Below are 110,116 nucleotides of genomic sequence, written 5' to 3'. Positions count from 1 at the left end.
TGCTTTTCCAACAGTCTTGAAGGATTTCCCACATATGCTGAGCACTTGTTGGCTGCTTTTCTTTCACTCTACGGTCCAACTCATCCAAAACCATCTCAATTGGGTTGAGGTCGGGTGATTGTGGACGCCGGGTCATCTGATGCAGCACTCCATCACTCTCCTTCTTGGTCAAATAGCCCTTGCACAGCCTGGAGGTGTGTTTTGGGTCATTGTCCCTCCCCTTCCTTTTATAGGTTAAATGACAAACTGACCGTTTGCTTCTACACTTTTGTTCTTGTTTTGTTCACTTCTGTAAATTGTTTTAGTTCAACATGCTTTTTACAGGTTTACATGCTACTTGTCTTGGAGTGGTGCAGCCGTGTGTGTATGTTTGAGAAGTAGGAAGCGTTTATAACGTGAGACTATAAAAATAAAACAAATATCTCTAGTCGCCTTGTCTGTGTTTCCTTAGCCCTGGAAGACTAAGCTTCTCACAAGTCAACAAGAGATTTGGAAGGCTGGCCCCGTGACACAAGTGTTTGAAGTAACAGGGCCGGCCCAACCTTTTGGGGGATTTGGTTGGCTAATTGAGTGACTGACATAAGAGAAACTTATGCACAACCAAATTTCAAAATTGCACCTTGTGTATTCATTCTACTGATCTAACTCAACAGTAAATTGAGACCCTGACGGAGTTCCGCCAAAAAATGCACACTTTTTTATCTAGCGATGGCCCCGTGAGTTAACCCCCACACCTTGCTCACACAGCAACACCATCTGTCCTCATGTCATTGCTCCACCTGAGTCACACGGGTCATTGTCTACATTAAAGCTCTTTATAAGACACTGGGATTAGTCAAGGATCCAGCAGGATACCAGCTGACGTGAGTATATAGAAGCAGCATGTCAATGGAGGAGGCTTTGGTCTCAGCATGTTCATGGCTTTACACTGTGTCATGGTCAGACAGTATTTAGAAAGACAAAGACATGAACAAGCACTGCTTTATTAATACACAAACAAGAAAAGTTAACATCTACTCTCCAACTCCTAGTTTATGAATGCCACAGTCATTCAGACAGCTAATGCATAACATTTCCCAGTTCTAACATACAAAATAAATCTTAAATTCATAATTCCAAACAGCTGATTTCTGGGTGGATTGACTATTGTAAGTATGTAAAGCCAGCTAAATCTGAATCAACCGTCTGAGTTTGTGTTTGCTCTGAGGGTGGATATTGGGTAAGAAGGGATTGTCTTTGGGTTGAACTTGATTGTCTCTGGGTGTTGACGAGAGCTGGAAGAGAGGAGGAGAAAGTCTGGATCAATTCCAGTGGTTGCTGCCGGTCCTCCAGGCATTTTAAACAGTTGGGTCGTCGCTTTGTTTCCCTTTACTCTGTCTTTTAAAAAGAAAATGATCACACAGTCTTCATCTCTCTGTCCCTTGTTTCATCCTCACGGCCTCCATCACTAGCTTGAAGGTTTCTCTGTCATGGCGATTTCCTTACTAGCACCTTTGGCTGTAGAGAGAAATAAATAAGACCGTTTTAGTTTACTCATAAACTGTATGTGTGTACCTGCTTGGGAGCTCCTGTGTAGGTGTTGAATGTAGAGTAGGCCGAGGAACACAGTGAATCCGATGTAGGATGAGATCAGACTAACCAACAGGAAACTATGACTGCCTTTACTGTGAAGAGAGAAACACATTACAACACAGTGTACACCAGGGTTCCCCAACTAGTGGCCCGCGGGCCAAATTTGGCCTGCGTGTGGTTGTATTTGGCCCCCAAGAGTTCAATCATTATTGAACATAAAAAAGACTAAAACCAACAGGAAATCAGCTCTGAATGATTTTAATTTTGGAAACCTGTTCCTAACTATTCCCAGCATTATAGAGAAACAAGTGATTGTATTCAAAATATAAGAAAACGTTTGAAATGATTGTTTTAGTAAAATATTATATCTGTTTGGGCTTCTTGCGGTCAATTTGCAATCTACAAATGATTTGTCATTATGTTCTGGCCACCCCAACTATCTGCTCAATAAAGAATCGTCCCGGGGCGGAATCTAGTGGATGATCCCTGGTATACACAGTCTATTCATAAAAAGCAGTCACACACACACCCTCCTGTGTTCCTTACCTGTCCTGTGAGAAGCTGCAGAACCATCTCTCCTGTACCAGCACTGGTCACCAGGACTGTAGTGACAACCTGAGGCAGGGAGAGGAGACTATCTATATAAATCTCAAATACAAGCTGTGTGTGTAGCTTTATAGTTTACCATATCTTCTGTGAGGGCCACCATGCAGGGGAACACACTGCTGATGAAGAGGACTAACACACACGCCCCCATGAAGATGAACACATGGCTGGAGTACAGGATCAACAGCAGACACTGCACCACTATCACCCCCACTTGAAATAGAGGGAAGGGCAGGAGAGCAGGAAAGAGGTACAGATATTTATTTTGGTTATCATATGTTCATGCCTTCTCTCTAAATACAGTTGTAAGGAGGACATCAGAATATTTACCATGCGTAATCTACCTCTAAATGCTTGTTTTTGCTGTAGCATACCTGGACTTAGAATAACATTCTACTGCATATATTTATGACTTTATTTGAATTCAAACTGGGTTTTGTGCTCTTCACATTGTATGTGTGTGTGTTGTACGAGTGTGCAATAAAGACCTCTATGTAACCACCTGACTGTTTAAAAATATACACCAATCTCAAATATCTGATCATCTCTCCAATAATGTCTTTCTCAGACGCGTCATATAAAGCCGTTTCACTTCTCACTTCAACACTCACAGTTTACAAAAACAGAAGTGTGTCTGTACCAGGCTGACATTGATAAGTCATTGTTGTGTGTATCTGTATGACAGATATATAGATGCCAGTCTGCTCGCGGTGACAGATGCCCAGAACTCACTGGTCAAATAGCCAGCCATCTTGTGTGGCAGAGAGAGGGGAGGAGACACTGCGTAGGTGTAAATTAATCCTGTGTAGGAACCCTGGGTTAAACAAACAGGAATTGTAGGTTGACAGTGAGCAGTCGTGTGTGTGTGTGGCAAAGTTCAGTCTCACAATGATGCAGTCGGTGATGAAGAGCACGGCTCCACCCAGAATGTAGAAGAGGAAGTAAGAGGCGGGGCGATCCTTCATATCACCATAGTTACAGCAGCCAAGCAAACCCCCGTGACCTGGATTTACAGTACAGAATGACATGTTTAGTTCAGGGTTCTTCAACCCTAGGCCTGGACACCTACTGAGTGTTCAGGCTTTTATTCCAGCCCAGCATTAGCCATGTTTTAGTTGGTGAGACGTTTGGACTTGGGGCTGTAGTGTCTATGGGGTTCTACCCTGGCAGCTGTTGTGGATATTTAAGGGGGGGGGGGGGGGGCTTACATTGGGTTGGGTGAATGTGTGAGGTGTCTTACCCTGTGGTGGTGTGAGGGGAGTATTGTTAGACTTACCCCTGGGTTGGGTGTGAGGTGTCTTACCCTGTGGTGGTGTGATGGGAGTATTGTTAGACTTACCCCTGGGTTGGGTGAGAGGTGTCTTACCCTGGATGTTATGGTCCTGTTCGTTCTTCTCTGAGTTTTTTTCCTTGTCCAGCAGACGAGGGCTTTGGTTGGAGCAGGGAAACAGCCGCTCATGGTACATCAACAAATACACTGCTACAGGTACAGGCAGCTAAAGAAAGAACATACACAATTGAAAATATTAAATTTAAAAAGCTGTGACTCGCTGGTTATTGTCTATTTAAAAGAGCCATCTATCTCAGTGATCTATAGGAAGCTTGCCCCACGGTACAATCTCCCTTTGTTTTGTTATTCAAATCAACCAGCCACTACTGCTAACCTGCAGCTACTGTATCAAACACAGCTACAACACAACATTCTAACAGCTAACAAAGTGCTTATACACTTACATTAATAAAAAGACATGATCCAGAATGTGTAGGAGATGTTGGTGGTGATGATGCCCTCTGTGTGGAGGTGGTAGTGGTGGGATACATTGTGGAGTGGGGTTGTCCCTTTGCCTGCCAGGGAGCTGCGAAGGTGATGGAGGTCAGTGGAGGAGTTGGCTGTCATGTCTCCCCCCAGAACACAACTCCCCTCAGACAGGACAGGGTCTGCTACCAGGGGACTCACCGCACCCAGCCCTATGAAGAAATGCAGGACCTGAGGAGATAGGAGGGGAGAATCATTATGCAATTGTGCAATTGTGCAATTTGTGATAAAAATAACCCTGACCCCTCACTTTCTCCTCCCCTCCATCCCCCCTCCCCGACCTGTAGGAACACTGCTGAATCTTTCTGGTAGTTTCACCAGCTGCTGGTTGGCAATGGTGTCAGTCACCCCCCATCGCCATGTCAGATATTGCCATGGCAACGGCAAGCATCAGCACATGGTGGCATAGTGGGATTATGGCAAAAACCACAGAGATTTTTATTTTTTATTTCACCTTTATTTAACCAGGTAGGCTAGTTGAGAACAAGTTCTCATTTGCAACTGTGACCTGGCCAAAATAAAGCATAGCAATTTGACACATACAACAACAGAGAGTTACATATGGAATAAACAAAACATACAGTTAATAATACAGTAGAAAAATAAGTCTATATACAATGTGAGCAAATCAGGTGAGATAAGGGAGGTAAAGGCAAAAAAAGGCCATGGTGGCGAGGTAAATACAATATAGCAAGTATATTAAATTAATGGTAGATTTGGTAGATGGTAGATTTGCAGTGGAAGAATGTGCAAAGTCGAAATAATAGGGTGCAAAGGAGCAAAATAAATAAATAAATAAATACAGTAGGGGAAGAGGTAGTTGTTTGGGCTAAATTATAGATGGGCTATGTACAGGTGCAGTAATCTGTGAGCTGCTCTGACAGCTGGTGCTTCAAGCTAGTGAGGGAGATAAGTGTTTCCAGCTTCAGAGATTTTTGCAGTTCGTTCCAGTCATTGGCAGCAGAGAACTGGAAGGAAAGATGACCAAAGGAGGAATTGGCTTTGGGGGTGACCAGTGAGATATACCTGCTGGTGCGCGTGCTACGAGTGGGTGCTGCTATGGTGACCAGTGAGCTGAGATAAGGCGGGGCTTTACCTAGCAGAGACTTGTAGATAACCTGTAGCCAGTGGGTTTGGCGAGGAGTATGAAGTGAGGGCCAACCAACGAGAGCATACAGGTCGCAATGGTGGGTAGTGTATTGGGCTTTGTGTGTATGTTATCCTGTTAGTTATCCTGTCCTGCTAGTAAATAAATAATTAAACCAATTGGTGTAGTACTGAATCATGAGTAAGGCTGGGTTTTTTGCAGATGCATGAGGTTACAACTGTTCAGAACGATGATATAAGAGGTTATGGGAGATGGTAACTCTTTACATAACCTCTTCCGTGGTGCCCCAATTTCCTAATGAGTTAATCGTTACATCATTAATAAAAAAATCGGGTAAAAATTAAACATAGTTAGTGGATTAAATAAATAAACAGTCATCAGATTAATGAAAGTAAAGTTACAAGGTAATTGAGTCCCCTTGCTGGCCCTCTCTCTCTCCACTTCTAGTCACATCTGGTCTCCCATCCAGGAAGTGATTGTGCCCAGGCCTGCATAGCTCTCCCTCTCTGGCCTTAACCCAGGGCTAGAGGTAGGGTAGCTGAGGGGCTGTTTCTCCAGCTCTACTAGTGTGGGCAGTATTGTAGCAGGAATGTCCCCTTGACGCTTTCCCCACTGATGAATGCTACGGTCGTATTTACCCAGTTTGTGAGAGTTTCAGACCCCCTGAGGCACCTAGTGTTTAGCAAGCCCTGCCTTATCTCCACCTCTGCTCTGCCAACTTTCCACTCTCTCGCTCTGTGAGCTGGTTTGAGAACTAACGTTCCATTAGACTGGGTCCCTAATAAACACAGCAAGTTGCAGTTAACACCAGAATATGTATATCTATCTTTTTCCTCTCTCCCTCCCCAACACCAGAATATGTTATATCTCTTTTTCTGTCTCTCTCTACCTCTCAATCACTCTCTTCCCATCACTCACTCTCTCTCCCTTCCTGTTTCGCTCTACTCCCCTTCTCCCTCTGTTCTTATGTTTTCTCTTCAGTGCTCAGCTCTGATACAGGTGTATGTGTAATTAAACCCCACTCATGTGGCAGTGGCACTAACTCAGAAAACGTATCAGAGCAGAACGATTGGACTGGAGATCTGTGAATGTCACACAAGGATAGACATACAAATTTGGTTCAAACAAACTTCATTTGTATGGGAACATTATTGGCAGTTCTTAGAGGGCAGTCATTTGTTATGTTCTGGGGTGGTGACAGAAGCAAAATACTCTACTTCCCAATTCATGAGCATCAGTGAGACAAATTCACACTCAGCCTCCACAAGGCATTGTTGGCATCTTGGCAACACCTCCCATATCCTGAACACTAAATACACCCTGATGCCATCCAGTCAGCACTTTGCCTAATGCAAGAACCAACGGAGCACTCAATGAATTTGTGCCAAGGAGTATCACACTTTTAAACAAAAGCAAAGCACTTTAAGCCTTGTCTGGTCTATCAAGTCTGTGGTATAATTGTAAATTCTTGACATGGGCAATTCCACGCCAGCAGAATTTTGGGGGGCATCTCAGATTGCTCTGGTAATTCTCATATAGGAACGTCATTGGGAGGAAAGAGTTTAAAAAACTTAAGGATTGGACCCTCCCCCCCCCCCCAATTTGAAATTTGTGAAAATGTGAAATTAATGTCGGAGAATAACACATTAGATCTGGTGAAAGATAATACAAAGAAATAAACATGTTTCTTCAATTCTTCAACATCAATTTTTTATGTTCCATCTTTGAAATGCAAGAGAAAGGCCATTATGACTTAGGACTCTACGTGTAATTTAGATTTTGGCCACTAGATGGCAGCAGTGTATGTGCAACGTTTTAGACTGATCCAATGATCCATTGCATTACTGTTCAAAATGTTGTATCAAGTCTGCACAATGTGCCTAATTGGTTTATTTATACAGTTTCAAGTTCATAACTGTGCACTCTCCTCAAACAATAGCATGGTATTCTTTCACTGTAAATAGCTACTGTAAATTGGACAGTGCAGTTAGCTTAAATTCTTGTTAATCTTTCTGCCCATATCAGATATGTCTATGTCCTGGGAAATGTTTTTTTTTTTTACTTAAAACGTCATGATAATCACTTTAGCGCACATTAGCTCAACCGTCCCGTGTGGGGGGACAACATTTGTCACAAACCTTTTTGAGAAAATTATGACATTAGCAATTTTAGGCACTTTTTGAGACCTATACATGCCTCCTGTAAGACCCTATGATCTGTGAACAGTACAGTCACGGCCAAAAGTTGAGAATGACACAAATATTAATTTTAACAAAATCTGCTGCCTCAGTTTGTATGATGGCAATTTGCATATACTCCAGAATGTTATGAAGAGTGATCAGATGAATTGCAATTAATTGCAAAGTCCCTCTTTGCCATGCAAATTAACTGAATCCCAAAAAACATTTCTACTGCATTTCAGCCCTGCCAAAAAAGGACCAGCTGACATCATGTCAGTGATTCTCTCGTTAACACAGGTGTGAGTGTTGACGAGGACAAGGCTGGAGATCACTCTGTCATGTTGATTGAGTTCGAATAACAGACTGGAAGCTTCAAAAGGAGGGTGGTGCTTGGAGTCATTGTTCTTCCTCTGTCAACCATGGTTACCTGCAAGGAAACACGTGCCATCATCAGTGCTTTGCACAAAAAGGGCTTCACAGGCAAGGGTATTGCTGCCAGTAAGATTGCACCTAAATCAACCATTTATCGGATCATCAAGAACTTCAAGGAGAGCAGTTCAATTGTTGTGAAGAAATCTTCAGGGCGCCCAAGAAAGTCCAGCAAGCACCAGGACAGTCTTCTAAAGTTGATTCAGCTGCGGGATCGATGCACCACCAGTACAGAGCTTGCTCAGGAATGGCAGCAGGCAGGTGTGAGTGCATCTGCACGCACAGTGAGGCGAAGACTTTTGGAGGATGGCCTGGTGTCAAGAAGGGCAGCAAAGAAACCACTTCTCTCCAGGAAAAACATCAGGGACAGACTGATATTCTGCAAAAGGTACAGGGATTGGACTGCTGAGGAATGGGGTAAAGTAATTTTCTCTGATGAATCCCCTTTCTGATTGTTTGGGGCATCCGGAAAAAAGCTTGTCCGGAGAAGACAAGGTGAGCGCTACCATCAGTCCTGTGTCATGCCAACAGTAAAGCATCTTGAGACCATTCACAATTTTGCCTAAGAACACAGCCATGAATAAAGAATGGTACCAACACATCCTCCGAGAGCAACTTCTCCCAACCATCCAGGAACAGTTTGGTGATGAACAATGCCTTTTCCAGCACGACGGAGCACCTTGCCATAAGGCAAAAGTGATAACTAAGTGGCTCGGGGAACAAAACATCGATATTTTGGGTTCATGGCCAGGAAACTCCTTAGACCTTAATCCCATTGAGAACTTGTGGTCAATCCTCAAGAGGCAGGTGGACAAACAAAAACCCACAAATTCTGACAAACTCCAAGCATTGATTATGCAAGAATGGGCTGCCATCAGTCAGGATGTGGCCCAGAAGTTAATTGATAGCATGCCAGGGTGGATTGCAGAGGTCTTGAAAAAGAAGGGTCAACACTGCAAATATTGACTCTTTGCATCAACTTCATGTAATTGTCAATAAAAGCCTTTGACACTTATGAAATGCTTGTACTTATACTTCAGTATTCCATAGTAACATCTGACAAAAATATCTAGACACTGAAGCAGCAAACTTTGTGAAGATTAATATTTGTGTCATTCTCAAAACTTTTGGCCACGACTGTACATGATAGACACGATGTTGGTGTCATTATACTCCTTATAGTGTTCTCTCAAATATGGAGTATGTCTAGATTCTGAAAAATACATTTTCACAGTCATTTATTCAACATAAAACAATTCAACATGTTTATATGCACATTTTTCCACCAGTGGTGCGTTTCCACCAAACGGACTTGTTGCGGTAAAAATCAGTGTGTGATGACATAGTGGATACAAAATGTACATTGTCGCGTAAGTTGTATTTCCATCGCATTTTCAACTCTACCGATAGTTGTCACAAATAAATAGCAACATTTGCCTTCTCTGGTCTTGGAAAGTGCGCTCTAGCCAACAGCTTGCAGATACAGTGCGGGTAGGCTGAGCGGGTAGACTAGTCTACAAGATGATTATTGTGGATAAGAGCCAGAATATTTGTATTCGTCGAACAGCAGTCAGGCATCGACAATCATGTCACCAGAATAAGACCCTTGATATTTATTGGAAAGGAGCATCAAGACCACCATCCTGTTTACTAGTGGAGGGGCTGCTGTTAATTGCTGTTGCTGAAAAACAAATCCCAGGTTATAGTTTCAAAATCACTTGAAACTAAATTTCCCCCAACCCTGGCTGGTACACATTGGCCACACCAGTAGCCAGACATCTGACACTCACGTCTTCTTGAAGAGTCCTCCCAGGGCGCTCTCCAGCATGAGGGAGAGCTGTTGGGCGAAGAAGACCCAGGTGATCTCCTGCAGAGTGGACTGGGTCTGACACCTCAGGTCCAGGATGGTCGGCCCCAGGAACGCAATACACAGCCCGAAACTAAAGAACACGCTCCAGTAGGTCAGGGTGTGCTGCCAGTGGTGCTTGAACAAAGCCCAGACCAGATCATCTACTAACATCTCGTTGTTGCCGTGACGAGCACTGGAGCTGAATTGAGACGAAGGTTATAAGGAGACCTTGACGTGCGCCGACAACAAACCCCCTGAAGTTATTTAAATTTGGCTGGCGAAGTTGGGATGCCTGCACATCATTAGTAAATTGAGTTAATAAACTGTTGTTTGTCTTCTAGTTACGTCACACTTCTAGACCTGTCAAACTCGCAGTGCCCCCCCCTGGCGACTGATGTCCATCACTGAACTCAACTGTGCTGCTCGGTAGGAGAGAAGGGCATATTCCACGCTAGATTTGACTGTTTAGCAATAATCTATGTTATGTGAAGTGCCATTGTCGTTATTTTCCGTGTAATGCATTTTTATGGCATAGTTTTACGCTTGCTGGGTCTGTCCATTGACTAGTGGTCTGTGTTGCGACTCCTGTCGGTCTTCCTCAATCGCATTATGATCACGAGATTCATGATCTTAATAAATAGGTTATGGTCAATATCATAAAGTGGATCATGAGTGACAAAATATGGATGATTAGATGTCCAAGTTAGTATGAAAGGCCAGATTTGGAATTGTGACACCTATTGAACACTACATTTTCTTGCTTTCTATTTATTTTCCTTCATGATTGAAGACACTCAGTCATAGACTGTATTATCTATAAGTACTGAATCAGAGACGGTCATTGTGCTACAGAATGATATAATTTATTAATTTATCAGTTATTTATTATTTGATCACTTTTGGCTTCTTGGCAGTCACAATACATTCAGTTTCTGGTTTTAATAATTGTGCTGTAGATAAATCACACAAAATATTGAATATCACATTTTATACAAAATCTAAATATACTTTATCTTTTATAAAACATTTAGACATCATCTACAGTCATTAGTAGTCATCACTTGTATCATCTGGCATAAAATTCACTGAGAAAGAAGAAAAACATCTCTTAAAGGTCCAATGCAGATGTTTTTATCAGACATCAAGTCATTTCTGGGTTACAATTAAGTACCTTACTGTGATTGCTGTCAATTAAAATTGTCAAAAAGAAACTAATATCTAAATAACCAGATAGCAAAGAGCAATTTCTCATTTTGCTAAGAAGCTAAGACTGTATGGGAGTGGTCTGAGGGGAAAACTGAAAACTAGCTGATATTGCCAGAGAGGTTTGGAACTCTCTTTCTTATTTGACTATTAACTAATTTACCGCCATGGCAGTAAACAGGTGGTGTTTTCAAACAGCTCTTACACTAAAAGGGCGTTATCATAATTTTCACAGTATTACTCAAACCTCGATGTGGAAATATACAGTGGGGAGAACAAGTATTTGATACACTGCCGATTTTGCAGGTTTTCCTACTTACAAAGCATGTAGAGGTCTGTAATTTTTATCATAGGTACACTTCAACTGTGAGAGACGGAATCTAAAACAAAAATCCAGAAAATCACATTGTATGATTTTTAAGTAATTAATTTGCATTTTATTGCATGACATAAGTATTTGATACATCAGAAAAGCAGAAGTTAATATTTGGTACAGAAACCTTTGTTTGCAATTACAGAGATCATACGTTTCCTGTAGTTCTTGACCAGGTTTGCACACACTGCTGCAGCGATTTTGGCCCACTCCTCCATACAGACCTTCTCCAGATCCTTCAGGTTTCGGGGCTGTCGCTGGGCAATACGGACTTTCAGCTCCCTCCAAAGATTATCTATTGGGTTCAGGTCTGGAGACTGGCTATGCCACTCCAGGACCTTGAGATGCTTCTTACGGAGCCACTCCTTAGTTGCCCTGGCTGTGTGTTTTGGGTCGTTGTCATGCTGGAAGACCCAGCCACGACCCATCTTCAATGCTCTTACTGAGGGAAGGAGGTTGTTGGCCAAGATCTCGCGATACATGGCCCCATCCATCCTCCCCTCAATACGGTGCAGTCGTCCTGTCCCCTTTGCAGAAAAACATCCCCAAAGAATGATGTTTCCACCTCCATGCTTCATGGTTGGGATGGTGTTCTTGGGGTTGTACTCATCCTTCTTCTTCCTCCAAACACGGCGAGTGGAGTTTAGACCAAAAAGCTCTATTTTTGTCTCATCAGACCACATGACCTTCTCCCATTCCTCCTCTGGATAATCCAGATGGTCATTCGCAAACTTCAGACGGGCCTGGACATGCGCTGGCTTGAGCAGGGGGACCTTGCGTGCGCTGCAGGATTTTAATCCATGACGGCGTAGTGTGTTACTAATGGTTTTCTTTGAGACTGTGGTCCCAACTCTCTTCAGGTCATTGACCAGGTCCTGCCCATGTAGTTCTGGGCTGATCCCTCACCTTCCTCATGATCATTGATGCCCCACGAGGTGAGATCTTGCATGGAGCCCCAGACCGAGGGTGATTGACCGTCATCTTGAACTTCTTCCATTTTCTAATAATTGCGCCAACAGTTGTTGCCTTCTCACCAAGCTGCTTGCCTATTGTCCTGTAGCCCGTCCCAGCCTTGTGCAGGTCTACAATTTTATCCCTGATGTCCTTACACAGCTCTCTGGTCTTGGCCATTGTGGAGAGGTTGGAGTCTGTTTGATTGAGTGTGTGGACAGGTGTCTTTTATACAGGTAACAAGTTCAAACAGGTGCAGTTAATACAGGTAATGAGTGGAGAACAGGAGGGCTTCTTAAAGAAAAACTTACAGGTCTGTGAGAGCCGGAATTCTTACTGGTTGGTAGGTGATCAAATACTTATGTCATGCAATAAAATGCAAATTAATTACTTAAAAATCATACAATGTGATTTTCTGGATTTTTGTTTTAGATTCCGTCTCTCACAGTTGATGTGTACCTATGATAAAAATTACAGACCTCTACATGCTTTGTAAGTAGGAAAACCTGCAAAATCGGCAGTGTATCAAATACTTGTTCTCCCCACTGTACATAAAACACAGGATTATCACATTTTTGACTGCATTGGGCCTTTAAGGTACATATATATTATTTATTTTCATTACAGTACAGTATTTAAAATATCTTAATTTACCACAGCAAAACATATACAGTAGGCTAATACTTTTGCCCCAGAGGTTGCTAAAATAAACAGAGGGGAAGTTTTAAAGTGTAATACACAGATCGCCATCTCTCCCAGTGTGTCCCAATGCTTTTGGCTTCCCTTCCTTACCTTATTTCCTTCATGGCCACTGATAGGACTGGATAAGTGTCCACCATATTGCTTTTACCTGTCAGTTTTTTCAGTTAGGTGGTGAGGAAGTAAAGGAGACAAGGAAAGTTAGCTCTATAAAATGATTGGCGTTGTCTCCAGTGTGGGGTAGAGAGAACTGCATCTGAGTAGTCTATAGTGGCTCCCTCTCCTTGTTCCCTTTCTTTCATCAGATGTAAATGTGCTGGACACACAGAGGTGTAAACAGATTGAATCCTAGTAGGCTTACCCCAAATTGCTTTTCAGTGACCCTGTCATTTTATAACAGTTTAGATGAATGAGAGGAGAAGAGGAACCCCCTCAAGACTAGATGCACCCTAGGTTAGGAGAGAGGTAGGTGAGAGGAGGTTAGGCGAGAGGTAGGGGGAGACTATGTTAGAAGAGAGGTTGTCCAAGCATGAGATGGAGACAGATTAGACAGTGATGTCCAGATTATTCAGGAAGTATCCTATATCTGCTCTGGGAGCCAATTGGAATTCCCAAGCCCATTTCACAGGGGGAGGAAACAACTGCACACTTCAGAGAGAAGTGGGGGAGATCAGAATTTGTGCTCCAGTGAATGGAAGTGAATAAACCAATTGGAATAGTCGGTTTCCATTTGCAATTCCGGGTTCATTATGTAATGGTCTTTGTCTAATCCTTCTTCATCTAATCCTTCTTCATCTTACTCTAGAGCCAGTCCAGGAACACTCTTCAGAGGTGATTTCAGGTTTGTGCAAATAGGAAACTCAGTGATACGAACACTAAACGTGTGTTATTCACTAATGCAAAGCAAATGCCCATTGGTTTCTTTATATCATATTTTGAAGAAAGAAATCTCAAGCACATTTTACTAAGGCCATTTCAAAAACTGTAATACTGATTTGAATGAAATCCCCACTAGGTGAAATCAAGGGGTGTTTATGTAGAGGCAGGTTTGCCGTAAATGGACTCTTCCCCAACCACTCAGATTTAGTTTGGATTTAGAGTTTTGGTCTCAGATGACGGTTGTGTTGCAAGGTGCTAACTCTGTGTTCTTTTATTACAAGGGGACATGAACAGAAGGAGAGGAGGAAGGGAAAGGGAGAAGTGGAGATCATTGAAACATGCAGAGTGATTGGTTAGCTTGGGTGTCTGCAGGGGGCTGAGTAGGAAGGGGATTGGGTAGGAGAATGGGAGATACTTCCTGGTCAGTCCCAGAATCATGACAGTAGAATGCTCATAGAGGGACCTCAGATCCAAGACGTTTGAGGTGCAGTGCTAGTTTATTCTCAGAAACCCTGTCTGTATCCATCCTCTGTTGTGGGGAGGGAGAGGGTTAGATGTGTGTGTTTGTGTAAATTTAACTTGAACCTTTATTTAACCAGGAAAGACCTTTGAGGTTACACTGATGTGACCTGGATGTTTGTGTTTACATTTGTATTTCTGTTTGTATGAGGGATTGGAGTGTGTTTGTCTTCAAAGCCGATTCCTCCTTGAGGGTTTCTCTCGCCCTGTCTGCACTCCATCGGCTGGTCGTCCTTTAGAATATGCTCTGCCTTCTGTTCTTCCCCCGACCTGGGTTTGGTAAAGAGAACAGGAGGATCACATGAATGAACTGAACATGTTTCATGGTTTATTTGCAGTAGTTGTTATTCGTGTTATTGTGATGGTTTATGGGAGTAGTACTGTATTTGTTGTACTGTATTGTACCTGGAGGCTGGAACACTGAGCTGCGGTGGCCTGGGTCTTTCTGCAGTTTAATTTCTCTGAGAGAAAACACAGAGGAGGCTAGAGAGGGGTGTGAGAGAGAGCGCGAGAGAGAGAGAAAGTGAGAGAAAGTGAGAGGGAGTGAGAGAGAACAATGAGAGAGGGAGTGAGAGAGAGCATGAAGCACAAAACATAAATTGCTACTTAATACATAATTCTCACCACATGATTGAAGTCAAATACATTTAATGTGTGTGTCTTACTGTCTGCAAGACTGTGGATGTTCTCTCCCAGGCTGAGGAAGTATGGGTGTCTAAGAGATGCTTCAGCTGAGACTCTGGTCCTAGTGTCATACTGAAATAACACAGGGAAATACACACAACACCAGAATAAAGGTTTGGTATTGAACACTAGTGGTTACAGGTTGGTGTAAGTGTTTTTCTTACCAGGAGTAAAGCAGTTAGCATGTCAATCCCCTCAGTATCCAGCCTGGAGAGGACAGTAGATTCTGGTTATGTTACTGGGTTGTGGTTTGTGTTACCTGAGCTAGTGGTTGGTGAGTGGTCTTATTGCAGTAATGCTGTGGTTGTGTTACCTAGGCACGTGGTTGATGAGTGGCTGAGGTCTGTACTCGGGGAACATGTAGGATCTGAACTCATCATTATTGGAGATACCTGGCCAGCTGTCCTCTTTTGGGGTACCTGAGAGAGAGCGAGAAAGGTTAATGTAAATGCTTCATATTCTATGTCTGTATGGGGGGTTGTCTGTATGTCTTTGAATCTAGTTACCAGCACGATTGCCCAGTGGTATAAATGAAAGAGTAGAATTACCAATGATTCTGAAGACTAAGTGCAGCTCCTCTTTCACTGAGGAGCCGGGGAACATGGGACGACCTGTCGCCATCTCAAATAGAATACAGCCCACGCCCCTTTAACACATACACAGGAAGCACAGACACAGAGGATTGAAATGGAAAGTAAAGGGGGCGTTCGACATAGCAGATTATTTGTAGATCAGTCAGTCATTCACAATTGACCCATGATACATCACAGTTTTGATGTTCTGGAACATGTCCAAAGTGATCTTCGGAGACTAATGCCTGAAGGGAGGTGGTAATGCTTCACAGTGTGTATGGAAATAACAAACCCCTGGAGCCGCACACACACTCACACTGATGGACTCACATCACAAGGTCCAGACCACAAGGTCCAGACCATAACAGCATTTGGCTATTCAAGATAAATTCATGTGATGTAGAAATGATCACCATGGTGATTGCTCATATCAGGAGTGATGGCTTACATGTGAGTTAAGTGAAGGAACAGCTTAGCTATGTTGCTGTGATCATGTATAGTGTGGACAAGACATTGATCAAAACATGGTTTCTCTCATTTAGGTTTCCATTGTTGTTAATGAAGGTTAATCAACGTGACAGACATGTAGAGGTTTTCTGAAATGATTCTGTCTCTGAGTCAGAATGGATGTCTGTGTGTGCGTGTGTGTGCATTTGTGTGTATATGTGTAGTGTACTACTCACCACATGTCGATGGGTGTAGAGTACTCTGTGGTACCCAGAAGTACTTCAGGGGGGCGGTACCATAGAGTCACCACCTCGTTGGAGTAGGTCTTAGTGGGGACAGACTTGGCCCGTGCCAGACCTGACCAATCAAACAAAGTCATGAGCTGGATCTCCGAGAGGGAACGTTATCTACTGATCTGGTCATCTACATGCCGAATGGGTGTTGAAAAGGTTGCTAAGTTACCAATGTCTGTGTATCTATCTGTATGGGGGGACTATCTGTATGTGTGTGCATGTCATACCAAAGTCAGCTAGTTTGAGCTCTCCCTTGTCGTTGATGAGCAGGTTCTGAGGTTTGAGGTCTCTGTGAAGGATCTTCCTCTTATGGCAGTAGGACAGACCCCGTAACAACTGGAACATAAAGATCTACAGAGAGAGAGAGAATAAGAGAAGATGAACTGTTTTCAGTAGGGGTGACAAGAGCCATATATTTAGAATTAGGACATTGAGGTTTCTGCTTTATGATGCATTTACATGATACAGTACAATCAAATAATTCCATACGGCAGCCATGTTAGCTCCCCATGAGAAGTATTGACCAATAGCAATTCATGGAATATTTCTTAATTTTAAACAATGCTACAGAATGTTACAGAACTTCTAAAATTAGAATCCAAATTCTTGTCATGAATGTATAAATGGAATGCTCAATGGCAACTACATGGTGTCTGTTCTAAAAGGTGGCCGAACTCTCTATTGCTCTGGGGACTAACCTTGACGTTGTTCATGCTCATCAGGTTTCCACAGTTGTCCAGGTACTGTTTCAGATCACTGTCCTGAGAGACACACACACACACACACTATTTAAGAACTTTAATATGAACATGAAGCTATGTACAAAAAAAATACTGATTATTAAACTGCTCAAAGTATTTGAAAGATGTTTGAACTACTCACCAGGTACTCAAAGACAAGAGTGAGGGAGCGTTCTGTGTGTATGATGTCATGCAGTGTGACAATGTTGGCGTGTTTTAGGTTCTTCAGTAAAGACACTGCAGAGAGACAGAGAAAATGGTTGGATGTAGCTCTGGCTGCATGGATGATATGGTAATTACATTTTAGCTCCACTGGGTGGCGTCACATCCATTTCTATGGGCACAAGCACTGTTCATGACACAAACTGTTCACACTGTTCTTGTTGGCAGAGAGAAAATGTTGCATGTTTAAAGCTTATTTTCTGCAATTCTACACATTTTTGTCATGGGGTGCAGAGAAAATGTTGCGTTTTTAAAGCACATTTCCTGCATTTCTACACATTTTGCCATGTCTTATGTGTGTTCATGTGATATTTGAGTGACTCAAACGATATAAAACAATCTATGGGCTAAAAAAACGTTAGCTGACATGGGCTAGTTGAGCTGGACATTTCTGACAAGTTATAAATAGATGTATAATCATGTCACTCAGTATGCAATGACTGACATGATGATGCACTATCCAATAACAAAATTGCACCTTGTGCATTCTACTATTCCAACTTTCTAGAGTAAATTGAAAGCCGAACTGAGTTTCTTCCATTTACATTTATTTATTGGGGGGGGGGGGGACCACTGAGCTACTGTAGTAAATCTCAGCCCTGTTGAAACACTTTGTGGGTATGTGTGGTGTGATGAGCGGTGAACAGAGGTTAGGAGAGATGGTTGTATAGGGTGCTGTGTGTTACCTTCTCTGATAGCTGTACAGGGCGCTCCCTCCTCGTGCTCTAGCCTAATCTCTTTCAGCGCCACCAGGTTCTCTGTCAGTTTGCTCCGCCCCTTAAAAACGGTGGCATACGTCCCCTACACGGGAACAGGAAATAGGAAAGAATAGTCAATGCCAAATGTCTAACCCTGACCCTTTTAACTACTGAGTCTAACCCTACCCCATAACCTTACCCCTAACCATAACCTATTAAGAAATAAGGTTAATTTTGCTACCAGGTAGCTTTATGTCATTGCTGTCTCTCTCTTGAAACACTGACTTGTTTCATGGCAGGATGAAGGTATTTAAAGAGGACCACAGTGTTATGTGGAGGAGCAGTCATGGTTGACCATTCATTGGTTCTGTTAGTTTACTGTAAACACATGTCTTAACTCCCCCCTCTGGCTTGAGATGACCTAGACTGCAATACATTCCAGAACACTGCTCCCACCCTGATGCTGCCCATGTTCACTCCCCTTCACAGATCTGGCAGGACTGAATAGGTGTAAGACATATGAAGAAAACTAAGTATGGGGATTGCTTACACCTATCCAGCTATTGTAGATTGGTGAAACCCACTAGGTCCCCAGAGACTGTGTTGACTCACTTGTTTCCTGTTAGACTTTCTTAAGATGACGTAAAAGGGAAGGTGAATACCCACACACTGATAATACCCACACTGATAATACCCACACACTGATAATACCCACACGCCTTTACTTTCAAGTTTCTCCTTTATTTTCACATGTTATTCTCTGTATCCTGCACCTATTCCATCAGCTGGATGTGTGCCTTGAACTGCAGCTGAAAGAGCGTGACCATAGCGACACACACTCACCTCTCCCAGTTTGCCCAGTTTCACGTACGTCTCCAGCTTTCCAAAGCCAATGTCAGACTGCATGGAAAAACACATAAGGTAGCCTACTATGGTTAGGGCAATAGGGTATTATTACAGTATTGGGATATTGGTTAGTTATGTGTAGGGTAACTGTGCTGTAGGGTTATGGCTGGTAAAGGGATATATTTATGGTTATGACCATATGATTTAGGGATCATGGTATTGGGATACTGTGATATTGGGTATAGGCGGTAGCCTACTGGGTATAACCTAATGTGTATATTAGGCTATTGGGGTATAGGGGGGTACAGGGTACTGACCAGTGATGCCCGTCAGAACATGCGTCTGAGTGGTTTGATTTAGTGTATTGGGGTATGGGTGTATGATGGTATATAGTGGTACAGGTATGTGATACTGAACAGTGAAGCCCGTAGGGACATGCGTTTGAGGGGTTTGATTTAGGGTATGGGTGTATTAGGGTATAGGGGTATGAGGTATACAGTAGGGGTACGAGGTATGGGGTACTAACCAGTGAAGCCCGTCGAGACATGCGGCTGAGGGGTTTGCAGGGAGGAGAGTTGTTCTCACTCTCCATCTCTCTCTCCATCTGCAGCTTCTTGAGGAACTCCGGAGGAAGGCGGATGTCCATGGGCAGAGACATACGCTTACTCACGTCCTGCAGAGAATCAATAATCCGTCATCAATATGCAACACTCACACATAATCAATCATTATTCATCAATATACATACCATCATAAATGGGCAATATTATCACATGATCAATGACACATTGCACCAGAAGGATCATCGCCAGACATAGGTTATCACAGGTGAGGAGGGATTGTGGCTATTTAAAGCTAGGGATGATTAGACAACTATTGATTTGAGAATGTCATTCTCTCTGTGAGTCTATTCTGTATGAATGGAGATCTGTTTGAATATAGGCCGAGATTAATCAAACCTCTGTTCAATTAATCTTTTCTCCCAGTCTCTCACCCTCTGACACAGTTTCTGCTGTGAGTGACTATCTATCTCACACTTCCCCCTGTAATACACATCTGCAACTGTCTAAAATAAAAATGTTGTGTGTATGTGAATTTCCCCAGGGTGTGTGTGTGTGCTTGTTTGTGCGTGCGCGCAAAAACATATGCGTTTGTGACTGAGTCGCTCTTTGCAGTTATTTTTGTTAAAGTAAGACGGCTGAATTCTCTCACTAAAGGTATCTGTCACGGCTGGGTTTAGTGGAAGCAAAGAAGAAGAAATAAAGCGAGAGACGGTAAAGAAAGAAAATTCAGATGATGGCTTGTAATTCCCTGTGGGCTGTGTAGCAGCTACTGCTGTTCTGACGCTGAGAGGAAGTTATGGCCACTCAGCATGGAGAGGAACCCAGTCAGTAGCTCTTATGATATCATAATGGTGTTATGACTGGTTTCATAATGGTTTTATGAATGCCTTATGTATACCCCCTTCAAGTAATGTGTTACCTAATTTGTACAGGAGGCCATATTTACTTAGTGTCTCTCAGTATAGCAGTTCCTGTCAGATTGGTGTTTTGAGCTACACTATACTAATTGGTCTGTCAATATTAACTTTATCACATCTAAACTCTCTGTATTTTATATAAATATTTCCTTCTTCCCAACTCTCCCTCCCTGTCTCACTTCCATTGAGAAGCGTCGGTGTGGTGCTTTGCTGCGGTACTGGAGCTGGGAGGGGGACTGTGCTCCGGGTGTGGCAGGCTCAGGGCTCACTGGACTGGGACTGGCCTCAGGGTGCAGTGACGGCAGGGTCAGGCTGTCTGGAGTCAGTGCTGCAGGTCAGACAGAGAGGGAGACAACATACACTTTAGTGTTATAGAAAACGTAACACACAGATACTGATAAATATATATTGTAGCCTCACACACACACACAAACAGGCTTGCTTTAACAATCTATCCTCTTCAGTGTTGTACACAACAGATTGAGTGGACAATTACTCTTTATGAAACAACAACACAGCACTCTTTCAGTCTGGACACTACACAAGGCTGGACACTACACAAGGCTGGACACTACACAAGGCTGTATCAGCTATACTGTGTGGAAGTGTGTGCATGTGTAACTGTGTCAGGCCGTTGAACAGCTCAAGGTGGAGTGTTTCAGCCTTGGTTTGACCCTGTATGTGAATGGATTGTTGGTCTCACTGCTTTTGGATGTGTTTGGAGTGGATATGTGTCTCTTCCATCTCACCGACTGACACATCTATGTATGTGTGTCTGCGCATGTGTATGTGTGCCTATGTGTGTATAGTGATTTGATGTGTGTGTGTGTGTGTGTGTGTGTGTGTGTGTGTGTGTGTGTGTGTGTGTGTGCGTACAGTAGCAACGCGCATAACTCACCCACTTGAGGATCTGTCGTTTTCAGCGATTTATTTTGATGGTTGTTAATTTTTTGTGAAATTGAAAAAAGTAATGATTTAATACAGTTGAAATGTTTACAAATTAGATGCACTGAAATGAAAGCAAGTTCCAAAAATGAACACTTGGATTATAGTGATATTATAGTATGTCTGATCTCGCAAACAATGTAAAGTTTGTATAGGTACAGTTGAAGTCGGAAGTTTACATACACCTTAGCCAAATACATTTAAACTCAGTTTTTCACAATTCCTGACATTTAATCCTAATAAAAATTCCCTGTCTTAGGTCAGTTAGGATCACCACTTTATTTTAAGAATGTGAAATGTCAGAATAATAGTAGAGAGAATTATTTATTTCAGCTTTTATTTATTTTACCACATTCCCAGTGGGTCAGAAGTTTACATACACTCGATTAGTATTTGGTAGCATTGTCTTTAAATTCTTTAACTTGGGTCAAACGTTTCGGGTAGCCTTCCACAAGCTTCCCACAATAAGTTGGGTGAATTTTGGCCCATTCCTCCTGACAGAGTTGGTGTAACTGAGTCAGGTTTGTAGGCCTCCTTGCTCGCACATGCTTTTTCAGTTCTGCCCACACATTTTCTATAGGATTGAGGTCAGGGCTTTGTGATGGCCGCTCCAATACCTTGACTTTGTTGTCCTTAAGCCATTTTGTCACAACTTTGGAAGTATGCTTGGGGTCATTGTCCATTTGGAAGACCCATTTGCGACCAAACTTTAACTTCCTGACTGATGTCTTGAGATGTTGCTTCAATATATCCACATAATTTTTCTTCCTCATGATGCCATCTATTTTGTGAAGTGCACCAGTCTCTCATGCAGCCCAGCACCCCCACAACATGATGCTGCCACCCCCGTGCTTCACGGTTGGGATGTTGTTCTTTTGCTTGCAAGCCTCCCCCTTTTTCCTCCAAAACATAACTATGGCCATTATGGCCAAACAGTTCTATTTTTGTTTCATCAGACCAGAGGACATTTCTCCAAAAAGTACGATCTTTGTCCCCATGTGCAGTTGCAAACCGTAGTCTGGCTTTTTATGGCGGTTTTGGAGCAGTGGCTTCTTCCTTGCTGAGCGGCCTTTCAGGTTATGTCGATATAGGACTCGTGTTACTGTGGATATAGATACTTTTGTACCTGTTTCCTCCAGCATCTTCACAAGGTCCTTTGCTGGCTTTGTGGTTGACCAGTGAGATATACCTGCTGGAGGGCGTGCTACGGGTGGGTGCTGCTATGGTGATCAGTGAGCTGAGATAAGGCGGAGCTTTACCTAGCAAAGGCTTGTAGATGACCTGGAGCCAGTGGGTTTGGCAACGAATATGAAGCGAGGGCCAGCCAACGAGAGCATACAGGTCACAGTGGTGGGTAGTATATGGGGCTTTGGTGACAAAACAGATGGCACTGTGATAGACTGCATTCAATTTGTTGAGTAGAGTGTTGGAGGCTATTTTGTAAATGACACCCCCGAAGTCGAGGATCGGTAGGATGGTCAGTTTTACAAGGGTATGTTTGGCAGCATGAGTGAAGAATGCTTTGCTGCGAAATAGGAAGCCGATTCTAGATTTAATTTTGGATTGGAGATGCTTAATGTGAGTCTGGAAGGAGAGTTTACAGTCTAGCCAGACACCTAGGTATTTGTAGTTGTCCACATATTCTAAGTCAGAACCGTCCAGAGTAGTGATGCTGGAAGGGCGGGCAGCAATCGATTGAAGAGCATGCATTTCGTTTTAGTTGCATTTAAGAGCAGTTGGAGGCCACGGAAGGAGAGTTGTATGTCATTGAAGCTCGTCTGGAGGTTAGTTAACACAGTGTCCAAAAGGCCAGAAGTATACAGAATGGTGTCGTCTGCGTAGAGGTGGATCAAAGAATCACCAGCAGAAAGAGCGAACCCTCTGGCACCCCCATAGAGACTGCCAGAGGTCCGGACAACAGGCCCTCCGATTTGACACACTGAACTCTATCAGAGAAGTAGTTGGTGAACCAGGCGAGGCAGTCATTTGAGAAACCAAGGCTGTCGAGTCTGCCAATAAGAATGTGGTGATTGACAGAGTCGAAAGCCTTGGCCAGGTCGATGAATACGGCTGCACAGTAATGTCTCTTATCGATGGCGGTTACGATATCGTTTACGACCTTGAGCGTGGCTGAGGTGCACCCATGACCAGCTCTGAAACCAGATTGCATAGCGGAGAAGGTACGGTGGGATTCGAAATGGTCGGTAATCTGTTTGTTAACTTAGGATAGGATAGATATAGGTCTGTAGCATTTTGGGTCTAGAATGTCTCCCCCTTTGAAGAGGCGGATGATCGCGGCTTTCCAATCTTTGGGAATCTCAGACGATACGAAAGAGAGGTTGAACAGGCTAGTAATAGGGGTTGCAACAATTTCGGCAGAGAGGGTCCAGATTGTCTAGCCCGGCTGATTTGTAGGGGTCCAGATTTTGCAGCTCTTTCAGAACAACATTCCAATCACTGGACACTTTAATAAATGGATCACTAGTCACTTTAAACAATGCCACTTTAAATAATGCCACTTTAATAATGTTTACATATTACATTACTTATATCACGTGCAGTATATACTGTATTTCATACCATCTATGCCGCTCGGCCATCGCTCATCCATATACTTACAGTTGAAGTAGGAAGTTTAAATGTATTTGGCTAAGATGTATGTAAACACAGTTTTTCACAATTCCTGACATTTAATCCTAGTAATAAAATCCCTGTCTTAGGCCAGTTAGGATCACCACTTTATTTTAAGAATGTGAAATGTCAGAATAATAGTAGAGAGAATTATTTATTTCAGCTTTTATTTCTTTCATCACATTCCCAGTGGGTCAGAAGTTTGCATACACTCAATTAGTATTTGGTAGCATTGCCTTTAAATTGTTTAAGCTTCCCACAATAAGTTGGGTGACCTTTGGACCATTCCTCCTGACAGAGCCAGGTCAGGTTTGTAGGCCTCCTTGCTCGCACACACTTTTTCAGTTCTGCCCACACATTTGTTTTGGCCACTCCAATACCTTGACTTTGTTGTCCTTAAGCCATTTTGCCACAATTTTGGAAGTATGCTTGGGGTCATTGTCCATTTGGAAGACCCATTTGTGACCAAGCTTTAACTTCTTGACTGATGTCTTGAGATGTTGCTTCAATATATCCACATCATTTTCCTGCCTCATGATGCCATCTATATTGTGAAGCGCACCAGTTCCTCCTGCAGCCAAGCACCTCCACAACATGATGCTGCCACCCCCGTTCTTCACGGTTGGGATGGTGTTCTCCGGCTTGCAAGCTTCCCCCTTTTTCTTCCAAACATAACAATGGTCATTATGGCCAAACAGTTCTGTTTTTGTTTCATCAGACCAGAGGACATTTCTCAAAAAAGTATGATCTTTGTCCCCACGTGCAGTTGCAAACCGTAGTCTGGCTATTTTACGGTGGTTTTGGAGCAGTGGCTTCTTCCTTGTTGAGCGGCCTCTCAGGTTATGTCGATATAGGACTCGTGTTACTGTGGATATAGATACTTTTGTACCTGTTTCCTCCAGCATCTTCACAAGGTCCTTTGCTGTTGTTCTGGGATTGATTTGCACTTTTAGCATCAAAGTACGTTCATCTCTAGGAGACAGAACGCGTCTTCTTCCTGAACGGTATGACGGCTGCTGGTCCCGTGTTGTTTATACTTGTGTACTATTGTTTGTACAGATGAACGCGGTACCTTCAGGCATTTGGAAATTGCTCCCAAGGATGAACCAGACTTGTGGAGGTTTACAATTTTTTATCTGAGGTCTTGGCTGATTTCTTTTGATTTTCCCATGATGTCAAGCAAGGAAGAAGCCACTGCTCCAAAACCGCCGTAAAAATGCCAGACTACAGTTTGCAACTGCACAAGGGGACAAAGACACTGGGAATGTAATGAAAGAAATAAAAGCTGAAATAAATAATTCTATCTACTATTATTCTGACATTTCACATTCTTAAAATAAAGTGGTGATCCTGACTGACCTAAGACAGGGATTTTTTATTAGGATTAAATGTCAGGAATTGTGAAAAACTGAGTTTAAATGTATTTGGCTATACTTCAACTGTATATATATATATATATATATATATATGTATATATATATATATATATATATATATATATATATATCTCAACAAAAAAAAGAAACGTCCCCTTTTCAGGAGCCTGTCTTTCAAAGATAATTAGTAAAAATTCAAATAACTTCACAGATCTTCATTGTAAAGGGTTTAAACACTGTTTCCTTTGCTTGTCCAATGAACCACAAATTAACATGCACCTGTGGAACGGTCGTTAAGACACTAACAGCATACAGACGGTAGGCAATTAAGGTCACAGTTATGAAAACTTAGGACACTAAAGAGGCCTTTCTGCTGACTCTGAAAAATACGTGAACGTGCCTTAAGTATGCTGCAAGGAGGCATGAGGACTGCAGATGTGGTCAGGGCAATAAATTGCAATGTCCGTACAGTGAGACGCCTAAGACAGCGCTACAGGGAGACAGGACGGACAGCTGATCGTCCTCGCAGTGGCAGACCACGTGTAACACCTACACAGGATCGGTACATCCGAACATCACACCTGCGGTACAGGCACAGGATGGCAACAACAACTACCCGAGTTACACCAGGAACACACAATCCCTCCATCAGTGCTCAGGCTGTCCACAATAGGCTGAGAGAGGCTGGACTGAGGGCTTGTAGGCCTGTTGTAAGGCAGGTCCTCACCAGACATCACCGGCAACAACGTCGCCTATGGGCACAAACCCACCGTCGCTGGACCAGACAGGACTGGCAAAAATGCTCGTGAGGCATCTGTTTCTCAAAGTAGACATTCTAATGTACTTGTCCTCTTGCTCAGTTGTGCACCTGGGCCTCCCACTCCTCTTTCTATTCTGGTTAGAGGCAGTTTGCGCTGTTCTGTGAAGGGAGTACTACTCAGCGTTGTACGATATCTTTACTTTCTTGGCAATTTCTCGCATGGATTTCCCGCTACCAAAACCTGCGGACTCTCCTTCACTGCAGCCGTCGTGAGTAAAACATTTAAACGTGTTAACCCTCGCAAGGCTGCAGGCCCAGACGGCATCCCCAGCCGCGTCCTCAGAGCATGCGCAGACCAGCTGGCTGGGGTGTTTACGGACATATTCAATCAATCCTTATCCCAGTCTGCTGTTCCCACATGCTTCAAGAGGGCCACCATTGTTCCTGTTCCCAAGAAAGCTAAGGTAACGGAGCTAAACGACTACCGCCCCGTAGCACTCACTTCCGCCATCATGAAGTGCTTTGAGAGACTAGTCAAGCACCATATCACCTCCACCCTACCTGACACCCTAGACCCACTCCAATTTGCTTACCGCCCCAATAGATCCACAGACGATGCAATCGCAACCACACTTCCCTAACCCAACTGGACAAGAGGAATACCTGTGTGAGAATGCTGTTCATCGACTACAGCTCAGCATTTAACACCATAGTACCCTCCAAACTCGTCATCAAGCTCGAGACCCTGGGTCTCGACCCCGCCCTGTGCAACTGGGTACTGGACATCCTGACGGGCCGCCCCCAGGTGGTGAGGGTAGGTAACAACATCTCCACCCCGCTGATCCTCGACACTGGGGCCCCACAAGGGTGCGTTCTGAGCCCTCTCCTGTACTCCCTGTTCACCCATGACTGCGTGGCCATGCACGCCTCCAACTCAATCATCAAGTTTGCGGACGACACTACAGTGGTAGGCTTGATTACCAACAACGACGAGACGGCCTACAGGGAGGAGGTGAGGGCCCTCGGAGTGTGGTGTCAGGAAAATAACCTCACACTCAACGTCAACAAAACAAAGGAGATGATTGTGGACTTCAGGAAACAGCAGAGGGAGCACCCCCCTATCCACATCGACGGGACAGTAGTGGAGAGGGTAGTACGTTTTAAGTTCCTCGGCGTACACATCACGGACAAACTGAATTGGTCCACCCACACAGACAGCGTTGTGAAGAAGGCGCAGTAGCGCCTCTTCAACCTCAGGAGGCTGAAGAAATTCGGCTTGTCACCAAAAGCACTCAAACTTCATCAAGGACAACAACCACCCGAGCCACTGCCTGTTCACCCCGCTATCATCCAGAAAGCGAGGTCAGTAAAGGTGCATCAAAGCAGGGACCGAGAGACTGAAAAACAGCTTCTATCTCAAGGCCATCAGACTGTTAAACAGCCACCACTAACATCGAGTGGCTGCTGCCAACATACTGACTCAACTCCAGCTCACTTTAATAATGGAATTGATGGAAATTGATCAAAAATGTATCACTTGCCACTTTAAACAATGCCACTTAATATAATGTATATGTATATACTGTACTCTATATCATCTACTGCATCTTGCCATTTTTATGTAATACATGTATCACTAGCCACTTTAAACTATGCCACTTTATGTTTACATACCCTACAGTACTCATCTCATATGTATATACTGTACTCTATACCATCTACTGCATCTTGCCTATGCCGTTCTGTACCATCACTCATTCATATATCTTTATGTACATATTCTTTATCCCTTTACACTTGTGTGTATAAGGTAGAAGTTGTGGAATTGTTATGTTAGATTACTTGTTGGTTATTACTGCATTGTCGGAACTAGAAGCACAAGCATTTCGCTACACTCGCATTAACATCTGCTAACCATGTGTATGTGACAAATAAAATTTGATTTGATCCATTGTCCAACTGTTGCATTTATTAAAATCGTTTTAAAAACTTTTTAACAATTTCAATGACCATTGCTAGTGTGTGTTTGTGCTTCTGCGCGTTCGTGTGTGTGTTCAGCCGATTGCCTCCTGGGGTGTTTTATGTAGTCTGCAGTGAGCTCTTTAACTCCTTGTTTCCATGGGGACACTGATTGCTAACAAAAGCGTGTGAGGATAGGGCTAAACAGAGGGAAATATTCTCTCTCTTCGCCCCCCTCCCCCATCTCTCTGTCTCCTCTCCCCCCCTCTTTCTCTGTTTCCTTCTCTTGTCTCCTCTCTCTCTGACAGATAGCTCATCCATTAATATTTATTCCTGCACCCACAGCCTTCCTTTTATTAGTAGATACACTTGTGTCTGCAAACACAGATACCATTTCTGGTGTACATGCACGCAAATGATGATGGAGATTTAGATGGTAGATTTTAGTTGAAATAAAAGTTAATTATTCATAGGCAGAAGGCAAGTATCTAACCAGCTCACTTAAGTGTTAGAAAAATAAGATGAAAAATATTGATTGGGCAAAAGAGCGATAGAGAAATGGAATAGAGATAGAGAGATCAACGAAGGCGAGAGAGAGGGAATTGGATGGAATGAAGTGGTGATAGATTAATGGTGGGAAAGATAGCTATGATGACATCTTAGTTTGATTAATACTTCTGCTATGAGTGGGCACAGAAGGAGAGAGCGAGAGGAGAAGAAATAAAGGGAGCAGGCTGATCATTTAAATATCACAGTTACAGCAACCCTTTGATCTGTCTGCTTGTAATTGGGGTCAGTGCAGGTGAGACACGTGCACACACACACACACAAAGGTATAAGACAGCTTGTTTGGAAAAGGACAATCCAATAAGTGGACCACAAGACGTCAATACCGGTCTTTATGTAAGGCCATGTCCACAAAGAAGGAGAGTTAATGAGTGTGAGTTAGTTTGTAGTTGTGTTTTTGTTGGTGTGAGGGTACAGGAGGAAGAAAACAGTGTTCACAATAATATTGTTCTTTATGATGAGAGGGTACAGAGACTTCAGCCTATGTGTATATTTAAAAGACTGTGTGTTATAGTCCTATCCTATCTAAATTGGGAGATAATATAGGACATCTGATGAAGTGAATAATGTATTAAAGGGTAGACTGAAAGGCTCTCACATGACCAGGTAGGAAACTCAAACTCAAGACAGGAGCTTTCTGCTAACTGTTGGTTCCTCTCAGAGTTGCATTTCTAATGAAGCTTATTGTTGTAGGCTACTACAATGTTTTCTACCGATGGGGCATCCATTCTTCTCTAGCTGGCTCTGGTAAAATGTTGTATGACAGTGTTTGATGTGATGACCTGAACTAATTCAATTATTTCATTATGTTTATCTTTTCATCAGCATATAAAAGTATTATTTAATATAGTGAAACTATACCCCTTGACTTTTTTGTTATAGCCTTATTCTAAAATTGACTAAATAAAAAAAAAATCCTCAGATATCTACACACAATACCTCATAATGCCAAAGCTAAAACAGGTTTTTAGAAATGTTTGTAAATGTATATATAAAAACAACAACTGAAATACCTTATTTACATAATTATTCAGACCCTTTGGTATGAGATTCGAAATTGTGCTCAGGTGCATCCTGTTTCCATTGATCATCCTTGAGATGTTTCTACAACTTGACTGGAGTCCACCTGTGGTAAATTCAATTGATTGGACATGATTTGGAAAGGCACACAACTGTCTATATAAGGTCCCACAGTTGACAGTGCATGTCAAAGCAAAGACCAAGCCATGAGGTCGAAGGAATTGTCCGTAGAGCGCCGAGACAGGATTGTGTCGAAACACAGATCTGGGGAAGAGTACCAAAAAATGTCTGCAGCGTTGAAGGTCCCCAAGAACACAGTGCCCTCCATCATTCTTAAATGGAACAAGTTTGGAACCACCAAGACTCTTCCTAGAACTGGCCAAACTGAGAAATCGGGGGAGAAGGGCCATGTTCAGGGAGGTGACCAAGAACCCGATGGTCACTCTGACAGTGCTCTAGAGTTCCCCTGTGGAGATTGGAGAACCTTTTAGAAGGATCATCTCTGCAGCACTCAGTCAGGCCTTTATGGTAGAGTGGCCAGACGGAAGCCTCTCCTCAGCTCGCTTGGAGTTTGCCAAAAGGCACCTAAAGACTCTCAGAACATCTTTGGCCTGAATGCCAAGAATCATGTCTGGAGGAAACCTGGCACCATCCCTAGGGTGAAGCATGGTGGTGGCAGCATCATGCTGTGGGGGTATTTTTCAGTGGCCTGGAGTGGGAGACTAGTCAGGATCGAGGCAAAGAAGAACGGAGCAAAGGACAGAGAGATCCTTGAGGAAAACCTGCTCCCGAGCGCTCAGGACCTCAAAGTGGGGCGAAGGTTCACCTTCAAACAGAACAATGACCCTAAGCACACAGGCAAGACACCGCAGGAGTGGCTTTGGGACAAATCTCTAAGTGTCATTGAGTGGCCCAGTTAGAGCCCAGACCGGAACCCGATCAAACATCTCTGGAGACCTGAAAATAGCTGTGCAGCAACGCTCCCTATCCAACCTGACAGAGCTTCAGAGGATCTGCAGAGAAGAATAGAAGAAACTCCCCAAATACAGGTTTGCCAAGCTTGTAGCATCAGACGCAAGACTCAAGGCTGTAATTGCTGCCAAAGGTGCTTCAACAAAGTACTGAGTAAAGGGTCTGAATACTTATGGAAATGTGATATCATTTAAAAAAAAAAAAAAAAAAATCTACATAACAGTTTTTGCTTTGTCATTATGGGGTGTGTAGATTGATGAGGGAAAAAAACTATTTGATACATTTTAGAATAAGGCTGTAACATAACACAATTTGGAAAAAGTCAAGGGGTCTGAATACTTCCCGAAGGCACTGTACACTAGGTTGCTGTATTAGATTGACTTAAAGATTAGACTGGCAGGCGGACGGGAGGCCTCCCTGGTACACACACGTTAGCCTGTAAGGTATGCTAATGAATTAATCTCTCTCAGACGTGACTAATTGACTTTTTTTGCTTACCTACTGAGACAGGCGACTGAAGGAGATATTATGTTGATAAAACTGCCTTAAGGATATACACCTATATATAGTCATTCTGATCTGCGAGCTGATTGTGTTTCTCTTTTTGTTTGCAATAAAGATCGATTAGAAACAATAAATACATGACCACTGTAAAGACAGCTGCTCTGATGCATGTGACAACCTTTTTGTGTGTTCTGGTATTTCAGTGTCATGGAATATGATTGAACTGTATCTTGATGTGAAAAAACATTCTTTGAGAGTCTAGGAAAGGTTGTGTTGCTGATGTTGTATCCCAACCTCATTAGGAGTTGAAAGGAATGTTAGGTTATGTGGTTAATCCTGGGAAAAATGTCAGCCAAGTCCCTCACTCCAAACATGGACAGAAAGTTGGACAGCATCGCCCTGATTCACTGTTGCAGAAATCAAAGATTATTTCATGAAATCTTTGTTCAGTTATTGTCTGAAAGAGGCCGTGGTGGAATAAGGGGTTGCGAAGGGTAGAATGTCTGGATTGACAGAGAGCCTAAAGAACACTATGAACACCAGAACAGAATGGTTAAAAGGTTCTCTTTCACTGCTGCAGGGCAGACTAGTGCCAGATGAGAGGATGGTTGTTGCTCTGACCCAGTGGCCTACAACAAGGGAGATTGGCTTGTATAAATGTGTCTTGAACACTGCTAATCCCCATCAGCCTCAGCTCCCAGCACCCCGTCTCACTCTTCCACCCCTCTGTCTTTCTCTCTCCCTCTCCTACACCTCTCTTTCTGCTTCTCCTCTCTTCTATCTCTCCACTCTAAGCTTTGTGTGTGTCCTAACCTCATCAAACTGCAGCCTTCCCTTAGCTGGAAATCAGTGATATACAGGCTGTGGGGACAGTGGGGCTGGTACAGAGATGACTGGGCTGGTGGTTTGATTACAAACGGATCAAAGAATGGCCTGATCCATTAATAAAAGGATGAATAAATTAATGCAGGGAGGGATGGAGGAGAAAGTAGTGTAAGATCTGGGATCATGACTTTGAGCTTCCCGTTTCTAAATATAGTCCCAATACGCTGTCATTCATTAGCAACGCTCATAACAGCAAGACCCACCGGATACAAGGAGGACAGAGGAGATGATTTGCTGGGCGTCATTGGACAGTGTTGGACAGGCAGTATTGGGCAGTGCAAGGTAGTGTTAGAGGTCTTACCCTGAGTGTGTTGGATGTTGAGCTGGTTGATTTGCTCAGTGAACTCGTTTTCCTCGATGGTCTCGGTGCGAGGGACGGACAGAGAGAAACGTCGCTTAAAGTTCTTCATCTTGTTCATGGCGCTGAGAGAGAGAGAGAGAGAGAGAGAGAGAGAGAGAGAGAGAGAGAGAGAGAGAGAGAACAAGGCATACATGTATGTAAATGACTGGGTGTCGAACCCTGTTTTTTTGCTGTGTATCACTCCAGACCATGTAAGCCCACTGAGGTAAAAGTCATCCCAGCTTACAATTGGCTCATTCATCCCCCCTCCTCTCCCCTGTAACTATTCCCCAGATCGTTGCTGTAAATGAGAATGGGTTCTCAGTCAAATTACCTGGTAAAATAAGGGTTAAATAACACAAGTTTTCAGATCCAAGGCAAAGTTACTCAAACAACACCATGTCCTTAACACTTTACAGGCTACGACCACATTATACGATTTGAACCACTAACCATAATCCCTGGGGTGAAAGAGCATAACGATCAGACTGTCTGGACAGAGGAAAGTGAATATGTAACTACTCTCTGCTGAACCAATGGTCTCTAACCTAACTGCATGGCACACCAAACAGAACAGCTCCCATGGCACACCAAACAGAACAGCTCCCGTTAGTGATTGGGTTGTGGTCTTTGGTTGAAGTCAGAAACAGAGAGACAGAGAGGCAGTCTCTGTGTGTGGTGCTCCCTGGCTGTTAAAAATGCTAACATCGGATCACTGATTGATGGAATAATGAGGCAGCGAAATAGCAGGAGAGCATTTAATCAATACAGTCACCTCTCTGTCATGGCCCAGACACTGCTTTGTCAATACATCACATAACCATATAACCCTCTCCCCCCACTCATTATATCGTTCTCTCACTCTCACTCACTGAGCAGCAGTGCAGGTTGGTTGCTATGGTCTCCTACTTTCTAATTAGTTTCCTTTCAGACTGTGTGTGATGTCATTATTTTAAGACATGAGAGTAGGCAGAACTATGTTCCTCAGTTGTACACGTGTTCATGCATGCTTGTGCGTGCGTAACGGACATCACGCTTGTAATTAGGGAGCACTCCCCTATCCACATCAAAGGGACAGCAGTGTACGGTGGAAAGTTTTAAGAGTTCCACGTCCTCCTAATTTGGCTCACGCCGAGGCTTGAATCCAGGACCTCTGCATTTCTAGCACACGTGACCACCCTCCTGAAGCATCTTACCAGTCGGTGCCACTAAAAAATGTACAATTCGTCTGTGTCATTTCTTATTCCATTTTTCAATCATTTGAACTTGAAGATGCACACTTCCCTTTAAAGTGACAATCAGCAGTAGAAACAATATCAGCTCCTGTTTAGGTAAAAAGCTGAGGGATGGGCCTAGAGAAATGTAACCACAATCCATGATATCAACATCATAGTTCTGACCATGTTTTGAGGCTATATAGTGTTTGTTTACATTTACTTCATTTAAACATTGGAGCTTATATTTTGCTTATATTTTGGGTTCTGATGGGGTACAACAGTTGAACTAAGCTCATGAGAATAAGAATTCTGTTCATTGACTACAGCTCGGCATTCAACACCATAGTACCCTCCAAGCTCATCATCAAGCTGGAGGCCCTGGGTCTTAACCCCACCCTGTGCAACTGGGTCCAGGACTTTCTGACCGGCCACCCCAGGTGGTGAAGGTAGGAAACATCATCTCCACTTCGCTGACCCTCAACACTGGGGCCCCACAAGGGTGTGTGCTAAGTCCTCTCCTGTACTCCCTGTTCACCCACGACAGCGTGGCCATGCACACCTCCAACTCAATCATCAGGTTTGCAGATGACACAACATTAGTGGGCTTGATCACCAACAATGACGAGACAGCCTACAGGAAGGAGGTGAGGGCACTTGGAGTGTGGTGTCAGAAAAACAACCTCTCACTCTACGTCAACAAAGCAAAGGAGATGATTGTGGACTTCAGGAAACAGCAGAGGGAGCACTCCCCTATCCACATCAAAGGGACAGCAGTGTACGGTGGAAAGTTTTAAGTTCCTGGGCGTACACATCACAGACAAAACTGAAATGGTCCACCCACACAGACAGTGTGGCGAAGAAGGCAAAACAGTGCCTCTTCAACCTCAGAAGGCTGAATAAATTTGGGTTGTTACCCAAAACCCTGACAAACTTTTACAGATGCACAATCGAGATCATCCTGTCGGGCTGTATCACAGCCTGGTACGGCAACTGCACCACCCTCAACCGCAAGGCTCTCCAGAGGATGGTGCGGTCTGCACAACGCATCACCGGGGGCAAACTACCTGCCCTCCAGGACACCTACAGCACCCGATGTCACAGGAAGGCCAAAAAGATCATCAAGGACAACAACCACCCGAGCGACTGTCTGTTCACACCGCTATCATCCAGAAGGCGAGGCCAGTACAGGTGCATCAAAGCTGGGACCGAGAGATTGAAAAACAGGATCTATCTCAAGGCCATCAGACTGCTAAACAGCAATCACTAACACAGAGAGGCTGCAGCCTACATTGAGACCCAATTATTATTATTTTTTAAATTTATTTCACCTTTATTTAACCAGGTAGGCAAGTTGAGAACAAGTTCTCATTTACAACTGCGACCTGGCCAAGATAAAGCAAAGCAGTTCGACACATACAGCAACACAGAGTTACACATGGAATAAACAAACATACAGTCAATAATACAGTAGAAAAAGTATATATACAGTGTGTGCAAATGAGGTAAGATAAGGGAGGTAAGGCAATAAATAGGCCATGGTGGCGAAATAATTACAATATACCAATTAAACACTGGAGTGATAGATGTGCAGAAGATGAATGTGCAAGTAGAGATACGGGGGTGCAAAGGACCAAGATAAATAAATAAATAAATACAGTATGGGGATGAGGTAGTTGGATGGGCTATTTACAGGTGCAGTGATCTGTGAACTGCTCTGACAGCTTGTGGTTAAAGCTAGTGAGGGAGATATGAGTCTCCAGCTTCAGTGATTTTTGCAGTTCGTTCCAGTCATTGGCAGCAGAGAACTGGAAGGAGAGGCGGCCAAAGAAGGAATTGGCTTTGTGGTTGACCAGTGAGATATACCTGCTGGAGGGCGTGCTACGGGTGGGTGCTGCTATGGTGATCAGTGAGCTGAGATAAGGCGGAGCTTTACCTAGCAAAGGCTTGTAGATGACCTGGAGCCAGTGGGTTTGGCAACGAATATGAAGCGAGGGCCAGCCAACGAGAGCATACAGGTCACAGTGGTGGGTAGTATATGGGGCTTTGGTGACAAAACAGATGGCACTGTGATAGACTGCATTCAATTTGTTGAGTAGAGTGTTGGAGGCTATTTTGTAAATGACACCCCCGAAGTCGAGGATCGGTAGGATGGTCAGTTTTACAAGGGTATGTTTGGCAGCATGAGTGAAGAATGCTTTGCTGCGAAATAGGAAGCCGATTCTAGATTTAATTTTGGATTGGAGATGCTTAATGTGAGTCTGGAAGGAGAGTTTACAGTCTAGCCAGACACCTAGGTATTTGTAGTTGTCCACATATTCTAAGTCAGAACCGTCCAGAGTAGTGATGCTGGAAGGGCGGGCAGCAATCGATTGAAGAGCATGCATTTCGTTTTAGTTGCATTTAAGAGCAGTTGGAGGCCACGGAAGGAGAGTTGTATGTCATTGAAGCTCGTCTGGAGGTTAGTTAACACAGTGTCCAAAAGGCCAGAAGTATACAGAATGGTGTCGTCTGCGTAGAGGTGGATCAAAGAATCACCAGCAGAAAGAGCGAACCCTCTGGCACCCCCATAGAGACTGCCAGAGGTCCGGACAACAGGCCCTCCGATTTGACACACTGAACTCTATCAGAGAAGTAGTTGGTGAACCAGGCGAGGCAGTCATTTGAGAAACCAAGGCTGTCGAGTCTGCCAATAAGAATGTGGTGATTGACAGAGTCGAAAGCCTTGGCCAGGTCGATGAATACGGCTGCACAGTAATGTCTCTTATCGATGGCGGTTACGATATCGTTTACGACCTTGAGCGTGGCTGAGGTGCACCCATGACCAGCTCTGAAACCAGATTGCATAGCGGAGAAGGTACGGTGGGATTCGAAATGGTCGGTAATCTGTTTGTTAACTTAGGATAGGATAGATATAGGTCTGTAGCATTTTGGGTCTAGAATGTCTCCCCCTTTGAAGAGGCGGATGATCGCGGCTTTCCAATCTTTGGGAATCTCAGACGATACGAAAGAGAGGTTGAACAGGCTAGTAATAGGGGTTGCAACAATTTCGGCAGAGAGGGTCCAGATTGTCTAGCCCGGCTGATTTGTAGGGGTCCAGATTTTGCAGCTCTTTCAGAACAACATTCCAATCACTGGACACTTTAATAAATGGATCACTAGTCACTTTAAACAATGCCACTTTAAATAATGCCACTTTAATAATGTTTACATATTACATTACTTATATCACGTGCAGTATATACTGTATTTCATACCATCTATGCCGCTCGGCCATCGCTCATCCATATACTTACAGTTGAAGTAGGAAGTTTAAATGTATTTGGCTAAGATGTATGTAAACACAGTTTTTCACAATTCCTGACATTTAATCCTAGTAATAAAATCCCTGTCTTAGGCCAGTTAGGATCACCACTTTATTTTAAGAATGTGAAATGTCAGAATAATAGTAGAGAGAATTATTTATTTCAGCTTTTATTTCTTTCATCACATTCCCAGTGGGTCAGAAGTTTGCATACACTCAATTAGTATTTGGTAGCATTGCCTTTAAATTGTTTAAGCTTCCCACAATAAGTTGGGTGACCTTTGGACCATTCCTCCTGACAGAGCCAGGTCAGGTTTGTAGGCCTCCTTGCTCGCACACACTTTTTCAGTTCTGCCCACACATTTGTTTTGGCCACTCCAATACCTTGACTTTGTTGTCCTTAAGCCATTTTGCCACAATTTTGGAAGTATGCTTGGGGTCATTGTCCATTTGGAAGACCCATTTGTGACCAAGCTTTAACTTCTTGACTGATGTCTTGAGATGTTGCTTCAATATATCCACATCATTTTCCTGCCTCATGATGCCATCTATATTGTGAAGCGCACCAGTTCCTCCTGCAGCCAAGCACCTCCACAACATGATGCTGCCACCCCCGTTCTTCACGGTTGGGATGGTGTTCTCCGGCTTGCAAGCTTCCCCCTTTTTCTTCCAAACATAACAATGGTCATTATGGCCAAACAGTTCCGTTTTTGTTTCATCAGACCAGAGGACATTTCTCAAAAAAGTATGATCTTTGTCCCCACGTGCAGTTGCAAACCGTAGTCTGGCTATTTTACGGTGGTTTTGGAGCAGTGGCTTCTTCCTTGTTGAGCGGCCTCTCAGGTTATGTCGATATAGGACTCGTTTTACTGTGGATATAGATACTTTTGTACCTGTTTCCACCAGCATCTTCACAAGGTCCTTTGCTGCCGTTCTGGGAATGATTTGCACTTTTCGCAACAAAGTACATTCATCTCTAGGAGACAGAACGAGTCTCCTTCCTGAGCGGTATGATGGCTGCGTGGTCCCATGGTGTTTATACTTGCATACTATTGTATAGATGTATAGATGAACGTGGTACCTTCAGGCGTTTGGAAATTTCTCCTAAGGATGAACCAGACTTGTGGAGGTCTACAATTTGTCAAGCAAAGATGCACTGAGTTTGAAGGTAGGCCTTGAAATACATCCACAGGTACACCTCCAATTGACTCAAATGATGTCAATTAGCCTATCAGAAGCTTTTAAAGCCATGACATCATTTTCTGGAATTTTCCAAGCTGTTTAAAGGCACTGTCAACTTAGTGTATGTAAACTTCTGACCCACTGGAATTGTGATACAGTGAATTATAAGTGAAATAATCTGTCTGTAAACAATTGTTGGGAAAATTACTGTGTAATGCACAAAGTAGATGTCCTAACCGACTTGCCAGAACTATAGTTTGATGACAAGAAATTTGTGGAGTGGTTGAAAAACTAGTTTTAACCAATAAAATTGACCAATAAAATTTATAAATTATATTCTTTACGAATTTATGGGTATATGTCATTAATTTATAAAAATAGATGTAGCAACTGGTGATTGCCCCTTTAAAAGCAACGTCTGTTAGGCAGATGACCAGCAAACCTGGTGTTGCATTAAATCTTTCCCCTCAAAGGATGGGAGAGACAAGAGAATGATAGTTCTATGTCCTTTGGATTCAGCCTCTCGATTCATTGCTCTCCTTAGAGATCTGTATATAATGATGAGATGCTCATGTCTCCGTGCCCTAACAATGGGAGTCATTGTCCCAAAGGCGGGAAGACAGGCGACAAGCTTAGATCCAAAATAAGCCCATAGAAACACATTTGGCTTATTTTGCAAAGATTTGGGCAAGAGTGAAACATTTCGCTTCGCCTTTTCCTCTCTGCTCTGCTCTCCTCCCCTTTTTCTCTTTTCAACTCTCCAAAGCAGCTTAATTGTGTGTGTCATAACGTAAATATTTTGTATTTCTTACAGATCCTCATTAGTACCTGCCAAAGCAGCAGCTACTCTTCCTGGGGTCCAAAAAAGACTAAGGCAATTACATACAAAATCACACAACACATTATTACACACTACTTTACAACATATCTACAATACAAAATCAATATGACAATATAATAATGTACATGTGTGTAGAGTGTGTGTGTTTGCATGTGTGCCTGTATCTCTTCACAGTCCATACTGTTCCATAAAGGGTAGTTTTATCAGTTTTTGAAATCTGATTTTACTGCTTGCATGAGTTACTTGATGTGGAATAGAGTTCCATGTAGTCATGGCTCTATGTAGTATTGTGAGTTTCCTATAGACTGTTTTGGACTTGGGAACTGTGAAGAGACCCCTGGTAGTATGTCTTGTGGGGTATGCATTAGAGGTCGACCGGTTATGATTTTTCAACGCCGATACCGATACCGATTATTGGTGGACCAAAAAGCCAAAACCGATTAAAAATCTGCCAATTTTTTATTTATAATAATGACAATTACAACAATACTGAATGAACACTTATTTTAACTTAATACATCAATAAAATCAATTTAGCCTCAAATTATGAAACATGTTCAATTTGGTTTAAATAATGCAAAAACAAAGTGTTGGAGAAGAAAGTAAAAGTGCAATATGTGCCATGTAAGAAAGCTAACGTTTAAGTTCCTTGCTCAGAACATGAGAACATATGAAAGCTGGTGGTTCCTTTTAACAAGAGTCTTCAATATTCCCAGGTAAGAAGTTTTAGGTTGTAGTTATTATAGGAATTATAGGACTATTTCTCTCTATACCATTTGTATTTGATTAACCTTTGACTATTGGATGTTCTTATAGGCACTTTAGTATTGCCAGTGTAACAGTATAGCTTCCGTCCCTCTCCTCGCTCCTCCCTGGGCTCGAACCAGGAACACAACGACAACAGCCACCCTCGAAGCAGCGTTACCCATGCAGAGCAAGGGGAATAACCACTCCAAGTCTTGGAGCGAGTGACGTTTGAAACGCTATTAGCGCGCACCCCGCTAACTAGCTAGCCATTTCACATCGGTTACACGAGCCTAATCTCGGGAGTTGATAGGCTTGAAGTCATAAACAGCGCTGTGCTTGCGAAGAGCTGCTGGCAAAACGCACGAAAGTGTTGTTTGAATGAATGCTTACGAGCATGCTGCTGCCTACCACTGCTCAGTCAGACTGCTCTATCAAATCATAGACTTAATTATAACATAATAACACACAGAAATACGAGCCTTAGGTCATTAATATGGTCGAATCCGGAAACAAGACATTTATTCTTTCAGTGAAATACGGAACCGTTCCGTGTTTTATCTAAGGGGTGGCATCCTTTAGTCTAAATATTCCTGTTACATTGCACAACCTTCAATGTTATGTCATAATTACGTAAAAATTCTGGCAAATTAGGCAGCCCAAACTGTTGCATATACACTGACTCTGCGTGCAATGAACGCAAGAGAAGTGACACAATTTCACCTGGTTAATATTGCCTGCTAACCTGGATTTCTTGTAGCTAAATATGCAGGTTTAAAAATATATACTTCTGTGTATTGATTTTAAGAAAGGCATTGATGTTCATGGTTAGGTACACATTGGCGCAACGATACGCACCGCATCGATTATATGCAACGCATGACACGCCAGATAAACTAGTAATATCATCAACCATGTGTAGTTAACTAGTGATTATGATTGATTGATTGATTGATTGTTTTTTTATAAGATAAGTTTAATGCTAGCAAGCAACTTACCTTGGCTTACTGCATTCGCGTAACAGGCAGTCTCCTCGTGGAGTGCAATGAGAGGCAGGTGGTTAGAGCGTTGGACTAGTTAACTGTAAGGTTGCAAGATTGAATCCCCGAGCTGACAAGGTAAAAATCTGTCGTTCTGCCCCTGAACGAGGCAGTTAACCCACCGTTCCTAGGCCGTCATTGAAAATAAGAATGTGTTCTTAATTAACTGACTTGCCTAGTTAAATAAAGATTAAATAAAAGGTGTAAAAAAATACCGATTTCCAATTGTTATGAAAACTTGAAAATCGGCCCTAATTAAATTGGCCATTCCGATTAATCAGTCGACCTCTAGTATGCATGGTTGTCTGAGTTGTAGTCATTTAAACAGACAGCTCGATGCTTTCAACATGTCAATACCTCTCAGAAAGACAAGTAGTGATGCAGTCAGTCTCTCCTCTACTTTGACCCAGGAGAGATTGACATGCATATTATTGATGTTAGCTCTCCGTGTACATTTAAGGGCCATGCTGCTCTGTTCTGGGCCAACTGTAGTTTGCTTGTCCCTTTTTGTGGCACTTGACCATATGACTGAGCAGTAGTTCAGGTGTGACAAACCTAGTCTCCTGTAGGACTTGTTTTGTTGATAGCGATACGGAGAGACCTCTCCCCATCTTAGCTACCGTTGCAACAATATGTTTTGACCATGACAGTTTGAAATTCAGGGTTACATCAAGCAGTTTCGTCTCCTCAACATGCTTGATTTCCACATTAGTCATTACACGATTTAGTTGAGGTTTAGGGTTTAGTGAATGATATGTCCCAAATACAATGCTTTTAGTTTTTGAAATATTTAGGACTATCTTATTTCTTGCCACACATTCTAAAACTGACTGCAGCTCTTTGTTAAGTGTTGCAGTCATTTTATTTGCTGTAGTAGCTGACGTATGTAGTGTTGAGTCATCAGCATACAAAGTGTTCCTGAGCACAGTAAGTAAGTTGTGTGTTGTCAGGGAAGTGTTACCAATGGTGGTGTGCTCCATGTATCTTGTTTACAGACAACATATCCCTCTGTTTGGAGCAGGGTGCATTCTGGGAGCTCTATGCTCTGAGACAATAGGATGGCTTTAACACTGTCAAAGAACATGGCGTCAGGCTCAGTAAATGTACAGTATGACTGTATGTGTGTGTGTGTGTGTGTGGGGGGGGGGGGGGGGGGGGGGTCAAAGCAGGATACACAACTACAGAAGACCAGAAGATACAGAGAGCAGAGAAGATTGAGAAAAATAAGTTATGAGTGTTCCATGTTCAACACATGAAGGCTCAGTGGGGTTTGGTGTATTTGATTGGGAACACGACCACCACAACCACACAGAGAGATAATGAGACGATTAACACACACACAATCAGAGGGCATCTGGTCATGTAGGGGTGCCAGCAAGGCTCAGTCCCACCATTCATTCCCTCTGATCAGTCCTGGACACAGATAGCCTTAATGGTGCATCTTTCTCCTGAGAGAGAGAGAGAGAGAGAGAGATAACTAATGGTCTCTCTGCTCCACTCCAGCAATACTCTCTCCTGTAAAGTTTAGAAGGCATTAGAAGAGTTATAAAGGGAAAGTTGAGTCTATTAGCTGCTTGTTGTGTTTATCACTTCTGTCTTAATTGAATGAATCTATTTGAACTATTGTTCAAATAGTCTTTCTAGCAAAAAGGACTTCCATAATAACTCCTGTCATATACTGTAAATCCACAACCCAAATGTCTGTAGAAATCAACCATTGTCCTGGATTAAATTTCTCTCAAGAATACAGCCTACTGAGGTAGATTGTGTTGCTTGTTCACTTTGGCTTCATGGGTTTATGCAGGTCAGTGCACATCAGGAACATGACACACACACAAACTCTCCAGCCCACAGAAATATCCCAAAACCACATGAAATAGGCTGAAATGTGTGTCTGGGCTCAATGGTAGGAAAATCCATTACAGTAGGAAGCAGTCTAATCTGACCAGTGTGATTTTCCAATCAGACCTCTGGACCTGGCAGGTCACCAGAGACGAAACAGCAGTCACAAACACACAGATATTTCAATGGAAAAAGAAAGGATGAGAACATTAAAAAAAACATTCAAAGTACCATGGCAAATATGCATCACAATCCTGAATATCAATACCTTGCCCTGGACATGGTTTGATGGATTTTAAAAAGGAAGTTGTGGAAAGCAGATGAGCATGCAGTAAGAATGGTACATGATGTGAGGAGAGGTGGATGTGAGAGGAAGAGAAAGAAAGATTGAGCTGGTGTTTATTATGTATAAATGGATTTAAGGAAGAACAATGAATGAGTGTGCCTTTGTACTGTGCAGACTTTGTTACTGCTCAGTAGTGAGGCCAACTCTGGGCCTGTGGTCATATTACCTCTCGCCCCAACAGTTCACACGCACCGAAAGACTGCTCATTCAAGCGCTGCCTGTGTAACCGGCGGTAGCTCTCCAAAACACACACAAACATACACACACACTGCACATGCAAACTCGTTGTCTACGAATACACACAACACAAACACTCTGTCTCTACACACATCCGACAACATTCTCCTAGAGAGAATGTCCCGACAGGACTGCAGACAGAAGGCATACACAGGAACATTGAACATCGGTCCCCCACATACCGGAGTACAGAAGCACATATGCACCATTGCACACAAGCAGGTACACGCACAAGCAAACTCACATTCAAACACAGCCGTTGACCGATCCAGTGCAAAGTTTGTTATTTCCAGGTGCAAGAGAACAAAAGACAAGCTACTCTCAAGATAGGAAACAATCCATTATACACAAAGAAAACAGAATTGGAAGCACATACAGTGGGGAGAACAAGTATTTGATACACTGCCGATTTTGCAGGTTTTCCTACTTACAAAGCATGTAGAGGTCTGTAATTTTTATCATAGGTACACTTCAACTGTGAGTGACGGAATCTAAAACAAAAATCCAGAAAATCACATTGTATGATTTTTAAATAATTAATTTGCATTTTATTGCATGACATAAGTATTTGATCACCTACCAACCAGTAAGAATTCCGGCTCTCACAGACCTGTTAGTTTTTCTTTAAGAAGCCCTCCTGTTCTCCACTCATTACCTGTATTAACTGCACCTGTTTGAACTCGTTACCTGTATAAAAGACACCTGTCCACACACAATCAAACAGATTCCAACCTCTCCACAATGGCCAACACCAGAGAGCTGTGTAAGGACATCAGGGATAAAATTGTAGACCTGCACAAGGCTGGGATGGGCTACAGGACAATAGGCAAGCAGCTTGGTGAGAAGGAAACAACTGTTGGCGCAATTATTAGAAAATGGAAGAAGTTCAAGATGACGGTCAATCACCCTCGGTCTGGGGCTCCATGCAAGATTTCACCTCGTGGGGCATCAATGATCATGAGGAAGGTGAGGGATCAGCCCAGAACTACACGGCAGGACCTGGTCAATGACCTGAAGAGAGCTGGGACCACAGTCTCAAAGAAAACCATTAGTAACACACTACGCCGTCATGGATTAAAATCCTGCAGCGCACGCAAGGCCCCCCTGCTTAAGCCAGTGCATGTCCAGGCCTGTCTGAAGTTTGCCAATGACCATCTGGATGATCCAGAGGAGGAATGGGAGAAGGTCATGTGGTCTGATGAGACAAAAATAGAGCTTTTTGGTCTAACTCCACTCGCCGTGTTTGGAGGAAGAAGAAGTATGAGTACAACCCCAAGAACACCATCCCAACCGTGAAGCATGGAGGTGGAAACATCATTCTTTGGGGATGCTTTTCTGCAAAGGGGACAGGACGACTGCACCGTATTGAGGGGAGGATGGATGGGGCCATGTATCGCGAGATCTTGGCCAACAACCTCCTTCCCTCAGTAAGAGCATTGAAGATGGGTCGTGGCTGGGTCTTCCAGCATGACAACGACACGAAGCACACAGCCATGGCAACTAAGGAGTGGCTCCGTAAGAAGCATCTCAAGGTCCTGGAGTGGCCTAGCCAGTCTCCAGACCTGAACCCAATAGAAAATCTTTGGAGGGAGCTGAAAGTCCGTATTGCCCAGCGACAGCCCCGAAACCTGAAGGATCTGGAGAAGATCTGTAGGGAGGAGTGGGCCAAAATCCCTGCTGCAGTGTGTGCAAACCTAGTCAAGAACTACAGGAAACGTATGATCTCTGTAATTGCAAACAAAGGTTTCTGTACCAAATATTAAGTTCTGCTTTTCTGATGTATCAAATACTTATGTCATGCAATAAAATGCTAATTAATTACTTAAAAATCATACAATGTGATTTTCTGGATTTTCGTTTTAGATTCCATCTCTCATAGTTGAAGTGTACCTATGATAAAAATTACAGACCTCTACATGCTTTGTAAGTAGGAAAACCTGCAAAATCGGCAGTGTATCAAATACTTGTTCTCCCCACTGTATGTTCTTCAGTGAAATGTTAGGGCTGTAAAGGGCTGTTGTGGTAATTGTGTGTGAGTGACTGCAGATAATATAAGTACAGTACAGTGGTGAAGGACTGTTGTTTTTCCTCCGGTCATGTACCAAAGGGACTGTTGTCGTGTTGAACATTACAATCACACGTCTCATGGACTCAGACACGCCATGCATGGTGGGAGTTTTCCCCTGCTCTGTCCCTCCTCCATCCATCCCTCTCTCCTCATCTGTGGTGAGACAATAATAAAGATAACCTTTTGTATTTTTCCTCACCAGCAGCAGAGAGATGATTCGTAAGACAACAAATGCTCCTTTCTTTGGGCTCTCTCTTGTCTCCCCTCTCGGTCTCTCCCTCTTCGGTGTGTGTGTGTGTGTGTGTCTGGTGTGTGCATCTCTCTCGCTCTCTCTCTGAACAGAAGGCCAACTGTACATCATGGGCCTAAGTGAAAAACAAATATCTCACTCTGCTGGGTCAACATTAGAGTGCTCCATTGTGTTCCAGGCTTGGCCATGCAGCTTTATGTAATAGGACATTTATGTTACGCATTCTTATCTTGTTTGGTCATTTTCTTTTTGGTTATAGTCATAATATGACATTGTGCTTGCAATTACAAAGTCTTTGTGTGCACTCAGTGTTTGCAAGTGTATATTGTAAAAAAAAGTGTGTGTGTGTGTGTGTGTGTATGCTTGTTAATGTGCTTATGCAGGTGCATGTGATGTGATTGTACCTGGAACATCAGATGTCGACCTTGGCTGTGTTGAACTAAGTGTGCTGGAGAGTGTATGACTGCAGAGTGTCAATTACTATGTACTGTACTCACTCACACAGGTGTTTTTGGCATATATACAGAAAACAGAGCAGGCTGGACACTTTCCTCTGTCTGTACTTACAGTAAACACCCCTGCACTGTTATTGAATGATAATGTCTGTTTTGTCTCTACACATACAGTGGGGAGAACAAGTATTTGATACACTGCCGATTTTGCAGGTTTTCCTACTTACAAAGCATGTAGAGGTCTGTAATTTTTATCATAGGTACACTTCAACTATGAGAGACGGAATCTAAAACAAAAATCCAGAAAATCACATTGTATGATTTTTAAGTAATTAATTTGCATTTTATTGCATGACATAAGTATTTGATACATCAGAAAAGCAGAACTTAATATTTGGTACAGAAACCTTTGTTTGCAATTACAGAGATCATACGTTTCCTGTAGTTCTTGACTAGGTTTGCACACACTGCAGCAGGGATTTTGGCCCACTCCTCCCTACAGATCTTCTCCAGATCCTTCAGGTTTCGGGGCTGTCGCTGGGCAATACGGACGTTCAGCTCCCTCCAAAGATTTTCTATTGGGTTCAGGTCTGGAGACTGGCTAGGCCACTCCAGGACCTTGAGATGCTTCTTACGGAGCCACTCCTTAGTTGCCATGGCTGTGTGCTTCGTGTCGTTGTCATGCTGGAAGACCCAGCCACGACCCATCTTCAATGCTCTTACTGAGGGAAGGAGGTTGTTGGCCAAGATCTCGCGATACATGGCCAAATCCATCCTCCCCTCAATACGGTGCAGTCGTCCTGTCCCCTTTGCAGAAAAGCATCCCCAAAGAATGATGTTTCCACCTCCATGCTTCACGGTTGGGATGGTGTTCTTGGGGTTGTACTCATACTTCTTCTTCCTCCAAACACGGTGAGTGGAGTTAGACCAAAAAGCTCTATTTTTGTCTCATCAGACCACATGACCTTCTCCCATTCCTCCTCTGGATCATCCAGATGGTCATTGGCAAACTTCAGACAGGCCTGGACATGCACTGGCTTAAGCAGGGGGACCTTGCGTGCGCTGCAGGATTTTAATCCATGACGGCGTAGTGTGTTACTAATGGTTTTCTTTGAGACTGTGGTCCCAGCTCTCTTCAGGTCATTGACCAGGTCCTGCCGTGTAGTTCTGGGCTGATCCCTCACCTTCCTCATGATCATTGATGCCCCACGAGGTGAAATCTTGCATGGAGCCCCAGACCGAGGGTGATTGACCGTCATCTTGAACTTCTTCCATTTTCTAATAATTGCGCCAACAGTTGTTTCCTTCTCACCAAGCTGCTTGCCTATTGTCCTGTAGCCCATCCCAGCCTTGTGCAGGTCTACAATTGTATCCCTGATGTCCTTACACAGCTCTCTGGTCTTGGCCATTGTGGAGAGGTTGGAATCTGTTTGATTGAGTGTGTGGACAGGTGTCTTTTATACAGGTAACGAGTTCAAACAGGTGCAGTTAATACAGGTAATGAGTGGAGAACAGGAGGGCTTCTTAAAGAAAAACTAACAGGTCTGTGAGAGCCGGAATTCTTACTGGTTGGTAGGTGATCAAATACTTATGTCATGCAATAAAATGCTAATTAATTATTTAAAAATCATACAATGTGATTTTCTGGATTTTTGTTTTAGATTCCGTCTCTCACAGTTGAAGTGTACCTATGATAAAAAATTACAGACCTCTACATGCTTTGTAAGTAGGAAAACCTGCAAAATCGGCAGTGTATCAAATACTTGTTCTCCCCACTGTACCTTCCAAAGGTTATCTCAGTGAGCTAGATATCTAAAGGAAGAGTGGAGAATCAGGACATATTTAATCTGCTGCTGAGGTCAAGTTATGGTTAAGATAAATGTTATTTACATCATGTACAGTCATAGCTGCAGGAAGTAGGGGGGGGGAAATCATTAAAGTAGTGCACTGGGTCTTTAATAGTCCTGTATAAACGGAACCACACGCCGACAAAACACACACGCACTACCCTCTGTAGTGCCTTGCAGTCAGAGGCAGAGCAATTGCCATACCAGGCCATACCATACAACCAGTCAGGATGCTCTCGATGGTGCAGCTGTAGAACTTTTTGAGGACCCATGCCAAATCTTTGTAGTCTCCTGAGGGGGAATAGGCTTTGTCGTGCCCTCTTTACAGCTGTCTTGGTGTGTTTGGACCATGATAGTTTGTTGGTGATGTGGACACCAAGGAACTTGAAGCTCTCAACATGCTCCACTACAGCCCCGTCGATGAGAATGGGGGTGTGCTCGGTCCTCCTTTTCCTGTAGTCCACAATCATCTCCTTTGTCTTGATCACGTTGAGGAAGAGGTTGTTATCTTGGCACCACACGGCGAGGTCTCTGACCTCCTCCCTATAGGCTGTCTTATCGTTGTCGGTAATCAGGCCTTCCACTGTTGCGTCATCGGCAAACTTAATGATGTTGGAGTCGTGCCTGGCCATGCAGTCATGAATGAACATGGAGTACAGGAGGGGACTAAGCAAGCACCCCTGGGGGGCCTCCGTGTTGAGGATCAGCGTGGCGGATGTGTTGTTACCTACCCTTACCACCTGGGGGCGTCCCGTCACGAAGTCCAGGATCCACTTGTAGAGGGAAGTGCTCAGTCACTGGGTCCTTAGCTTAGTGATGAGATTTGAGGGCACTATGGTGTTGAACGCTGAGCTGTAGTCAATGAATAGCATTCTCATATAGGTGTTCCTTCTGTCCAGGTGGGAAAGGGCAGTGTGGAGTGCAATAGAGATTGCCTCATCTGTGGATCTGTTGGGGCGGTATGCAAATTGGAGTGGGTCTAGGGTTTCTGGGATAATGGTGTTGATGAGAGCCATGACCAGCCTTTCAAAGCACTTCATGGCTACAGACGTGAGTGCTACGGGTCGGTAGTCATTTAGGCACGTTACCTTAGTGTTCTTGGGCACAGGGACTATGGTGGTCTGCTTGAAACATGTTGGTATTACAGACTCAGTCAGGGGCAGATTGAAAATGTCTGTGAAGACACTTGTCAGTTTGTAAGCGCATGCTCCGAGTACACGTCCTGGTAATCCGTCTCGCCCTGCGGCCTTGTGAATGTTGACCTGTTTAAAGGTCTTCCCTTTGTAGTCTGTAATAGTTTGCAAGCCCTGCCACATCTGACGAGCGTCTGAGCCGGTGGGGTACGATTCAATCTTAGTCATGTATTGATGCTTTGCCTGATTGATGGTTCGTCGGAGGGCACAGCGGAATTTCTTATAAGCTTCGGGGTTAGAGTCCCGCTCATTGAAAGCTGCAGCCTGTAATCAATGGCTTCTGGTTGGGGTATGAACGTACAGTCACTGTGGGGACGACATCATCTTATGCATTTGTTGATGAAGCCAGTGACTGATGCCATCGGAAGAATCCCGGAACATATTCCAGTCTGTGCTAGCAAAACAGTCCTTTAGCTTCTGCTTCATCTGACGACTTTTTTATTGAACGAGTCACTGGTGCTTCCTGCTTTAGTTTTTGCTTGTAAGCAGGAATCAGGAGGATAGAATTATGGTCAGATTTGCCAAATGGAGGGTGAAGGAGAGCTTTGTACGCGTCTCTGTGTGTGGAGTAAAGGTGGTCTAGAGTTTTTCCCCTCTGGTTTCACATTTAACATGCTGGTAGAAATGAGGTAAAACGGATTTAAGCTTCCTGCATTAAAGTCCCCGGCCACTAGGAGCGTTGCTCTGGATGAGCGTTTTCCTGTTTGCTTATGGCCGTCTACAGCTCATTGAGCGTGGTCTTAGTGCCAGCATCGGTTTGTGGTGGTAAATAGACAGTTACGAACAATATAGATGAAAACTCTCTTGGTAAATAGTGTGGTCTACAGCTTATCATGAAATACTCTACCTCAGGTGAGCAAAACCATTAGATTTTGTGCACCAGCTGTTGTTTACAAATATACATAGACCGCCACCCCTTGTCTTACCAGAGGCGGCTGTTCTATCCTGCCGATAGAGTAAAACCCGCCAGCTGTATGTTATTCATGTCGTCGTTCAGCCACGACTCGGTGAAACATAAGATATTCGTTTTTTATGTCCCGTTGGTAGGATTATACGTGATCGTAGTTTGTCTATTTTATTATCCAGTGATTGTACGTTGGCTAATAGGACCAATGGTAAAGGCAGATTACCCACTCGCCGTCAGATCCTTACAAGGCACCCCGACCTACGTCCCCGATATCTCCGTCTCGTTCTCCTGCGAATGACGGAGATGAGGGCCTTTTCGGGTGTGTGAAAAAAATACTTTGTGTCCGACTCGTAAAATAAAAAAATCTTCTTCCAGTACGAGGTGAGTAAATCACTGTCCTGATATCTAGAAGCTCTTTTCGGTCATAAGAGACGATGGCAGAAACATCATGTACAAAATCAGTTACAAATAATGTGAAAAAACACACACACAATAGCACAATTGGTTAGGGGACCGTAAAACGGCAGCCATCTCCTCCGGCGCCATTAATACTAGTCCCGTGCGAATCGACATCCCTGTGTTTTGAGAAAAATGTCTGAGTTTGACAGGTGTTGGTCACAGTTTGAGCAAGAAAACAATAACTGATTCGATAAATTGAACGTTCTGAGCATAGCCTATATATTGTTGTATGTCCTACGTGGAGTTGATCAGCCGTCTCCTGTTGCTTTACCACAGTTGTTGGCTAACGCTAGCTAGCTACTGTACTGTAGTTCGATCAATGATCCTGGACCCCTGTCAACTACTCGTTGTTTGGAGGCGTGGAAAGAAGGCCACAACAATATTCACTCTTTGGGCGTTTTATTACCAACTTGTAAATAATATAATGCACTAGACCAACTAGCTCCAACACAAGAACTAGCTTGGTTCCATGCTGGGGAAATACATCTAGACTCTTAAACCAGTGCGCAACAAATATAGCTGAAAAACTATCACTGGTGCTGGTAAGCCATCACTCATACAATAACTATGTAGGCAGGATCTTCACTTACAACACCAGCCCCTCCAGCAGTGCCGAGTCCCTTGGGCACCCATAATAATTAACAATTTTCCCCACTATGAACAAACATACTGGTAAAAGTTAAATGCAAAGTTTTTTATTTATTTGTATTTATTTCACCTTTATTTAACCAGGTAGGCTAGTTGAGAACAAGTTCTCATTTGCAACTGCGACCTGGCCAAGATAAAGCATAGCAGTGTGAACAGACAACACAGAGTCTGTTAGTTAAATGCATTTCAAACATTTGAGTGTCATCAGTAGTAACAGCAAACAAGGTAAGTATCTCTTTTCTCTTCTTTTACTGAACAAGTGACTACCTTGTTCAGTAAACTAAAGGTGAGTGTTAATGTCCTTTTCACAACTTCACTTTTCAGGATGACAGTAACAGTTCCCTTTCACTGAAAAACATCAGTAACTAGAGTCAATATTTGCTTGTTTGCTTGTTTTTTTTTCAATGTGTCAGTCCTGATAATGAGCTGGCAAGTGCACTACTCACTCTGTGTTTTATTCTTGGCTGGTGGCGTTTGTGTTTTCTTCAGTATGCGGCGACACCCTCCTCACAGTCATTTTCACTTTGTTCCACAGCTGTGGTAATTGGGTCTTGGTTGTCAGGGGTGTCTAGGCTTTGTGTGGGTTCAGTTGAGGTACTCTGGTGTTGTATGGTGACCTGATGTCTGAGTCGTTTCATCCACCCTGGAATCACCTCCCCGGTGTATGGAGACAGGCAGTCATGTTGGAGGACCTTCTTTCCTCGCAGACCACTGATTTCATACAGGACTGGTCCAAAACATGCACTGATGACAAAGGGGCCTTTCCTATGGTGCTTTTAGCTTAGGGCTTAGTCCTTTCTTTTTGGTGCTGTCCCGCATGTACACCAAGTCTCCCAGTTGGTAGGTTCTCTCCTTAGCACGTAGGTCATACGCTTTCTTCTGCCGGACCTGTGCTGCGCGAAGATGCTGCCGGGCATCTTCATGGGTCTCCTTCAGCTGTGTTTGAAGGTCATCCACAAAGGTAGGTATGTCTCTGTTTGTTTTGCAGTTCTGCTGTGCGAAGCCAGATGTCCTGCGGTAGATTTAGCTCTGCCCAGCATCATTCTGTTGGGTGGGAACCCCGTTGTGGAGTATGGGACGCTGCAGTAGGCAGTACTGAGTAGGGGTGAGTGCTGGTCCCAGTTCTTTTTATTCTCATCAACATAGAGGCGGTTCATCTGCAAGAGCGTGCGATTAAAGCGCTCTACCATTTGAGAATGGATGGTAAGGTGTGGTCCTTGTTTTTGTTATCTGTAGTAGGCGGCACACTTCCTGGACCAGAAAGCTTTGGAAGTTTATTCCTTGATCTGTGTGGAGTTCGAGTGGACTACCGAAACGAGCAATGAACTCCATGACCAGGGCATTTGCTGTGCTCTCTCTACCTTGGTCTGGGTAGGCCTCAACCCAGCGTGTAAATTGATCAACCTCATTTACTTAGACTGGGATCTGAAGGCTTGGGACTCGGCTAGTAGCTCGCCCTATACTCGGGACTTGTTCATGGTGGTGAGATCTAGAGTTGGGTGTCTGCCTGGAGTTCTGGATGGGGTTGGGCTTGGAGACCTTGAGCATTGTCTTCCGAAATGCCCCTCACCACATTGGAAGCCGGTGGCTTTGGCACCTTTGTTTGGGCTTGGGGACTGGAATGTGACTCTGCCTTGGCCGGACCTCCTCCTCCCCCGCTCAGTAGACAGCTCTAGGTAGCTGTTGGGTCCGGACATGACAAACTTAGGGGGTGGAGGGGGTTGTTCGAGGCTTCTCAGCTCCACCCGTAATGGTTTAATTTCTTCCAGTAGAGACTCAAACTTATGTGGGCCCTTGAACCACGTATGTCACTGATTGTTCGTCTGAGTCAGACCACGATAGGAGTCGAGCCCTGTGCCTTGATTTGCTGTCACGGCCAACAGTTGCCTTTAAGTTGTGCTCATGCACCTCCACGAGTTGCTGCGCTTGAGCCAGGGTCACAGTTTATCACCTCGTATGCCACCTTTTGTTTTTTGAGTCCTTTAACTTCTTATGGATGGGGGCCAGTATTGAGTAGCTTGGATATGCTTGGATATGCAGATATGCATATTATTAGTAGATTTGGATAGAAAACACTCTGAAGTTTCTAAAACTGTTTGAATGATGTCTGTGAGTATAACAGAACTCATATGGCAGGCAAAAACCTGAGAAAAAAATCCAACCAGGAAGTGGAAAATCTGAGGTTTGTAGGTTTTCAAGTCTTTGCCTATTCAATATACAGTGGAAGTTTGGTCCAATTGCACTTCCTAAGGCTTCCACTAGATGTCAACAGTCTTTAGAACCTTGTTTCAGGCTTCTACTGTGAAGGGGAAGCGAATAAGAGCTGTTTGAGTCAGGGGTCTGGCAGAATGCCATGAGCTAAGTCATGCGCGCGGCCGTGAGAGCTATCTGCGTTCCTTTTCATTTCTAAAGACAAAGGAATTGTCCGGTTGGAATATTATTGAAGATTTATGTTAAAAACATCCTAAATATTGATTCTATACATCATTTGACATGTTTCTACGAACTGTAATATAACTTTTTGGACTTTATCTGGACTAAGTGTGCCTGCGCCTTATGAATTTGGATTTGTGAACTAAACGCGAACAAAAAGGAGGTATTTGGACATAAATGATGGACTTTATCGAACAAAACAAGCATTTATTGTGGAACTGGGATTCCTGGGAGTGCATTCTGATGAAGATCAAAGGTAAGTGAATATTTATAATGCTATTTCTGACTTCTGTATTATTGCATGGTGTGCTTTTTCCGTAAAGCTTTTTTGAAATCTGACACAGCGGTTGCATTAAGGAGAAGTATATCTTTAAGGAAAGCTTCAGTGGCAAGCTGATCCTGAAGCACCAAGCTAACCCCAGGATAGGCAAGACAAACCAGGCAATTGACCTCCTCTGCAAACTCAGCAGATGTTTCCATCCCCTGCCTAATCTCACCCTGCTTCCTCCTCACAGTCGTGGGTGGTTCCTTCTGACCAAACCTGGTCTGCAGGTGCGCGATCAGCTGGTCGTTGTCCTCCCTAACGTACTGTGGGAGGGAGCACACAAAACAGATGGAATGACTCCTCAGGCACTCGTGCAGCCTGTCAAGTTTCTCTGAGTTCCAGTAGTATTTCCGTGCTAGACATTCAAAAGGAATTATGAATGACCCCCAATCCTCCTTCCCCTCAAACATAGCCAACTTGGTCTTCGGACCATCACCTTCATAGAAGCAGCCCTCCCTATTAAAGTCATTACTCATGGGGGTGCTGTGCATGGGCCTGTGCCTCTCCTCTGTGTTTCCTTCCCCTACCGGATGACTGGCCACGGAAGATCTGGACGTGGGCCTATTGGCACTTTCAGGGGCGTGTCCAGATATGTCATGTTCGAAGGCCATGGGAGAATTCTGTACAAGCCTATAACCAGTTTCCCTCGGTCTGACTGAGTGGTTGGGGGACCTGAGCTGTGGGCATACTGGTCAATGACATTAAGTTCTGCTGCAAAGGGCGATGTGTTTGATGGGGCCCCATTGAAAAAGAGACCAGATGCAGAACCATGATAAGTGAGGTTAGGCGGAGCAGACTCACATGAGCTTAGGATGACGTCTATCTTCCTGTCGATCCTCTTCTCCAGTTGGTCACATCTCTTCTCTGATTTGTCAATTAGCTGCTGCTGGCCCTCGCTTAGCTGCCGCTAAGTTGGAGAACAGCACATGCCTTTAAAATTACACTGTGATTATGAAAAATACTGTATATACTGAGCTATGTTGAACATAATAAACAGCTCTCTATCCACCGGATGTGTACCAAACTCACTAAAAGTGGCAGTGATAAAGCCTCTCTTGAAAAAGCCAAACCTTGACCCGGAAAATATAAAAAACTATCGGCCTATATCGAATATATTTTATCGAATATATTTTAGAAAAAGCTGTTGCGCAGCAACTCACTGCCTTTCTGAAGACAAATAATGTATACGAAATGCTTCAGTCTGGTTTTAGACCCCATCATAGCACTGAGACTGCACTTGTGAAGGTGGTAAATGACCTTTTAATGGCGTCAGACCGAGGCTCTGCATCTGTCCTCGTGCTACTAGACCTTAGTGCTGCCTTTGACACCATCGATCACCACATTCTTTTGGAGAGACTGGAAACCCAAATTGGTCTACACGGACAAGTTCTGGCCTGGTTTAGATCTTACCTGTCGGAAAGATATCAGTTTGTCTCTGTGAATGGTCTGTCCTCTGACAAATCAACTGTACATTTCGGTGTTCCTCAAGGTTCCGTTTTAGGACCACTATTGTTTTCACTATATATTTTACCTCTTGGGGATGTTATTCGAAAACATAATGTTAACTTTCACTGCTATGCGGATGACACACAGCTGTACATTTCAATGAAACATGGTGAAGCCCCAAAATTGCCCTCGCTAGAAGCCTGTGTTTCAGACATAAGGAAGTGGATGGCTGAAAACTTTCTACTTTTAAACTCGGACAAAACAGAGATGCTTGTTCTAGGTCCCAAGAAACAAAGAGATCTTCTGTTAAATCTGACAATTCATCTTGATGGTTGTAAAGTCGTCTCAAATAAAACTGTGAAGGACCTCGGCGTTACTCTTGACCCTGATCTCTCTTTTGACGAACATATCAAGACTGTTTCAAGGACAGCTTTTTTCCATCTACGTAACATTGCAAAAATCAGAAATTTTCTGTCCAATAATGATGCAGAAAAATGAATCCATGCTTTTGTTACTTCTAGGTTAGACTACTGCAATGCTCTACTTTCCGGCTACCCGGATAAAGCACTAAATAAACTTCAGTTAGTGCTAAATACGGCTGCTAGAATCCTGACTAGAACCAAGAAATTTGATCATATTACTCCAGTGCTAGCTTCCCTACACTGGCTTCCTGTTAAGGCAAGGGCTGATTTCAAGGTTTTACTGTTAACCTATAAAGCGTTACATGGGCTTGCTCCTACCTATCTTTCCGAGTTGGTCCTGCCGTACATACCAATACGTACGCTACGGTCACAAGACGCAGGCCTCCTAATTGTCCCTAGAATTTCTAAGCAAACAGCGGGAGGCAGGGCTTTCTCCTATAGATCTCCATTTTTATGGAACAGTCTGCCTACCCATGTGAGAGACGCAGACTCGGTCTCAACCTTTAAGTCTTTACTGAAGACTTATCTCTTCAGTAGGTCATATGATTGAGTGTAGTCTGGCCCAGGAGTGTGAAGGTGAACGGAAAGGCTCTGGAGCAACGAACCGCCCTTGCTGTCTCTGCCAGGCCGGTTCCCCTCTCTCCACTGGGATTCTCTGCCTCTAACCCTGTTACAGGGGCTGAGTCACTGGCTTGCTGGTGCTCTTTCATGCCGTCCCTAGGAGGGGTGCGTCACTTGAGTGGGTTGAGTTACTGACGTGATCTTCCTGTCTGGGTTGGCGCCCCCCCCTTGGTTTGTGCTGTGGTGGAGACCTTTGTGGGCTATACTCGGCCTTGTCTCAGGATTGTAAGTTGGTGGTTGAGGATTTCCCTCTAGTGGTGCGGGGGCTGTGCTTTGGCAAAGTGGGTGGGGTTATATCCTTCCTATTTGGCCCTGTCCGGGGGTTTCTTCGGATGGGGCCACAGTGTCTCCTGACCGCTCCTGTCTCAGCCTCCAGTATTTATGCTGCAGTAGTTTGTGTCGGGGGGCTAGGGTCAGTTGGTTACCTGGAGTACTTCTCCTGTCTTATCCAGTGTCCTGTGTGAATTTAAGTATGCTCTCTCTAATTCTCTCGTTCTCTCTTTCTCTCTGAGAACCTGAGCCCTAGGACCATACGTCAGGACTACCGGGCATGATGACACCTTGCTGTCCCCAGTCCGCCTGGCCTTGCTGCTATTCCAGTTTCAACTGTTCTGCCTGCGGTTACGGAACCACTACCTGTCCCAGACCTGCTGTTTTCAACTCTTAATGATCGGCTATGAAAAGCCAACTGAGATTTATTCCTGATTATTATTTGACCATGCTTGTCATTTATGAACATTTTGAAAATCTTGGCTCTCTCTAATTTTCTCCTTCTTTCTTTCTTTCTCTCGGAGGACCTGAGCCCTAGGACCATACGTCGGGACTACCGGCCGTGGTGACTCCTTGCTGTCCCCAGTCCGCCTGGCCTTGCTGCTATTCCAGTTTCAACTGTTCTGCCTGCGGTTATGGAACCCCTACCTGTCCCAGACCTGCTGTTTTCAACTCTTAATGATCGGCTATGAAAAGCCAACTGAGATTTATTCCTGATTATTATTTGACCATGCTTGTCATTTATGGAAATTTTGAAAATCTTGGCTCTCTCTAATTTTCTCCTTCTCTCTTTCTTTCTCTCGGAGGACCTGGGCCCTAGGACCATGCGTCGGGACTGCCGCCCGTGGTGACTCCTTGCTGTCCCCAGTCCGCCTGGCCTTGCTGCTATTCCAGTTTCAGCTGTTCTGCCTGCGGTTATGGAACCGCCACCTGTCCCAGACCTGTTGTTTTTCAACTCTTGATGATCGGCTATGAAAAGCCAACTGAAAATTATTCATGATTATTATTTGACCATGCTTGTCACTTATGAACATTTTTGAACATCTTGGCATAGTTCTGTTATAATCTCCACCCGGCACAGCCAGAAGAGGACTGGCCACCCCTCATAGCCTGGTTCCTCTCTAGGTTTCTTCCTAGGTTTTGGCCTTTCTAGGGAGTTTTTCCTAGCCACCGTGCTTCTACACCTGCATTACTAGCTGTTTGGGGTTTTAGGCTGGGTGTCTGTACAGCACTTCGAGATATTAGCTGATGTACGAAGGGCTATATAAAATAAAATTGATTGATTGATTGAGCTAGAAAAGGAAAAGCTATATCTCAATCTGTATCCTGATGCACTGGCTCCATGCACTGACAGCGTCCTGCCACAGTGTTGAGTTGATTTTATTTTTACAGGGACAGTGCACATTAATCAACGTTTCAGTAAAAGTGCCGGTTTTAGCCAGCTGGCAAATTTTCAACCGCAGTCCCTGGGCAGGTTATTAAAAACAATTACAATATAGACAATCATTGAGCAGTGAGGACACGCAGAGAAACATAGGACAAGCAAGACATAGCATACAGACAGAGCAACATAGAACAAAAAGCAGCAAGACAAAATTCATAAAAGCAACAAAGTGTTTTCACACCTCACAAGCTACAGACAACAGACAACATGGAATGCGGCAATACACAGCTAGGGATTATGTTCACAAATCTGATTGACCTTTAGCCATGTCTTCATGCATTTTGTGAAAGTGTGATATGTGGTGCAGTTATGTGTGTCTGATGGCAGTGTATTCCAGACATGGGAAGCTCTCACAGAGAAAGCGGATTTACTAAAGGTGCTTTTCCTTAAGGGAACTATACAGTCACCTCTCATGGCAGACCTTGTGGATCTGCTGCCATATGTTTGGGTTTTCTGTTTAACAAAAATACTGAGTGGAGGGGGAGCCAGGCCATTTAGGATCTTGAATACAAGACATGCGTCGGTGTATTGCACAAGATTTTCCCAACTCAGGAGCTCATGCTTTCTGAGGATGTAACAGTGATGATGGCTATTGGCCTTCCTATCAAGCACTTTGAGAGCCTGTTTGTAGACAGACTGAATAGGTTTTAATGTTGTACAGCAAGCTTGGGCCCAACTAGTCAAGCAGTATGTTAAGTGGGGGAGTATCATAGATTTGAAGTACAGTTTTGCTACCTCTGTAGTCAAACAATTTTGTATAAATCAGAAATTAGCTAGGTTGAATTTGGTTATTTGAATTACCTTTTTCACATGCCTTTTAAAAGAGAGGTTGGAATCAAGTATGATGCCAAGGTACTTAAAATCAGATACCACCTGGAGCTTCTCCCCTGACACATAGACATCTGTCTCAGTAGCATCTGTTGCCATCTTTGTGAAGAACATGCAAACAGTTTTTTTCACATTGAGATGCAAACACGAGTCACTGAGCCACTTTGTAACCTGGACCATTACAGTAGTGAGTTCTTGTGCAGCTTGTTGTTTGCTCTTTGCATGCACATATATCACTGTATCATCTGCATACATTTGAACTTCAGACCCAGTACAGACAGAAGGCAGATCATTAATGTACAGGCTGAACAGGAGGGGCCCCAGTATTGACCCTTGGGGCACGCCCACATCATAGCTAAGAGTGGGCGACAGCTCATTGCTCACTCTGACACACTGAGTTCTGCCTTCAAGGTATGATTTCATCCATCTCAAGGCATCGGGGGAAAAGTTGAACTTGGACAATTTTGTGATGAGAATCTCATGGTTAACAGTATCAAAAGCCTTCCTTAGGTCCAGAAACACAGCCCCAACAACACCCCCTTTGTCCATCTTGGACTTCACATTTTCCAGAAGAAAGCAGTTGGCCGTTTCTGTGGAGTGTTTCGCTCTGAAGCCAAACTGCATGGAGTGTAGTTGGAGAACAGCACATGCCTTTAAAATTACACTGTGATTATGAAAAATACTGTATATACTGAGCTAGAAAAGGAAAAGCTATATCTCAATCTGTATCCTGATGCACTGGCTCCATGCACTGACAGCGTCCTGCCACAGTGTTGAGTTGATTTTATTTTTACAGGGACAGTGCACATTAATCAACGTTTCAGTAAAAGTGCCGGTTTTAGCCAGCTGGCTAATTTTCAACCGCAGTCCCTGGGCAGGTTATTAAAAACAATTACAATATAGACAATCATTGAGCAGTGAGGACACGCAGAGAAACATAGGACAAGCAAGACATAGCATACAGACAGAGCAACATAGAACAAAAAGCAGCAAGACAAAATTCATAAAAGCAACAAAGTGTTTTCACACCTCACAAGCTACAGACAACAGACAACATGGAATGCGGCAATACACAGCTAGGGATTATGTTCACAAATCTGATTGACCTTTAGCCATGTCTTCATGCATTTTGTGAAAGTGTGATATGTGGTGCAGTTATGTGTGTCTGATGGCAGTGTATTCCAGACATGGGAAGCTCTCACAGAGAAAGCGGATTTACTAAAGGTGCTTTTCCTTAAGGGAACTATACAGTCACCTCTCATGGCAGACCTTGTGGATCTGCTGCCATATGTTTGGGTTTTCTGTTTAACAAAAATACTGAGTGGAGGGGGAGCCAGGCCATTTAGGATCTTGAATACAAGACATGCGTCGGTGTATTGCACAAGATTTTCCTGTTAACCATGAGAATCTCATGGTTAACAGTATCAAAAGCCTTCCTTAGGTCCAGAAACACAGCCCCAACAACACCCCCTTTGTCCATCTTGGACTTCACATTTTCCAGAAGAAAGCAGTTGGCCGTTTCTGTGGAGTGTTTCGCTCTGAAGCCAAACTGCATGGAGTGTAATGTGAAGGGCCTGTTGTTGAGGTGGGCAATCAGTTGTTCTGCTACACACTTTTCAACAACCTTTGACACCATAGGTAGTATACTAATGGGCCTGTAGTTACTCACCTCAGCAGGGTCGCCCGATTTAAAGATGGCCATTATTATGGCCGACTTCCATGCCCTTGGAAACACCCCGAGACCAATAGATGTGTTGGTGACCTTAGTAATGGGGCCAATGAGAGACTCTTTGTAGTTTTTAAGAAAGGTAGAGTCCAGCCCAAACACATCTTTGGCTTTAGAGTTCTTTAGTGAGCTAATCACCTTGTTCACCTTTGACTCAGAAACCTCCCTTATGATGAAGACATGTTGAGTGTCATTTACTAGCACTGAGCCCAAGAAACCAGTGGAGGGGTTCTGTGTCAGTACCCTGACAGAGTCAATAAAGTAGGAATTGAAGGCTATTGTTATTTCGACTGCATCCTGTGTTAGATTGTTATTCACCATAATTTCTAGTCTTTTGCAGTGTTACTATGGTCTTTCCCTGTTAACTTTTTTAGATTCTCCCAGATTAATTTAGAATTTCCCTTTGCTTCACCAATTATGTTAATAAAAAAAGTTTGCCTTGGCCTGTCTGATTTCTTTCATCACCTTATTTCTCAACATGGTAAACCTACGTCTGTCATGCTCTAATTTGGATCTTAGGGCTATTTTTAGAGCATAATCTCATTCTTTCATCAATTTCCAGATTTCTCCATTTAGCCAAGGAAGAGTGCTCTTTTGGCCAGGTTTGGATTAGATTTTCTTTAGGAAACCATTTATTGTAGTCTGGATTGTGGATAGAAAAACCTGACTATCAGCTTCCACGTCTGTATAGGACAAGAGATCATTACAGTTAATTCCCTTAATTGCGTTTTCAAAATAGTTTAATTCACTTAGTTGATCCGGCTTTCTAACAGTAGAGGTTAAACCTGCTCTTAGACAGCTTTCTGGCTATACGTGTCAGATTATGATCAGATAGCCCAGTAACCATATTTAATGATTTTGTCACTCTCTGGTTTATTACTGAACACCAAATCAATCTATGTTTTAGAGCAACAAGTCACCCTGGTTGGCCCTTTAACTTAGCTGTGTAAAGTCAAAGGTATTAGTGATCCGTTTGAGGGTTTTCCTACAAGACTTGTTTTCATAATAAATATTAAAATCTCCCATTAAGATGACCTCTTTCCCAAAATCACATTCCCTAAGCATGTTATTAAACTGATCAAAAAACACTTGGTGGAAGGTGGCCTACATGGCCTACATTCTAGTTCATTATCACATGACCAATCAATTTGTTTACATCAGATATGTTCTTTAATGTAAATCATCACACACCCTCCTCTTCCTTCAATCCTGTCTCTCCTGAAAACATTGTAGCCAGGCACAATCAAAGCAGCATATGGAGAGTTTTTATGGAGCCATGTCTCTGAGAGGCAGAGGAAGTCAAGGTTGGAGTCTGTGAGTAGATGTTGAATTTGATCACTTTTTGGAATGACACTACAAATGTTCAAGTGCCCCCCTAGTAGTCCCTTGGGCTTAGCTTGTGGGTCCCAGATGACTCGAGAGTGATTGACACATTGAAAAAAGTAACATTTTCTGTGTTTTCTGACGGCTGGGTTTAGGCCGTTTTGTTTCGTTTTGATTAGGGGCAGTTCGGTAGCGCAATTAACAATCTCTCCTGCCTGCACTGGATGCGGGGAACTAATTAAAACAGCTTGCGTACCAGAAGCAGAGTCAGGGATCGCATATAGCGACTTGGGTATGTTTGAAGAGTCTAAATCTATCCTGGAGCCGGGTGAGTCGAGAGAAACCATGGGACCATAGCACTCACCCACTTCCACAGCGGCGACGATCAGTGGACGAGGCCATCCACTGCTTTCCACTCCGGTGAGTATCGCTGGCTCTGTGATGTTAGGCCCAGGATTGAGTTGCACATCCCCGGAGAGTAGGAGGGTAGTGAACAGGTAGTTTAAAAGTTTCCGATAAATGTTGGACTTGTTTGTTACGCCTAAGCGGTTCAGTGGAATAGGGAGCGAGGTAGACTTGGCCATTATTCAGAACATTATGGTATGCTGTGTACTGTCCGCTCCCGTGGAACGGTGAACCAATGTGTTTGGTGTTGATAATCTCCGGTAGTAGACTGATTGTGTCATCCCAGCAAGGACGCTGGGATCACTTTCCAAAGTTGAAATGGTCCTCATCAAGATGCAACATCTTATCAGGTATGAAGGTAAGACCCAGATGCAGACCACATCGAATAAACAATAGTTTAATATTCCAACAGGGGCAATAGACAGGTCAAGGCAGGCAGGGGTCAGTAAACCAGAGGTGGGGAAACGGTACCGGGTAGAAGGCAGGCTCAGAGTCAGGGTAAGGCAGGGGGCAGTAAACCAGAGGTGGGGAAACGGTACCGGGTAGAAGGCAGGCTCAGGGTCAGGGTAAGGCAGAGGTCGGTAAACCAGAGGTGGGGAAACGGTACCGGGTAGAAGGCAGGCTCAGAGTCAGGGTAAGGCAGGGGTCAGTAAACCAGAGGTGGGGAAACGGTACCGGGTAGAAGGCAGGCTCAGAGTCAGGGTAAGGCAGGGGTCAGTAAACCAGAGGTGGGGAAACGGTACCGGGTAGAAGGCAGGCTCAGAGTCAGGGTAAGGCAGGGGTCAGTAAACCAGAGGTGGGGAAACGGTACCGGGTAGAAGGCAGGCTCAGAGTCAGGGTAAGGCAGGGGTCAGTAAACCAGAGGTGGGGAAACGGTACCGGGTAGAAGGCAGGCTCAGAGTCAGGGTAAGGCAGGGGTCAGTAAACCAGAGGTGGGGAAACGGTACCGGGTAGAAGGCAGGCTCAGAGTCAGGGTAAGGCAGGGGTCAGTAAACCAGAGGTGGGGAAACGGTACCGGGTAGAAGGCAGGCTCAGAGTCAGGGTAAGGCAGAGGTCAGTAAACCAGAGGGGGGGAAACGGTACCGGGTAGAAGGCAGGCTCAGAGTCAGGGTAAGGCAGAGGTCGGTAATCCAGAGGTGGGGAAACGGTACCGGGTAGAAGGCAGGCTCAGAGTCAGGGTAAGGCAGAGGTCGGTAATCCAGAGGTGGGGAAACGGTACCGGGTAGAAGGCAGGCTCAGAGTCAGGGTAAGGCAGAGGTCGGTAAACCAGAGGTGGTGTAACGGTACCGGGTAGAAGGCAGGCTCAGAGTCAGGGTAAGGCAGAGGTCGGTAATCCAGAGGTGGGGAAACGGTACCGGGTAGAAGGCAGGCTCAGAGTCAGGGTAAGGCAGAGGTCGGTAAACCAGAGGTGGGGAAACGGTACCGGGTAGAAGGCAGGCTCAGAGTCAGGGTAAGGCAGAGGTCGGTAAACCAGAGGTGGGGAAACGGTACCGGGTAGAAGGCAGGCTCAGAGTCAGTGTAAGGCAGAGGTCGGTAAACCAGAGGGGGGGCAAAAATACAGGTCGGCACGCAGGTTCAGGGGCAGGCAGAGTGGTCAGGCATACGGGCTCGGAGTCAGGACAGGCAAGGGTCAAAACCAGGAGGGTAAGAAAAGAGAGACTGGAAAAAACAGGAGCTGAGACACAAAACGGTGGTTGACTTGAACAAACAAGATGACCTGGCAACAGACGAACAGAGAGCACAGGTATAAACAGACAGGGGATAATGGGGAAAATGGGCGACACCTGGAGTGGGGTGGATACAATCACAAAGACAGGTGAAACAGATCAGGGTGTGACATCTGGCTTCAGTTTTTTTACAGTTTTGTCATGGCAATGTGATGATCCTCAGCCATGGAGAGGTAGGGACATTGGTTTCGCGCTAGCTAGCTAGCTGTTTACTTATATAAACAGTCAATAAACTTGTAGCTGGATAGCACAATAATGTCTCTGAGTTTATAGTCGTTTCCGATTACCGTTAGTTGTCCAAAACTAGCTTGGTTCTGTGCTGGGGCAATACGTCAAGTCAAAATCCGACACTTAAACCAGCATTCAACAAATATAACTGAATAACTCTCATGTGACTGGCTGGTAACCCATCACTCATACAATAACTATATAGGTGGGATCTCCACTTACAACAATATGAAGGGCCACAGTGAATGCTTTTGTTTATATGTTATGTGCGATTGAATTACACATAGGCAAATGCATCATAAAAAAACATTTATTTATTGAGCCCTTGCTGTTAATAGATCGCAAAGCAGCATAAAATTTAGCTAAAAGTTTGGAAATAACAACTTCACTTCCTCATTCATAGCTTAAAAATGCATATCAAGTGCACTGTTTAGCTCACATCTGAAGGCTGGAGGGCTTTTAGGTCGTCTTCTACTGCAGATTGCTAAAATATCCTAATGATTATGATCCCGCTTCCTCAATTCAAATATTATGGCGACACTTTACCAAAGATGGTTTGGTATGGTTTAGAAACTTGGGAACCAAGCTCGAGTTATCAGTGTAGCCTGTTACCGCCTAGACTAGTTGAAATATCTTCACCCCTAGAAAAAAAACTCCAGGCTTCCGTTATAACTAGGGCTCCCGAGTGGCGTAGCGGTCTAAGTCACTACAGTCAATTAACTGTCAATCTATTGGATTTTTTACATTTATTTACTGGGGGCAGTTTGGAAAAAAACAAATCCCGTATGAATGGTCCTCTTGGCAATAATGATCCCTCGGCTACACAGCTGATGCCTGCTGGACTGTTCATTAACACATTTTGTTTATCTGTCGGCAACAGCCTCGAACTCAGGCCCTGTGTGTAGCTAACTGACCCGCTCTGCCCATTCATCGCCATTTACCCGATGTTGTTGTCTTAGCTGTTTACCCGTTGTTGTCTTAGCTCTATCAATCAACACCTGTGATTGCTTTATGCCCCTCTCTAATGTCAATATGCTTTGTATACCGTTGTTTAGGGCAGCTCTCATTGTTGTTTTTTACTGCGGAGCCCCTAGTCCCGCTCAACATGCCTAAGATGGCCCCTTTGTCCCGCCCCCACACATGCGGAGACCGCACCTAGCTTAACTGGCGCCTCCAGAGATGCAACTAATCTCATCGTCACTCAATGCCTAGGTTTACCTCCACTGTACTCACACCCTACCATACCCTTGTCTGTACACTTTGCCCTGAATCTATCCTACCACGCACAGAAACCTGCTCCTTTTATTCTCTGTTCCCAAAGCATTAGACGACCAGTTCTTTTAGCCTTTAGCCATACCCTCATCCTATCCTCCTCTGTTCCTCTGGTGATGTGTCCCCAGGCGCTCTCATTTGTTGACTTCTGCAACCGTAAAAGCCTTGGATTCATGCATGTTAACATCAGAAGCCTCCTCCCTAAATTTTCTTTATTCACTGCTTTAGCGCACTCCACCAACCCTGATGTCTTAGCTATGTATGAATCCTGGCTTAGGAAGGCCACCAAAAATTCTGAAATTTCTATCCCCAATTACAACATTTTCCATCAAGATAGAACTGCTAAAGGGGGCGGAATTGCAATCTACTGTAGAGATAGCCTGCAGAGTTCTGTAATACTATCCAGGTTTATCAAGGAACCTAACAGGTATAACCCCAAATCCGTAAACATGGGCTCCCTCTAAATACACCTCTGCTGTTTACAACCAGGATCTCAGCGATCACTGCCTCATTGCATGCGTCTGTTATGGGTCCGCGGTCAAACGACCACCCCTCATCACTGTAAAACGCTCCCTAAAACACTTCTGCGAGCAAGCCTTTCTAATCGACCTGGCCCGGGTATCCTGGAAGGATATTGACCTCGCCCCGTCATTAGAGGATGCCTGGTTATTCTTTAAAAGTGCGTTCCTCAACATCTTAAATAAGCATGCCTCATTAAAAAAATGTAGAACTAAGAACAGATATAGCCCTTGGTTCACTCCAGACTTGACTGCCCTTGACAAGCACAAAAACATCCTGTGGCATACTGCACTAGCATCGAATAGTCCCCGCGATATGTAACTTTTCAGGGAAGTCAGGAACCAACATACACAGTCAGTTAGGAAAGCAAAGGCTAGTTTTTTCAAACAGAAATTTGCATCCTGCAGCACTAATTCCAAAAGGTTTTGGGACACTAAAGTCCATGGAGAATAAGAGCACCTCCTCCCAGCTGCCCACTGCACTGAGACTAGGAAACACTGTCACCACCGATAAATCCACGATAATCGAGAATTTCAATAAGCATTTCTCTATGACTTTCCACCTGGCTCTGCAACCCCCGCAGCAACTGGACCAAGCCCACCCCCCGCTTCTCCTTCACCCAAATCCAGACAGCTGATGTTCTGAAAGAGATCCAAAATCTGGATCCCTACAAATCAGCTGGGCTAGACAATCTGAACCCGCTCTTGCTAAAATTATCCGCTGCCATTGTTGCCATCCCTATTACTAGTCTGTTCAACCTCTCTTTCGTATCGTCTGAGATTCCCAAAGATTGGAAAGCGCCCGTGTTCATCCCCCTCTTCAAAAGGGGAAGACACTCTAGACCCAAACTGTTACAGACCTATACCGATCCTGCCGTGCCTTTCTAAAGCCAAGTTAACAAACAGATCACTGACCATTTCGAATCCCAACCATTTCGAAACCCTTCTCCGCTATCCAATCCGGTTTTCGAGCTGGTCAACGGGTGCACCTCAGCCACGCTCAAGGTCCTAAACAATATCATAACCGCCATCGATAAAAGACAGTAATGTGCAGCCGTCTTCATCGACCTGGCCAAGGCTTTCGACTCTGTCAATCACCATATTCCTATCGACAGACTCAACAGCCTTGGTTTCTCTAATGACTGCCTCGCCTGGTTCACCAACTACTTCTCTGATAGAGTTCTGGGTGTCAAATCGGAGGGCCTGTTGTCCGGACCTCTGGCAGTCTCTATGGGGGTGCAACAGGGTTCAATTCTCAGGCTGACTCTTCTCTCTGTATACTTCAATGATGTCGCTCTTGCTGTGGGTGACTCTTTGATCCACCTCTACGCAAATGACACCATTCTGTATACATCTGGCCTTTCTTTGGACACTGTGCTAACAAACCTCCAGACGAGCTTCAACGCCATACTACACTCCTTCCGTAGACTCTAACTGCTCTTAAATGCATGGTCTTCAACCGATCGCTGTCCCCACCCGCCCGACTAGCATCACTACTCTGGACGGTTCTGACTTAGGTATTTATAGTTGTCCACATATTCTAGGTGTCTGACTAGACTGTAAACTCTCCTTCCAGACTCAGATTAAGCATCTCCAATCCAATATTAAATCTAGAATCGGCTTCCTATTTCGCGACAAAGCCTCCTTCACTCATGCTGCCAAACATACCCTCGTAAAACTGACTATCCTACCGATCCTTGACGATGTCATTTACAAAATAGCCTCCAACACTATACTCAGCAAATTGGATGCAGTCTATCACAGTGCCATCCGTTTTGTCACCAAAGCCCCATATACTACCCAGCCCCGCGACCTGTATGCTCTCGTTGGCTGGTTCTCACTACATGTTCGTCGCCAAACCCACGGGCTCCAGGTAATCTATAAGTCTTTGCTAAGCAAAGCTCCGCCTCATCTCAGCTCACTGGTCACCATAGCAACACCCACCGGCAGCACATGCTCCAGTAGGTATATTTCACTGGTCAAAGCCAACACCTCTTTTGGCCGCCTTTCCTTCCAGTTCTCTGCTGCCATAATGACTGGAACGAATTGCAAAAATCACTGAAGTTGGAGACTTATATCTCCCTCACTAACTTCTAGTGTCAGCTGTCAGAGCAGCTTACCGATCGCTGCAGCTGTACACAGTCCATCTGTAAATAGCCCATCCAACCAACTACCTACCACATCCCTTATATTTGTTTTTCTGCTCTTTTGCACACCAGTAATTCTGCTTGCACATCCTCATCTGCACATATCACTCCAGTGTAAATTGCTAAAGTGTAATTACTTCGCCACTATGGCCTATTTATTGCCTTACCTCCTTACTTCATTTGCACACAATGTATACAGATTTTTCTATTGTGTTATTGACTGTACGTTTATTTATCCCATGTGTAACTCTGTGTTGTTGTTTTTGTCGCACTGCTTTACTTTATCTTGGCCAGGTCGCAGTTGTAAATGAGAACTTCTCCTCAACTGGTCTACCTGGTTAAATAAAAGTTATTACATTTTTTTATAATAAATGACATAACCAAAATTCTTTAGTAATACTAGTCCTGTGCGAATAGGGCTTAAATTAGCAATGTGCAGTGATGTCACTTACTGTACCTTCCTGAGGCAGGAAATATTGTCTCCCCCCTAGACTCGTAAAATACGTGGCTTTGATGGGTCAATGGTATTGAAGGGGACTTCAGAGAAGGGAACTCCTCACAGGGGGTATTAAGAGGTGTCTAGGGGTGGGAGCTAGGTGTTGGTTTGGAATTTGGGACATTTCATGGTGAGCTTATCTGGTCCTGTGTGATTCTTAGCTCCTGTTTCTCCTATACACTGTGTGTACAAAACATTAAGACCATCTGCTCTTTACATGACATAGCTTTTACCTGGGTTCACCAGATCAGTCTATGATCCCTTATTGATTTCACTTGTTAAATCCACATTAAATCAATGTAGATGAAGGGGAGAAGACAGATTAAAGAAGGATTTTTAAGCCTTAAGACAATTGAGACAGTGTATGTGTGCCATTGAGGGTGAATGGGCAAGACAAAACATTTAAGTGCCTTTGAACGGGCTATGGTAGTAGGAGCCAGGCACACCGGTTTGTGTCAAGAACTGCAACGCTGCTGGGTTTTTTTTACGCTCAAATGTTTCCCGTTTGTATCAAGAATGGTCCACCACCCAAAGGACATCCAGCCAACTTGACACAACTGTGGGAAGCATTGGAGTCAACATTGGCCAGGATCCCTGTGGAATGCTTTCGACAACTTGTAGAGTCCATGCCCTGACGAATTAAGGCTGGCAAAAGGGGGGGGGGTGCAACTCAATATTAGAAAGGTGTTCTTAATGTTTTGTACACTCAGTGTATACTGTTTAAAAATTACACTTAACCCTACAGCCCTGGCATCATACACACTAACGCACTACACTAACATGGAGTAAGTACACACACTAATGCAATAACAGGATAACACAGGTAAATCCAATCACTCAACACATGATCACATTAACTAATTACATGCTATTCTACACATTTTGCTATGAGGCTGAGAGAAAGGATTGCAGTCAGTTTCCTCCTAGGTCTGAGGTCTCCATCATATTCCACATAATATCAGTTCTCTTCGTTCTCCTGAACTGCACAAAACTGGGTGCTACACATCACCAAGTTCCCCCATTCAATACAAATCACTATTAGTTCAAGTGAAAGAAGCTTCACAATCGAGACTAGTTGCTTAGCCAGTCAAATACAGCAAGTTTTAATTCTAGGCAGGATTTAAATTATAAAAAGTCAGGACAACCCATAAACCTTGTAAATGGGTAATTTTTTAAATGTGGTGGAAAAAAGTTGCACATAGTCATGTGAAAAAGTAAGTACACCCTATGGAAAGTGGTCTGTTTTTCTACATATTTGGACACATGGATATTTGAGCAAAATTCCAACCACATGTATTGATAAAGGTGACACAATTTAACAAATCACACAAAAATGTTTACTTTGAAAATGTTATGCAATTAAAATAAACAAAAATGCAATTTCCTTATGCATAAAAAAATTGTACAACCCCTACCATCACCTAAAATGTCTAAAATTAGGATCATGTGCAAATTATTAGGAAATCCTTAGAGTACCTTGGGATGGTCCAGCCTTCCACAAAGATGAGAAACTTGGTCTGATTTGATCTTAACCATAATGGGTGTGTGGTAACACATCATGCCAATATCAGAAGACCTACCTGAGCCCCTCAGAAGAAAGATTAGATGCCTGTGAGTCTGGGAGGGGTTACTGATCCATTTCCAAGCAATTTGAAGTACATTGTTCCACTCTCTGACGGATCATCTATAAATGGAGAAAATTCCAGACCACTGGCAATCTACCTAGGACAGGTCATCCCACCAAATTCAGCCCAAGAGCTGACCGAAAGATGCTCATAGAAGTCTCTAAAAACCCCAGGGTAACATCAAGGGATCTACAGGCCTCTCTTGCCACAATCAATATTGAAGTGCATGAGTCAACTGTCAGAATGAGACTGAGCAAACTTGGCCTACATGGAAGGTAGGAAGCCTCTGCTCTCAAAAAGAAATAAGACTGATGTTTGCCAGACAACACCTGGGTGAAGACCAAAACTACTGGAACAATGTGCTCTGGACAGATGAGTCAAAGGTGGAGTTGTTTGGCTGCAATGCCAAATGCCATCTTTGGCGAAAACGAAACACTGCCTTTGAACAGAAGAATCTCATACCAACTGCTCATACCAACCGTAAAGCATGGAGGCGGTGGCATTATTGTTTGGGGCTACTTTGCTGCCTCAGGGCCAAATTGCCATCATTTAGTCAACCATGAATTCCATATTGTACCAGAGAATTCTTGAGGAGAATGTGAGGCCATCTGTCAAAAAGCTGAAGCTGAACCAAACATGGATCTTGCAACAGGAAAATGATCCAAAACACACAGGCAAAGCTACAACAGAATGGCTCAAAAATAAGAAATGGAGGGTTATGGAATGGCCGAGTCAAAGCCAAGCTCTCAATCCTGTTGAAATGCTGTGGGGGCACTTGAAGCAGGCCGTGCATGCAAGAAAGCCCTCGAACATGACACAGTTGAAGCAGTACTCTAAAGAAGAGTGGGGGAAAATTCCTCCCAGTCGATATAAGAGACTGATAGACGGTTACAAGAATTGGCTTCATTAAGTTACTTCAGCCAAAGGGGGCAACACCAGCTATTGAAGCTAGGGGTGTACTTATTTTTTTCCGCACTATGGAATGTGCATTTCTGTAGATTTTTGATGAATAAATTATTGCAAAGTATAAGTACCTTTATCCGTCAATAGTGTTGAAGTGAAGGTTACATATCCATCTGTCCAAATATTTACAAAGAAATACTACTTTCCAGGGGGTATACTTACTTTTTCACGTGACTGTAATACATATTTGGTTTATATTGAACTGATTATCAATGATCAAACATAATGCAAGTCATGTATACCACAAAACTGTATGTCTATGCATTGTTTAACGTAATTAGGTCAAGCAAATTGTCTTGACCCAGGAGTGATGTTGTTGTGACATGTTTTTGCAATTTAGAGATATATTATTTTTAATGCAAGAAAGTAAACAAAAGTATGTAATACATTATATAGATCAATTTAAACAAAGATCACTATTAAAATACCTTGTTTTAATAAAAATGCGCTCATTTAAAAAAATTCTGTTTGAACCCTATCCCAAAACTTAAACACATGCTCTGGAAATTTTAGTGAATAGAAAAGTAATTTTTAAACCTCCCGCTTTGGGCTGGATGTGTCAATGTGTAGTTCATACATGCAGAATCTACATGATCAGAATTACTATTTTACCTCAATTAGCCATGAAATCTCTTGTTTTTTTGCCATTTTCCCCCATGTGGGCCTGCTCCCTAGCAATTTGATTTCTAACCAAGAGCTTCAGACCCCCGCCATTTGAGTGATAGCTAGCAAGATGCACACACAGCAGAGCGAGAGAGAGAACAATGACGGGATGCACATATGTGCATAATATGACATATTATGCGATTTTCGGGGACCACGTTTGGCTCGTAAGTGCTACTTTCAGAACTACTGGCTAAAAAGTATACAACAGTACCAGAGGATTTCCTTAACCCATTCCTTAACTAGTCTGAATGCCTAAACTTAAACTTCAGTTTTGACGTTCCTCAATTACCTTAAATGTGTAATTGGTGTTACTACTTCTACTGGTGGGACAATGTTATCATAATGGTAAAAATTATTTAAAGTCATTAAGCTGCCATATTAGTTGATTTACAATTACAAATATATATATTTTTTAATCAAGAAAAATGAACCATGCCCAAATGCCACCGCAATTCAAGAAGAACCAAAATATAACAATATTAGTCCTCCTGTGTATCATAGTTTTTGGCCATCCTCACTAACGGCATCTTTTTGCCTATTCCCTGCCTGTACTTTTGCCTATCAGATTTCCTGTCATCAACCTCTTGCCTGATCTCCCGGACTACGTTATTAGCCTTTTCCCTGCCTGTACTTTTACCTTTTTGGAGTCCCTGTGTATGACCTTCTGCCTGCCCCTGGACCCAGCTACCTGCTTTCTGTGGTATTCTACTAATAAACACCTGCTGCGCCCTGCGCTTGAAACCAGCACTCTGTCTCCCATCGTACTCATTACATTAAGCAAGCTGAACTATTCTCTTTCATAAAGTATTCATGAGCCAGGCCATCTAAATAGTACTGATGATGTCATTGATGATGTCATCATCCCGGACATCTGAGTGGTGATATATTGGCTCTATTGACGGCTTCATCTAACCCTGATTTCAGAGTACTCTCAAATTACTCATTTCTGTTTGTCTCCCAGTTCTCTCACAATCAATACCCCCACACAGTGTGTGTGTGTGTGTGTGTATATATAGAGGCCAGAGAAGGTTGATGCTGACTGCTGACCTTTTGCCCATACGTCCGTGCCTCAGAGAGCAGAAAATCACCACTACTCATATCATGGTTGAGGAGTGACCGCCACTACAGGTCTCAGGGCTAAGGCGACTAAGCGTAAGCTGGCAGAAACAAGCAGACCCCTTCTACATGAGGTACAGAGGAATGTGTCTTATCATCTCTGTGAGGCAGTGTATCTTTACCAAGGAACAAGGGCTTTTACATTGTGTCAACTAAAGACGCAAACAGAAGCTACTGTCAAACTAAGAGTATCAAAGTGTCCTCAGCCAAAAAAATATATATTTCTCAAGAACAGTTGCCTTCTCTCTTTCCCTTCCACAGTGTTGTATTTCTCTCCTATGTAATGAAAAACGACTACTGAAATACTAGACAAAACATATTTCGTGCAGTAGTGGCTATGTAGAGACTTGTAGGGATTGTGTAGTGAATGTGTAGTTTAGATACACAAGTAGAGTTTTGTGTTCAGTAGGAAAACATTAGTGTTTCCAGTAGTAAAGTAGTACTCAGGTAGAGATTTTAACTACTTGATGCTGGTTGTAAATAAATAGTAAAAACACTACAGCTTTACTACACACAAGCTTGTCAATAGTAATCAGGTAGTGATTTTACTAGTTGATGTTGGTAGTAAATAAGCAGTCACTACAGCAGAAGAAGACAAAACAGGAAGTAGATAGTTGTTGTTAGCTATCTAGTAAGTATGTGTTTTTGTATCCAAATGTACAGTATGTTCATATTTGTATACTTACCCATCCTACTTAGCACTTTTGACCTGTTGCCAAGGAAGCCCTCGACATAAGACTAGAGGCCATTGTTGGTAAGAATAACATTGTTTATCAAATGTTTTTCTGTGTATGTGACCTCTGTTAGCAGATGATTGACAATGGCTTATAAATGGTTGTCTCTTTTGCTTGTCTTTGTTTTCTAAAAAGTTGTGTGGTGGAGAAATGTGGCTGCAACAAAAAAGAGGATCTGAATATATATTGAACAAAAATATAAACGTAACATGTAAAGTGTTGGTCCCATGTTTCATGAGCTGAAATAAAAGATCCCAAGGGTGCTGAGGAATATTTGTCTGTAATAAAGCCCTTTTTGAGGAAGAACTCATTCTGATTGGCTGTGCCTGGCTCCCCAGTGGGTGGGCATGTGCCCTCCAAGGCCCACACATGGCTGCACCCCTGCCCGGTCATGTGAAATCCATAGATTTGGGCCTAATTAATTTAAATTGACTGATTTCCTTAGAAGAACTGCAACTAAGTCATATCTTTGAAATTGTTGCATGTTGCGTTTAGATTTTTATATAGTATAGTTAAGTCAAAGCTGAATGAAGACATAAGGGATAAAAAAAAAAAGTATAAATATTTTCTGTATTTCAATTTAAAAATGCAATTACGTTTGTATAATCATACTGGTTCTTGTTTGATGATATAACTACAGTTAGAAACTTAAGGAAATAACATGGCAGTGTACACATTTTTATTTATTTAACCTTTATTTTAATTATGGTAATGTAACGACATAATAAAAACATAGTGCTGATAAAGGCTGTTCGAGTTATTAATAGTTGTCTGTCTGTTTACCTCAGTCTGTCTCCCTCTGCCCTGCTGACAGTCTGCTGCCACAGAGCTTCCACACAACACACTGATGAATGTAAATAATAATACAAATTTAAAAAAGGGAGGTTCTATGTTAATTAGGTGATGCATAATTGCGATAATCTCAGTCGGTATTAGATAGAACGTCGCGGCCCCACCCACCTGTGGGGAAAACAACCTGTTGTTACCTAAATTACCCCATTGGCTCACAGCAAATACTTTACGTTTTTCAAAAGCAATTTTGTTGTTGTCTGATTGTTTTAGTCAAATACAAAACTACATTTAAGAAAAGTACAATACGTTCACTTCACACCAGAACAAGACAGAGACAATTAACGGAAATAAATCCTTATTTTCAAACATTGTGATTGTGCAAGAGTGCCAGAGATTAATATGTGTCACTGCAAAGGACACAGGGCAACGCCTTACTGAGCCAGGGTTGGCAGATCTGTAGAAACTTCAAACTAAAACTTTTAATTTAACTCTAGCATTTTGGATTTGAGATCAAATGTAGCGACACTAGAGAATGTCACCTTTTATTTGAGGGTATTCTCATATTTGATCATATCCCCAAGACATGCTACGTTAATGTGTGTGTTACCATGATTACTTGTTAGATATTGCTGCACTGTCGGAACTAGAAGAATAAGCATTTCGCTACACCTGCAATAACATCTGCTAAACACGTGTATGTGACCAATACAATTTGATTTGATTATGGATAATCATGAATGAATCGTGAATATTGATGAGTGAGAAAAGAACAACCGCACAAAAATCACCCCCCCCCCCCTCAAAAAAATGCTAACCTCCGCTGTTATTGGTAATGGTGAGAGGTTAGCATTTTTTTTAGGGGGGGGAATATGACACACACAGAGAGAGAGATACAGACACACAAAGATTAGCAGGCATACTTTTTGAGGGGGGGTATGATCTTTCTGCCTGTGTCATTTTCTCACTCATCAATTTTCACGATTTATTCCTGATTATCCATAATCATGGAGGCATTTCACATTAACATAGGTGTTACCATTCCCTTCTATTGGACACAACAATCTGAAACACAACCAAAACAAACTGAAAATGCATCCAACAAGTTTGTAGATTCACAAGCTTGATGTAGTCATTGCGTGCTAGGAATATGGGAACAAATAAAACATTTGCTTACTTTAATACACGGTCCAAATACCTACGAGACCTTCAAATGGGGGGGACTAGATACATAAAGTGCTTCCATTTGCAAACGGTAAAACAGATATGTATGAAAGATAGAAAGCGATACAGACAACGTGAGAAGTACAGACATCGATGGAGAGAGAGCAGCTGCAGTGGTACTTACAGGGGAGAAGAGGTCGCCCGCGAAGGGAAACAGAAGACTCTCTCCTTCTGTTTACGGTATCCAGAGATTTCCCAGGTGTTTGTGTAAAAGTGTAATTATGTGTTTTAGGCAGATAATCCAGAGCTGCAGGAATGTTATTCTGATGGTAGCAGGCAGAACACAGGCAAGAGAGAGAAATAGAGAGCAAGTAGAAGCGAGAGACAACCACTCCAGTCTTCCCCTCTTACAGCGCAGGACTCGGCCACTCCGTCCGCCTGCATGCAATGACCTGCTGCCTGAAAAAGAATAAACAGAAGAAAAAAACAGAAGCTAACTCGAGATTAGGAGAAGAGAGGGAACGCTACAGAAGAGTGTTATAATCAACCTCTCTCTCCGCCCCCCTACCGCCTTCACCCCGCCCTCATTGTTATAGCAACGGCCAATCACAGCTCAGCATCGCACAAGCGTTCCACAGCCTGCCCTGCAGTGTTGACATGATTCTCACTTTAACCAGCTAATGCAGGACAGCCATTTTTTGGAAATAGGTTGTAGCAACTGAACAAATCAAATCCAATTTTATTTGTCACATGCGCCTAATAAAACAGGTGTAGACCGTACAGTGAAATGCTTACTTACAAGCCCTTAACCAACAATGCAGTTTTAAGAAAATGCAAAAATATAAGAGCTAAGTATAACAAATAATTAAAGAGCAGCAGTAAATAACAATAGCGGGGCTATATACAGGGGGTACCCGTACAGAGTCAGTGTGTCAATGTGCAGTGGCACCGGCGTCGAGGTAATTTATGTAATTATGTACATATAGGTAGAGTTATTAAATTGGCTATGCATAGATAATAACAGAGAGTAGCAGCAGTGTATGGGGGGGTGCAATGCAAAAGTCTGGGTAGCCATTTGATTAGCTGTTCAGAAGTCTTATGGCTTGAGGGTAGAAGCTGTTTTGAAGCCTCTGTGACCTAGACTTGGCGCTCCGGTACCGCTTGCCGTGCAGTAGCAGAGAGAACAGTCTATGACTAGGGTGACTGGGGTCTTTGACAATTTTTAGGGTCTTCCTCTGACACCGCCTGGTTTAGAGGTCCTGGATGGCAGGAAGCTTGGCCCCGGTGATGTACTGGGTACTGATGTACTGATGTACACTACCCTCTGTAGTGCCTTGCGGTTGGAGGCCGAGCAGTTTCCATACCAGGCAGTGATGCAACCCGTCAGGATGCTCTCGACAATCATCTCCTTTACAGCAGTTATGAGAACAACACATGCACCCTTTAGTCTCGTAAACCCGACCCAAGGTAAAAGCAGTGACTACCCAGCAAACTGGGAACATTCCCAGAACATTAGCTAAGATTCCCATTAAGTTCTAGTTAGGGTTTTATCTTGAGAAAAGGTTTTTGACAAAATCTATTTGTTTATCAAGATTGTTTGAGATTAAATATCCTTGGAATGTTCTCCTAACGTTCACTAAAATGTTGTCCACAACATCTGTAACAACCACCAAAGAACATTCCCCAAAAGTTTGTATGTTTGCATAAAACATGTGCCTGATGTTGCAAGAACGTTCCTGTAACACATTTAATCTGTTATTTTAAGTCCACGGAATGTTTCATTAGGTTGTGGGAACAGTCTGGTGGGAACATTGTGGGGACATCACAAAAGATATGTTCCCTTAACACAAAAACTGTCCAGTTGTGCAGAAGATTCTACAAGGTTTCTTTTAGAGTGCAAAAAAACATTCATCTGATGTTACAAAAATATCTCCATAACACATTTTGTCTGTTCTTTAAAGGTTCCCAGAATGTTTCATTAGCTTGTGGGAACATAGGGTTAACATGACAGGAAATACGTTCCAAAACGCTAAAACTGTCCAGTTGTGCTGACATTCAGAAAATGTTTGCATCAAGGTGCACATAAGTAAGGCTTTCACGGTAAGGTTGTTGTATTCAGTGCATGTGACAAATAAAATTTGATTGGATTCCTTTGATGTTGCAAGAATGTTAACATAACAGCCTTTATCAGCTCTTTAAAGGTTCCCAGAACATGTAATTACAGTGCATTCGGAAAGCATTCAGACCCCTTGACTTGTTCAAATTTCTGTTACGTTACAGCCTTATTCTAAAATGGATTCAAAAAATAAATAAACCTCCTCAATCTACACACAATACCCCATAATGACAAAGTAAAAACAGGTTTTTAGAAATGTGTGCAAATGTATATTAAAAAAACAACCACAGAAATATCACATTTACGTAAGTATACAGATCGTTTACTCAGAACTTTGTTGAAGAACCTTTGGCAGCGATTACAGTCTTGAGTCTTCTTGGGTATGACGCTACAAGCTTGGCAAACCTGTATTTGGAGAGTTTCTTCCATTCTTCTCTGCAGATCCTCTCAAGCTCTGTCAGGTCGGATGGGGAGTGTCGCTGCACAGCTATTTTCAGGTCTCCAGAGATGTTAGATCGGGTTGAAGTCCGGGTTCTGTATAGGCCACTCAATGACATTCAGAGACGTCTCGAATGCCACTCCTGCATTGACTTGGCTGTGTGTTTACTGTAGGGTCGTTGTCCTGTTGGAAGATGAACATTTACCCCAGTCTGAGGTCCTGAACGCTCTGGAGCAGGTTCTCATCAAGGATCTCTTTGTACTTTGCTCCGTTCATCTTTCCCTCGATCCTGACTAGTCTCCCAGTCCCTGCCGATGAAAAACAACCCAGCAGCATGAACCTGCCACATGAAGCTTGGCATTCAGGCCAAAGAGTTCAATCTTGGTTTCATCAGACCAGAGAATCTTGGTGGTTTCAAATTTCTTCCATTTAAGCATGGTGGAGGGCACTGCGTTCTTGGGGACCTTCAATGCTGTAGCTTTCCCCAGATCTGTGCTTCGACACAATCCTGTCTCGGAACTCTACAGACAATTCCTTCGACCTCATGGCTTGGTTTTTGCTCTGACATGCACTGTCAACTGTGGGACCTTATATAGACAGGTGTGTGCTTTTCCAAATCATGTCCAATCAATTGAATTTACCACAGGTGGACTCCAATCAAGTTGTAGAAACATCTCAAGGATGATCAATTTTATTTGTCACATGAGCTCAATTTCGAGTTTCATAGGAAAGGGTCTGAATACTTATGTAAATAAGATATTTCTGTTTATTGTTTTTAATACATTTCTAAACATCTGTTTTCGCTTTGTCTTTATTGTGTGTAGATTGATGAGGAGAAATGTAATTTCATCCATTTTATAATAAGGCTGTAACATAACAAAATGTGTAAAAAGTCAAGGGGTCTGAATACTTTCTGAATGCACTGTAGGTTGTGGGAACATTGCAAGAGGTAGGCTACCAAAATCACAAAATATGCTTAGTTGTGATACAATTCATAAGTTTATGTTTAAGTTACGTTGCACAGAACATTCACCTTAATAGCATATTTGTTTTAGGTTTAAAATAATATTCCATTGATGTTCATGCAATATACATTTTACCTTGTCTTGGAGGTCCTCCAAACATTTAGAAAATGTTATATTTAAGTTAGACCTAATATCACCATAACATACCACAGCACGCAAATTAAAGCATATTGGAATACATCCCCATTATGTTTCTCTCTAGATGTAATGTCAATATGCATTTGAGGACTGTAATGTAGGTGATATAGTATTTTCATTTCATTCATAGGACATTTGAACAGCATTTAATTATGCAAACACACCCATATTTTTGTACACTTCATACAGTATATTGACAATCTGCACATGTGGCGTTTAACCTGCAGTGTTTGGATCCTCTTGGAAGCTCTCTTTCATTGTCTTTTTTTCAGTATATAGACATTGCAGTATGGTCAATTGGGAATTCCATGCTTCATTTTTAGCCTTCTTAGACATAACTAATCCAGGAAAATGATGGTAACTGGGTTATTCACCATCACTTCACCCATCTTCTTTATATGCTGCGTACTTCTAGTTCCATATTTACAAGATATCCAAGATCCAAGAGTGCTGATCTAGGATCACTTTTGCTTTTCAGATTATGAAAAATAATTGGGGGACCATATCAAGCGTCTCGAAGTAGGAATTATATTGGGTGCTTTTAAAAAAAAGTTTAGCAGTCAATTTTTACAAAATGTAAAAATATTTTCACAGTTAGTCTAAATTCTGCATTTCTGACTGAATATACTAATATGAAATAAATAAAGACATCCTCTCTTTTAGTACAGTATATTAGAGCCTCAATTTCATGGTTACAGAATATGTGGGATTGAATTTGCAGGACATAACACAATTTCTGAGTTATTCATAGGGAAGAACCAGGATGAAAGTAACACTTTTAGTTTTTTTCTTAATCACTCAGTAATCAATAGATCTAGACACGCCATATTTCAAGACAAACAACTTACCAGTCGAAAGTTTGGACACACCTACTCATTCAAGGGTTTTTCTTTATTTTTTACTATTTTCTACATTGTAGAATAATAGTCAAAACATCATAACTATGAAATAATACATATGGATTCATGTAGTAACCAAAAAAGTGTTAAACAAATGAAAATATATTTTATATTTGACATTCTTCAAAGTAGCCACCCTTTGCCTTGATGACAGCTTTTCACACTCTTGGCATTCTTTCAACCAGCTTCATGAGGTAGTCACCTGGAACGCATTTCAATTAACAGGTCTGGCTTGTTAAAAGTTAATTTGTGGAATTTCTTTCCTTCTTAATGCGTTTGAGCCAATCAATTGTGGTGTGACAAGGTGTCGATGGTATACAGAAGATAGCCCTATTTGGTAAAATACCAAGTCCATATTATGGCAAGAACAGCTCAAATAAGCAAAGAGAAACGACAGTCCATCACTACTTTAAGACATGAAGGTCAGTCAATATGGAACAATCCAAGTACTTTTAAAGTTTCTTCAAGTGTATTTGCAAAATCCACCAAGCGCTATGATGAAACTGGCTCTCATGAGAACAGCCACTGGAAAGGAAGACCCAGAGTAACCTCTGCTGCAGAGGATGAGTTAATTAGAGTTAACTGCACCTCAGATTGCAGCCCAAATAAATGCTTCACGGAGTTCAAGTAACAGACACATCTCAACATTAACTGTTCATAGGAGACTGCGTGAATCAGGCCTTCATGGTCGAATTGCATGAAAGCAACCACTATTAAAGGACACCAATAATAAGAAGAGACTTGCTTTGGCCAAGAAACACGAGCAATGGACATTAGATCGGTGGAATTCTGTCCTTTAGTCTGATTCTGTCCTTTGGTCCAAATTTGCAATTTTTGTTTAAAAACGGTTGGTCTTTGTGAGACGCAGAGTAGGTGAACGGATGATCCCACCGTGAAGCATGGAGGAGGAGGTGTGATGGTGCTTTGCTGGTGACACTTGTGATTTATTTAGAATTCAAGGCACACTTAACCAGCATGGCTACCACAGCATTCTGCAGCGATACGCCATCCCATCTGGTTTGCGCCTAGTGGGACTATCATTTGTTTTTCAACAGGATAATGACCCAAAATACACCTCCAGGCTGTGTAAGGGCTATTTGACCAAGAAGGAGAGTGATGGTGCTGCGTCAGATGACCTGGCCTCTACAATCACCCGACCTCAACCCAATTGAGATGGTTTGGGATGCGTTTGACTGCAGAGTGAAGGAAAAGCAGCCAACGAGTGCTCAGCATATGCAAGAACTCCTTCAAGACTGTTGGAAAAGCATTCCTCATGAAGCTGGTTGAAAGAATGCCAGAGTGTGCAAAGCTGTCGTCAAGGCAAAGGGTGGCTGCTTTGAAGAAACTGCTTGCGGGGAGGGAGTAACACAGCCTTGGGACGGAAGTAACATATGGCGAGAAGTGCACAATATCTGTCTTATCTCCGTGTTTCAGGTTTGTAATGCTTGTTACTTTCAAAAAATGTACTATCAGCCATAATTTCATGTTGGTGTCGATTTGAATAATTAATACTATAGATTAGAAATTTATGAAAATGAACCTTGCATCAACATCGCAATGTTGCCCAACCACAGTATTTTGCCTTACAATATTAATGCAACATAACTGGATGACGTAATAGCTATTTTAACCATCATTTTCTCATCTCACTTAAATGGGATTGTAGTAGGAGATGTTTTTCACCATTTTCAATGGTTATTCATGTTTGTCCTACCAATCAGGTGCGCTCCAGCTGTCCTTGTCGTGCGCACTCCTCGTGCCTTAATAGTATAAATGTTTTGATTCTCTTCACAAATGGCAAACTGATCATGTTTATCACATTTCTGTGGCTTGACACAAGGTAATTGACCCCCAGAATCATAAAATATATATTTTTAACCACTAACATGTCGATATACATTTATGTGAGACAGCTGATCCATCAAGTCAATTAATTAAGACATAAGTCGTTCTAGGGATGTCATATCATTTTCAAACATTCAGTCACTTGTTGATATTTTGCTAACATTATGAAATTAATCTGAACTAGAGGAGACAATGGCCTGTGCTTTAAAAATAAATTGTGTTACTTTCATCCAGCCTGTCTCTCCTATAACTTCTCCCAGGCTATAACACCCAAGACTAGGTAACATGATACTTGAAACCTATGCTGTCATTTAGTCAGTAGATGGATTATGAAAATGACATGTTTGGAACCTTAAACAACTAAACACAACTCTACAACCAAACACGTCCGGGTCCATTTTATCTACTTATAGTATCTTCAGAGTATTTGCACCCCTTTACTTTTTCCATTGTTGTGTTACAGCGTGTGTAGGCGTGTCACTGGCCTACACACAACACCCCATAATGTCAAAGTGGAATTATGTTTTTCAAAATGTTTACAAATTATATTTAAAAAAAGCTGAAATGTCTTGAGTCAATAAGAATTCAACCCCTTTGTCTTGGCAAGCCTAAATAAGTTCAGGAAGAAAGATGTGCTTGACAAGTCACATAATAATGTAAGTTGTATGAATTCACTCGGTGTGCAATAATAGTGTTTAACATATTTTTTTTATGACTACCTCATCTCTGTACCCCACATATACAATTACTGTATATGTAAGGTCCCTCAGTTGAGCAATGAATTTCAAACACCACAAAGACAAGGGAGCTTTCCAATGCCTCGCAAGGAAGGGCACCTATTGGTAGATGGGTAAAGTAAAATAAAAACAGACATTGAATATCCCTTTGAGCATGGTGAAGTTATTAATTACACTTTGGATGGTGTATACACCCAGTCACTAGGCATCAGCTCAGTTGGTTAATGTGGTCTTGAGTTGTGCAGGCAAGTTTGAATGGTCACATATGACAGCAGAAGCCAGACAGCTTCTATCACAGTTAGTTAGGACAGTAAAGCTGTATCATGGTCACGAGTTAACTGAAAGGAGTCATACAATCATTCACAATGTCTGTAGAGAAGTGAGGGCTGACCAAACCTGGTCCTAAATGGAGCGATAGGGCAAATAAAGTGCTGACTGTTATCTGTAGAGCTTATATGGCTTAACGCTTAACATAAAAGTGGAAATTCCTCAGACAGACAAAAAACTACTCTCCCAGCATCTGATAGGGTTCAGGCCCTTTTGCATTCCATTGACATGGCAATGCCCACACCAACACAGACGTTTGATGCCAACACAGGACTACTCTACTCGTCTGGGCCTGCTTCTGTCTATATTTGCCTGGTACAGTCTTTTGGACAACCAACCAACAACAATAATAGACAGTTAGATCAATTCTAAGGTATTAAAGAACTCTGTGGCCGGTTGAAGCTCTCTAATGGAGGAGTAGCGGTGTGAGCAGTGGTCTTTACAGCACATACGTTTGTTTTGTAACTGATGGCAATGGTGCTAAGGGGTCAGAGGTCAGGATCAGATCGCTGGTGGGCCCAGAATCAGGCCAGGAAACAGGAAGTAGGGTACCAAAGGCTTGCTGATGATTAGATTATTATTTGGATGAATTGGCTTGCAATGGAATTTACACAAAACCCTCCAACTGTATTTGGCCTCAGTCCCACTAGGCAGGGCTGGAAAAAAAGGAGAGAGAGGGGGACATCATCTCTCCTCTATTATCTACTACTGTTTACATCAGTATGTACAGTATGTGTGGCTGTGTCTGTTTTGTTTTCATATTCTGCATAACTGATCTGCATTGGTGCTTTGCTGCTCCGCCTCAGCTGGTGAATTATCAACACAACCATCTCTCAATTATCTCACCTTCCACTTCACCCTCCACAGCCACCTGAACTCATTTTACCCTCCACAGCCACATCACCTTCCTCAACTACCTGAACTCATTTTACTCTCCACAGCCACATCACCTTCCTCAACTACCTGAACTCATTTTACCCTCCACAGCCACATCACCTTCCTCAACTACCTGAACTCATTTTACCCTCCACAGCCACATCACCTTCCTCAACTACCTGAACTCATTTTACCCTCCACAGCCACATCACCTTCCTCAACTACCTGAACTCATTTTACCCTCCACAGCCACATCACCTTCCTCAACTACCTGAACTCATTTTACCCTCCACAGCCACATCACCTTCCTCAACTACCTGAACTCATTTTACCCTCCACAGCCAAATCACCTTCCTCAACTACCTGAACTCATTTTACCCTCCACAGCCAAATCACCTTCCTCAACTACCTGAACTCATTTTACCCTCATTTTACCCTCCACAGCCACATCACCTTCCTCAACTACGTGAACTCACACACACACACAGCCCCCTCACCTTCCTCAACTACCTGAAGTCATTTGACCCTCCACAGCCCCCTCACCTTCCACACAATTTCTGTTCACCCAGGGTCTATCTGACCCTCTCTATGGGAGGTGTCCTCTTCAACATCCCTCACATCACAGGTAGAAGTCACAGAGGGAAAATCTGCAATGAAAACCTATAAGGAGACGACTTCCCTTACGGAATAAGTGCCGTTTGACTTGAGAGACAGCCAAAGTAAATGCACAGGTATGATCTTGCATGAAATATGATGTTTGCTAAATTTGTTGTCAGAGCAGAGAGGTTAAGCTCATTAAATATTTATTAAGGCCGATAGGGTGGCTCTCAAAGCGTCTCTCTCTCCCAGAATAGTCCATTATATTCTCTATTTAGAATCATCACTGTTTGACCACGTAAATAACATAATAGCATTAGGATCAATAACTTGGTCTTATACTGTTTATTGAACAGAAAACTCCAATGAAACACAAATTCACAAATTCACAAACACACACGAAGAGTACTGAGCAGCATGGAACAGAAGCCAGAAGCCCGGCCTGGAACATTCTTCAGACTGATTAGATTGGTCGTGTCCTTCAGTACAGAGTGCACACTCACTCACACACACTCAAACACACATTAACACACACAAACACACGCACACACACGCACACACACACACACACACACACACACACACACACACACACACACACACACACACACACACACACACACACACACACACACACACACACACACACACACACACACACACACACACACACACACACACACACACACACACACACACACACACACACACACACACACACACAGGGGCAGTGGGTGAGGAGAAGAACATAACAGAAAATGTAAATCCTTTCCAGGGAGATGCTGGCACCAAAGTAGTGGTTTAATATTTAATGAACAAACAGAGATCAGGACATGGAGCCGGGTCTCTCTCTCTCTCTCTCTCTCTCTCTCTCTCTCTCTCTCTCTCTCTCTCTCTCTCTCTCTCTCTCTCTCTCTCTCTCTACTATTATTCTGACATTTCACATTCTTAAAATTAAAGTGGTGATCCAAACTGACCTTTTTAACAGGATTAAATGTCAGGAATTGTGAAAACCTGAGTTTAAATATATGTGGCTAAGGTGTATGTAAACTTCCGACTTCAACTGTATATATATCTCCCTCTTCCTTTCTCTCTCTCTCTTTCTCTCTCTCTCCCTTTCTCTGTCTCTGAATCACTTACTCTCTATCTATCACTCTCCCTCCCTCCATCCCTCCCTCTTAATCCCCCTCTTTCTGTATTGACCTCTGTTTGCTCACATATTATAATGGTGTGTGTGGAAGAGAGGGGACAATCGGTGTGTTTTTGGATCAGAGAAGTTTTCATATTCTGTTAATCAATGTGCCCAATGCAGGAGCTGAATCCAACACTTTGAGCCAACCATGTCAGATCTTCATTGTAAGCAGTTCGACACATACAACAACACAGAGTTACACATGGAATATAAAAACATACAATCGATAATACAGTAGAAAAATCTATATACAGCATGTGAAAATGAGGTAGGATAAGAGAGGAAAGGTAATAAATAGGCCATGGTGGCAAAGTAATTACAATATAGCAATTAAACACTGGAATGGTAGGATGTGCAGAAGATGAATGTGCAAGTTGAGATACTGGGGTGCAGAGGAGCAGGATAAATAAATAAATAAATAAATACAGTATGGGGATGAGGTAGATTGGATGGGTTATTTACAGATGGGTTATGTACAGGTGCAGTGATCTGTGAGCTGCTCTGACAGCTGGCGCTTAAAGCTAGTGAGGGAGATATGAGTCTCCAGCTTCAGAGATTTTTGCTGTTCGTTCCAGTCATTGGCAGCAGAGAACTGGAAGGAGAGGCGGCCAAAGGAAGAATTGGCTTTGGGGATGACCAGTGAGAAATACCTGCTGGAGTGGGTGCTACGGGTGTGTGCTGTTTTGGTGACCAATGAGCTGAGATAAGGCGAGGCTTTACCTAGCAGAGACTTGTAGATGACCTGGAGCCAGTGGATTTGGCGACGAGTATTAAGCGAGGGCCAGCCAACGAGAGCATACAGGTCGCAGTGGTGGGTAGTATATGTGGCTTTGGTGATAAAACGGATGGCACTGTGATAGACTGCATCCAATTTGTTGAGTAGAGTGTTGGAGGCTATTTTGTAAATGACATCGCCGAAGTCGAGGATCGGGAGGATGGTCAGTTTTACGAGGATATGTTTGGCAGCATGAGTGAAGGATGCTTTGTTGCGAAATAGGAAGCTGATTCTAGATTTAATTTTGGAGTGGAGATGTTTAATGTGAGTCTGGAAGGAGAGTTTACAGTCTATCGAGACACCTAGGTATTTGTAGTTGTCCACATATTCTAAGTCAGAACCGTCCAGAGTAGTGATGCTGGACGGGCAGGTGCGGGCAGCGATCGGTTGAAGAGCATGCATTTAGTTTTACTTGTATTTAAGAGCCGTTGGAGGCCACGGAAGGAGAGTTGTATGGCATTGAAGCTCATCTGGAGGTTAGTTGACACAGTGTCCAACGAAGGGCCAGATGTATACAGAATGGTGTCGTTTGCGTAGAGGTGGATCAGAGAATCACCAGCAACGAGAGCGACATCATTGATGTATACAGAGAAGAGAGTCGGCCCGAGAATTGAACCCTGTGGCACCCCCATAGAGACTGCCAGAGGTCCGAACAACAGGCCCTCCGATTTGACACCCTGAACTCTATCGGAGAAGTAGTTGGTGAACCAAGCGAGGCAATCATTTGAGAAACCAAGGCTGTTGAGTGTGCCAATAAGAATGTTGTGATTGACAGAGTCGAAAGCCTTAGCCAGGTCGATGAATACGGCTGCACAGTAATGTCTCTTATCGATGGCAGTTATGATATCGTTTAGTACCTTGAGCGTGGCTGAGGTGCACCCATGACCAGCTCTGAAACCAGATTGCATAGCGGAGAAGGTACGGTGAGATTCGAAATGGTTGGTAATCTGTTTGTTAACTTGGCTTTCGAAGACTTTAGAAAGGCAGGGTAGGATAGATATACAGTAGGTCTGTAACAGTTTGGGTATAGAGTGTCTCCCCCTTTGAAGAGGGGGATGAACGCGGCAGATTTCCAATCTATGGGAATCTCAGACGATACGAAAGAGAGGTTGAACAGGCTAGTAATAGGGGTTGCAATAATTTCGGCAGATCATTTTAGAAAGAGAGGGTCCAGATTGTCTAGCCCGGCTGATGTGTAGGGATCCAGATTTTGCCGCTCTTTCAGAACATCAGCTATCTGGATTTGGGTGAAGGAGAAGTGGAGGAGGTTTGGGCGAGTTGCTATGGGGAGCGCAGGGCTGTTGACTGGGGTAGGGGTAGCCAGGTGGAAAGCATGGCCAGCCGTAGAAAAATGCTTATTGAAATTCTCAATTATTGTGGATTTATCGGTAGTGACAGTGTTATCTAGCCTCAGTGCAGTGGGCAGTTGGGAGGAGGTGCTCTTATTCTCCATGGACTTTACAGTGTCCCAGAACTTTTTTGAGTTTGTACTACAGGATGCAAATTTCTGTTTGAAAAAGCTAGCCTTAGCTTTCCTAACTGTTCCTAACTTCCCTGAAAAGTTGCATATCACGGGGGCTATTGGATGCTAATGCAGAACGCCATAGGATGTTTTTGTGCTGGTCAAAGGCAGACAGGTCTGGAGTGAACCAAGGGCTATATCTATTCCTAGTTCTACATTTTTTGAATGGGGCATGCTTATTTAAGATGGTGAGGGAGGCACTTTTAAAGAATAACCAGGCATCCTCTACTGACGGGATGAGGTCAATGTCATTCCAGGATACCCGGGCCAGGTCAATTAGAAAGGCCTGTTTGCAGAAGTGTTTTAGGGAGCGTTTGACAGTGATTAGGGGTGGTCGTTTGACCGCAGACCCCTTACGGATGCAGGCAATGAGGCAGTGATCGCTGAGATCTGGGTGAAAACAGCAGATGTGTATTTGGAGGGCGAGTTAGTTAGGATGATATCTATGAGGGTGCCCATGTTTACGGATTTGGGGTTGTACCTGGTAGGTTTATTGATCATTTGTGTGAGATTGAGGGCATCAAGCTTAGATTGTAGGATGGCCGGGGTGTTAAGCATGTCCCAGTTTAGCTCACCTAGCAGCAGGAGCTCAGAAGATAGATGGGGGGCAATCAATTCACATATGGTGTCCAGGGCACAGCTGAGGGCAGAGGGTGGTCTATGGCAAGCGGCAACGGTGAGAGACTTGTTTCTGGAAAGGTGCATTTTTAGAAGTAAAAGCTCGAATTGTTTTGGTACAGACCTGGATAGTAAGATAGAACTCTGCAGGCTATCTCTGCAGTAGATTGCAACACCACCCCCTTTGGCAGTTCTATTTTGGCGGAAAATGTTAGGGATGGAAATTTCAGGGTTTTTGGTGGTTTTCCTAAGCCAGGATTCAGACAGGGCTAAGACTTCCGGGTTGGCAGAATGTGCTAAAGCAGTGAATAAAGCAAACTTAGGGAGTAGGCTTCTAATGTTAACATGCATGAAACCAAGGCTTTTACGGTTACAGAAGGTAACAAATGAGAGCACCTGGGGAGTAGGAGTGGAGCTAGGCACTGCAGGTCCTGGATTAACCTCTACTTCACCAGAGGAACAGAGGAGAAGTAGGATAAGGGTACGGCTAACGGCTATAAGAACTGGCCGTCTAGCACGTTCGGAACAGAGAGTAAAGGGAGCAGGTTTCTGGGCACGATAGCATTGATTCAAGATATAATGTACAGACAAAGGTATGGTAGGAAGAGAGTACATAGGAGGTCAACTTAGGCATTGAGTAATGAAGAGAGGGATTTAGTCTCTAGAGACGTTTAAACCAGGTGATGTCATCGCATATGTGGGAGGTGGAACAACTTGGTTGGTTAAGGCATATTGAGCAGGGCTAGAGGCTCTACAGTGAAATAAGACAGTAATCACTAACCAGGACAGTAATGGACAAGGCATATTGATATTAGGGAGAGGCATGCGTAGCCAAGTGATTGTATGGGTCCAGTGACTGGTTGGGCTGGCTGGGGACACGGCGATTCAGATAGTTAGCAGGCCGGGGCTAGCAACCTAGCATAAGGGCCTTAGAGGGACGTCGCAATGGGGGAAAAGTCTCTTTTGCCTCCTCGTGCGGTGACGTCGATAGACCAGTCGTGGAATTAGTAGGGTTCCAAGTAGCAGAGGGGTCCAAGTCCAATTGGCAAAATGGGTATAGTGGTCCAAGAAACAGTACAATATGCTATAGATAGCTAGCAGGCCGCGGTTGGCAGGATGGACCTTCAGGGGACGTCGCGCCTGAGGGGCCTGTTGGGATCCTCGGGCAGATTATGTCGGTATTCCAGTCGTGAAGGATTGGCGGGGTTCCGTGCCCCGTACTGGCAGTAGAAGGGGTCCGGATATTGTTGCCGATTAATTAATTAATGAACATGCACCTGTGGAACGGTCGTTAAGACACTAACAGCTTACAGACGGTAGGCAATTAAGGTCACAGTTATGAATACGTAGGACACTAAAGAGGCCTTTCTGCTGACTCTGAAAAACACCAAAAGAAAGATGCCCAGGGTCCCTGCTCATCTGCGTGAACGTGCCTTAGGCATGCTGCAAGGAGGCATGAGGACTGCAGATATGGCCAGGGCAATAAATTGCAATGTCCGTACTGTGAGACGCCTAATACAGAGCTACAGGGAGACAGGATGGATACCTGCGGGACAGGTACAGGATGGCAGGACAGGACAACAACTGCCCGAGTTACATCAGGAACACACAATCCCTCAATCAGTGCTCAGACTGTCCACAATAGGCTGAGAGAGGCTGGACTGAGGGCTTGTAGGCCTGTTGTAAGGCAGGTCCTCACCAGACATCACCGGCAACAACGTCGCCTCTTGGCACAAACCCACCGTCGCTGGATCAGACAGGACTGGCAAAAAGTGCTCTTCACTGACGAGTCGCGGTTTTGTTTCACCGGGGTGATGGTCGGATTCGGGTTTATCGTTGAAGGAATGAGTGTTACACCGAGGCCTGTACTCTGGAGTGGGATTGATTTGGAGGTGGAGGGTCCGTCATGGTCTGGGGCGGTGTGTCACAGCATCATCGGACTGAGCTTGTTGTCATTGAAGGCAAACTCAACGGTGTGCTTTACAGGGAAGACATCCTCCTCCCTCATGTGATACCCTTCCTGCAGGCTCATCCTGACATGACCCTCCAGCATGACAATGCCATCTGCCATACTGCTCATTCTGTGCTTGATTTCCTGCAAGACAGGAATGTCAGTGTTCTGCCATGGCCAGCGAAGTGCCCGGATCTCAATCCCATTGAGCACATCTGGGACCTGTTGGATCGGAAGGTGAGGGCTAGGGCCATTCCCCCCAGAAATGTGCGGGAACTTGCAGGTGTCTTGGTTGAAGAGTTGGATAACATCTCACAGCAAGAACTGGCAAATCTGGTGCAGTCCATGAGGAGGAGATGCACTGCAGTACTTAATGCAGCTGTTGGCCACACCAGATACTGTTACTTTTGATTTTGACACCCCCTTTGTTCAGGGACACATTACTCCATTTCTGTTAGTCACATGTCTGTGGAACTTGTTCAGTTTATGTCTCAATTGTTGAAGCTTATTATGTTCATACAAATATTTACACATGTTAAGTTTGCTGAAAATAAAGTTGACAGTGAGAGAACGTTTCTTTTTTTGTTGAGTTTACGTATTGACAGATACTTAGTCATGTATTCACTGTATGCTTAAAATATTGTCTATTTATACAATAGTGTAACTCTCTGACAGCCACATACTGGAGAACTTCACTGTACTTTTCTTGTCTATTTGTTGACCCCAAACACTAACACATCAAATCTAATTGTATTTGTCACATGCACCGAATACAACAGGTGTAGGTAGACCTTACAGTGAAATGCTTACTCACAAGCCCTTATTAACCAACAATGCAGTTCTAAGAAAAAAAACTGTTTAGAAAGTATTTACTAAAATAAACTAAAAATGTAAAAATAGAAAAATAACTAATGATTCCTCTGCTCTGTGTATGTGTGTGTAATCCAGTCTGCCCCATTTATACAAGTTACATTCTCACTGATTAAACAGCTCTTTGAATTATGCAATCCAGAGAGTTAGGCTTTAGAGAACAGAGAAATGAAAGGAGGAAGAGGAGAGTGAAAGGACCGTTCCTCAGAACAGAGAGAGGAGGGTGTAAAGAGAAGATAGAGAGAGAGACGAGAACCCCTGACAGACAGACAGACACACACAGACAAACAGACAGACAGAGGGTTGGTACAGTACAGTTGCCGGGCAGTGTTTGGCGGTTTGTTGGCATAGCGTATCTGGCATCTCTAATAACAATGCTATGCGTGGTAGTTGATTATAGCAACTCTCTCAGACTTTTACCACTGCCGTGTCGTCGAGCGTCTGCCATCTACACATATAAATACAGCCGTACTGACGCCTCTGATCAGAACCACAGTCGGACAGTACAGTATGAGACTCACATATGATATGAAGTTTAATATTCTATTGTATTATGTGATGTCATGTAATATGACATGTTATACAACAGGTGAGTCTAATCCTGAATGCTGATTGGTTAAAACCGCATTCCAGCCGGTGTCTTTTCAACAAGTTACCACCGGCTAAATCTACGATGTTAAAATGCCTATTTACTCTGTTACATCTGACCCCGCAACCCACTGTCTCATAAGTCCAACCAGGCAATTTATAAACTTGATCTCCACTATAAAAAGCATCTAGACATTTTCTGACATATCTTTTAGACAGACATTTAGTTTTCTACAGCGGGGATTTGTATAAACCTTGCTGTCTGTCTTTCCATAATTTACAACATTGTTTCAATTTTCAAATTTGATCTCCAGCTGTCCCATAGTAATGAACATGCCAGGATGAGACAGACAGTTAGGCAGATTTTCTCAGCCAGTTGAAATCAGGAATCAGCTGACATCATTTTTATGGATATATACAAAGAAATGTCAATTGAAAAAAGGTAAAATGAAACGAAGTGCAGCTAGTTTGCAATTCTGCCATATTAGCATTGTTATGGATGTATCCAAATAAATGTCACTAGAAAACAGTTGCAGCTACTTTTCTGTTATTCTGGCTGTACTTTTTGACATGACTGTAAGTTAGCCGTAGTTGGCTAGCTAGCAGACAATGGATAAGAACGTTGTCAGTCAGTACGGCAATGGAACATTTAGAACGAATGACTGGGTCGCATCCATAGATACAGAACAAAAAGACAACGACTGGGTCGCATGTCTGGCAACCGAACCGATAGAACGAAAGACCAGCCCGGATTGGGTAGAAACTCTAGATTTGTGTCGGGACTATATCTTGTGGAAGGGTGAAATCGTATGAATAAATTAATCAAAATAACACTTTTAATGAAAATATGTCAATCATTATTTGAATATGTTGGTAACCCATTGTATAAAAGTGATAATGCCCTCAAAGGCCTACTAACACCCGTGCCAATATATCCTCCAAACAACGGCTTCTCGGGCATTATCACTTAAATATGACAATGTAATAGATTATGATATAATGTAATCACATCACATTCTATTAGAACAGCAGGGAGATTGTATTCCCTTGCAGTACTCAGGCAACTGAGTGTCCATATGTTTCACTTTAACTTAAACCTATCCTATGCATTATATAATGTTTGTGTTCGATGATACATAATGTAATAGTACATGTCAATATGGAACTATAGAACAGGTTAACATTTCATCAATTGTAGAGGATCTTGTAGGTACACACTGAATCTATGTTAAAATCATGTAAATCATTATTTGATAGGTAAGTTAACATCTCTCTCTGTCTGCTGTGGTGAGGCTCAGGCTGTCAAAACAGGTGACTGTTCTTTCGTCTGCCTGCTAAATGTACTCCCAGAGAGGTGACATTAATTAGACAAACTGACAATTGGATATGCTGGAGGCTCAGGATATTACCATGAATTATCATAATTGACTGTAGAAGACGTGTTTTCTCTGGTTTTCTGGCTGTGTTTGGACCGCTCTGTCCATGCCAGCTGCAGAATAGAGGTAGAGAGCTGAAGGGAAAGGGGGGAAATTAATGCTCCAGAGAGGAGCAGGTAGATATATGGGCCATTCTAGCACAAAATGGCTGCCATGCCGTGCATCATCCAGGTAAAGTACTTGGAAAACCATGTGAGAAGCACTATGTAAATGTTATGTAATCCATTATTATATGGAGAAAGCATATGAATACCTTAAAAGATGTAAGGAAACTCTGATTCAAACGATTTTCTCTTGTTCTTGTTCTTACCCCTTTGTTACCATTTAAAACTGAAAGCCAAACATCCCCCAGTCGTACTCATGTTATTTCACACTTCCGAGAGCTAACACTCGTAGCACTAACTAGTGTCTAATTCATTATACGCGCTATATCATGTTCTGTACAGAATGGCTGTATGGAACATAGGCCTTCACCCTGGGCTGCATCGCGAGCTGTTGTGTATTGTGTGTTACACGCCGGTTGTTTTAAATACACCTCATTAACGTGGTGTGTTGCATATGTAAGTTACATTGTCTTTTATCAACACAGCGCTCTCCTTCACGCCTCAGTGGGCTTAAGCTTCCCCCGTATCCGCCATTCCACCTCCTTCCCCTTCCTCCCCCTCTCCGCTCTGCCTCCTTCTTCGTCCCACCTCCCTTCTTTTTTCTCCTTTTTTTCTGCTCTTCCAGCCGAAGACTGCTGGCCACAAGCCAAGCAGATAAGACTGACTGAAAGAAAGAAAGAAAGAAAGAAAGAAAGAAAGAAAGAAAGAAAGAAAGAAAGAAAGAAAGAAAGAAAGAAAGAAAGAAAGAAAGAAAGAAAGAAAGGGGAGAGGGGCCACAAATGGTACAAGAAGCCTCAAAAGTTCAAGTTGATATACTATTAAGGATTTAGCTCAAAAGTGTAAAAAATACTTAAATTCAGAAAATAATAAATTGGTCAGCATTGCAATAAATGATGGGGTCTTCTTGCCACACTCCACAATTAATTTTGGCCAAATGTAATTGTCACGTTAAGCCTCAGTCAAAGTAGTTCAGAATGGGAACGTCACACTATGTACTTCCCCAACACACCAGTAGGTGGCAATGTTCACCCATTCTTATAGCTCAAGGAAAGACTATTTATTCACAATAATCTTATGTAAAAGAACAAGCTTTTATTGACCAGTTAAGATTAATCTCCTAAAATCAGGTCTTGTGTTTAGCTCTTGATGGAGAGAAGGCAGACATCTTCCAGATACAATACTGTACGGGCTTGCCACTATATGTAATGTTATATATGTTATTATTTTTTTTCACTGTATTATTGACTATATGTTTGTTTTACTCCATGTGTAACTATGTGTTGTTGTATGTGTCGAACTGCTTTGCTTTATCTTGGCCAGGTCGCAATTGTAAATGAGAACGTGTTCTCAATTTGCCTACCTGGTTAAATAAAGGTTAAATAAATAAATAAAATAAATGTAAGACCAGAGGCAAATCTCTGCCAGAGCTATAAGCCACATTCACAGAGAACAGGAACACTCCTCTGCTCTGCCACACATTACATACTTCCTAGTATCAAATCTCAACAGAAAGGGGTTTACAGCTAAATCGTTTAGGTAAAAAAAGGATTTAAACAATACCAAATACATTTGTTTGACAGTTTTGTGTATTGACTACAGAAGTGTATGTTTAACATTTTCATAAAGAGTATCACAGATATGTAATGATGATATAATCCTATTCCCTTTCAGATATACCAGGGTATCCAAACACTTTGTATTGCTCCTTTTATCTCCTTTGCACCTGCAGATCCGCATTATAAGGTGTGCATTCTTATTTTGTGTCCTATGTTGTAGTACAGTACATTGTCGTGCTAAGAGCCTCCCCTAATTTGACTGGTTAAACCTTCATCTTGTGGCTATGAACAAAAAAAACTACTTTGCCCAGTATCTCTCATCTCTCATGACTCCATTCTTTCAAGTATTAAGATGTCTTCCTCAAAGAGATTGTATATGTGCATATTGTGATTTGAACAAAAATACAAATGAAATATTTCAGTGTCCTTTAATTCACACTTTATTTGTATTTATACATTATTGCATTGAAGAAAACAAAGTGAAACATAAACAAAGTTACCCTTTTTAGATAAAACTATACTAAATATATTCACGTCTCCAAATATTTGATTAAAACACACTGTTTTGCAATGAAGGTCTACAGTAGCCTCAGCAACACTCTGTAGGGTAGCACCATGGTGTAGCCGGATGACTACTAGCTTATGTCCTCCTCTGGGTACATTGACTTCAAAACAAAACCAAGGAGGCTCATGGTTCTCACCCTATTCCATCGACTTACACAGCAATTATGACAACTTCCGGAGGATGTCCTCCAACCTATCAGAGCTCATGTTGTCAGAGGACATGTTATCAGAGGACATGTTGTCCACCCAATCAAAGGATCAGAGAATTAATTTAGTACTGAAAGCATAAGCTACAGCTAGCTAGCACTGCAGTGCATAAAATGTGGTGAGTAGTTGACTCAAAGAGAGAGAAAGACAACAGTTGAACCTTTTTGAACAAATTAATTTCTTCCAAAATTAAGGAGAAGCAAGAGAGAGCGAGAGACATCGAGAGAGAAAGAGAGAGCGAGCTATATTTAGTAGTAGCTACATATTTTTACTTTCATTTACTAAGCTAGCATGGAATGCAGCTAGCTAGTTTAGCCTACTCAAATACCCGGCTCAAACGGAGAGGGATGATATGTTAGCCAGTTGAGTACGGCTATCCAACACTAGAACTCTTCCAAGTCAAGGTAAGCCTTTGGTTTTATTCATTTTTTGCAACCGGGTCCCACTGTTGTAACTGCTAAACTGCTTGCTTCTGACTGTACACTGTACTGCATGATTGTAGCAGGTTTAGTAACGCGTTAGTTCTAGTAGCTATGTTGACTATGACGTGACAATGATGTAGGCTGTGTGCGGTTAGTGGTCATGATATGAAGGTTTGGCTTGGAAAGGTTTTTCGCCTGGTCACAGACAGCTGATGTGTTGTGCACTGAAGTTCACAAGCGAAGGGAAAAGATGAGAGGAGGAGAGCACGTAGATGTGAAAAGGAATTATATATACAATGAGCTGTTTGTATCTGGCTGCTATGAAAGTGAACTGTGTTTGCGTCTGATCAGGGGTGTATTCATTGCGCCGATCCTGTTGAAAAACGTTTCTTAAACGGAAGCAAATGGAACGAAACTGGGATAAACGGAACGAAACTGGGATAAACATACCTTCATTTTTCCAATAGAAACTCTCGTTTGCAACTGTTGGACTAATGATTACACCCTAGATCAGCTAAATGCTAGCAAGGCGGTATTCAATGTGTTACTGTCTATCATTTTGATTACTCAAAATTCTCTCAAACTGTGCGCCGACGTTGTAAACTTTCATTCATAGGCTAGGTTGTAGCAACCTCATGATGGGTACAGGGAAAATTTGAGCATCATGTAGTAGCCTAAACCTATTGATGTTACATTGAGCTGGGTGAATGGAAAATGAATGACAGTCATCCAACATGCTGTAATAGAAATAAGGCCATGTTCTTAAAAAATAAAAATCCTCTTCCCTCATCTTAAACGGCACTGCCCTCCACTGCTGGAGACATAAACAACATATTTTTTTATATGATACGAAGTTCGTAGCCTACTCTACTGACATTGGACAAAAAGATCAGTTAAAAGGACCTTGTCTTGAATGTATCCATCTAATCTAGGCCTACAAAAAAGGGGAGACACAAATTGTACAATATGACATCCATCTAGCCTGGAGGATTACAATTATTGTCCCCAGTGGTAGGCATACAGATCCCATGATAAAGACAGTGATTTTGAGGGGACATGGCCGATGCTCTCAGTTGATGCCAATAAGATAGGCTACTGCTTGCTCAATTGGGTGTTGAGAATTTTGATAACTAGAGACAGCATTTCTTTGCCTTCTCTTTTAGGCCTAGGCCATTTGTTTTCTAAACTATGTTTTTCCTACGATTGTATTGTGAAATATTGACATAGGCCTAGGCCTATTTAACTGCTCTTCACTGAATGCCGCAACTCAACAATCAGCTATTTGATTGGCTATATGTTGGCACATTGCCAAAATTGCATGATTAAAACAATACACAGTTAATTTTTTTAAGAATCTAATGATCCTCTGTGACCAAATCATGCTCTCTGGTGTAGTATTTTGAATTATTTTATTTATTTATGTATAGGCACAAGTAATTCTATAGCTAATTTGGCAAATGTCATTAAATTTACTTTAGGGGAAGCTTATCTTCCCCTAGCCTATTAGACTTGCTGTCTATGCCAACATCAATGTGACTGTAAGGGGGGACTAAGCTAACATTTGGAATTGTTTTAAGATGGTCATACCATGGATCATTTAGCTATTTGATTTTGAATTTTAGGACCCATTAAGGTATCCCAAAACAAATCTAAAAACATTATTTGATAAAATATTGGATTTGGTCTTTACTACTATAGCCCATAGAAACGCATTGCATAACACATTCATAAATAGCAAATTGAACCCCTTATTTTTGTTGGCACAAAACTACCTCCATACGTCCATTCATTTGTATGGGTTACCTTCAGAAGATTCCCGTGACACTTATGGGGGTCATAGAGAAAAACGGACAACAACATCGCCACTACAAATGTTTTCGTTAGAGGAACAATTTTTGTGATGTCTCATAGCCTGATTAACACCACTGTATCTTGGCCACCTTCCACCGCAGATGCAGAAGGCCGACATCTCTAGCTTAAATTTATGGATTTTATTGGGGATTTAAAAAAATATTACTTAGACTCTGATCCGCCCCCTTTTTTTCAATTTTCGCCTAAAATGACATACCCAAATATAACTCCCTGTAGCTCAGGAACGGAAGCAAGGATATGCATATTCTTGATACCATTTGAAAGGAAACACTTCAAAGTTTGTGTAAATGTGAAATTAATGTAGGAGAATATAACACATTAGATCTGGTATAAGATAATACAAATAAATCTTTGAAACGCAAGAGAAAGGCCATAATGTATTATTCCAGCCCAGGCTCAATTTAGACTTTGGCCACTAGATGGCAGCAGTGTATGTGCAACGTTTTAGACTGATCCACTGAACCATTGTATATCTGTTCAAAATGTTGTATCAACTTCCAAAATGTGCCAAAATTTTATTGGTTAAAACTTGTTTTTCAACCACTCCACAAATTTCTTGTTAACAAACTCTAGTTTTGGCAAGTCGGTTAGGACATCTACTTTGTGCAAGACACAAGTCATTTTTCCAACAATTGTTTACAGACAAATTATTTCACTTATCATTCACTGTATCACAATTCCAGTGGGTCAGAAGTTTACATACACTAAGTTGACTGTGCCTTTAAACAGATTGGAAAATTCCAGAAAATGATGTCATGGCTTTAGAAGCTTCTGATAGGCTAATTGACAACATTTGAGTCACTTGGAGGTGTACCTGTGGATATATTTCAAGACCTACCTTCAAACTCAGTGCTTTACTTGACATCATGGGAAAATCAAAAGAAATCAGCCAAGACCTCAGATAAAAAATTGTAGACCTCCACAAGTCTGGTTCATCATTGGGAGCAGTTTCCAAATGCCTGAAGGTACCACATTCATCTGTACAAACAATAGTATGCAAGTATAAACACCATGGGACCACGCAGCCGTCATACCGCTCAGGAAGTAGACGCGTTCTGTCTCCTAGAGATGAACGTACTTTGATGCGAAAAGTGCAAATCAATCCCAGAACAACAGCAAAGGACCTTGTGAAGATGCAGGAGGAAACAGGTACAAAAGTATCTATATCCACAGTAAAACGAGTCCTATATCGACATTACCTGAAAGGCCGCTCAGCAAGGCAGAAGCCACTACTCCAAAACCAACATAAAAAAAGCCAGACTACGGTTTGCAATTGCACATGGGGACAAAGATCGTACTTTTTTGAGAAATATCCTCTGGTCTGATGAAACAAAAACAGAACTGTTTGGCCATAATGACCATCGTTAAGTTTGAAATAAAAAGCGGGAGGCTTGCAAGCCAAAGAACACCATCCCAACCATGAAGCTCGGGGGTGGCGGCATCATGTTGTGGGGGTGCTTTGCTGCAGGAGGGACTGGCGCACTTCACAAAATAGATGGCATCATGAGGAGGGAAGTTATGTGGATATATTGAAGCAACATCTCAAGACATCCGTCAGGAAGTTAAAGCTTGGTCGCAAATGGGTCTTCCAAATGGACAATGACCCCAAGCAAACTTGCAAGCAGGGTTGTGGCAAAATGGCTAAAGGACAACAAAGTCAAGGTATTGGAGTGGCCATCAGAAAGCCATGACCTCAATCCTATAGAACATTTGTGGGTATAACTGAAAAAGTGTGTGTGAGCAAGGATGTCTACAAACCTGAGTCAGTTACACCAGCTCTGTCAGGAAGAATGGGCCAAAATTCACCCAACTACCCGAAACGTTTGACCCAAGTTAAAGAATTTAAAGGCAATGTTACCAAATACTAATTGAGTGTATGTAAACTTCTGACCCACTGTGAATGTGATGAAATAATTAAAAGCTGAAATAAATAATTCTCTCTACTATTATTCTGACATTTCACATTCTTAAAATAAAGTGGTGATCCTAACTGACCTAAGACAGGGATTTTTAATAGGATTAAATATCAGGAATTGTGAAAAACTGAGTTTAAATGTATTTGGCTAAGGTGTATGTAAACTTCCGACTTCAACTGTATATACACCTGTTCTGAAAGGTCCCAGAGTTTGCAACACCACTGAGCAAGGGGCACCACCAAGCAAGCGGCACCATGAAGACCACAGAGCTCTCCAAGCAGGTCAGGGACAAAGTTGTGTAGAAGTACAGATCAGTGTTGGGTTATAAAACAATATCTGAAACTTTGAACATCCCAAGGAGCACCATTAAATCCATTATTAAACAGTGGAAAGAATATGGCACCACAACAAACCTGCCAAGAGAGGGCGACCCACCAAAACTCACAGACCAGGCAAGGAGCACATTAATCAGAGAGGTAACAATGAGACCAAAGATAACCCTGAAGGAGCTGCAAAGCTCCACAGCGGAGATTGAAGTATCTGTCCATAGGACCACTTTAAGCCATACACTCCACAGAGCTGGGCTTTACGGAAGAGGGTCCAGAAAAAGCCATCGCTCAAAGAACAAAATAAGCAAACACGTTTGGTATTCACCTAAAGGCATGTGGGAGACTCCCAAAACATATGGAAGGTACTCTGGTCAGATGAGACTCAAATTTAGCTTTACGGCCATCAAGGAAAACGCTATGTCTGGCGCCTACCCAACACCTCTCATCACCCCGAGAACTCCATACCCACAGTGAAGCATGGTGGTGGCAGCATCATGCTGTGGGGATGTTTTTCATCGGCAGGGACAGGAAAACTGCTCAGAATTGAAGGAATGATGGATGCCGCTAAATACAGGGAAATTCTTGAGGGAAACATGTTTCAGTATTCAAGAGATTTGAAACTGGGATGGAGGTTCACCTTCCAGCAGGATAATGATCCTAAGCATACTGCTAAAGCAACACTCGAGTGGTTTAAGGGGAAAAATTTAAATGTCTTGGAATGGCCTAGTCAAAGCCCAGACCTCAATCCAATCGAGAATCTGTGGTATGACTTAAAGATTGCTATACACCAGCAGAACCCATCCAACGTGAAGGAGCTGGAGCAGTTTTGCCTTGAAGAATGGGCAAAAATCCCAGTGGCTAGATGTGCCAAGCTTATAGAGACATACCCCAAAAGACTTGCAGCTGTAATTGCTGCAAAAGGTGGCTCTACAAAGTATTGGCTTTGGGGGGTGAATGGTTATGCACGCTCAAGTTTTCAGTTTTTTTGTTTTATTTCTTGTTTGTTTCACAATAAAAAAATATTTTGCATCTTCAAAGTGGTAGGCATGTTGTGTAAATCAAATGATACAATCCCCAAAAAATCTATTTTAATTCCAGGTTGTATAGCAACAAAATAGGAAAAATGCCAAGGGGGGTGAATACTTTCGCAAGCCACTGTATGTCTATGTCCTGGGAATTTTGGGGGTTTCTTACAACCTCATGCATATCACATTAGCCTACGTTGGCTCAACTGTCCCGCGGGCGGGACACCGATCCTGTAGAGGTTTTAACAAAGGGGCTAAATACTTATGCAATGACTATATTGTAGCTTTTATTCTATTTTGTTATCTAATTATACTTTTTTTGTTTCTTCCACTTTGACATTTGGGTATATTGTTGACAAAAAATGACAATTTGTAACACAATAACATTTCCTGAAACAGTGTGTGGAGAAGATATGCCAGACAAAAGGTCCCTGGATGCACTTGCATCTTTTACATCATACCTGGAAGGCTGTTTTTATGGGTCTGCGTTCGGAATCCAGAATTTTAGAACATTCTAAGCCTTAATAAATCAGGGTTAAAGCAGTGATGTATGTACTGTGAAAGGGAGAATAAATAGCATTTCCGATCAATTAAGATAAAAGTCTGAACAAAGTTCTGTGTTTGGATTCCAGAGATCCACCAGCCCAACAGTTTTTCATGGACTGTGTTTGAATGAAGCATTTTCAAATTTCCTGTCCAAATTTAGAGTTTTTTTTTTTATTAGTAAAAGCTGGCAAATATAACTAGGGGACCCTAGAGAGGATATGCATCTTCGACAAGCAAATTGTGAACATTATGTGCACACAATACCCATCTTACAAAATTTCTATCAGCATAATAAATGTGCAACCAGAGGGAAAAAACATTGGACCACCTTTACTCCACACACAGAGACGCATACAAAGCTCTCCCTCGACTCCATTTGGCAAATCTGACCATAATTCTATCCTCCTGATTCCTGTTTACAAGCACAAAATTATAGCAGGAAGCACCAGTGACTCGATCAATAAAAAAGTGGTCAGATGAAGCAGATGCTAAGCCACAGGACTGTTTTGCTAGCACAGACTGGAATATGTTCCAGGATTCTTTCAATGGCATTGAGGAGTACACTACATCAGTCATTGGCGTCATCAATAAGTGCATCGATGACGTCGTCCCCACAGTGACCGTACGTACATACCCCAAACAGAAGCCATAGATTACAGGCAACATCCGCACTGAGCTAAAGGTTAGAGCTGCCGCTTTCAATGCGGGACATTAACCCCGAAGCTTATAAGAAATCGCGCTATGCCCTCCGACGAACCATCAAACAGGCAAAGCTTCAACAACGGACTAAGATCGAATTGTACTACACCGGCTCTGATGCTCGTCGGATGCGGCAGGGCTTGCAAACCATTACAGACTACAAAGGGAAGCACAGCCAAGAGCTACCCAGTGACACAAGCCTACCAGACAAACTAAATTATTTCTCTGCTCACTTCGAGGCAAATAACACTGAAACATGCATGAGAGTATCGGCTGTTCTGGAAGACTGTGATCACACTCTCCGCAGCCGATGTAAGATCTTTAAACAGGTCAACATTCACAAAGCGGCAGGGCCAGATGGATTACCAGGATGTGTACTGTGAGCATGCGCTGACCTACTGGCAAGTGTCTTCACTGACATTTTCAACCTCTCCCTGTTTGAGTCTGTAATACCAACATGTTTTAAGCAGACAACCATAGTCCCTATGGCCAAGAACACTAAGGTAACCTGACTAAATGACTACCAACCTGTAGCACTCATGTCTGTAGCCATGAAGTGCTTTGAAAGACTGGCCATGGCTCACATCAACACCATTATCCCAGAAACCCTAGACCCACTCCAATTTGCATACCACCCAAACAGATCCACAGATGATGCAATCTCTATTGCACTCCACATTGGTCTTTCCCACCTGGACAAAAGGAACAGCTATGTAAGAATGCTATTCATTGACTACAGCTCAGTGTTCAATACCACAGTGCCCTCAAAGTTCATCACTAAGCTAAGGACCATGGGACTAAACATCTCCATCTGCAACTGGATCCTGGACTCCCTGACGGGCCGCCTCGCTGATCCTCAACACAGGGGCCCCTCAGGGGCGCGTGCTCAGTCCCCTCCTGTACTCCCTGTTCACTCATGACTGCACTGCCAGGCACGATTCCAACAACATCATTAAGTTTGCCGATGACACAACAGTGGTAGGCCTGATCACCGACAACAATGAGACAACCAATAGGGAGGAGGTCAGAGACCTGGCCGTGTGGTGCCAGGACAACAACCTCTCCTTCAACGTGATTAAGACAAAGGAGATGATTGTGGACTTCAGGAAAAGAGGACCGAGCACGCCCCCATTCTCATCGACGGGGCTGTAGTGGAGCAGGTTGAGAGCTTCAAGTTCCTTGGTGTCCACATCACCAACAAACTAACATGGTCCAAGCACACCAAGACAGTCGTGAAGAGGGCACGACAAAACCTATTCCCCCTCAGGAGACTGAAAAGATTTGGCATGTGTCCTCAGATCCTCAAACGGTTCTACAGCTGCACCGTTGAGAGCATCCTGACTGGTTGCATCACTGCCTGGTATGGCAACTGCTCAACCTCCGACCGCAAGGCACTACGGAGGGTAGTGCGTACGGCCCAGTACATCACTGGGGGCCAAGCTTCCTGCCATCCAGGACCTCTACTCCAGGCGGTGTCAGAGGAAGGCTCTGAAAAATTGTCAAAGACTCCAACCACCCTAGTCATAGACTGTTCTCTCTGCTACCTCATGGCAAGCTGTACCGGAGCGCCAAGTCTAGGTCCAAGAAGCGTCTAAACAGCTTCTTTCCCGAAGCCATCAACCTCCTGAACATCTAATCAAATGGCTACCCAGACTGTTTGCATTGCTCCCCCCCCCCCCCCCCCTCCCTCATTTACACCACTGCTACTCTCGGTTGTTATCATCTAAGCATAGTTTTATTTTAATCTCTTTTCGATTTTTAATTCGATTATACCTTCCGGTAACCTGCCTCACCCAATGTGATACGGAATCGCTATTATTTTTAACTTTGGAACACATTCAAGAACCTCCAGTAGCTAACCAGCTAATCAGCTACAAGCTATTTAGTCATTTTTAGCCACTGCTAGCGGATTTTACCTTCTGCACAGACACCAGCCCTGTTTTTAGCCTGAATATTACTCGCCAATCTACCAGCATCGGACTGTCTCTCCACAACAACGCCGGATTCCTGCCGTAATCCCTGAGCCACTACTTCTGATCCTCACAGCTAGCTTGCAGCTAGCTAGCTCACAGCTAGCTTGCACCCTCCGTGGCACCCAGTACCGAAGCTATCCCTGAGGCCCACCCCCGGCCTACTCAGCTGTTTACCTGAACCCCACTCTTACACGGCTAGAGCCCAATACTCCACGGGATCCTTGCTGTAAACTCTGGACCTTGGCACCGGATCACCACTGCTACCGATTGGCTATAGTGGCTAATGCCACTGCCACGAAGCTAGCACCAGTTAGCAAACAAAGTTCTACAATACCTCTTTCGCCATCTGGCTTGGATTCTCTGTCGACACGGCGTCCCGTCGCACCACCACGTCTGGTCTGCCGACGAATACTCCATCCGCTGTGCCCTCAACCGGCCTCCGTCTGAGCAGACCCCCTCCGTCTGACCAGACCACCACTAACTTTAAACGCTGCGTGCTAACGTAGTGGCGGCTTCCCTGTTCCATCTACTGCTGCCCCCTGGACACTATGATCACTTGGCTACATAGCTGATGCCTGCTGGACTGTCCATTAATCACGGTACTCCATTCTGTTTATTTGTGTTTTATCTGTCGGCCCCAGCCGCGAACTCAGGCTCTGTGTGTAGTTAATCCGACCCTCTCTGCCTAGTCATCGCCATTTTACCTGCTGTTGTTGTGTTAGCTGACTAGCTGCTGTTGTCTCACCTGTTGTTTTAGCTAGCTCTCCCAATCAAGACCTGCGATTACTTTATGCCTTACTGTATGTCTCTCTCAAATATCAATATGCCATGTATACTGTTGTTCAGGTTAGTTATCATTGTTTTAGTTTACAATGGAGCCCGTAGTTCCACTCTTCAAACCTCTGATACCTCCTTTGTCCCACCTCCCACACATGCGGTGACCTCACCCTTTATTATCAGCATGTCCAGAGATACAACCTCTCTTATCATCACCCAGTGCCTGGGCTTACCTCCGCTGTACCCGCACCCCACCATACCCCTGTCTGCACATTATGCCCTGAATATATTCTACCACGCCCATAAATCTGCTCCTTTTATTCCTTGTCCCCAACGCTCTAGGCGACCAGTTTTGATAGCCTTTAGCCGCACCCTCATCCTACTACTCCTCTGTTCCTCGGGTGATGTGGAGGTAAACCCAGGCCCTGCATGTCCCCAGGCACCCTCATTTATTGACTTCTGTGATCGAAAAAGCCTTGGTTTCATGCATGTCAACATCAGAAGCATCCTCCCTAAGTTTGTTTTACTCACTGCTTTAGCACACTCTGCCAACCCTGATGTCCTTGCCGTGTCTGAATCCTGGCTTAGGAAGGCCACCAAAAATTCTGAGATTTCCATACGCAACTATAACACTTTCCGTCAAGATAGAATTGCCAAAGGGGGAGGGGTTGCAATCTACTGCAGAGATAGCCTGCAAAGTTCTGTCATACTTTCCAGGTCTATGCCCAAACAGTTCGAACTTCTAATTTTAAAAATTAATCTCTCCAGAAATAAGTCTCTCACTGTTGCCGCCTGCTACCGAACCCCCTCAGCTCCCAGCTGTGCCCTGGACACCATCTGTGAATTGATCGCCCCCCATCTAGCTTCAGAGTTTGTCCTGTTAGGTGACCTAAACTGGGATATGCTTAACACCCCGGCAGTCCTACAATCTAAGCTAGATGCCCTCAATCTCACACAAATCATCAAGGAACCCACCAGGTACAACCCTAAATCTGTAAACATGGGCACCCTAATAGACATTATCCTGACCAACTTGCCCTCCAAATACACCTCTGCTGTCTTCAATCAGGATCTCAGCGATCACTGCCTCATTGCCTGTATCCGCTACGGGTCCGCGGTCAAACGACCACCCCTCATCACTGTCAAACGCTCCTTAAAACACTTCTGCGAGCAGGCCTTTCTAATCGACCTGGCCCGGGTATCCTGGAAGGATATTGACCTCATCCCGTCAGTTGAGGATGCCTGGTCATTCTTTAAAAGTAACTTCCTCACCATCTTAGACAAGCATGCTCCGTTCAAAAAATGCAGAACTAAGAACAGGTATAGCCCTTGGTTCACTCCAGACCTGACTGCCCTCGACCAGCACAAAAACATCCTGTGGCGAACTGCAATAGCATCGAATAGTCCCCGCGATATGCAACTGTTCAGGGAAGTCAGGAACCAATACACGCAGTCAGTCGGGAAAGCAAAGGCCAGCTTTTTCAAGCAGAAATTTGCATCCTGTAGCGCTAACTCTAAAAAGTTCTGGGACACTGTAAAGTCCATGGAGAACAAGAGCACCTCCTCCCAGCTGCCCACTGCACTGAGGCTAGGTAACACGGTCACCACCGATAAATCCGTGATAATCGAAAACTTCAACAAGCATTTCTCAACAGCTGGCCATGCCTTCCTCCTGGCTACTCCAACCTTGGCCAACAGCTCCGCCCCCCCACTGCCACTCGCCCAAGCCTCCCCAGCTTCTCCTTTACCCAAATCCAGATAGCAGATGTTCTGAAAGAGCTGCAAAACCTGGACCCATACAAATCAGCTGGGCTTGACAATCTGGACCCTCTATTTCTGAAACTGTCCGCCGCCATTGTCGCACCCCCTATTACCAGCCTGTTCAACCTCTCCTTCGTATCATCTGAGATCCCCAAGGATTGGAAAGCTGCCGCGGTCATCCCCCTCTTCGGAGGGGGGCATGTTGTCCGGTCCTCTGGCAGTCTCTATGGGGGTACCACAGGGTTAAATTCTCGGGCCGACTCTTTTCTCTGTATATATCAATGATGTTGCTCTTGCTGCGGGCGATTCCCTGATCCACCTCTACGCAGACGACACCATTCTGTATACTTCTGGCCCTTCCTTGGACACTGTGCTATCTAACCTCCAAACGAGCTTCAATGCCATACAACACTCCTTCCGTGGCCTCCAACTGCTCTTAAACGCTAGTAAAACCAAATGCATGCTTTTCAACCGTTCGCTGCCTGCACCCGCACGCCCGACTAGCATCACCACCCTGGATGGTTCCGACCTAGAATATGTGGACATCTATAAGTACCTAGGTGTCTGGCTAGACTGCAAACTCTCCTTCCAGACTCATATCAAACATCTCCAATCCAAAATCAAATGTAGAGTCGGCTTTCTATTCCGCAACAAAGCCTCCTTCACTCACGCCGCCAAACTTACCCTAGTAAAACTGACTATCCTACCGATCCTCGACTTCGGCAATGTCATCTACAAAATAGCTTCCAATACTCTACTCAGCAAACTGGATGCAGTTTATCACAGTGCCATCCGTTTTGTTACTAAAGCACCTTATACCACCCACCACTGCGACCTGTATGCTCTAGTCGGCTGGCCCTCGCTACATGTTCGTCGTCAGACCCACTGGCTCCAGGTTATCTACAAGGCTATGCTAGGTAAAGCGCCGCCTTATCTCAGTTCACTGGTCACGATGGCAACACCCACCCGTAGCACGCGCTCCAGCAGGTGTATCTCACTGATCATCCCTAAAGCCAAAACCTCATTTGGCCGCCTTTCCTTCCAGTTCTCTGCTGCCTGCGACTGGAACGAATTTCAAAAATCTCTGAAGTTGGAGACTTTTATCTCCCTCAACAACTTTAAACATCTGCTATCTGAGCAGCTAACCGATCGCTGCAGCTGTACATAGTCCATCGGTATATAGCCCACCCAATTTACCTACCTCATCCCCATACTGTTTTTATTTATTTACTTTTCTGCTCTTTTGCACACCAGTATCTCTACTTGCACATGATCATCTGATGATTTATCACCCCAGTGTTAATCTGCTAAATTGTAATTATTCGCTCCTATGGCCTATTTACTGCCTACCTCCTCATGCCTTTTGCACACACACATAGACTTTTTTTCTTTTTCTTTTCTACTATGTTATTGACTTGTTTATTGTTTACTCCATGTGTAACTCTGTGTTGTTGTCTGTTCACACTGCTATGCTTTATCTTGGCCAGGTCGCAGTTGCAAATGAGAACTTGTTCTCAACTAGCCTACTTGGTTAAATAAAGGTGAAATAAATAAAATAAAATGTGACTAATAACATTGTATTTTATTTGATACCAAGTATTTCATATTTATTAGGATTTATTAGGATCCCCATTCGTCTTCCCGGGGTCCAAACATGGTTAAACCAGTTACATCACAGCAGTGAGGTGTTGTTCTATCTTTTTTTAAAATCAGATTTTACTGCTCGCTTGAGTTACTTGATGTGGAATAGAGTTCTATGTAGTCATGGCTCTATTGAATACTGTTCGTTTCCCATAGTCTGTTCTGGATTTGGGGTCTGTGAAGAGACCTTTGGTGGCATGTCTTGTGGGGTATGTATGGGTGTCTGTGCTGTGTGTTAGCTGTTTGAACAGAGTTTGGTGCTTTCAATAAGTCATGCATGTTATTTTAAGGGCCAGCCGTGTACATTTAAGGGCCTCCATGTACATTTAAGGGCCAGCCGTGCTGCTCTGTTCTGGGCCTACTGTAATTTGCCTATGATGTTCTTTGTGGCACTTGACCATATAACTGTGCAGTAGTCCAGGTGTGATAAACCTAAAGCCTGTAGGACTTGTTAAGTTGATTGTGATGTCTAGAAATCAGAGCAGCGCTTTATCACAGACAGACCTCTTCCTATCTTAGCTACCATTGCATCAATATGTGTTGACCATGTCAGTTTACATTCTAGGGTTACACCAAGCAGATTAGTCTCCACAACTTGCTCAATTACCACATTATTCATTGTAAGATTTACGGTTTAGCAAATGGTTTGCCCCAAATACAATTATTTTAGTTTTTTATATAGGTCTAGCTTATTACTTGCCATCCATTCTAAAACTGACTGCAGCTCTTTGTTAAGAGTAGAAGTGATTTCATTTGCTGTGGTAGCTGACATACAGTATATAATGTTGAGTTGTCAGCATACATAGACACACAGACTTTTCTCAGTGCTAATGGTAGGTCACTAGAAAAATAACGGCATAACACATTTTAACAGCGGACTATGATCGATAAAATCTAACAAAACAGCTCCCACAATCTTCTTATTATCAATTTCATTCAGCCAGTCATCAGTCATTTGTGTTAGTGCCGTACATATTGAGTGCCCTTCCCTATAAGTGTGCTGAAAGTCATCCACATTCCTGTACAGTGTATAATATTCCAGACAGTGCTTTCACAGCCCCAGACTGGTTACACTTCCATGGTACAGGCCAGAGAAAAGGAGAAGAGCTGTGAGACATCACACCTTCACACCTCTCTCTCCTCTCTCCAGACTCCTGTCTAAAATTAGGTCATCAGAAACTCATTACCCTCCACAGCCGCCCCATGATACCTACCAGCCCAGTGGAACTATCCCTCACTTTATAGAACTCTTTATGGGAGAGTACCATGACACAAGCAGAGGGAATCTGCACTAGTGACTCATCACTCACATTTTGCATTTTGCATGTCCAATAGATTGATTGATTGATTTTGATAATGATTATTCACATATAGGGATTACCTCTC

General features: G+C 43.2%; 2 protein-coding genes across 5 annotated transcripts; both read right to left on the bottom strand.

Moving 5' to 3' along the window:
- Positions 1-963: 963 nt before the first annotated feature.
- Positions 964-9,943, bottom strand: LOC139535754 (major facilitator superfamily domain-containing protein 4A-like). 2 transcript variants are annotated; one of them, XM_071335522.1, is made up of 7 exons: positions 9,502-9,943; positions 3,913-4,165; positions 3,545-3,674; positions 3,066-3,181; positions 2,258-2,391; positions 2,119-2,187; positions 964-1,497 (listed from the first exon to the last, which is right to left on the bottom strand). In XM_071335522.1, the coding sequence occupies exons 1-2, from the start codon at positions 9,729-9,731 to the stop codon at positions 4,147-4,149; spliced, it is 249 nt and encodes an 82-aa protein (XP_071191623.1). In that variant the 5' UTR covers positions 9,732-9,943; the 3' UTR covers positions 964-1,497; positions 2,119-2,187; positions 2,258-2,391; positions 3,066-3,181; positions 3,545-3,674; positions 3,913-4,146. The 2 variants fall into 2 exon arrangements, with proteins under 2 accessions (XP_071191623.1, XP_071191624.1); XM_071335523.1 differs by lacking the exon at positions 2,258-2,391 and having other exon boundaries at positions 9,502-9,829.
- Positions 9,944-10,401: 458 nt separating this feature from the next.
- Positions 10,402-75,945, bottom strand: cdk18 (cyclin dependent kinase 18). 3 transcript variants are annotated; one of them, XM_071335520.1, is made up of 18 exons: positions 75,572-75,945; positions 54,259-54,364; positions 53,630-53,720; positions 32,087-32,208; positions 20,346-20,494; positions 19,213-19,359; positions 18,684-18,740; positions 17,829-17,943; positions 17,063-17,157; positions 16,879-16,941; positions 16,408-16,531; positions 16,124-16,244; positions 15,417-15,514; positions 15,182-15,287; positions 15,033-15,075; positions 14,850-14,940; positions 14,590-14,667; positions 10,402-14,454 (listed from the first exon to the last, which is right to left on the bottom strand). In XM_071335520.1, the coding sequence occupies exons 4-18, from the start codon at positions 32,202-32,204 to the stop codon at positions 14,420-14,422; spliced, it is 1,440 nt and encodes a 479-aa protein (XP_071191621.1). In that variant the 5' UTR covers positions 32,205-32,208; positions 53,630-53,720; positions 54,259-54,364; positions 75,572-75,945; the 3' UTR covers positions 10,402-14,419. The 3 variants fall into 3 exon arrangements, with proteins under 3 accessions (XP_071191621.1, XP_071191620.1, XP_071191622.1); XM_071335519.1 differs by lacking the exons at positions 53,630-53,720; positions 54,259-54,364; XM_071335521.1 differs by lacking the exons at positions 53,630-53,720; positions 54,259-54,364; positions 75,572-75,945 and adding an exon at positions 40,409-40,500.
- Positions 75,946-110,116: the final 34,171 nt, after the last annotated feature.

The sequence above is a fragment of the Salvelinus alpinus genome, chromosome 12 (genome assembly GCF_045679555.1).
Source record: "Salvelinus alpinus chromosome 12, SLU_Salpinus.1, whole genome shotgun sequence".
Classification (NCBI taxonomy): Eukaryota; Metazoa; Chordata; class Actinopteri; order Salmoniformes; family Salmonidae; genus Salvelinus; species Salvelinus alpinus.
This window is presented reverse-complemented; position numbering and strand designations above follow the sequence as displayed.

Excerpts from the sequence above, each read along its gene's own strand:
- LOC139535754 (XM_071335522.1), bottom strand. The coding sequence starts at position 9,731 with ATGTTAGTAGATGATCTGGTCTGGGCTTTGTTCAAGCACCACTGGCAG.
- cdk18 (XM_071335520.1), bottom strand. The coding sequence starts at position 32,204 with ATGAACAAGATGAAGAACTTTAAGCGACGTTTCTCTCTGTCCGTCCCT. Across the intron at positions 16,245-16,407 it reads GCTCAAACTAGCTGACTTTG|GTCTGGCACGGGCCAAGTCT; the intron begins GTATGACATGCA and ends TTGATTGGTCAG. Across the intron at positions 14,668-14,849 it reads CATCCACAGTCTTGCAGACA|CCTCCTCTGTGTTTTCTCTC; the intron begins GTAAGACACACA and ends ACCCCTCTCTAG.